At 39.6% G+C, this 144,179-nt stretch overlaps 1 protein-coding gene across 1 annotated transcript; it reads left to right on the forward strand.

Moving 5' to 3' along the window:
• The first annotated feature begins 41,553 nt into the window (after nt 1-41,553).
• On the forward strand, nt 41,554-103,057 carry CDYL2 (chromodomain Y like 2). The gene is made up of 7 exons (XM_064459636.1): nt 41,554-41,840; nt 73,723-74,317; nt 83,150-83,367; nt 90,315-90,487; nt 95,155-95,365; nt 96,101-96,244; nt 98,510-103,057. Exons 1-7 carry the CDS (start codon nt 41,817-41,819, stop codon nt 98,666-98,668), a joined length of 1,524 nt encoding a protein of 507 aa, XP_064315706.1. The 5' UTR covers nt 41,554-41,816; the 3' UTR covers nt 98,669-103,057.
• Nucleotides 103,058-144,179: the final 41,122 nt, after the last annotated feature.

Genomic DNA, 144,179 nt, shown 5'->3' on the forward strand with positions numbered 1-144,179 from the left:
TCAGCAGGAAGCTGGGAGGATAGAAACATTCAAGATCCTGCAGCATCCATATATTATAGCAGCAAGAGTAATACAAGAATCTTAATAGAATTTTCTGCCTACCGCAAACATATTTACCCATTAACTCTGGGAACGCAGCGAGACCCACAGGTACAGGGCAATGTTTTCCAAACCCTCAAAGTGATTTAGGAATTCCCACAGGATTCGGGCTGAGTCACTTAGGAGTGTTAAAAATTGCATACTAAAAAAATTTAGCCCAGGAGCTTGCTTCCCAGACAAAGGACTTCAGCTGGGTTCCAGCCCAGAAAAGACAGAGACAGACAGGAGTACGTCTTTTGGGAGGTAAGTGGTGACTCTTGGAAGAGAAGGGCTTAGATTAACTGAAAGATACTGTTGCCCAACTCAAGAAGGGAGCAGAGAGGCAGTTGTCCAGCCCGGCTAATGCAGTTCTTGCTGCAGTGGCCACAGTGCTCATTGGTTTTCGGTGCCTGGAGGCGAGATCAGCCGATGTAGCTGCTCTTTCAACAGCCCTTTAAAATGGGTCTGTTATTTTCTTCATGCAAATACCAAAATCATGCATACATATCATCACTGTAGGTGTGCTAATGATCAGCTAGGTATTAATAACCGTGATCAATCGCAGATGCAGTAGAAAACTAGATCTAGATTGTGGAATTCATAGTTAAAAGTGAATATGTGAACAAGGGTTGTTTTTTTATTTGACTTGATAATTTGCTTAATCTTAACAGATTAGCATCCCCTTCTGTGAATTGGGGGTGTTCTGGGATATATCTGCGATGGTAGTTATTACCTGCTCTACAGGAGAACTGTCAGATTTAATCAGTTTCTACTTAAATGTTCTAAAGATGGAAACTCTATGTCAGGCCAAAGCACTACTATTGCTTAAGTACTATAAAGCAGGTGCAGCATTTCAGATCTCAGGTGACTAGAAAAGAGGCATTGTATACAGCATCATACAAACATTTCATGGTTGGGGCTTCTGCTGCTACGCTGTTGTTATTATTTTCTTTCATTATTTAAATTCAGTGTTGATAAAAAGTCAGTTCATACTGGAAATTACTGCTTAATATTTCAAGAACTTCACAGTTTTTTCTCCTTTTTTGCTCCTTTGTTTACGTACTTGGAGTAACCGATTGCTTTTTAAAAGGATGGATTCGTTTTTAAATATGAATCACGCATTAATCTTACAAGGAAGAAAAGGAATTAGTCATAAAAACAATTGTGTATTTAAGCACAGAAGAATGCGTAGAGCAGGATGGTGGGGGGTGGGAGGCTGAGATAGACACGAAGCTGCCATAGCTATTTTAATCAGCAAAAATAATACCGTAGTGGAAAAAAAATGCTAAGCCAGCTTCACAGCCAGCAGAGGGAGCCAGGAAAAGCCCTTAGTATCCAGAGTTGAAGAATAAAGGCAAATTAAACCTGATATATCCTTTTTTACCTCTTTTATCCCTTCTTCATCTTTGTTGAAAGTGACACACTCCTGGATTCCTGATACAGATTATCCATTTCCACTACCACAGAGGCATACTAAACGCAATGAAGTATCTTTAAATGTTTCAGACTTACTTTCCATCGGAGACCAACAGGATTTATACCATTTATAGAGGAAATGGAAAGCTCTGCATGGATTTGGGTGACTTGCCTGCCGTGCACTTCAATCCTGATACTGATATCAGAGACAAAAGTTCTCCTACTGTATTGTGCAGAGCTGAGCCACAAAGAGGATGTATGCACTGATCCATGGCTCGTGCTTCTCCCAAAATACCTATCCATAGGCGATTACCCCTGAATCAAGTAACCAAGACACTGATACTGCACCTGAGCGGAGCAATGACTAATACTGGATTAGCAATGGACTCAGACATTGCTGTTATTCATCGAATAGGACAGAAGACAATTTGAAGCCTTATTCAGCCAGCAACATAAATGACTGAAGTTGTTATTGGATAGATTAATAATATCACATAAATCAACCCTAAGTGAACAGACTAGATCACCATGAATTGTAGGAAAACCCAGCCACTCTTCAGTCATTGCAAGTTGCCTTACACAACTCTGAAAATCTGACCCAGAGCGGGGCAAACACTCCTTTACAATAAAATCCAGAAAATTTCATTGGCTGGGGGGGTCCTTATGTTGCATCACTTCAGCATTTCTTGGGTGCTCATTTTGGGCTCTGCTCTTCAGCTACAAAATCACACAGATAACTTCATTTACTTGAGTCATCCAGAGTCTGAATGGTCCAGTCTTTCAAAGAGGCGCATCAGCCCTTCCTGCAAGTAGGAAGAACTGACTTTGGGCAAATTGTACATAACTCCTTTTTTCCCCATAAGGAAAATATTTGTTCCAGAACATCTGAATTTTCATTTAGACCATCAGAGTAGCTCTGCTAGTTCTAGTTTGACTATTGCTTTATCTTGGCTGGCCAAAGACACAAGGTTTTGCAAGGAACAAGTGATGACACAGGCATTCTTCAAATTAAGTTTTCCAGGGTTCCTAAAAACAGAAATTTGTCTAATACTGACAGAAAGCTGTATTCACATTCCTAACTCCACAGGTTTACAAAAGGCATTTGAAACACACCATAATATTCAGGATAGCATCACCCAACTTATCCCGTCTGAAAGACTTTGATCAACATCAGGCACTCACAATGCATTGGCTATAGTGAGCCATTCACCAGGATTTTTTCTGAAACTATTATCTTGTAAACAATTCTGAAGTGCAGCTAGAACCAAGGAAATGTCAAACTATTCATGAACAGGCTGTTAACAGACAAAGTTAAAATATGATTAATAAAGCCCAACTCTTCCTAAACGGACCATATTCTTCTGTGTCCTTTGGACTGCCAGCAAAAAGAGTAGAAACAGCCATTTAAAAAGTCTGTAACTTGATTATAAGTGCACTTAGGACAAAAATGATTTACTGAAGCTTATGTCATGTGCTATTATTTTCCACTATGATACAGAAACATAGTTGTTCGGCCCATAACAGTGATATGCAAACATCTTCCATCCCAAGGATTTGCTCTGCAGCAAGGAATAGAGAGCACATTATGTTCTCAACTCCCAAAGCAACGATAGGGGAGTGTTCTACTGGCTGAGCAGAAAAGAAAGGAAGAAAACTATCATCAGTAGCTTGTATTTATATAGAGTCGTCTTCTGTAATGATATAAATGTTGCGCATTCGTCTGCACACTCTGGATTGCAAGTGTTGCTTGATCTACCAGGCTTATCCTGAACGCAAATGTATTTCACGTACCCCTTGCTGTCACATATCATTATTTCCCTTTGGGTTTTTCCTGAATATTACCTAAAATTCTTGTGAGAATATTTTACAATGCTGTAAAAATGGTGATAAAACTCAATTATAAGGAAAAACTTAGCAAACAGGTCTGAACTTCATTTTTTACAAATTCAGTGATTCTAATAGCCCTTGTGTGTTTCCCCTTTGCAAAGTGTGTACTTGTTCCTAAGAGATACTGAGATGCGTGCCTTACCAATGTTCTTTATCTTAAAAATAGCATTAGTAACACACAATATAGCAGTTGCTTTGGTAACTGATTTTTCCCCTTTTAAAGGCTGAATAAATAGTTGTGTAATACACATGTAAATTATCAGTGGGTATGTGATTGCATTGGGTCTGAAGCAACTTTTATATCATAATCTTCTCTGTGTTTCCATGAATATGCATAAATGTTGAGGTATTACTAAGTAAATAACTTATGTCAATATGGCATGTTGTGATTAAAGGAGGGTGTTTGGAAGACTATGATTTTGAGTAGGAACTGCAAAGTTAAGTGTTGCAGAAAATAAAACAACCAGTTTCACTCTACTGGTAATCTTCACCTTAATGAGAGTCGCAACTCTACAGGAAACTGGGCAATGAAATCATTACATCATGCATATTTTGAGCTGATTTCAGCAGCAGAATCCAATCCTGTTGCTTTGTGATTCTGAAGCAAAGCAACAAAAAGAACCAAACTTCTTAAACTGCACGTCTGGCCTGCAGGCAACTTATATTGTGGACTACTCATCTTTTAGAGCAGCCACAGTTCCTAGCAGTGCAATCCTGCACTGCACCAGCTATGCGGGACATTTACACTGCAACATCCCAAGAAAGCAGATGAACCTCCCTCCAGTCATAACACCCTGTACAAATACAGGGAGCAACTAATCAAGGGTCAAGTAATTCCAACTGACATCATTACCCAAGTCCAACTGATCTCGGTGAGGGGAAGGAATACGCTGCGTGACTCCCTGCAAAATGAGACACATGACACTAAGCAACAACACTTCCACTGAGAAAGCACTTGTGACTAATTTAGAAATGCAAATTGTTTTTACATATGTATGGGCATAGCTGGACATAGTACAGAAAACCTGATAAACCATGCCACTGTGTTATACCCAGCAACAAGATCATTTCTCCCCCTAAAATGACTGTAAATACATTTGATCTCAACTATTATAACATCTTTCCAGTGACTTACTTAAAATACTATTTTATTACCGAGAGCATTAATTTGCCGTGTTTATATAGCAAAGATTTAATTAAAATTCAGATTATAATAATTTAACACTGAAGCATAGAACTAAATTTCTTTCATTATAGACTAAAAAGGGTATGTTAGCACAGGTGCATGTGTCAGGAATACGCCACACTACCACGTTTGTGAATTAAGTGCACATTAGAGCAATGACCATATTGCTACTGAACAGCCAAGCTACCATCCAAATAGAGTGCATGCTGCCTGGCAGTCCCAGAGAAGGAATGAGTAAGGGTAAATATTTCCTAAGAAGTTTTCCTTAAAAAGATGTACTCAACAGATCTAATGTTGCTAAAACTAGATGCAAGGGCTACCAAAGACAAGTGAACGATTCCTCTTAATTTTGGCATTAGGCCCTAAGACAAGAGATTGCTTTGGAAAAGTGGCAGTCTTGCCTTAAGTATTTTACGAATATAAGGATGGTGGGTGAAGTGGCAGCTTCGGTCTTCAAAGTCTCAGAGGCTCTTCAAGGGTGACAATGTGGTAAAAAAAACCAGAAAATGGGCACAAACTCAAATATAAAGAGATATATAAAAACACTCTGTCTTACCAAAGTCTTTAGTAAATTGGACACAGGTAGTAGTAGCTGATACGGCTGATAGGAGCTACTTTGTGCATCAACTCCCGAAAATTTTTAATCCTTCTGCACTGTTTAATACTAAGAATTGACTTTTTTCCTCAAACTCTGAAAAAGATAGCCTTCTTGCTAGCTGAAAGGGTGATACTTCAGAATGAAAAGTATCATGGTTTACTGTCTCCAAGTGCATAATCAGATATCGTCAAACTTCATCCTTCCTGTGGGCACTTTAGAGGAAATATGCAAATTGGTTTTCAAGGTACTTAATTTTTTCCTTACAGGTCCCTACTTACATCTTGGCCTACATAGGAATTTAGAAAGAATTTTATTCACTGTCATCAATTATTTCTCTGTGTGTGACAGTGCAGAGATCTAAAACATCCCTTTTTAATTGGTTTCACACTTCCAGGCACCCATGATAAAGATTTTGATGTTTTCCAACAGCCATTTCATGTAATCTGTTGTCCGGTGGGACCCGTTTTCATTTAATGCTTGTTACATGTGATTGTCATGTCTTCTCTATTCCCATTTCTAACATTCCAAACTAATTTAAAACACACAGTGTCATTAAACTGCTCTGATGCCTTCACATTAACCAGCAGTTTTACCAAGTGAAGTACTTCCCTTTTATCACTATAGGCAGTGAGTTTCATGTGATCTTATTTTCAACAGCAAATTACTTCCTGTTGTGAGTTCAACTGTTTGAAACACTCTGTAAAGAATCCTACACTGCAGGAAATAGTCCTGTTCTATTTAAATATTTTCTAGCTATACAAATTACTTCCTTTCCGAATTGCTTTGCTTTTTTTACTTTTTAAATTGTTCAGTTTAATTATCAAACTGCTTTCAAGGGCAGGATAGCTTGGGTTTTTTTCAGAATACCATTAATCTTAAGCTATTTCTGTAACTAATACATATTTTTACTACATGCTTTTCAACTCCCCAAAAGTAATTTGAAAATAACTACAGCATCAGATAAAGTAACCCTGGGATATTTAAAGTTTAAAGGATAAACTTTAAGTGACAACTAAACAGTGATTTTTCCATTCTGATGAAGACAGACCTTGTCATTTCAACCCTTAAAAAAATCAAAATAGCTAAACATTTCCTTTCTTTTTTTCCATGCCAAAGCCAAAACATATTATGATTTTATTTTAAATGGGAAAGAAGATAGTCTCATGTTAGATTAAGTACATTAAATGAGTACTGTGGATATTTGATTAAATGTTTTGGAGGCAAATGCACAGTGACATGAGCCTAATGAACTACCAACAGCTCTGATTTGATCCAAATGACACCACTTTCAGGTTATTTAGAAAGGTCACTGTAAAAATAACAATGCATTTTTAGGATTAGCTTTGATACCTGCTTGCTCAATAGACCAGCATGCATCAAGCAATGACAAAAGCAGTTTTATGAAAGTTGAGTAGTTACGGCTTAGCTCCATCGTTTACATCAGGATCTAATTATAGAAGGCTGGGTCACGCCGCTGGCTCTGCATGCTTCCTCCAGCACACCAGCCCGCGCGGCTGAGTCAGCGTGGTGCAGAGGAAGGGAAGTCTACCACTGATACAGGCTCTCCACCTGGCAGAGACCATGACTCCGCTCCTGGTCAGAAAAGGACGTACATTCACGTCTGATTCCAAGTGTTGACATTTCTGATACATCTCTGCTCAAAAAAAAAAAAAAGTATGGGAAATATATGATCGTTCTGCACGATTTTAATCTTTACCTGTTCAAAGCCCCAAATGCAGATTTTCCCCACAAATATGTTTCAAGAAATGCAATTAAATGGGTGAAGTAAACTACTTCTAAGGTTGCTGTTTTCATAACACAATCTGCTTGATCATCGTGTTGCCAAATAAGAGAAAAGTCCACAAACAATTTTCATCCACAAAAAGTCAAATTTTCACAGGGGCTGGAAGTTCGGACTTCAAGACTGCTTCCTAAATTACACCAAAGACCTGCATTATTTGTCAGTTTACAGGAATCTGTCTGCTGTGCGATACAATTGTGAAACAACTAAATCGTGTAGGAGGAGGACAGCATTTTGTAAAAGAGGAGAGTGGATCTGAAAATTAATACAGAAACCTGCATTTAAGAATGCAGGAAACTCCTTAAGTTTCTTGTGCAGAAATTGAAATATTAAATTATAGCTTCTTTAGCAACCAATGACCAAACTGTCGTTGTTACTAGTGTCAATACAACACACCCTCGATTTTTTACTTGCTAAGCTTCAAAAATGTAGTCTACGCCTGTTAGCTAATCTTTAAACTTCAGTCCATTTACCACGTTTTAATCTCACAAGGGCAACAGAGAGAAAGGTCTGGTTAAACGAATTTTCTACAAGAAAAGCTCGTAATTTCTGATAGCAAAAGTACCGCCCGGTTTGGTATCTTTTCTGTAGGCATCGCCACTAACCTTTATTAAGACTATTTGTTTCTCACTTACGGCACTTCAGTCCTGGGACTTTTACAATCATGTTAAATGTTGTTTTTTGTATTGCTGTCAGGAACAGATTATGATTAAAACAGTTTCTGTAGATGGACTTTGAGGCCAATTCTTCCTTAAGAAAGAAGTATACAATCATATCTAGAGGAAGTGTAATGATTTTATAAAATCCATGTTTACTGACGAGTGAGCCCTAATTCTGACTGTGATGAGTAATTCCAGTCTGAAGGAACGGGAAGGGTTACTAAGTAAAGTATACTGCAGTATGAAAGAAAACACAGTACCTTCATTCAATAAACCAAGGAACAAGAGGGCCCTGAAATTTAAGCAGAAGGCCAAGTGCTTACAGTTTTCCTTTTAATTAAGGTGATAATTATATATGACTGTATTAAAAACAAAAGAAGGTGCCTAGTCATTGCTGAGAAAATACTGTTTGAAGGTCAAATTCCTCTGCAGCTGCATAGAGGTCACCTTCATTTCACATAAAGGGCAGAACTGGCCCTGTGGTAGGAAAAGAAAATACCTCTAACATTTAATCTGATTTTTTCTCAGCTTCTGGATACTTAGTACATGATTATACTGAAGTTATTCCGTAAATTTTTAAATCTGAATGGCCCAGACTTCGAATAGCCAGTCTTCCAGAAGAACTGATATATAACCCGAAAAGAAGGCAGGCATTCAGAAATGTTAGCAAGCTTTGTCCATACAGACATTTTCTGGCATTCTGGAAAATATTTCATTATATTAAAAGCTGATGAAGTTAAAAGATGGCAAAAGCCATGAGATACCTCAAATACATTATGTTCTCCATATGTTCAGTGCAGGATATCAGTCCTGCGTCAGTCAGCTGAAGGGTCTCACTGTGCTGCCAAATTCTTGTATGTTAATATTTGCAACAGCAAATAGCCCTGCAAATGGATACATCTTCTACTGGGATAAATTATGAGACGGGCTCCTTCAAATGGAGTCATCACATTCTGTCAACTCTAGGCCTAAATGAACGCCGGTATTTCTTTCTAATAAAGGATATTAAGGTAAGCTTTGTGTTTTTTGCTCTCCAAATACATGTTAATAGTCCATTCAGAAATTTTAAAGCATGTTTAACTGGAAAAACTGATAGCTTAATACAGGTTGGAAGATTCACATTACTGGTACTGTCCAGTAATGGAATAAGTTCCAGAGAACCTAGGTGAACAGCATTATACCAGTGAAGGAAGGAATTTTTATCTGTTTTTTAAAATATAGTAACTGAGTATTTAATAACTAATGGAGACAATGACTCCCTAGTTCTATGAGCTGCTAGGTATCTAACTGAGGAATATTTCGAAAACCATCCTACCTTGCTGTTTACATTTAACTACAATCCAAAAAATTCTCCAAAACACACCATGTTGCTTCAGCTTACCCAGAAGACGACTGACAAGCTGACTGGACATCAATATTATTACCAGATAATGCAATAGAATTTAGCAATCTCTCTCACTTTTCCAGAAAGCTGCCAAAATTAAATATTTAGACAAACATTTCCATCATTAGTACAAACAGTGGAAACTAGTCTTGTTACATGACTTTTAGATATCACTGAATATAAAGTTCACCTTTGGGGCTCTGTCTCATGCTTCCTTGTTGCAATCTCACTACTACGTGCACTCTCAGGTCAGTGTCACTGCCCCTTTCCTGCTCCAGTACCCCATAATTCAGCCACAAACGGCTAGATCCTTTTTTAGTTATCAGCCACATTTGATATAGGGGATTCGGGAGCAGGAGGGTGGCCATGGCAGTGCACCCAGGCAGGGCACCATACATCTAAGCAACAGGCTGTTGGTGTAGGCCTTCACTGCCATGCCACCTGGCATAGCCAGAGGTGGTCATGATGTGATTAAGCATTGCTGTCACATAGCCCAGCGGGCTGACACCCTGGGATCCACAACTGCTACATGGTCTGACATGAATTGTCATGATTCCAGTGGGGACACTGAATTCTGGTTCCTTTACAGATCTGGGCTTCATGCCCAGTTCTTAATAAATCATCATTAGGAGCTCAGATGTCAGGAACTGGTATGACGTTTAGATCCAAGCAGGGAATTTGGTTCCACTCCCCTCGGTTGACTATGCAACTAGAAGAATGACCATCAGCACTGAGAAAGGCTCAATTCAGCAATGTATAATGCTCAGTTTAACAAAGTGAATTGCACTTAATAATCTTCTGCTCTCAGAGCAATCTGTCTCCTGAACAATTCTACTTCATCACAGCAAACTAGTTCAAGAAGAAATTATTTTAACCTTGGCATTGGAATTCTGGATAAGATATTTAATACAACTGGACAAAGAAAGAAGGTCACAGGAGACACACTGTTCTGAATCCTGCTTTTCTCTTTTTATAGATTTGCAACCGTATTGGAGACCTAGCAACACATTAAGGAAACCATTAGACAGAAACAGATTCTCTCCTTCATTAGAGCTCAGCTTGGTGCAGAAGACAGAGCAGACATTAGTAAGGATAGAGCTCCTGGGCTGAGGTCCAGCCTTGAAGCCCAGCATGAGTCCTCCTACAGTAAAGGATTTCTCTGCTAGCTGGCTGTGGCCAAACCCCATGCCCTTGTATAATGGAACATACAGACCAGAATATCAGAATCCATTCCAAGAATTGTGCCAGATATCAGTTAACAAGGAGACTCATTTTCACATGTTTCATAAATGCTGACGGCATTTATCTGAGGGCATTGGGCTTTGCTGGAGAGTAAGTATGAAAGAGCCTCCTTTACTTCCTCCACTGAGGTTCCTTTTCTAGTTCCAAGCAGCAGGACTGCAGCAAAGTTAAGATAAAAGGATAGGTCATGCATAATTAAATATTAATTTCTACCACATTTATAGAAATGCCAACAATATTATCCTCAGTATGTGTAAGAACTTGATTACTTCACCACTTTTCTCAAGTGCTTTACTTACACTAACCTGCTAGTGATATTTTCTACAATTTAGATTTATTTTCACCTTTTATAATTAATAGATTATCTACATAAGATATGATTTTTCTTAAGCTGAATAACTTCCCTTAGAAAGTTAGTCTAATATTAAAAGTAATTTTAGACTGGCTGCGTATTTTGGGAGAGTTAACATTTTCTCCTGGCAACTCTTTTGAAGGAATTCCGTGTTTGGATGCATCCTGCTAACACTGAAGTCACTGTGTATTCTACCATTGACTTAGATGGGGAAAATTAAACCAAAATCAATATTTTTGGCAAATGCCATCCCCTACGCTTGGTTTTGAGCAGGCATCTCATTTTTTTATCGGTTATAAATAGATGGCATATCTAACAGAATCACATTCCTTGTTGTTAGCCAGCTCTTTAATAGCAAAATATTTGACCAGTGCAACATTTTTCTACTGGAGTAGTTAATGGAAACCTTAGTATAGTTCCTATTATGTATTCAAACTATTTGCCAATTTCCTCTCAGCATGTGAAAACCCTTATTTGTGAGCAATGTGCTTCATATACTGGGAGTATCCCAAGGAAGGCAATTACTGCATAAACCGTGGTTACGGTGTAACGTTCTCCAAAGTATAAAAGCATCAGGCAAATCAGATGAGAACAGCTTTTATTGCTACCAGAGTCTGCAAAGTAAGAGCTACCCTTTAAAACCAACTGTACCAAAGGCTGACTTTTCTTAAAGTAACTCAATCACATTCCGTTTGGCAACACAGTGATTTTATCAGAACACCTTCTGTTTTCATAGTGAATCTTATGAATTTTTGCCGCATTTGCTTTAAGTTAAATTTTAAGTGCAGGTATAGCTTCTTGTTTAAGAAATACAGAATATTGAATCGTTTGGTTTTAAGGTAGAAAAGTTAAAGAACAGAATTGCACACATCAGTGATGCCTCCATAAGTTTTATGGACATCTATTTTTCTTTAAAATACCTAGCAGATGGCTCACAAGTTTCCAGAAACGATCACAAAAGTCAAGCTTATAGGTCAAACCATCTTCTCTGAATATTAACAATAGAAGTAGCTGTTATTTAAAAACCAAAAAACCACAGCCCTATTGAAGTAGTCCAGTATAAAAATAACAGGGGCAAATTAAAATGCACTAACACGTCCTTAGAATCCAAACTGTTCAGAGAAAGAGTGGAAAAATCCACAAATCATACCAAGGGAAAGGAAAAGGTTATTAGGGTTATACAAAAAGGAGTTCAGGAAGAGTTGTTCAAACACCTTTCAAAGTAGGGATATGGAATGAAATGGGAAATAAAATTCACATTCTAAAACACAGTGTGATCATCTTGCCAGCTAAAAACATGATGGCAAAACTCATCTCATATGAGCAATTTTTGTACACAAAACTCAAGCGATGAGGCTAAAAAAAAATCAACACATTTATGATTCCTGTAATGCCAAAAAGACGCCTTAAGTCAAACCCCAAAACCATGTTAACAATCGTTCCCAGCAAACACTGAAAGCAAGATTTTAGAATTCAAGTTCAAAATTACTCTTTATGTTTTGAAAGTGTTTTGGATGATCAAACTCTGTAATTCACTTACAAAAACAACTTCTCAGAGCTTCTCAGTTCATCAGAAATTGTGCTTGGGTGTAAGGTCGGAGGCAGTTTTCCACACCCAGCTGTGTGATTCATCCCAGCTCCACCAGGCAATAGAAAGTTTTTTGTTTTGCTTTCTTATTCATGTCTTCAGTGCTTCTCATATCACAATGTGCAATATAGGCTCAACTAGAGAGAAGTGATTCTTTACTGTACTAGATTTCAGCCGAGGGGTGGAACAGAATCACAGAATCACAGAATGACACTGATGACTAAACCTTCTGCTGGTGTAGTCTGCACTATAAACTCCCCCAGCAAAGGAAGGTGCAAATGTTTTTCCATCTTTCTTTGGAGCAGATCCTTTCTAGGTAAGTAATCTCCTCAGAGTGCAGCTCCTTCTTTCTTTTCCTGCTGAAATCTTACCCCTTGGACAACTTCTAACTTAATTGTCCCCATCATATGTAAAGGATGGGCTGGGTAATGGAGCCTTCCTGCATACAGGGAAATATCTCAAACAGAACTGATAAGCATCAGAATTTTTTTCTGAGAGCTCAGCTGAAGCCAGAAGTTAGTTCAACGCTTCAAGCTGGCCACAAGGTGTGGCACCCATTTTAAACTAAATGGCAATGCTTGGAATGTAAAAATAACTGACGCAGACTATAAGACACTGTATTCTACCTGGGTTTTTTCCATTATAGATCTGACATCTTAATGGTAGGTTAGACTCAAATATTCCTGTATGGAAACATTCTTTTGGAAATTAAAAAATTATAGTCTTTTTATGCTTTGAGAGGGGTTTTTTTTTCCCCCCGAAAATCATCCTACATCATTTTCTAGAAAGTTATATCACTGCTCTACAATTTTATGAGCTGTATCAAAAGCCTATCTAAGGTATCATTTACTGTTCAGTTCTAGGGGTAATTTTTAAAGTTTCCATGGGACTTTATTAAATTCTTGTAGAATCATACTATTCTTGCTCCTATTAAATTTCATAGCATTTTTCCACAGGGGTTTGCACAGTCTGTTAAAGCAAAAGCCTGGACTCAGTATAATCTAATTTGGACATTCTGATGAATGAATTTGAAGGGAAAAATTGAGTCATCATTAAGTTATAACACATTGCCAGACTTAACAGTAAATACTGATCACCATAGTTTTGGAAATATCTATCACCAAGTTTATGCGCCAAGTCTTTCACTAACTGGTTTGCTATCACAAACAAGCAATCTCAACAATTTCGTGCTGATGTAGGCAGCTCGGTATTCTTGAAAAGATAATTTAAAATGTCCAAATAATTTAGCTTCTTCCCTCAAATATTCTCACAGAAAAAAACCAGGCAAACAGAAAATAGTTTATGTTACCTAATTGGAAAGCAGAGACTTTAGTCTGAAGCAAACGCATTTTTGGCTATCCAGGATGAACAAACAAATTGGGGCAGAGAGCTAATAACTTATGCCAGCATTGCTCCATGCATCAAGGATCTTATATGCTCATGGGAGGGCATTACAAAAATTAGACTAATGTAGCAGAAAGAATGAGTTTGATCTTCCGTTACAGCATTATTCTATCACCATTGCTTTGCATTTTAGGCAACTTCACAACAAATATCTTCTCAAAGAGTGAGAAAAGTGTCCCTGCTGATTGGAATTCACTGGGCTTATGTTGGACTGTGAGACTTTTGAAAAATATATAGCAGATGAGAAATGACACATTTCCTCTGTGCTTGCTCCCTTTCATGATAATGGCTGTATATTTGATGAGAGTATTTAAAATCTTCTCCAACCTCTTTGATCAGGTTGTTAATCGTTGTTTAATCAGCTCCATCCCTGCCTCAAGACCATTTATAGGATGCTTTTCTCTGGCATATGAGCATCATAAGTGGACTGACCCAAAGAGTCTCAAATGGCAGGGGGGAAGATACTATGAAAATACTGTGACAAGCAGCAAGGGGTTATGAAAGCCAACTTAGGATTCGCATTTTGAACTAACTACTACTACTAACTGCTACTTCAAGAAGTGAAGGCAAAATTAATATAAACTCATTATTATTGATATTAACACTAAAGTCACTAGATAAAGCCCAGCTATAGGAATGATATGTAATCTGCTTTGCAGTGATCACAGAATGGCAGCTAACTTCCACAAAATAACCCAGGAATGCCACTACACCACGTGTAGTATAACTGATGGGGTTTTGGTGCTGAACATAAATATCCAATATTTCCAATATGCATTTAAACAAAAGTATGATGGAAGTGACTGCTGATTTATGGCACTCTTCTTCAGATATCAGGATCACAGCTTCCAAAGGTGGTAAGAAAGCAAGAAGTGGACTGCAATTTAAATATTTTACTGAAGTTACTACACAGAAAAATATTTACTGCAAAGAAATAAGTTATCGCAAAAGGGCCAAAGTTACTACCAGGTTTCGTTATTAATTACCCAGCTACTGTAGGTAAAATAGGTCTAATTTCTGTTATCAATCAGCCTACGTGTTGCAGTATCTGATTCTAGCACATCCAGCGATGCAATCTGACTACAGCTATGAGAACTGAGGTGAGTCATTACATGAGATGGGACAGGGAGGGACACTGATCCAACAGCTGGTGTAGGGGGTGGTGTAGGGGTGGGGGTGGTGTAGATGTCTTTAATTAATGCTGGAGTACCAGAGCAGGCCTCAATACTGAGCTTTGGTAAGTAAGACTCAAAGCTGTGACCCCCTCACTCGGAAGACACAGTGCTCATCTGGAACCACTTTTTAGTGATGCTTCTTCCTCCCCTCAAAACTCAGCTGGGCAGCAATGAAGGTCCACTGAAAGCCAGTGCCACTACCAAAATTTCTGAAGGTGGGAGAAAGAAATCACTCCAGATGTCTGTGAAATCACAGAGATGTGGCAATTCCCCAAAACAAGATTCTGGCTTTAAGAATTACTAGTTTCAAGAAAAGGTGATGGGCAGAGCAACATTCTGTTATTTACTTTCTCCCGATGACACAGCAGGAAAGCCCAGTAACACGATGGGTAACTTCTGGGTCCTGGGGGTCTGGATTTCGCTATGAATTCTGTCTCTCCAAGACTGGAACAGAGAGTCATGAACTGTAATTCATACAACTGGCTATGTATTTGTACATGCATACTGTATATTTATTAGACAAGGGGGTGAAAAATTATCACATATTACAACTACACTGGAGGTGAAAAAAGCTAAAGGAATGAGGCCGTTAGGGGTACCACTACTCAAAGAGACGCCGGTTTAATATGCGTGCAACAACCACACACAATCATTCATGCAGACTGATATGGGAGTCTACATAAAAAACCTTTTGAAGAGGATTTTAAAAATTGTAATCCAAAAACTTTCAGAGAATATACAAATTCTCCTTTATATATGTCTCCAGGAAGATACCTGGCTTCTTAAAAAAATCTTGTGCTTATGGAAGTGTGGAAATCCAACTAGAAGTCTAGAACATCAATTATAACCAAGTCCTTGTGCTTGGTCTACAGATCAGTGCACATTTGGACAGCAGATACACAAATATAAAATTATTTTCATAGATAAATTCTAGTTTTCCCTCTCTCCTTCCTCTTCCATTTTCATTTGTATGTGGAATTTAAACCTCCAACGGTAAAAAAAAAATACAAAATACAAAAATATTGTGTTTGGTGAAAAACAAAATTGCAACAAGTGTCATGAAGAATTACACCCATTCCCTATCAATACAGGAATATAAACTACTGTTTCTCCTTCATTTACTTGTTTATTTAAATGCCTTTTCTCCACAGCACTAGATATAAACTGTAGATGAAAGTTTTCATGCTGTTTCTCTACCTATCTCTTTCAATAATTTACAGGCTCAAAATGAGTCAAGTTCAGCTCTTCCGCCATAGACTCTGCAATTTAATGTCAGATGGCTTGGTATAAATAAGCACTTATAATCATTTACTTATATTGTTTTCTCACAGGTTGTGGAAGGGAGATTGACACTGCATTTTTGAGTCATCAAGGAAGTTGGACAAAATTAGCAACCGGTAAATCACATATTACGTCTGAACACAAGGTCATAGCATTTTAAAGCTCTGGCCTTACACTAAAGCAGATGTGTTTATTAAGATACCTTCTGTGATTCATTATCAACTCCAGAAAACAATTTTATTTTCTGAACAGAACAGCATCGTTATTCATTGCTTTTTACTTGAAAATACCTTGCTGCTATTTGCATATGAGTGAGTCCTTTTTCTTAACCAGGGGAAAGAAGTAAAGAAGTATTTAGTAGTGTTACTTGTGAACACCTGTTCCAACCTTCGCTGCTGGGTACAAGGCCTCATAAAAGAAATCTTGCAAAGCTGAGCTATTCTTTGTGTTCTTCTGCACAGTTAAGACCACGCATTAAAAGACAGTTCCATGTCAGAATGTCTTCTCTGGAGGGAAAAACTCTTTTCCATACAGAAGAGAACATGGGAAACTTAAAACTCCATGATAAATGTGAAAAATCTTCAAAAGTGAAGAAGAACTAAATGCAAGCTGCTGCAGCCTCTAAATTCTCCAGCAAAGCTCTGTTCTAACAGCATGAAAGAAAGAGGTGGAGAAGTAGACAAATGACAGTAAACTGAATGAAGTAGGAGGTTATAAGGGAAGAGAAAAGGTTGTATGTCTTCTGGAAGTGAAATTGCAGGAAAACACCAGAAAGTTGGAAAATGAAAACAGAAATGGAATGAAACCTTTATATGCTGTGTGAATCACTGTTTGGCTGGAAACCAGGAAATAATTGCTGGAACAGGCAAACAGTGAAAAGCCATTATTATAAGACCCTCGGCAGGAAACAAGCAAGATGAGTTGGGAGAAGTTGCTGGGCTGGCTCCGGACAATTTCCATTGATGATGCAGGTTAACAGAAAACAGTGAAAACAGGAATTAAGGAACAGACCCCGGCTCATAGTGAGATGTAATACTATGGTGGTCTGATCCAATGAGCCACAAACAACACTGGACCCAAAATTCACTTGGTAAGAACGAATCTGCCTAAGTCAAAGGGTGACATTAAAATATCTAGAACGGAAGCAAAAGATTTCTTTCCTCCATCTTTCCATAAAGTGGATGGCTGCATCTGGTTTTCAAAGGAGTACTTTTTTTCCTACTAAAGAAAAAAAAATTCCATAAAGTATTGGCTTCCTTTGGAAAAACGCTGATTCATTTTGAAAAAAAACCCAAAACTTATCACTGAGAAATACACAGAGGGATTTAAGTTTTATTATGGTTCTGGATCAGAGCTGTAGTTTGACAGTCTTGTACTTCCATGAGAGGAAAACTGAGGCATAACTCTAAGAAAGCAATAGCAGAAAAAAGGTACCCTGGAAGCATTTCTAAATTCAAAACTTGAGGTTTTAAAACAAAAACTTTTGACTGAACATTTTGGGAGTTTTCACTGTTTAGTGTTTGGGTTTTTTTTTTTTAAATAAAATAAAAAAATATTCCCATTAGCTTTAAAGGCAAGCTTTTAGAATAGCTGTCTTTAAACAGAAGTAGATATTTACTTAGCTTGATAATTGTAAGTACAGTTGAGTAGGACATTTCTTTGAGAAAGAGCAGGAGGATCAGACTGTATTATACTGGTTTTAGTCAAAAAAATGCTATTCTCTCCCACAAGATTATCAAGAGGTTAGAGCTGAAGACATTACTCCACTATATTTACAAGTGAAAGGCATAAGGATTTTCTGAAAATATCATTTCCGTGAGGTTAGCTATCAAGTTACTAGTAGGAAAATGGCTGTGATTAGGAGCTATTGCAGTGTGAATGAGCACGCCAGCGCTCCTGTCCCGGTCTCAGAGCGTGGTCTGAGTTAACTCTTCCTTTGAAAAGACTGGGTGACCAGAGGTATGTCTGACCGCTTGTGCAATTAATAAAATTAATGACAGCGGTCTCTTTCTTTTCCCCTGATGTAAATTAGAAGTACCCTTATTAACTCAATAAAATAACAACAGTGAAAAAGAACAAGTAGCAGGCCCATTATACTCTTGCATTACATAAAAATGTAATTTTGACATTTAACTCCATTCTGCATTAAAAACAAAAACTTTTTAAAGCTGTGCACACTATCACACACAGAGAGCAAAGAACAAGGCTAGCAGGGGAATCATATTTCCCCAGAATACTCTTTCAGACTCCTAAAACAGAGACTGTGTCTCTTAAAGACCTGTTAATTGCTGCTTCTTTCATAAATTTGTCCAGTTGCTTTTTGAACTCATGAACACTTTTGTTATTCCCAGAATCCTGTGGCAGAGAGTTCCACAGCTGAATCCCATGGGTTTAAGAGAGCATCTGCTTTTGCTTTTCTGAACCTGCCTGCTGCTGCTTTCACTTCATGCCCCAGATCTTGTTGGAAGAGACAGTGAGCGATCTCCTCCTCACTTTTTCCATGCCACTCTGATGAGTATCATTCCTTTACAGGCTAAGAAGTCCTACTCTTCATTCATCCTCCAAGAGGAAGCAGTTTCATTCCTTCGATTTGGCATGCTGTTGCCATGATTTTCCACCTTCTGGAGTTCTGCATTTCCTTCGAGGCACAGAACCACAACTTTATATGCAGTGTTATGGATTAAAGTGCACAACATGCAGTGACATTATACTGCGTGCTGTTTTGTTTATATTTTTCCCAGTTTTTCTCAATATCCAATTTTTTTTTCCTTTTTTTTTTTTTTTTGGACCACAACAGAGTATTAAGCTGACATACTGACCTGACTGATATTCAACTGACTGATATTCTGACCCTGCTTTGAGCAGGGGGGTTGGAGTATAATTTCTCTAGATGACTCTTCCCATTTCAACAATTCAGTGAGTCTGTGATTCAAGCTTAGGGGACAGCAGGTGAAATATTTCTATTTTGTGACTGTACAGGATACTGGAATCACTCCTGTCACAGTGTTATGCACAGCCTCAGCAACCCCCATTCAAGAAAAATGAACACAAACTGGATCAAGCAGAGAAAATCATTACTAAGATGAATGGGAAAGACAGAGCTTATCTTCCACAAGAAAACTAAATGAACTTAGGTTCAGCCTAGCAGACTGCAGCCTGAAAAGGTTTATGATTGATGTCTGAAGTACATTAGAGAGCTAAATACTGTGAATGTCTATTTAAGCTATATGACAGTGTGGAATTAACAACAAACTGTCCAGGTGTATTAACCATTCTTGAAAAAATTCTAACTAGAAAATAGGAGAAATAATCTATAAAGGTTTTAAACAACATTTCCATCTGCCAGTGATGCTAGCAGTACCAAAGCCAAAAGCTCATTATATTTACTATGGAGTTTACTGAGTTTTGACGTTTTTGTGAGCTCTTTCTTTCTTGAAACTAAATGATGAGGAATACAATGCAATTTTTCACTGTGCTTTAGTTTTCATAGAATTTCACACTGTAATGGAATATAACACTTTTGAAATTTCTCCATCCACGTCTATCTCAAATGCAATGCATGCAGTTTGAAACTATTAGTTATAGCAACAAATAAGAGACAGGCTTTCCACCAACTTGGGATAAAACTCAACAATTTAATGAGGAAAAACTTCAAAACTCTCAGAACTGTCTATACTGAAAAAGAAAGGCAAGCCCAGAGAAATACAGCTCTTCGACAAAGCCATTAACGACTTAGAAATTAGAGTTGCTAAATCTTTCTAAGGAGATGTGACAAGTGTTTACAGCACTAAAGCAGCGACTGTTCTATTATCTCACATAAAGTCCTTTATTAATGACTGGAAATACCAAAAAATTGCTCGTCTGTCAGGTCAGGAAATTCAAGGCAACAGCTTGTATTTTGCCTATTAAAACAGAAGAAGAAAGTACGATCAGATTAACCAAACTCAACAGGCTTCTAAACTTGCTTTTTAAAATTCAGTGCTCCCTGACCTCCCTGTTCATTATGCCTCCAAGCTATACAAAGGTGGGGCAGAGTTTGGAAACCCATTGGTCTCAGCCCTTGAGAGATGTTTAGCTGCTGATGTGTCAGAAGACCCAGCACGTCAGATTTTATTTGAGCTGCAAAAGTCAACCTGGTAGTTAGGAAGTGCAGAGCATGGGACATTACACACCTCATAAACTCTTTTAGTCAGAGTATTCTACACAAAAGATTTTGAGTCATTGACTTTTTCAGGACTTGTTAAAAACATAAAAGCATGCCCAGTGTACTGCTGGTTCGATGAAAGGTCTGCCACTCCATTCACATGGGTTATGCCTACTCATAAACAGTTTTGTGTAAGACCTCCTCTTCTTCCCAGGCAGAGTGTCCATTTGGGCACATATGTACGTGATGTTTTGTGGAGCGCTACATGCAGAGGCATGTAGACTAAGGTGAGAGACTTGGTTGTTTTCTGAAGAAAAAGCAACAGAGTCTCTTCAACACTTCACAACTGAAAAAAGTTCGTTAATTTTAAACAGGAAATAAAAAATGTTATTTCCACTTTGTAGAAAAATATCAGGGTCTCTGAGGATCATTTTACTCTTCTGTTCACAAAGCAACAGTTACTACATTAGCTCCGGAGAGGACACAAATCTCCCTACAACCCACATTTTAATTCTGATTTTAACCACTCTCTCTTACCAAGTCTTAACCTCACTAAGGGAATGGGATATACGTCACTGGCCTCATGGGAGCCAGTGTGAAACAATTTTTTTATATAAATTATTTCTAGAATATGTGCGTAAGACATAGAAAAGTGTGTAACACTTAAATCTTTAATTACTATTACTGCAGATTACAGGAATCTCCCTCTTATTAAAAAGGTGAACTTCTGACAGGCTTTAAACAGATTACTCTTGTGTGGTGGAATAGATCACATCAAGCAATAGCCAGTCCAGTAAACTACCCTTCTGCCCAAGGAGAAATAGTGATGGTGGCTGGCTTGCAAACCTTCCTTTGAGAGCTCCTGGGGGACAGAAAATGGGTGAACAGGTTCAAGGTAGGCTCAGTTGTCAGTTTTTGCTTATGGATCTTTTTTACTGTTTTAATTTTATTGCTCAACATATTTTGTTTGAGAATCTTTTGGACACCTGAGCTGATTTAACAGGATAATTAACTCATTTAGACTTTAGTTTTCTGATCAAAAATTTTAATTTGCAGGTGAATACATTTATCTGCCCAAGTACATTCCCATGCCTTTTTTCTATGTAATTCTCCTGACATTTATTGAAATTCACTGCTTGAAGAATACTTAGATATTTCAGCCAAAGGGCCTGGCTCAGTCCCATCTCACTTGATGGCAAGTCTTTCAAAGACTTTGCTGGAAATGTATGGGTTCCCAATGCTTCCCTGAACTAACACCCAGTCTAAGAGGCTGCCACAGTAATGCTGACGGGCTGTCATTTCACTTTTTTCCACAGATACTTAGCCAAGCACCACTACATGTTTTATATTCTTCCTTGGTGTCAACAAACCCTGAACATTAAATAACTTTATACAACTAATACAAGTTAAAGAAAACTTCCTTGGAGTTTCCTGGCATTCTGGATGGAGTGCAACCGAAGACTTCAGCTCCAGCTTCACTACGCTGCCATTTACCCATCCATTTTCTTTAGCTCAAAGATTTATGATGATCAGAAATTATTCAAAGACCATAGCTATAATGCACACGTAATCCTCAGTAACATATAGCTAATAATATAAATGTGACGAATCTTAATTAACTTAGATTCTACAATTTTAATATTCTGCAGCCAAGATTTAGTGACATCTTGCAACCATTAACTAGTCATTCTTGTACTAGCCTGCATGGAACAACTAAGAGAAATGATATATTAGCCTTGCCTCTGCAACGTACAAGAACATCCTGTTATACGTAAATGGAATCATCTGGGACTGCATCATCCTAAATACTAAAAGAAATGTGGAACTAACACTATCATCTAGATGTAATTCTACTTTTGGCTATATCAATATGTGCCATATTCTACTTAGAATAAATAGCTCTTGTCTTTTCATGAGCCACATCTATAGAATTCTGGTCTTAGATGAAACAAGCTTACTTCAAAGTTATCGGTTATGGGATATTACCTTACAAAGTTAGATTCTCAGGTTTTCTGTAGCTTCCCAAGTTGACTTAAGCATTAATGCCTTAAACTGTGACTATGGTCAGAATACTGACCTACGCCTACTTTAGCTAAAGATTACTCTCATATTAACACAAATTTTAATTGAGTTCTCATTCAAGTGGTCAAAAGTCACATGACTATAGCTAATGCTGCATCTATCCTCTGTTTTACCATCATCATTTCAGTTTATACCATCAGTTATATCACTTAAGGTCAAACCATGTTAAACACAATGGAGGAACCATTCTATACAGTACAGACCTCTGTAACACAATTTAGACTTACTCTGATGTAATATTGTAAATTACTTTTGGTTTATATGTTCAAATAATAAAATTCATGTAGCTTATAATAGGGTTTGATATTATTTTTCTGTTAATATAATATTGAGCACATTAAAACACAATAGGATGCAAAGAATGAAGCTTGTACCACTTCAGTGGAACTAAGATCTTTGTAACCAAGAGGGAGATCAAACCCAAAACATAAATTTTACTATCTACATAGTTCAGAAACATAAGACAGGAAAAAGTTCAGTAGGGCAAAATAGTATAAAGTAAATTTAGTACTCAAATATGTTTTTCATAGAACAAACTGACATTTCTTTGAAGATCTGCAAAAGGCACTTTATGACCCATTAGGAACCAAATGTAGTATTTGTGGCCCAAGTCCATATACGGTAACATTCATTGAGCCTATTTATCTGAGGTAAAACACATAGGATACGAAATGTGAAAGCCATTATAATATTTCATCCCCATTTATTTACCTGGCCAGGATACACTATTGAATTTCAAAACTCATTTGTGATAGAGTCATGGGAATATGGCAATTGCATAAATAACACCCCAAGTCAAAATGCAAAGCTGTAACCATTGAAAAAGTACAACTGCTTTTTAACTGCAGTTCCTAATCTGCTCTTTCCTTACCACAGAAATATAACACATCAACTATTTATTGATCTTTGATGTCATCATGTGACCTTTAGAATGAAAAGGCACGGACTTAAACAAAAACTCTGTTCCATAACAGATTAATGCAGCTGGCCTTTCTTGTGACATTGTTACAGCTTCCAGAGCAAGCGTTTGTGATGCTGGATGCCAAGTACTATAACGGCAGCAAGTGCGAAAGGAAAGCAAAGCACCGTGGATCAGAACCATCGGTGTAGCCTGCATAATGAGAAGTAACCCTAAACAGAAAATACCAGGATACATCTAAAAGAAATTACGTCTTTATTGGAACCAATGATTAAAATACAGGTACCTGTCATGAAATTAGTTTTCAACTTCCCATGAGTACTCCAGATTGTGTACTCCACATACAAGCATATTCTAGTACACACACATCTCATCACCAAATTACTTCAAGCTAGGAGTGCTGGAACCTCCACACACAAGCGATTAAACTGACAGGCATGAAATCCAGTTGGGTGCATGAGTCTTCTCATCTTGTGCAGACAAATGAATTATGATGCTCACAAAGACGACTGATATTGTGGGTGAGAAATTGTGTGCGTGAACCTCGTTGTGCTGTTTGGCAGAAATCAGTGCTGCAGGAAGTGTCACTGAAGACAGAACATGGCAGATCGCAATCAAAGGTTCAATGTGATGAGATCAGGGCTCAAAGCATCCAAAAAACTGATTCCTCTCAGTATTTTGTGAATGCAGACAAGGTAACAACTTATGGATGACATTTTGCCTGCACTGAGGAAATGAGTACTAACAACTACGTTATATACTTTCACTTCTGCTGCCTTTTCTTTTTAACTGCACCAGTTATGCTAGAATTCCCCTAATCAGATAAACTGCTGAGTCATTCAAGATACACTGCTGACTCATGACTGTTTCAGTTTAGTTGTATGAAAGCCAGGCCTGACAGAAATTGTGTTATAATTCAGCTGCAGCTAAATTATAATTTTCTATCCCTGTACTACTCACACAAAAATAATGGTAATATTTAAGTGCAAACTACCTTCCTGCCTGCCCAAAAGCTCAATGAGAGATTTACCTGCTAACAGGAAAATAAAAAAGGAAAGGTATTCAGCATATTCTCAAACAACAGTCTTCTAAAACAGAAAAGGTGAGATAAATCTCACAAGATTAGAAAGGGAAGTGTTAAGTTTTGTATCAGGCAACAACCAATGTCCACCATGTATTTTGTCTCAGAATTTTACCACCACTTGTAAGCTGGAGCAAGCAATGCAGAGGGCTGTTCTTCAGGTTCCAGCATTTATTCCAGAGGCCTCCCCTGCCATCACCCTCTTCCCCAACAACTGTAGTTGACATTCTACATCTTACTTGATATTTCCACAACAGAAGTAATGGGACATATGTTTTCCAGTTACAATAAGAACAATGTGTGGAGAGACAAGACTCTCAGACAATGCAGTGCCAAATACTTTTCTGTTGCAATGATGTGGCCCCACTGATTTCAAGATGTGGCTTTGGGGATAAAAGGAAGAATGGAAATGCAACTACATCACAGGCCAGCTTTTGAAGGAAGAGGCAGAACACAGTGGAGTACAAGCAACATTACGAGTAACATATAATTATGTTTTAAAGCAGAACTATGAATCAAAACACTTATTAAATGGAACCCCTGAATTTATTAATTTTGCTAAAGAGGTAAGCCACTAAACTGCCTTCGAAGTGGTGTTAATATAAAGGTCAGTCAGTCATTAGCAGCATAAAGTATCCTCCTGCACTTTGGAGAATTCAAATATTTAGTAATGGATGTTAAAACACACACCAGAGTTCTGTCAGCACGTTTTAGCTGAAAATTGGAATATTCTTCACATAGAAGCATAACACACAAAAAAGGTAACCTTTTCACTATAGAAAATGCCAGTACTACACTACAGAACAACAGAAACATTAAATTCCTATTGCTTTTTTTGAAATGCGACTTTGTAAGTGTTGGCTAACGCCGAGCAAGGATAGACACTCAGCAAATATTACAAGTACTTTTTATCCTGTTCGCTGCAGCTGTAAGGGATTCAAAATTCTCCCAGACAAACTCCACCTGTGAAAACCCAAACAGTACAGAGCAGAGGCAGCTGGGAAGCCATATTTTTTCTTCCATGGAAAGTTTTAATCAGAGACAAAAATATTTTATTAAATTTGGGAAGGGGGTCTGTATAAAACATGTTTTTGATTATCAGGATTGAGAACATTTGTATGTTTTCAGATTTTAAGAAACAAATGTACCAACAAAAGTTCTTCTTCTATCCCAAAAGTACTATTTAATTGAAAGGCCATTTTCTTTCCAGCAAAAGAGAAAAAGTTTTGATGAAAAATGTCCTGCTTGCAACTACTCGTTTTAATGTTCAGACTAAGAATCTGGAAACTATTGACACTGATAAATTTTCTAGCAGTAGCAAGGCAATACTGCAAGCTTCCTGCAATCCCCACCTCCCTTCAGGGACCCAGAAATAGCTGCTAAAGTCCCAGAGTGGGTTTAGCTGATTCATGAGAAATGCAATTAGGCCAGGAAGAAAATACACTGATTAGTTATTTCTCAGACAGGTTTTGCTGCTAAGATTGCAGGTAACAACTGCAATCATGGAGAGGCTTTTGGCTCACAAGAAACTCAGCCAAACTGAAGAGGCAATATCAACTGTCCTCATTAACTGACTCTTAATCCACAAGTATAAAGTAATTTGTATTCTGCTTGTAGGGATTAATCTAGGCCAAAGCAAGAGTTTCTAGCGAGCCTAGTGCACAAGAAAATCCCAAATACTGAAAGAAAAGCTTCCAAACAAGAACATGGATTAATACATATCTTATCGTCTCCCAGGTTTTGCAGCCTTAATGTAGAGATCTGCAGCATTTCCAATCAGTAACAAGTTGGGTGTCAATAACGGAAGTCTGCATAATGGGCACAGAGAATTCAGTTACTAAACCAATGGTCAGGGCCTAGTAAACGTAACAAAATTTCTCTGTAAAATATATGAAGTATTTTACCAACGAATTAATGAAGAAGATTTATAACTTCTTGTCCAGTTATGGGTCTCCACAATGCTTGTGTACTGCATATGTAATTGCTACAGGCCAGTCTGGGGCCATAGATAATTCACATTAGCACAATAATTTTCCCTTAAATGGATTATACCAGTCCTTCCCTCTACACGTGATGAAAATGGACCTTGTTCTTCCTCCTCCCCTAGGTTAGGTGCGAGGATTCAGAAAGTTTTAAAAAGACATTAAACATGATTGCTATTGGCAGGTCCCGGATTTAGGATGTCTAAAACCTTTTATTTTAGAAGATTCTTACAACTATTTTGACAAGCTACCATGGTTGCCACAGGCCTTTGAAATGCAGAAGGCAGAATGCCCTTAAGCTGAAAAAGTGCCTTTTCTTTATCCGATTGAATTGCACTCAGCCTGAGCCAACTTACAAATTGTTTAAAACTTATATTTTCTTCTTTTACTTGAATTGCTCAGGAAAATTTAGGACCATAGGACTGGAAGGGATCTCCTGAGTCATCAGACGCAGTCCATAGGCACCATGTTATATAATAATTTTCATAGAAGTACTGAGCTCCACCTTAAATGCAGCTGTTCTTTTTCTGAACCCACTACCTCATTTGTAGGCTGTTCCAGAACCTCATATAATCAAGCAACCTTCTGCTGATTTCCAGTCAGAATATATTCACAGCCAGTTTAGACCCATTTTTTCATAAGCAAATACTGCCCTTTAGCTTAAATAGCTCTTTTCCACGTCTTGCATTTATTCCCTCACGTATATTGTCTCTCAGTTTTTCTCTTCCTATGCTGAACAAACCAAGTCTTTTTTAGTTCCTTATCTCAAAATAGGTCTTCCACTCCCCTAACGAGCTTTAGGAACACTGCAAAAAATTAACTGTCCACAGGCATCCTAAAGGGCCAGGTCTGTATCACTGCAAAATTAAAGGCATGTGACACACTGGTCATTCCTGGAACCTACTAGGGACCCATGACTAACCTAGAGCTGCCACACCACTCTCCCCTAACCCCCGTCACTGAGCATTCATCAATAATTTCAGTTAAGAAAAGGGCAAAGAAAAAACCCTGCAGATGCACCCATTTTTGGAGCTCCCACCGCAAGGGAAGAGGAGGACAACACCAGTGCAAGTGTAGATTTTTATTTCTCAGGTACTTTTGAAATTGATAACTCTTGAAGTATTTGATCTAAGAACAAAACCAGAAAACATCAAGAAGGGTTCTTAACTGTCCAATAAAAAGCCACTGAAATCAGACTGAATTTTTCAGAAGCTCTTAAAAGGCTTTTAACCAAGTCCAATGGGGGGGTAGGTCTTTAAAGTTTAGTGACAGCCTATACAACAAAAGTAGTGGGATATAGGTCTATACAACAACATATTACACAAAGAACAATGTAATTATATTGCCCATGGACTTCACGATGGATACAACAAACGTACTTCTGAGAAAAGAAGTGGGAAAAATACAGCATCAATAATAGGAAAGAAAAAAACAAAGAGTATAAAATCACATATACACATATGGCAACACTCCAGGCTTAGGGAAGAGTGCCTGGAAAGCTGCGCGGCAAAGAAGGACCTGGGGGTGCTGGCTGACAGCTGGCTGAACATGAGCCAGCAGTGCCCAGGTGGCCAAGAAGGCCAACGGCATCCTGGCTTGTATCAGGAATAGAGTGGCCAGCAAGAGCAGGGAAGTGATCGTGCCCCTGTACTGGGCACTGGTGAGGCCACACCTCAAATCCTGTGTTCAGTTTTGGGCCCCTCAGTTCAACTGGGACAGTGAGGTGCTGAAGTGTGTCCAGAGAAGGGCAACGAAGCTGGTGAAGGGTCTGGAGAGCAGATCTGATGAGGAGCGGCTGAGGGAACTGGGGGTGTTTAGTCTGGAGGAGGCTGAGGGGAAACCTTATCGCTCTCTACAACCACCTGAAAGGAAGCTGTAGTGAGGTGGGGGTTGGTCTCTTCTCCCAAGTTACTAGTGATAGAATGAGAGGAAATGGCCTCAAGCTGCATCAGGGGAGGTTTAGATTGGATATTAGGAAAAATTTCTTCAGTGAAAGAGTGTTCAGGCATTGGAACAGGCTGCCCAGAGAGGTGGGGGAGTCGCCATCCCTGAAGTATTTAAAAGATGTGTAGACGCAGCACTTCAGGGCATGGTTTGGGAAGCATGGTAGAGTTGGGTTGACAGTTGGACTTGATGATCCTAGAGGTCTTTTCCAACCTTAATGACTCTATGATTCTACATTTGGTGAGTCACTGTTGATTTTGATGCAAAAAACCACAGAGAACATTAGCTTGAGTGTTAGAAAAAGCTCCTTAATGTTAGGGCCTGTAAACTGCAAAACAGCGAACGTCTAAAAGTTAGTAACACAAAGCACTGGATGAACAAACTAGTGTTAGATCTGAGAGAAAGAATTTTAATTCTCTATCTTTTATTTCTCAGGGTTTGGGGTTGTGGGGTTTTTTTTGTATTTTACCCAATAATTGTCCTTATAAATTCTACCATTAATTTCTCTCTGTAAAGGAATTTCAGGATGATAGATCAGAAGGGCAGCACATCTCCTTCTCATATAGTGAACACATCTGATGCCCTGCAGCAGGGAGAGGAGCCTCAGCACTGTTCCACCATTTTTCATTTAAGTCCGTTGCTGAGAAGCATTTGAGAAAGACAGTGAGATCAAGGGAATCAGTGCATTTGCCAACCTGAAAGGTGAATACTCATCAATGGCATTTATGAATGATTTAGCATTCAGAGTGCACTTGAGACTCACTTGTCATGTCATCTATCATGGACATACACAAAGAAAGACACATAAACTAGAAAACTAATCCTTTTTATTTAGCTTTATCAAGTACAGTATGTCACTGTGGTGGTTCAGTCTAACTCTACAAAATACATTCTGAAGACCCCACAGTAGGACAACAGCAATACATTTTACCTAGCAAGAGACTTGTTGCTTAAATATTACGTTCCAGAGACTAACATAGGTGAAGGATAAGGTTGATACATCTCTTCAACATATACCCACTTTTCTTCCCTCCTCGGGTGATTCTGAAATCTGCAGCAGTGAACTACCTTGTAATAAAAAAATAGAAAAAGAGTCATTTCTACTGCGAAGAGAGCTGAGTGTGGGTAATGAGAGCCTTTAAAGGCACCAGGTCCTGCATAGCTTTCAAGACCAATCCCAGGTCAAAGGAGCAGTTGCTAACGTAGCTGATTAGTCACTTGATTTAGAGGTCCTCCTGAGGTAGAAGTCTCATCTGTTATTGCTCAGTTTTGCGGTAGGCCCCAACAGTGACTACTCATTGGCTCCTGATACCTGTAGTCCCTGCCCTCTGACAAGAAATGCAGTTTCTTTTTGTAATTTTTCATGTTCTCTATTCTTATATGAAATTTCCTCCATGTCTGCCTTCACTCACGAGATACTACTGAGAGAAAAGAATATTCTTTGAGCTGGACTTCCTGAAGGGAGATAGCTCAACATATCTACTACATCTGAAATTAATCTTCCTCACTATGTTTTTGTGGAAATAAGTTTTCTAACTGCCAAGTGGAAATAAGGGTGCCGCCTTCCAACACAGTTTAAATCAGTAGTGTGCTCTCAGCATTCTGTTAAAGACAGCTCAAGAACTGAGTTACCTCTATCCTAATAATCCTGTGAAAGAAGGGGCAAGATTTGCCCTGTTAGGAATTTTACTATCCCAGAAATGTGACAGCTAACAATCATAAGAACTGAGGCATACTCATGGATTTCTCAAGAGTAGACAGCTGATACACATAACCTTCGGGCTAAGCAGACCACCACTTAAGATGACAGAGAAGTTCTGGTTTTATATCCACTAGTATTAGTCTTTTGAGACTGCCAGAAAAAATGGCTGGTTTTGTGACATGGGTAACAGTTCATTTAGACCTGAAACTCAAGACTCCAAATGTATTTCACAGGCATATTTTCCTTTTCTAGTTGGGAGCAGATTACTTTTTTTATGAGTATTCCTCCACATTAACTGCTTTTTCAGTCTTTCAACTGATTACATGGATAGACTCAGCAAGGAGGCAGCTACTGAGCACGACTGGCTGCATCAGGAGGAGGCAAGGGCAGTTCTGTCTCTGCTGCTGTCACCACCATGTGACACCAGAACTGCTGAAGCGATCGCATGAGTTAAGCAGAGTCCACGGCCCAGCTTGTCCGTGACCTCCAAGAAGTCCATCACAGCAGCCAGCATCACACCCATGTACACTGCTGGCTACGATGAGACATAACGGGTGGGTCAGCACAGGATTTACAGACAGGGCAGCAAGGGGATGATACTTGTGAACAGTAAAGGAGGTGTTTTTTGGGCAGATGGTATGTGCATGAAGAGATGACCGTGTTTTGGCCACTGCTGCTGAACACTGTGCACAGCCATGGCCCTGAGGCAGAAGCAAAGCAGCATCTTTGCCATAGGTATGGCTGAATCAGTCCGTGCTCTTGGCATCTGACTGCAACTCAGCCCTTGTGCAGATGCATGAGAAGGTGGCACACAGTATGGTACAGGTTGTGTGGGACAGTATAGACAGCTCTCAGTTCAAGCACTAGCTGTGCTGCTTTGAGGACCCAAGGAAACTACCCCTTGTAACAGGCCTACCAAGTATTGAATCCTCTAAGAAACTCTTGTTCAGACTGTTCAGACTGCAGCTGCTGCCAAACAAACAGCACCAAGACAGCCAAGGCAGAAAGACCGTCCACGCACATTAGCCAACTCTACCACTTTCTGAATGTCAAATATTGGCAGGGACGTACAGGAATCATCAAGCAGCCATCAAACAATCATGTCCTTGGGTTACAGTGCCCTGTAACAGACCTGTATTGCTAACATTCTGGAGAAGTTCAAGTTCAGAAATAGCCTGAAACCTAAACGTAAAGGCGTATGAATGAACACAATGATGTAGAAAACAGACTCTGTCGTCTTAGAAATGACAAATGCCCAGCTGCAGGTGTGTCTTACTAGCTGAAAATCACATCTGAGTAGCACATCAGCATCACAACAACCACAGGCAGTTCATGATTGTCTTGTAAGTTCACTTGCTTCCTGCCTTCCTTCAGCTGAAGCTGCACTGGTGCTTGTACACAATGCAGTGAGGGAAGAGCATACAGCAATGCAGATAGCAGGAGCTCTAGCACAGGATACATTCTGCTACCACCCTTTTTAATTACTATTTGCAGTTCAAGGCTGCACAGATTACCTCCACCCACACAAGGTAATTTGAACACTTTTATTTCGTATAACTACGTACTGACATGATGTTAATAGTTGCAATTTCAAGGAGTAAAATCCTTAGAACAACAGTTACAGATCAAGCAGAAAAATCTCAGATCTTTCCCTCTGGTTTCATAGAACCACAGAATAGCTGAGCATGAAAAGGACCTCTGGACGTCATCCAGTCCAACCTCTTCCTCAAAGAAGGGCTAATTTTGAAGTTAGATCAGGCAGCCCAGGGCCTCGTCCAGTTGAGTCTTGAAAATCTCCAAAGATGGAGATTCCACAACCTCTTTGGTTATCTGTTCCAGCTCTTAACCTCTTCATTGTGATTTTTTTTTCCCTTCTGGCCAGTCAAAGCTTCCCTTCTTGCAATTTGTGACCATGTCCCTCATCCTTTTGCTGTGCACCTTTCAGAAAAGTCTGGCACGTCCTCCCTATTACCACCTCTTAGGACGACTATTAGATCCATCTTAGGCTTCCCCAGACTAAACAAACCTTCGTCCATCAGCCCCTTCTTTCATGAGGTTCTCAGTCCCCCAACCACCTTAATGTCCCAACTGCTAATCACACTGTATCTCTCAGCATGTAGACACACTGTACTGCCTTGCATCAACAAGGTTGAAAGGGTTGAAAATTCTCCTTACATAGCACAGCGACATCAGGTGTGAGGTCCCAGTCTCAAAGTCAATTTAAAATTTACACTAGCCTCAGCAAGGCTGGATGCTCACCTAAGGCATCTGCCCTTACTTACTGCCAGAACAGAACTAAAATTCAGTTCTGGAGACTATTAGGGTGGAGAACACATGTCAAAGATTTCTGCATTAGAGAGGAAAAATGAACAAAAACAGGGATAAGGAATTGGATAGCCATTTTCACAGGGATATTTAGTTGACACATGCTCTGAAACTGCGTTATTAAAACTAGAACAGAAAATTATATGTCTCGTTACCCAGAATTAGAATGAGAATGGGCTGGTTTGTGCAAAAAAAAATGCGTAACTGAGAGGCTGTCCAAGATTACAAAAAACAAACCAAGATTGTTATCCGATGATATCAGTACCAATATTCTGCTCTATGTCTTGTATGAAAAATTATCTGTATCATATACCTACAAAAAATATGTTGCATGAGCTCACAAATAAACAAAACTCAGCTCTTACTTCCATACAGTAAGTTTAAATAGGCTTATTTGGTTTGGTCTAACTGTTTAAAAACAGAGGGAACACACAGTAATACAAATCAGTGAGAATTACAACTACAACTGACCAGAATGCCAAGCTGAAACAAAAACACAACTTCTGCTTTCAGGAAACTCTGAACCAGACGTAACATGTTGCCAAGAGAGCAGCTGAAGAAGTAAAATTAATGCATTATTATAGAACCAAAATAACGTGGAGTAAGACTAAGTGGTGAGAGGTGAGCTGGGAGCAAGTCCTTTGGTTCCTACCAATATGTGATTTACCTCCAGTTAAAGAGTCCAGGCCAGAGTTTCAGGGAAGGTGAATTGCTGTTGCTATACTGAATTCATTACTTTTAAAAACCCAGCTTTCAGGTTGTGGCTTTTAATATGCTCCAACTTGCTTTGTTCCAAACAGACTGTGTAGGAAATTTGGGTTTGACTGCAAGGTGCACACCTGATTCTCATCGCTACCCAGGTCTCACGTTCCCTGATTTTTCCAAGAATTGCTCTTGATTCACACTGATAAATGAATCAGTCTTCCAATTAAAACTAGGCTTTTTCATTTACTTCTTTTAACTCTCACTCTAAGTCAGTCCATTCTGGTTTAAGACAGTCCTATTATGGAGACTGTGGACCAGCCCATATTTACCACAAGCAGGCTGGCTGCCATCTCATCTATACTGGCACACTCTATCAGAGACACTAAAGAAAAGTTAAATGGTTCATTATTTGTAAATCAGTATTGCAGATGGATTCAAAATTTTTAAAAGTCACTCTGGTGCAAAAACTAAGTAGAGCTAAATTCTTGACAATTCTGTAGTTGAGAATGTTTAATGCCTCAAAATAAAAATGGGAATATAAAAAAATGAGAACAATGCCTAAGAACAAGACACTACCGTTTTGCAAGTTCTTTGTCAAAAACTGCGGAACTATGCTTTTGAAGCGTACTTTTCCCACAAATACATGCAATGCAAATACTAGGTCCCATAAGACCTAGTTTATAGCCCTTACCCTAAAAAGTAGTCCTAAGGATTAGCATAGTTAAGGACGTCCTGTAATGTAGAGCCTGTTGTATACTCATTTACAGTGGGTATAATTCTCTTCTCAGAGACATCACCAAATGCAGCAACAGCCTTTGTATGTAAATAGAGGGTTCCAGTAGCTTGTATTTAAAGGCATCTATAATAACCGATAATTAACATGCATTAATGTGCAGACTGTATGATAAGGCACCATATAACATCCTATTTCAAATCATAAAACATCTCAGCAAAATAAAAAAATAGAAAAATATTCCTTCAAAATTTAGCTTCCATGCTCCTGAACAAACCTAATGTAAATACATACACATTTTGAAAAACGTGCCATTACTAACTCTAGCTAACAAGGCATAGAAAGAACTTCTGAATGCCCACCAGACAAATTCAATGCCACTTCTCCTTGGACTACAACAGGCTTCTCCCATTTCTGGGAATCAAGAAACTCCTCCAATCAGTGATTAGTCTCACAAGATCTAAAAGCTCTTTGTTTTACATTTCCAAGCAAAGAGTAGCTGATCCTTTCCTAGCTCACAATAACGTTTTGAGCAGTGTTATGATACTCAAATACCAGATATATATGCATTTTCTTGAGTGGAATCTAACATAATTTCCCAGGGCACAAGCATTCTATAACTGCAAAAAGAAGTCTGTCCTTAGAGAATGTAATCAGAAACAATGACATAGATAATCCAATCAATTGCTGGAGCAAAGGCCTGAGAGCTGGGATATGGGTTTTATCCCTGACTATGCAACTTGCCATGATCTTGAGAATCATAAATTCGTGATATGTTTCAATTTTCAGATCATCGTGTTCAAGATTCTAATATGTTTCTGGTAAGTATTTTGGAAATCTCATTAAAAAATAAACTGATTAAATTTAGCTTTATGAAATCTAATTTAAATATCCATTTAAACATCAGAAAACCTTTTTACTGTGAGGGTGGTTGAACACCGGAACAGGTTGCGCAGAGCAGTTGTGGAATCTCCGTACTTGGAGATACTCAAAACCCAACTGGAGATGGGCATGAGAAAACATGCTCTAGACAACTCTGCTTTGAGCTGCAGGGTTGGTCCAGATGATCTACAGATGTCTTCTCCAACCACCACTTCTCTGTGCTTTTCTAGCAATGGTATGTATTTTTTAAACACTAAAGAGTGTATTGCTGTGTCTTTGCTTGTAAGCCCAGAAAAATGGACTTGGAGGCACCTTCTGGCTTCAGGCTTTCCATCCTCACCAATATTGCAATCCCTTTCATAAATGGATCAGGCATCATATTGTTTCTCATTAGTAAGGAATGATTCTTTTAGTTTTCTGAAATGTTATGTGTCCCTGCATAGTTTCAGAGTTATTGCTATAATCATGCAGTGATTTTCCTTTTCATTGTGCAACCCTCGTGAGTAGCCTAGTTATGCAGAGGGTGTTTTGTTGTGAGTGGCAAATACAGAGATACAAGCTGAGTCCATGATTAAAAATCACAAAACACAGTATTGCTTAACATATGAAATTATACACCTAGATGTTAAAACCCCGCATATTTGTGTATTAGCAGATATCACTAGTTCAGTGCAATTTTCATAGAGCAAAGTTTCAGGGAATAAATCCATGAGCTTACTAATGTGTTGTAATACACAGTGACTACTCTGAATATTACACATACTCTATATGTAAACCATACTGAATTTGTCAGACGTCTTCCCTTTAAAGAATCATTCAGTCAGCTAAATTTAACAGTTTTCTATTGTCTTGCTATTTATGTATTCTTTATAATGATTACTACACATCTAATACAATAGTCCTAATAAAAATTATCCTGACTTCCTTTAATTGGCACTGTGCAAGTTTCAAATCCCATGTCACATTACAACTTATAACATTCTTAGGTGTTTACACACTGTCATTTGCTGCTTAACAGAAGAAACCACTTGAGCTATCCACTTCACGCTTCTATTTCTATCCACATAAAAATAGGGCCATAAACCAAAGTCTCTAATTCTGGACTCTCACCTGATGTTCAGGATATACAGGAATATAAGAAAATAATGTATGCCATTTGCTCCTGCTTGGCGTATATCATGATTTCCTAAATCTGTTGAGAGTTCAACTGTTGAGCTGTCAATTTTGAAAGCTCTGTATACACAAGAGTTCCCATATGAAATTGACTTCTGCACAATCTACACTTTCCCGTTTTTTTTGTCTTAGTTGGAACGCTAGCAAATCTTTCAACAGGAATGTTTTGGCACCTTTCTATTATCTATGACAACATGTCAGGTGGAAAAATGGCATTTGCAAATAAGAAGGAGCAGAACATGGGAAGATATTATTTTTTGTGTCATTGGGAGGTACTGGCGAAAGAATCAATCTGTTCAGATGAAGACAAAGCTATCTTAATTTTCAACATAAGAAAACATGCAACAATGATTAGCTTCAACCCTTGTTGCCAGACATTGTTTTAGTTTTGTAAAATAAGATGGTGAATGATACAACACTATAGCAAGACGAAGCAGCAAAAGGAGAGATGAACAGGTGTGGAAGGCACCTACATTCACAGAGGTCAGGAGAATACTTCCACCCATTTCCATGTTTTTTGAACGTGGCCCTGAATAATCATTTATGTTCCAGAACAAGCACGTGTCCTGGTAAAGCATCTTCTACAAAGGTGGTTATGTGGCTGTGAAAATAACCTGTAGAAAACATACCTCTGCTGACTCACACCAGACACCAATTCTGAGCCAGTCTTGCACCAATCTGATGCAAAGTCTAACTTACTACCAGGTTTTATTCAGTGACTGCTGGTATGGAGCACTGCTTCTACTGGTTTAGGTAACATTGTTTTGACAGTGAAGTCTCCTCTAGCAGGGTAATTTCTGTACTCAACCTTTTTTCCTGCAATGGTGTACGCTATCTTTGCTTCCTTCTCCTGCAACACACCATTCTGTGCTTTAATTTTTAAGGCATTTTTTTCTCCTTCTCTCTTTCTCGTATGATGTCAATCTGTTAAAATGACTGCAGTGAGTTGATGATCATACTTGCATGGAGATCCGTTAAAATCAATGGATCACATGACCCAACTCACAGAAGCACGGCACACATTATACTTAATATGAAATATTTCCCACTGAAAGTAACTGACAATGTGCTAAGCAATGGGACTTCACTGAAGTAAGATGGGAGTGACAAGTATATACAACTGCATCATATGTATGCCCATATAAAGTATTAACATATTAACATCATCTTCCATATGTCTTAGTTGGCATCCATTCTTTCATGTATCTTTGGTCAAAGTTTCATTTTTCCCCTTCCCAAAATAAGGCTAAACTATATTGGCCATACTTAATAGAAGAGAACAGAATCTTAACGTTGTAAGAAGATGGGTTTCAGAACAGCTGCCATTAAAACATACTTTCAACCCTAGAAAAGTCCTATTCTGTGGCATATGCTGTACACCAACAAACTACTTTGTTTTCCATATATTATTGTTTGTTTTATTATACTGTGCTATTGCAGATTCTATTTCAAATGTTTCCTCTTGATGGTAAGTAATTGTATAAGATCCAAAGAAGGGTTTGGAGGAAGACATTAGTTTAGCATCAGAATCAAACAATCACAACTACTTGCTTGCTTTCAAAGACAGCATAGCACAGGACAAAGTATATTGTGCTTTTCCCAAGCCTACTTCTTCTTGTCACAAAACAACGTAAACCAATTATTCAAAAAAAAGGTGCCTTCCTATTTTCCTTTCACGTTCGTCTATTCTCTAATTTTCATACACTGTATGTATGCTAAGGATATCCTCATCTTGTTTTGCAACTCCTGTTTGACTTTATATCTTGGATAATTTTTCTGACAAGCTTCCCAGGGCATTCTAGCTCTCTCTCAGACCTAGTAGGTGAGCATACGGCCTTCATGGTACCAAGCCCTACAAAAGCCATTATCCTGCCTATCACCCAGCCCAAACAGTGGCATAAGTGACTCTCCTCTTCCTGCTGTAGCTGCTCACCATTTCCTGTCAACTCTTCCTTTATGAACTCACTGAAACACTTTCTTTCATTTTCACCCTCACTGACTCTTTCCCTGTTCTGGTCATCCTCCCTTCTTTGGTTAGAGGTGACATCTTGTTACCTTGTTCCCTGCTTTCAATTCCAGTTGCTGCTGCTAAAATATTCCGGTTTGCTCCCATTTTTTCCACGCAGCCAAGACTTTGCACAGCTTTCTCCTTGCATTCACCTTCAGTTCCTTGTCCTTCTCTCCTTCCTCTCACTCACGCCTTGTTTTCACTGTTTTCTAATTCAATTTTCATACTTTAGCACAGGAATTCTCTCAATTTCTCCAGTTACCAAATTATTCTTGCCCATCATTCAGCTTCCTCTTCAAGAGACAATGCAGTCCTTCACAGCAACTTTTCACAGAGCTTGCTGCCAAAATGAACTATTTGACTGTACGCTCCTTGGGGGAACTGTATTATTGACTGTACAGTATCTACAGTATTTGCATAGCACTGGACAGACTGACTAAACAAACAATAACAAATCAATGGCACAGCTACAACAGTATTTTAGCTTTCTGAAATATAATAGTTTCATTTTTAAGTTTATTCAGTCTGAGAGATAATTCCTGTAATTAAAGTAGTGGAAACCAGAGCATCCACCAAATCAAAAGAAGTGTTCAAATGTGACGTATCACACTTGGAATGCCTCCCTTGCTTGCATTGCTCTCTTGGGATGGGAAATCGGAGAAGGCGGCAAAACAATAAGAGTAATGAATAATCACATATTTAGCAAAAACATTCAGTTTAGAGTTTGTAATTTGTACAAAAATCTGGATTTTGCAGCAATTTCATTTCAGAGTAAAGATATTTCCATTTAAAGGCAACTAAAATTGGAAAATATGTATTTCTAGAAAATCTGTTACCAGAAACTTTTAAAAAAATGGTAATAAGTTTAAATAATTCTATTTTCTTCCAAAAGACTCAGAGGTACACTGCATGACTTGACTAGTTACAATAGAGACCTGCTGGGCAAAAGAAGGTCACTTGTATTTTTTAAAACTTAAAACCTTGTTTTCTGCTAAATGACAGGGAAATACACTGAAACCACAACCAACTTTTCCTGGGTTTGTCAATCGCAAAAGTCCTCTTTCTGCTCCTCACTATTGACACACACCACTGCATCCCAAGGGACTGTGTACTCTAAAACAAGGAAAGAGTAATCAGGGAAAAGATGTTTCCCCTCTTCAAAGTATCCACTAAAACATTCATCCTTTCAAAACTTCCAAACTAGTATTTTTTGGGGTTGCAAACCTTACCGCAGCAATATTGACAGGGTTCGTGTGATCTAAAGACTGTACAACGTAAATGAAATTTTCTGAAATAGAAAGATGGAGATTTCTTCCAACCTGGTGCAGGGTGGGTTGTTCTAATGTAAGCTGTCTGAGAGCAGAGTAACAGAGAAGCCCAGAAAGAACAGTGTGATTTTTAGACCTGCCTCGAAAGAAAAGACATATATTCTTCTATAGCTTGGGAAGGGACATTTTTTAATTCATTCAAGACACCTCTGGAGAGAGTTGATACTATGAAGAAAGCCAACAGTTTCAGAGAAGGAAGATTTTAGAACTTATCTGAAAAATGAATCACTGGATTTGACTGCCATTTTGTTTACTGCTATGGAAAGCAGCAAAACAGTAGGTGTAATAAAGCAGACTTTGAAGAGAAACATATTAAAATGTCTACTTATCAATGGCATATTCTGCTCAATGGGCACACAATAAGACAAAATAATTGATTTATCAAGAAGAAACCATGGAGTATGATTATTAAGTCATGCATTTCTTGGGATTTACAAAATTTTTGCTGCACTATTTACTAAAATTGCCAAAGGCATGGGTAGTTTACAGTATTTCTTAAGCCTTTCAACATTTTACTCTTCAAATATCAAACCCCAACAATCCAAGTATCATTGGCAAATGGGAAAGCAGAGAACGACCCTCCAGTTACTTTAGATAAAAAAAGTTACGTTTTATGTAAGCAGAGTGACTTGTCCTTAGGAATTCAACATTATCACACCATCCAGCAGACCACACAAACCATAAACATCTTTGAGTTCCAAACTACCATAAGATAGTTTTTATTGAACGGTAAGTCAATACTAAACTGGTTAGCTGGCAAGTTCGTAATCACCAGAGGTAATATTCACAGTTCAGGAGATGGGGTCAGTCAAGAGTTGGCTGCTCATGTATTATTTCCTACTCTCATGATAAAAAGTGACAGCATTCAAAATATCCAATATCGGTATTTCAAACAGGAATCCTCTCAGTCAGAACGGTCTTCAGCTTCACCCCACTTGGACCGCACCAGGATTTTTGGTCATAAATTACATTCCAGAAATAATTCAGAGCTCAATACCAGCAACATTTATTAATCATGCCCAGACTTACTGTATTATACTCAATAACCAGCTCCAATCTGCTGCCCAGATAATAGTCTGGGCAGTTCCAAGTCCCCCACTAACATAGCGCGCAGCGTTACACGAAGGACTGAAATCAAGAGATGAAAAATGCCAACACAACGAAGACGAACAAAAGCCACCACCATGGCAAAGCCAGACCACACAGCACTCAGCTCCCAGGCTCCAGGGGAATGACTACCAGCGGTCAGCCATGAGAACATGGGGTCTAGAAACCCTAACGGCGCTCTTTTGTATCAAGAAAGGTAACATTGAGAGGATGCTCAACACTTTACCTGGAGAAACAAATCCTTCACAGCGTGAAGCTGCAGGAACACAACTTGATACTGAAGTGGCCTCCACAGAGCAGAGCCCTTTGCTTCATGGTGGCCACGGCATCGCACTAAGGGCCCTTTGCCACACACACTGGTTCCTGCCTCCTCAAGATTCCATCATGCCTGGTGGAAAGCGGGGCATCCTCTTGCGATGAGCTAGTTCATCTTCACTGATGGCCAAGCCGGTGTGAGAAAATCTCCTCGACATGGGAGTCCCTGAGCAGGAGGCATAGGTGGTAATGGCAGATGAAGGCAGGCAGGAGGTTGAGATGGGACCCAGCTTGCTTGGTGCCATCTTCACACGGTCCCCCTCACTCAGGTAAGTTGCCGCGCTGGGCCGTGGGGACGCTAGCGGCCATGGGGCAGCCCTTTTTCTCAGAGAAAAGGCCCAGAAGGCGCTAATGCGGCAAGAGCCAACAGCTTCGTGCAGCCCCACATCCCACAGCCGCTTCAAAATGCTGGCCACCCGCTGCCTCCACGTGAAGACCAGGTGGCGGGAGGGCAGCTTCCATTTCCTGGAGAGGACCGGCTAATTTGCAAAATGGCTGCAAGAAAGCGGGAGAGGCCTCTCCTTGCCTGGCGGAGGGTGGGCAAGACATGGCCCCAAAACCCGCCGCCTTCCCCAGGCTGCCCCTTCTCGGGGGATTCGCGGATGGGATCCCGCCACCTCCTTTTCCCTTTCCTCGGCGATGGCCATGGGGCGGGTGGGGCGGCCATGCGGCGCCCAGGGGGCGGGAAGGTGGCCGGCAGGGCCGCCCGAGGCCGGCGGCGGGGAGCCGGCCCCGCGCCCGCCTCTCCCCGCGGTGACCTTGGGCGGGCGGCGCGGCCCTCCCCGCCGCCCGCTCGCTCCTTCCCACCCCCACCCCTCCCCCGATTTATTTTTTTAATTTTATTTATTTATTTATCCTGGCCGCGGAAAGAGTTTGAAGCGCTCCCGGCTCGGAGCGGGGTGGCGGAGGGAGGGAGGGACGGGGGGAGGAAGAAGAGGAGGCCGCCCTCCGAGCGGCCCCGGGACTTTCCCTGCCGGCGGGCGCGGGGGGACCCGTCCCGGTCCCGGTCCCCGTCGTTCCCCCCCACCCCCAGGGGCGGGGAGGGTGGCGGCGGCGGGCGGGGTGTGCGTGTGTGTGTGTGTGAGGGGCGGGGGGGCGCCGGCCCCGCCGCCGCGGGGGAGACGCGGCTCCCGGCGCTGTGCGCCCGAGCTGCTGGTTACGCCAGCCCCGCCGCCTGCCTCTCTGCCTCTCCTCGCCTCTGATTCTGCGCACAGCCAGCCCCAAAGCCTGTCATTCTGCAAAACACAGTTTACTCAACAGAGAGCGAGCGAGTGGGGGAGCGGGAGAGGTGGAGAGAGGGAGACGGCGCGGAGGAGCCCAGTCCCGCAACCCAGCATGGCTTCAGGGGACCTTTACGAGGTTAGCGGGGGGCCGCGGGGCGCCGCGGGGCGAGCGGGCGGGCGGCGGGGGGGGGGGGCGCCGGCCGGGGCGCCGCCGGGGGCAGCGCCGGCGCCTGCGGGAGCCGCTCCGCGGAGCCCTCGTAGTTGCCGAAGAGCGGAGGAAATCGCCGAGGGAAGGGCTGGGGTGGGGGGAAAAGGGCTGGCGTGTGTGCCGGGGGGGGGGCAGGGAGGGATGGAGCGGCTCCCCTCCCTTCCCTCTGCCTCTCTCTTTCTCTTTCTCTCTCTACTTTCCATCGGGCTTGATCTTAGCAGGCCTTGTAAGAGAGAAGGAGGAAGGAGTGAAGGAGAGCGAGAGTTAGCGGTAGGATGGGGAGGCGATCGCAGTGTGATGAGCCCGGAGAGTGGAGAAAGTCCAGGTAAAGTCATAGGCGCTCTGGACGTGCTGAATGTGCAGATTAGTGCGAAAAAATGCGCCTTAGCGCTGCCGGGAGGCGCAGGGATGGAGGCGGCTCTGCGCCCGCTGTGCAAAGTGCAGGAGCCGGCGCCAGGTTGCTTCACCTCGCGCCCGGGGTGCTGCGGGGGTGGCGGGGGCGGCGGCGGGGCCGGGGGGGGCCGGGCCGGGGGGGGCCGCCCCGCGCCCCCAGCACCAGGGCGGGCCGCAAAGTTTGGCGGGGGCCCCGCTGCGGCGGCGGGGCCGGGCGGCCCGGGGTGCGGGGTCGGGGTGCGAGGTGGGGCGGGCGTGCGGGGCACCCCCCCCACACACACCCCGGCCCGGCGTGCGGGGGTGCGCCCGCCCCGGCCCCAGCCCCGGCCCCGGCCCCGGCCCCGGCCGCAGCGGCGGGGAGAGCGGCGGTGCATCGGGCGACGGCCGCCCGGCTTCCAGGTCGGGGGGAGGGAGAGAAAAAAAGGGGCTGGCAGGCAGTCGGCGAGACCCAGCCAAATTTTGACCTCAGGCACCCAGTTCTAATGCCCAAACTGAGAACAAGTCGAGCCACTCTTCCCGTGCTGGAGAAGGGAGAAAGCAGAAATTAAAAATAGGAAAGACTGGAACCGGGTGTTTTAAATATCTAGCTCCAGTAAGTGGAACCGGGGTGGAAGTCTACCATCGAAACAAACCTAGCAAGACTGGACGTCCTACACCAGTTGTTGGTGTGGAGCACCTCCTCGGGCTCCGCGTTTCATGGCAAAGCGGCCGTTTGCGTTGTGGGTGCCTGGAGCGCACGGAGTAAGGGCTGGGACAGAAACGATCACCTTCCAGTTGGAACTGTGCGCTGATGATTAGGCACTGCTCAGCCATCAGGGCGTGCTTGGGTGTGGAACTGCTGCTGCAGCTGGTTGGACATGGTTGGGCTTATTCGCTGTGTGATGATCTTGATGATCAGCTGTAGGGTCTTAAGTGCAGGAAGTGGAGGGATCTGGTGGGTTTCATGCAGGCAATTTTTACTTTGTCATGGTCTTTCAAAGTCTGTAACAGGGGTCACAGTTAAGGGATGATATTGCTCTATCAGGACTTTGTTTTGCCAAGTGGGACACAGACCTCCTTTCAAGTGAGCAGCACTTATGCTGTCCTACACAGCGTTAAATTATCAGAAGTACATGATGATCTGAGTAGTATCGTTGACCTTTTCCCCACCGTTTTGCGATATCTGTCAACTATATCTTTGCAACTTCAAGGATACTGCATGTCAGCTGTATTGCTGTTGTGTCTCTGGCGTAGCCGGGAGGAGTTCTGTGAAGGACAACTTTGACCCAAAGAAGTTAGCAATACAATTTTGCACTGGTAGTTTCTGGGATGCGTGGAAGATCTTTGCCTGGTCTTGTCTAAGTTTTGGATGTTTGGATTAGTTCTGGAAAGAAATAAAAGTAGTAGCTCTTAGGCTAGTGGTAGCCGTGCTGGTTTAGCTCCTACTCGCATTAAAAAATTCTGCTTTTTTATGATATATGTGTCATTATCAGATGACGATGTTGGGCAGTTGGGCGTGGGCTGTGCATTGAGTACTGCTGCGCGGCATACGAGTGATTTTGCTCAAGCAGTAGCCTGGCATGGAGGTGTTCTGTGAGAGAGCAGGCTTACAACCCAGTTTGCAGTCCATTTCAGGCCCAGTCGCTTTGCAAACATTTGCATGAATGAATGTGAATTGTTAGTACTGTGGTTCAAAGTGTCTGATTCACTTCCTTTCTTTGTTACTCTATTTGAACTACTTTTGCTTATCATTGTATGTAATATGGAAGAATTGTATCTACCAGAACAGGTAAGTGGAAGTATGCCTGTTCATTTCTTGTCGTGTGAGGTGTTTGGAATATGACCATCTCAACTGGTCGCAGTGTAAAATCTTCATCTATATGTTGGACGTGTGGGAAGAAGTATGTGCAGGGCTTAGATTATCAATCCATCTATGTTTTGCATCTCCACTGGGATGTTCTCCATGACAGAGGTCAGAAGAAATGTCTAGAAAGGTGAAGAGTTTGTATGCCTGATAGGTAGCAAGTGTGTAGATGGTAGTAGCTTCATTTAAAAAACAACTCAGCTTTGCCTCCCGGCTCCTTCCCATCCCAGAAAACCAACTGCATCAAAGGGACTCACTAGAAAGAAGCTCTTATAGCTGTGATGTCCTGCACCAGTCACCGCATGAGTTGAAGTGCTTTGTGCCTTCAGAGCTCACACCTCTGTTCTTGCTTGGATACATCATTGTTTTCTGTCCTCCCGAACAAGTAAAACATTATGTGGATGGCAGGTCGATCAGTAAACAGTTTCATGATTTGAGCTTGAAATACGTTGGGGCTATTGGTGTAAATAAATAATTTGGGACTCAGGGTGACATCCCAAAGGTATACTACACTCCTGATTCCTTTTTGACTCCATTAGTAATATCTGAGTTCTTCAACGGTTCGTACTGAACTTCAGCAAATAAGACAATAATTACCTCTGCAATTTGGAGTATTTAATATGGGCTGCAAAATCATTTTTGTTAAAGCCAATCGTAATCTAGGAGCCATGACAAAGCACATCAAAAAGTACAGTGTGTGTTACCTGTACTAACTTCTCATGTTTTGGTGGCACTCAAGAAACCCAAGTGTAAAATTCTAAGTTTTGGAAATAGATGTGTATATTTATCCTGTCGGTTCATTCATTTTCTACTGTCATGTTATTTTAAAAGGCTTTTCAACCTTTCAAACTTAAAGATAAATTCAATTAATATCTTTATTTTGAAGCAAAATAAGATCACAGTCAAAATAACCTCAGTGTTTGGTGCCTTTTTCTAGTTAGAAATTGCTTCTAATCACCTGAAATACCTCCTATTATATTTCTTTTAGGAGTGTGAAACAGGTACCAATTTATTCTAGAAGCAAAAGAGCACTCATTAAAGAACTATGGTGGTATATTCCTTAGAAATAACAAACTGAAAATAAAGGACTGACAACAGGGTATTCACAGTGGCCTTCAGTAAGGCAGCGCTGTCTTGCATTATGATTCAAATACACTGTTGGATGCATTGATAGGAAATCCTCGTTAATTTTGGTAACAAACAGAAAGGGTAATGTATTTACTCTCAAATACCAAGTTTGTTGATTCGCATGAAAGTTGTTGTCAGTAATTTGAAGTAATATTTTGTATTTTCCATGTACAATTTAGTTCTCGCGTTATGTGAACCCAAATAGCTGTCTCACAAAGGCTCTGGTATTACAAGTATATGAGGTGGCTTTAGAGGGGAAAAAATGCAATGTGAACAGTGCGCCTAACTTTATTTTTCCTAGCACATACCATCCTGTTTACTGCAATAAAATTCCACTTTATTGACGAATATATGAATCAGTTATCAGTATCACAGAGATGCTCCTGAAGCTGACTTTGATGCTTCTTTTTATTTAATATTTTGGGGGGTTTTATACAATAAACCCAATTAGACATTCAGGGATGATGATGTTGAGATCTAAAGTCTTATTTCAACATTGCGTCAGATTATATTGTAACACCTTAGGCAAGTGATCTGAAGATTATAGCTAAATTTCTGAAGGGGGCTGTCACATGTGTATATTTCTGGATCACAATAATAAAATCAGTCTTTAAAACTCAGCAGTTTTTTTGTTGAAGCATTGCTCTTTGTGGAGAAGTGATGTTTTAAAAAATGGCATCTTCTGACTGAAATGATACAATGCCCATGGATAAGAGGCTTGTCCACCATAGTGGCAGGTTTCGATTAAATCTTAGTCTGTTTATGCAGCTGTGTAAGGATGAGCAGCAGTTTATTTTAGCTCATGTGATCCACCAGAAAGATAATGTATTTCCAGATGAGTTACAACATCTCCCATTTATACCTGCGCTCAGGTACCAGAAAAGTCAAAACTTGAAGATAATAATAGCACAGCTTGGCCTGCAGAATCCTTACTACGTGTGGAGACATGAAATGGGAGGGAACGGGGCTGAACTTTTGGATGCTAGGTTTGGTTTGCAGATCCAGAGTTTAGAAAATAGTCTTTGTTTTACAAAGTGAGGAAGCGCAAGTTTTTGAGCATTGGGGCTTTCCATCTTGCACCTCTTTTAAAGTATTTCACCCATGTATCTTCTAAGACAGAGGTGGCTTGCAAGAAGATGGTATACTTAAGTAAACCTAATTATTTCTCAACTTAAATCAACCTCTTTCCTGAGACAGCAGTTCCATGTTGAAGGAACAAGACTGATTTCACAAGCAGAAAACAGTGACTTGAAGTAGGATCTGGGGAATATAGAACAGAGTTAAGCGTCTCCTCCTTCTGCAGAATGGCAAGCTATGGGCAATGCTGACTTCAGTAACATGGGGCTTGTTCCCACCAGCTAAGCATCTGCTCACCTGCAAGTGACACCTTTTTTTTTTTTTTTTTTGTTTTAAAGTGGAAAAGCTTTACTAACAACTATTTCGAAGAATCAGCTATTTCTTTACATGTTGTCATTGATCTATTATCAAAATCAGTTTTTGGAAGGAAACTATCCTCAAAATAAGGTAACCTGTGAGCAATATTGCCCTCAGTTGGTAGGAATCTAGTAATCTTGCTGCCTGAATGAAAGTTTCCAGAGCTCTGTTCCAAATCGGGTGCGATTTGCAGTGCAGACAGTAGTCTTCCATCCTAGACCGGGCAGTCATCTGGACAGTAGATTGAACTGAGGTATGAGGGCAGAGGTCCCTTCTGCCTGGGTCTTGCAGTTCCCCAAGTGAAAGATACTGAATGAGTTTCAAAAGTGTAACTGGATAACTCTGGCAATATTCATTATCTTACTAAGAAATTCCAGTGTCAAGCCGCATATGGAACATTACAATGCACATAATGACTGTCTTGTTTACCTACAACGTCACTCTGTTACCACGATTCCAACTTCCTCATTACATTGTAAACTGCTTGGCATATTTCGGGATAATGAAAACCAATTGATTTCTTATGCATGTTACAGTTTTGTTACAATCTCCGTGAAGTGTTCTGTCTGGATCAAGTGTAGTTTATCTCAAGACACATGTCATAAGCTTGGAAGGGCTACTGAAAATACGCTCTGCATCACTCTCAAAAGCCTAAACGCACGCAGTGATGATTTTCCCACCACCAAAGACACTGAACTGAGCGTGCTTCCCTGCGTTGTCCAGGTTCAGCACTCCCACCTTTCTGAAGATTAAAATGACATAAATTTTTGTAGCACTTACTGACTGACAGATACAGTGCGTTACTTTCGGTTGGTCTCTGATCCAAACTTAAAATTCAGCAATAAACTCATTGTTTAGTAATTGTTTCTGGAAGTTAAAATATTTTGAGAGAGACAGTTCAAATAATGGCAAAATTTAAATGTGGTCTAATATTGAAAGAAATTGGCTAATTATTTTTTTTAAATCAATGGGGTAATTGTGATGGCCAGCTATGCTGTAAATAGCATTTCTTTGTCCATTCATTTGACTTTTAGCAGTATTACAGTTTCTCGGCTCTGTACATTTTCATCAGTGCAATCCCTTGTTGTTCCTCCGTACTCGTGTATTTTTCCAACAATTTCTGCAGCACATTTTGTGACACTGGCATCCTGACACTGGCAAAAAAGATGAACTAAACAGTTAACTGTTCCTTGTGTTTAAACTGTTAGAACAATATATCAAACAATTTAAAGTGAAACATTTGCAATGGAGGGGAACTAGCAATGAGGTATGTGAATGCTGGCTTGCTTTACATTCATGCAAATAAGAATATTCTGAATTTGACAAAAGGAAAATCATCCTTTTGGCCTGTTGAATAACAATGTCACACTGTTTATTATCAGAACTTCAGACCAGTAATACTGCAAAGCTATGGGGAAATACACTTCAGTCTGTTTTCTTCTATTACACAAAAAAAATGTAGATTCCAATATTAGTTCAATACTCATTATGAGTAATAATATTAAATATTGTTGCAAATCTATTAAGTGTCGAAACTTTCACAGTAAGTTGATATGTTTGACTTGTGTAGGAAAAAATGATTCTTCTTGTGGCTTACCAAAGAAGGGGAAATAGGCTGACTCTTGCAAAATTGTGAACGGTAGCAGCAAGATCAGTAGACTACAACAAAATGTTAAAACAAAAACAACATTGAAAACATCTGTCAAAAAGACACTTTTCTTTGAAAATAGCAGTTGCCCCACTTGGGCTGTGTGAGATTTCTCACAGGCCACCCACAAAACTTGCAGCCCGTTACTTCAGAGGGGCAAAACAAGAACAATGAGGATATTTTCTTCCATAAGGCACTTCACTGCATTTATTTAGATTTTTGTGGGGTTTATTTGAAATTGCCTTGTAGAGGTGTAATCGCTTACATGTGCTCAGCACCCAATGGATTAAGAAGGGATACATGGGACTGCACACCACGAAGTCTGAGCTCCATTGTACGCAAACGAGTAGCACCTATAACAAGAAACAGAATCAGCAGGTAGATGTGAATGTGTCTTGGTGTGGAGAAGGGTTAGCATGAATTTTTAGAGGAAAGGCAGGTCTCACGGACCTCTTAGTCAATACCCGGATAAGAATGGCTCTGGCTCGTGTAAATGGATTTTCAGAGAACCTTCCTGTAAGATCCCGTAGGAGCAGCTGCTGATGAAACAAAGCTGTGGTCCAGAAGGATCAGTCATCTCTTGGACTACCTGGTTCACAGAGAGGAAACAGTGAAGGCTGGCTATGATAGAGTTTCCAAACATCAGTACTGGGACCTGTGTTGTACAACAGAATCATCAATTATTTCAAAATAAGCATATTTTCTACTGATAACTTTTAGATTATTATTAGCATTGTCGAGGAAGGTTGACAGCGAAGAGCTGGATGACAGCAGCTGAAATTCAGTGTTTATAAATGCAAGCTAATGATCAAAGGAAAAATAATCCTGACTATACCTGCACAACAATGAGCCCTGAAGAAGCCGTTACTATTCAGGAGAGATCTTGGAATCATTGTGGAAAGTTTTTGGGTGTGTCCAAGTTAGTATTTTAATTTGGATCAGATGTGTGCTTTTGAAGTGTATCTCCCTGTGATCCCCATTTACCACTCTGCCGTTTGCACCACAGATCTGTCTTGGAGAGCAGTGACCACGATCCCTTCAGGTGAAACTAAACCAGAAAACGTGTTCCAGCTCCTAGTGCATGTCCGGTCCATGGGACCAGACTACTGCTTATCAGAGGTAATTTTGGGCGTTGTTTCACTGAGAATGAAACAGAAGGTGATCATCATCCCATCACTGGGGAATACCATTGTGCTTCCACATCTGCAGTACTGCACCCACTTCAAGAAGAACACAGAACTAGAAATAGCACAGGGCAGGGCCAGCGGGGTGTTGGACGGTATGGAATGTCTGTCAGCAAAAAGACGCCTTGTGACAACTTTCTGGCTGGCAGAAGAAGTGATCGAGGAAGATATGAACGGTATGGAAAAGACAAATGGGGGATGATTAGTTAATTCAGTGATGAATGCTGTTTCTCATTGCACAAGAAAAGGCATGCAGCAAATGAAATGATTAGGCAAATGACTGAGACAAAGGAAGTACTTCTTCACAGTATTTAAATCTTGGAACTCAGTGCCATGGGATGTTGTGGAAGTCAGACTGTAAATGGTTTGAAAGAATGCTAGAACAGCTTCTTGGAGGATCGATCCCTTTATACCTTTCAGCACAAAAAAACCTCTTCAAACTGCTAATCACCAGAAGCTCAGAGGGTGGAGCAAGGGCAGCACTTACTCTAGAGATGCTGTTTTCTAAGCATCCAGTACTAATTTCTGTTAGAATATACAAAATGTTGAGCTAAATGGACCTTTAGTCTGACCTCCTATGGCAGTTCTTAGTTTTGTACTTTCTAGAGTCATTAAACAAACATAAGTATTGACTAAGATGTTGATACAGTCTGCAGAGATCCCAAACATACTTGCCTCACAAGTTGTATTCTGGTATTCTAATTGCTAATCACTGTCAGTATCCTTGCAAACCAAAGGACAAATCAGAACAGTGGGGACAGTTTCCCACACAGAAAAAAGTTGGTTTCTCTTTTGGAGCCCTCACAGTCTGGATGGCCAACAAGATGCAACAGGTGGTGGAAGCAAAGAGAGTAAAGAAGGTAGGAGGTGATGAAGTAACATTGAATGAAACATGCATAATAATAATGAAGTTTTGGCTCATTGCCATCACTCGGGCTAATAACTGGGGTAACAGGGATAAACTAGTGAACATTTGAGTAACTGCATGGAATGAGGAAAATGATCGAGCCAGTATTAGAAAATATATTCATGTTATAAAATGTTTCTAATGAACAAAACCAGCTTTCTCCCACTTCTGTGAGAAAAGCATTTCAGCATCTGAAAGGATTTATCCACAACTTTTCTGTATTGACATTTTTGGATGGTCTTGGTAGGCTTCCATAATGCTCTACAGGGTTCTTAATACACGTTTATCAATCTTTAAAGGCCTTACCTGCATACACACTAAAAAGCCCCTAACTTAGAACAAACCCATCAAGTTGCTATTGTGTTGGGTTTTTCTAGAAATTATTACTAATATACTGAAATATAAACGCTCTAATTTCTAACTGACCAGCTCAACCTGTTAAAGTCTTTCACAGATACAAAATTAACTTTTTTTAAAAAAAAAGTCACTTTGCAGTCACTGTGATGGTCAGTGTTGTGAACTGTTGTCAAACGTCAGGCTAACTATGAAGGAGAGAGCTTTGCTTACGTATCTTATTAGCCTGAGTAATGAAAGCGCTATTAATGGACTTTCCTTTAAACGTTATGTAGTTGAAATTTGCTCTAATCATATTTTTGAAACTGTTAAATCATCTCATTTTTTAGCAAAGGGACTGTTTTGCAAAATAGAAAATCACATTATCACATTAATACACCTGATGAATTTGCCTTGCAGAAATGTTTTTGCGGTAGGTTTCAGGTGTTTTAGCGCAGGAAGTCTGACAGGAAGGGTGCTGGGGAATTCCTGCTATATAAGGTTTATGCAGAAAGAAAATGCACAGTAATGCTTGCTGGCTCATAAGTGGCTTCTGAGACTCTTCAAATGCAGAGCTGTTGATCACAAAGTTTTTTGGTGGTTAATGTAAGGGAGGGGTAGCGGGCGCCAGTGCAAATGCGAATGCAGGAATTTAGGATGACACAGCGTGAGAAGACCTTCTTTGATGAGAATTGATTGAACTTACCTCTACCTGAGCAGAGGAAGTAGCAACCTTTTAGGTTCAGCAATGGTACAACATAACAATATAGCTTCAGATTAAACAGGAGTATGGCTCAAGTGTCAAAATCCACACAGGGAGGAGGATGGAGACTTTCTGGACCCCAAATTCAGTACTAGGAATTACAGGGAAAACTACATTTGTGTACTAAAATGTCTTCATGTGACTCCAGGGGAAGTAACCTGGAAGTTCTTGAAGGAATAAATACTGGCAGGTGAGGGACTATTAAAACTTGGTGATTTGACTGCAGTAACTGGAAGCGAGACTATAACAGAGTCTGGGCGCACAAACTCAAGCTTTCCACAATCCAAAAACATGAAAAGTTGAGAAGCAGTTTCCACTCTTGTGCAATTAAAGATTACCACTGGTTCATCATTTTCTTCTGTGCTGAAATGTCAGAACCAATGTGCTGTAACAGGAAGGGAGATGGTAGAGATGATGAGAAACTTGACAACGTTTTATCCAAGTAGTCACTATTATATACCTGATATGCAGATTATTGTATACTATTATGTATTATTTGTATCGTCAGCAAAATACACCGCAGTATGGTAACAGTGGTAAAAGTAAAGGAAACTGAAAGAAGCAATAGGTATCAGCTTCAGCTCTTTGGCAGCAGCAGAGGTGATTTTTTTTGGTTTTAGGTTTTGGGTTTTTTTAGTTTATACAATGGAAGTGCAAAATGACTGCTTTTTCTGTATATATAAAAACAAAGTATGAGACAGGCAATTAAATAAAAAATAGGCAATACAGGCTGCAAAACTTAGTAACACTGAATATTCCTGTTCCTTACCCTTGTGGCCTGATAATGTCTTGTGTACAACAGAAGCCCTAATCATCTGTGCACTGATGATACACAATGATGCACCAGAAACCCCAGAAAAAGCTGGGTTTGATAATGTATTATTACATACACTGGGGAGGTAGCATCTCTTTTACTTTACACCCACAGAAACACTCATGTTTCTTAATAAATTAAAAGCGGTGAGGCCCTTGGCCGGCTTTTATGGCCTTCTTACTGACACATTTTGTTTCCCTCTTGGTGTCAAGAGTGACAGTCGTCATTTAAGAGCGGGAATCGTGGGTGTCTCAGAACAAAATTGTTCGGCATCACAAGAGCTGAGCAATGCCTTCAGAGCCCAGGTGATGTGGATCAGCCCCTTCCTCTGACTCCCATTTGGTTTAGAACCTGCTGTTTTGTACACGGTACTGATGTGTTGGTACTTCTAGGGAAGCTGAAGTATAACTGCACCATCAGACTACGCAGTGGGCAGGCTGCCTGTGTGACCTGACAGCAGCTAAGGACTATCAGTGTGCTCTGCCCCTCCCGTGTCCACAGTCAGCAAAGACCAGTCGGAGGCCTTTGGGAGGAGGCTCCTCCACCGCCCTCCTGCTGCCTTCCCCACTGCCTTCCCACCAGCTGTGAATGACCTCCAGTGCCTTTGCCATGCACTGGCATGCACTTGCATCAGATGACAGATTGAAAGAGGAGTGCCAAGGTGGCCCTGTCATCTCTCCCTGCTGACTAAGGCCTATGCAAACAGTATGTTGTACGGCATTTATCAAGTGGATCAAGATAACAAAAATTCCAAGCTCGAAGGAAGACACCCCTTTTTTTTTTTCATTGTACACATCACAAGCTTTGGATTATTACTCTCATCAATCTTTCATTACACTGAAGAATGCGCTTTCATCAAAGAACATCATGGCTCCACACCTGGACTGCCTGTTGTAGTTCATAATCTTGTATGAACTGTTGCTCTTGCTGCCTCGGAAAGCTTCAAAGAACTGCTAGAAGAATTGATGGAAGACTGCTGTTTCCCCCAATGGAATAACATGTCGCCTAGCTTTGTCATGAGCACCACAAAGGACGCTGGATCTTTTTTCCTGCATTGTTTGACCATCCTGTGCTTTGGCTTTCTGACATGACATGACTTACGGCGTTTGTAGTGAGTGCCAGCGATACCACGTTGCTCACTGCTAGGAGTGGTATAAAGTATTGCAGTGTGAGCATGGTTACCACTTACTGACAAGCTACTGTGGGCTGTGATTTGCATTGTTCTGCAACTGTGCTGCTTTTACTCTTTGTGCTTTATCCACTCATATCAAATACCACTGGCAACCTGCTGTGCTTAGAAGACAACACAGGTCCGTTTAACGTGAACTGGGCCTTCTATTTGTACCATGAATGATGCATTTTTCCTCCCCTGCTATTAACTGCTGCTCTTATAGTCTATTTAGTATACAGGGAAAAAGGTCTTGCTTACTGATCAATTATGATGTGTAAGCCACTCTTTTATTTTGGATATGCAATCTGCATTGCTGTTATACCTAAGTGTACGTCCTTTGATTTTCTACAGTCTGTTTCAAGATATGTGTCCAAAGTACAGTTCACAAACCAAGGGCAGCATCTTTAATGCTCTTTTATCCCCAAGCCACAAGGCAGAATTCCTTGGGTAACTGAAATAATTTCTGCGTTAACATAAGACTTCTGTAAAATTTCTAGATTCCCTTATTAATTCGAGGTTTTGTGTGGCTCAGAACAGCTGTAACAGAACTTTCCCTAAACACTTTCTTACTTCATGTCCAGCTGCTGTTGCTGCTATCACCACCAAAAGGCAGCCATTCCAAGGTGACAAGCATCTCCGGTAATCAAAAGTTGCAGTCTCATGGCAGTTGATTTTTCAAAGTCCAGCGTTACACGCTGAGGATGTTGTTTAGTGCTGAGAATCACAGAGGTATGTTTTGGATGTGTAATTAAATGCATCTACTTTTACAGGCATTGAGGGGATATCTGGGGATTGCCTACAGATATTTAGTATTTGATATATCACTTATTCAAGATTTGGAAAGTACTTGAGTAGTAAGCCTCGGGGTTAGCAGAGGAACTGCGTGATAAGCCTTAGATCTCACAGAAGAACTGATAGCAAGACCTACAATTTCATGCCCCCTCTGATGCTACAGTAGTATAATAGGGCTTTGCAGTGACAGATACAGTGTAACTGAGGGAAACCGAGGACAAACCGAGGCTGCTTAACAGTCAAGTTTGTCTTGGGTGGTTGTTTTTTTTCTTTTGAGGTGACTAGTCTTTAGCTCCATTTCTGAGAAGGTTACTCAAACCTCTGACTCAAAAAGAGCCATCTCTGAATGGGGTAAGCCAGTAGCTGCAGCACTTCTGGGACAGAAACTGCAGCACGTTCCCCTTTGCAAACATGGTGGCAGCTGCTCTCGATCTGTGGCTTCTTGCTGCTATTGTGTGAGGGAATCTCACTCTCTGAGTTTCAAGAGCCACAACAGAGAGTAAGTAAAGCTGTGGCTCATTTAGGACTGGGTGTTATTTTAATGAGCTTAATAAATTCTATATAGGACTGAGAGCTTCTTCAGAGTTCTCAGTCCTGCACAGCAGTGCTTTCAGTCTGACCTTTGAGCCTCGTACACTGTAGAGCTCTAAAAAACTGCTCCGGTTCTATGCTGCACCAATTTCTGCAACATCAGCAACCATAGTGTAAGTAGCTCACCCACTTTAGCAGCTGTTTTCAGCATCAAGTTGATCAGACTTCTCAGAACGGAGCTGAAATGACATTGTACTGCAGATGGCTCCCACTGCCCCAGGTCACCATGTTCACAGGCATTTGCAAAGTCCAGGCGGTCCGTACTCACATAGAAACAAACTGGTTTGCTTTGTGAAATCGGTACGCACAGAAGATAAGGACTTGGTGTTGTTAACCAGACTCATCACATGGTTAAAGCTGAAAGGCTCATGAATGTTAATATTGTTCTTGTAAAACATGAATGGCAAGGATTCATTTCATGTGCAGCATGGACACTGACCTTCAAAGGGCAAAATTCATTGCAGCACCATTTATCTCACTTTCAGCAAAGCAGGATGGAAGGAGATCTCCAAATTTATTAATTCTACAGTCATGGCTATCAACTCCTCATCACTGTCAGCCATTTTATATTATCACTCTCATCAAAAGAAATGGATATCTGGATCATGCTCTATCATACAATGAGCAGAGTTCTCACCCTCTCCTCCTAAAGTTAAAGGTTGCTTCTGGAAAGGATTTCTAACACCTATTTCCCATAGTGGTTAGGACTTAAAATGCATTGGAGGAAAGACTCAGTCAGCCCGCAAACTCCCAGGCCTCCTCTGCAGAAAAAGTGTTCACCATAGAAACCTAAAAATTACTCAGGGTGATGAACTGGTATCATTTTAAAAGAAAAGTACTATCACACCTTTTTCTGGCTACAGTACAGTTTTATTAATGGACATGTATTGTAAATTATATGTTCTTGGACAGTCTACTTTGGAACACTCAAAAACTAAAAAATTACTTCTATAAAATTATTCCACTGTGCTCTAATATGAAAAGCTGAGAAATATGGTAGATATACCAAGAAAATTAAAAGCCATAGGGCTAAATATTTTTATAAAGGTCGTTTAAAAAACAGAACTTCAACTAACCGCATTGACCTTGCGTGTTACAGTGCTGGAGAGATTTGGTTTTGCATAACTAGGAGTATAGGACTGTTTAAATAACATATCAGAATCTACCAGGGGTGTAATGCTTTGTGATTTCTACTAAGGCATAATCTAAAGCTTTTGACTTGGATGATTAGAGAAACATCTGATATGCTAGGTTCTGCTGTCACTTACAGGGACATAATTTATGTATATTAAAGAAATTAATGCTATCCTACTATTCAGTAAAGCTATCTTTCCCTTGCTGCTTTATGAAGCCTTTTGAAAGGTTTTCAGCTATCTGAAACCAAAATATACCTGAGGGTCTGGCTCTTAAGTGAAAATATTCACAACTTTCCAGAATGCTCATGGTGCAAAAGGTTGCAGTGCTCTTTCAGGAAAATGGAAGGCATTTTCCTAGAACACAACAGGACTGCAGTACCTTTCCTTGTGATAGAACTGTGCTGCTCATTTTTGCGTGTGTGCGTAGCTCAAGAAAGTAGCAAATCTCCCATGTGACAGTCACTTTCTTCACCAGTGGGGACGTATAATTTCGGCAATATGTACAGTGATTTCAAGATCATTCCTAATCCCAACTTCTTGTTCTACTCTGAAGGCTCTAAGGCACTTCCTCCTCTGTGCTCAGCCGCGCTCCGTGCTCTTCCCATCCCATCCCCTCCCTCTGTGCTGCTTAGTGGAATTTCCCTGGATGCTGCTGGCGTTGTCTTCGGGACGTCATGCCAGCACACTGGCACCCCACTGCCTCCCTCTGCTGCTTCCACATGTAGGGAAGCCTGGAAGGTGAGACAGGTTGTCCACAGCTGAGTCCACAGAAATTTGGCTTCAAAATTAAGCTCAATATGTACAGCTTTCATGTAGGCTACAAAAGTATTACGAGGATGGGGAAGTGTAGCTTATGTACTTTCATCAGTGAATGAAAATCTCGTTCAAACTTGGCTGCCCCGGACCAGTGAGCTCATGTACCACTAACGCGAACTACTGACCGATTTTACCCTGTGGAGTTCCCTGCTCTCTGAAATGCAGAACTGGGATACTTTAGTAGGAATTGATTCACTAGTCATGAATTTTCATTTGAGAAAATCATGTAATTTTTGGTTCGCTGTCTGCTCTAAAGTGACAGCAGTTCTTTCACGTACCCCAGCAGTCTCAACAAACTATTTAATAGCTTTGAGGTTGAGAAGAAAATGCTGTTACTTCTTCATTTCCCACAGCATATTTCATGGTGAATCACTCGTGCCTAGTGAATGGTTCCTCAGGTCAGCAAAACCAACTCCTTTCTTATTTTCAGACACATGTGTCCAAAGGATACTAATCCTTTGGATAAAAAGACTTGAATGTACTTTACCATGGTAAAAAAATGTACAAACCAGCAAACTCAAAGTATTTAAACTCTTTCCTTTCATTTGATTAGTGCTTTATACGCCTGCTTTCAGAACATTCCTGAAGTGTTCTGTTTTAATTTAATTAGTATTTTTTAATTCATAGCATGTGGTGTTAAAAAACCCAAACATTGAAAATTTATTTTTTAAAGGTAGATTATTAAATTTTTGCAGCATGTGTAACTTTCATATGACTTCTTTTTAAGATTTTGCACTTACATAGTATTATGACTCTAAATAGATTCAAATAAATATTTAGCACTTGAATTTTTCCCAAATAGATGAGGATATTGTTGTCCTGTTTCAGAAAGGGTGCAGATTTGTGCGGATGTAAAGCAGTTTGTAGACAGATGTGGGTAATTATGTAGTTGTATGCAATGATCCAGTATAGCACAGGGGAAGACTGTTCTCTTTCTCCATGTGACTGAACACATGGGTACAGATTTAAGACAATAAGTAGTAAACGTCTTGCATAGCAGGAGTAAAACTGGGGCACAGAACTGAACACTGCACATCTTCCTTACATTTAATTTTTCCTTTTCCTTCCGTCAAAATTTTGCCTTCTTTAAGACGTGCATTATTTTTCTAAGCAATAAAACAAAGAAGATAAGTGACTTATATTGATCTGGTGAATGCAGTTATTATAGTCCTGCACTTCATAAAAATGTTCTCCCTCAAAATTAGATGAAATAATGTGAATTTGAACTTTAAACCCAAGTGATGAACCCTAACACTTAACATGAAATTTCAGAATATGGCTTCTGGAGCAGCTACAAGATTTTAGACAGAGCCATCACATTAGCACCCAAATTTTACAAAACTTAAAGAAATATGGAGACCATCTGTTCAGTTAGCTGCAAACCACTTTGCAGGATTTAAGGTCTGGAAAATGAAATTAGCTAACAGAGATACAAAAGGTGCCAGTGGCTGGAAGTTTAGCCTTCATAAATTAGAAATGAGACGCACTTTTTAACATTAAGGTTAGAGCATTTTATTTATAGCACTTGGAAAGATTCACTAACAGCAACGGAGCACTTTCTGTCAATCACTTCAAATAAGGTGCCATCATTTTCTAATAGATGTTGTTTAACTAAATCAGAATTTGGGACCTGGTGCAGAACTGCTGAATGAAAAACATTCTTGTGTAACCCAGGCCAGGCTAGATGGATATAATTGTCCCTTCTGGCCTTCAAATCTGTGAATCTGTGAGCCTGTCAGTAATGTCACAACAGGCAAAAAATCAAGTCTGAGCCACCATAGTGAAAAGGAACATAGGTTCCTCTTAAATGGAAGTGACACGGGTCCTTCTTTGGTGCCGTGGTGTACAAAACTTATTCTAGATCTGTATTCTAGTTGTATTCGAGTTTGTTTTTTTTTTCAAAATGTTATTGAGACACTACATCCCCAAAAGTTTTCTAGCCACAGACTAATCATTTCTCAAAAAGAGAAAATGTTAGTGACACTGAAAAAAAATTTTTGGTATCATGGCATTCACTCTGGCAGGTCACTGTTATTTTAATGGGTTTGTATTTTTCAGTTTTAGGGCATCTAAAATGCCAGAAAGCTCAAGCTCAAGCATGCACTCTTTCACCATTATTATTAGAACATCTGATGAACAGGATATTATTAGCTTTTTATTTTAAACAGTGGTTAGAAATCTACAGTTTTAAGAAAAGCACGGTGACCAACTGTTTGAGAATGAGTTCTAGTGTGTGAATAAACTGTAAAGCTCATAGCACTCTCATGTAGCAGAAATTTTCAGTCATTTATACTCTTCCAAATAACAAACTATTCCAGACTAATTATTTAGAATTATAAATTTTCTCACTGGACGTGCAGCGAATTTAGATTATCACAGGATGCCATCCATTGGACCATGCCCACAGTAACTTACATGATTAGATTTCATATTGCTGACTTACAAGTCCTGTAGCTAGACAGGCATTAGGCAGAGGAAAGATCCTAGATCCTAAAATGTAAACTAGAAGAGAGCCTGAAAAAAGTAGAAGAGAGCCTGAAAAATCTCTTTGCTGTCTAAATATCTACTGTTTAAAAAACTGAAGCCAAATAGATTTTTATGTTGAAGGAAAAAAGGCAATTATGTTCCATACACAAAACTGAAGTGGCTTATTGATTTACTTGGACAGGGCTCTCCGTTGTTAATACATATAGTATTATGAAGAGTTTAAAGAAGTAAGAAAGTACAGCACCAAACAATTGAAAGTGGAAAGATTTCAGACATTTTGATTATCTTGAATAAAAATGATTTCATATTATATGGCCATCAGAGGAAGTTACTAAACACCTCAGAGCGCTCATCTGAGCAAGAAAAATTTCCAGCAAAATGTTGATGTACAGGTGATTCAAACACTTTATTCTCCCTTACTGTCACCTTCAGAAGACTCTTTCTAGCCATTTAGAGAAACTGAAGAGCATTCCCCATTCATTTTTCCACAGTGGCTGTCATCTAACTAGAATATATCCTTACACGGGTTGTAAAATATTTCAGATTCCCTTTAGAAGTAATTCACAGGTGCGAACTTGCCTTTTAAAATCTGCACTGGCTATTTGTAATTGTGTGCATTAACGGAATCAACAAGGCAGAAATCGTAAAGATAGCTTAGCATACGGTACTGCATGTGTTGGATTTGCCCTGTACTGCACAGTGCATATTCTGAATACTGCGTGTGACATTCAACAGCCAAGGGCAAGGTCTCTTCCGGAATAACACCAAATTTTTATGCTGCAAAACTAACATCTTTGTCTTGGGGGCACACGAAGTCATCGTTAGCACTGATCTGACACACATCCTATACTAGATTTTGTGATTAACATATTCTGACCATTTAATTTTAAGAACAAATAAAACATTATGGCACACAGCATATTAAAGGAAAGTGCTCACTGCTCCAAGCTCCACCTGTTATGCTGTTAAATAATAGTAATGATCATTAGTACCCGTTTAGAAGGATAGATTTGCATGGTGCTTTGTAACGATGACAATAACATTTCAGAGTAGGGACTGGGGAGATGCATACTCTCTAGGGAAATTCTCTGATTACTGAAAGACAAACTGTTGGTTTGTTTAAATCCTTCTTCCATGACCACCTAAAGTTTCTTGTGTCCTTGGAATTAAACTAAAAACTTTAACTACGTGCATATCATCTTGAGATCTTCAAAAGATCAAAGCTTAAAATACTTTCTTCTTCTTATCTAGAAGGCAAGATTATTTGTGTGCCAGATACCTTAGCCAGTTTAGTTAATATCCCTAAAAATATTCCAAAAGGATGAGGTCATTAGGCTACAGCTGGCAAGTATAGAAAAAGCAATGTTTTCCTCAATATTTATCTGTATTTCTGTTGAAGTAGTAAGGTTGTACCTGTCCTCCATCATGTGTGTTATTTTTTATTTCTACGTTATTTTTTCTATGTGTGCCTTTGTACACAACTGTTCTTTGGAGAAAAAGAAAGGTTGACGTGATCAGAAGTTCCTTATGTGATTCCAGAGCCATCTAATCCAGGTGTATTTTTTTCCCCAGCAAAAAGAAACATGTATTCACCTTAGGAGTCTCTTACCCCTCCCGAGTTCACTAGGAAACTCTTGGTCTTGTCAGGACATCATACTGCATGATCTGTTACAAAACTGCTAAACACAAGCAGCAGCTAGCAGAGATACTAACTGCAGATATTCACCACGGGTTCATCTTGGGGTTTTTTCCTATTTTTGTATCGCTCACTGGGCTTCAAACCAGATTTGCTTCACCAAAATTTTCATTTTGTAAACTGCTGTACATAAAAATTATTTCAACGCACCTTTCCCATTTTCAACACCAGGTCTGAAATCACTTTGCAGAGAGGGTGTTCTGTACAGATAAGGCACATAAAAATGAAGAGAGCAGCTGAGGTGGTGAGGAGCACTAGAAACAGAAACTCAAGACTTTGAAGCCCCATCTAAGCATCCTGTCCTGCAGAGCATTCTGTTACTGTCTCTGCACAAACCTCCAGGATAGGTATATGAACTGCAAGTGTATTTTTATTAGCAGGTTTCCTCTTTGTGGTAACTTAACCCTTTTATCCCCGTCTTTAATTCCTTCATATTGGACGAAGAGCAAATGAGCTGCTATCATGGAACATGTTGTATGCTCACAGCCTGACTTAGCGCATTCCTTGTTCTACTTATACCATAAATACTGAATGTTCATACAAACACTGAAAATACACTGAAAAATTACTTCACTATGTATCTCATATTAAAAAATGTCCCTTTAATGACTAAGAAAATCTTTTTAACCTTGTGATCAGCTGACCCTGGTCCTCCGACCCATCTCTCCCTTGTACATCTCAGAAAGTAGATTGCTCTTGATATATGAGCTGAAAGTCAACAAACCCTGATGGTATCAGGTCAAGGAAAGAAGGAAGTTCAGAACTGCTTGTGGGAAACTCCCTTCCAGCCACCTGGTAAACCTAAATTCAGCTTAACTGTGTAGGTTCATACACCCCCTTCCACAGATTGCATAGAACTCAAAATGGATTCCAAATGGAGCTGCTTTCCCAAGTGGAAAAGAATTAATAAATTTTTAGTACATGTTTTAGGCAAAATTTACATGTCTTAGAATCGTATAATAATTTGGGTTGTAAGGGTCTTTGGTTATCATCTGGTCCAATCCCTTGCTTAAAGCAGCACCAGCTTAATTAGGTTACTCATGGGTCTTGTTCAGTCAAATTCTGAGTATCTCCAAGGATGGATATTCCACAGCCTCTCTGAACATCTGTTCCAGAATTTGACTACACATATAGTTTGTGCTAGGGATGACAGCAAGGACATCAGAAAATTATGGACTCATTAGAATTAGAAGACTAATTAGGTGCGAGATTCATAAGAGTCTAACAACTTATCAGCCATTTGTTAAAACTCCTTTTTGTAATTTCATAAACGATTTGCAAGTGGGATATTAGTATTAAGTGTGACCCAGAGGTTTCTTACAGTGAGGTGTGAATTTAAGCTTCCATTCCTAAAGTATCTGGAAGACAGTATGCGTGTTGGAGCACCAATATATGTTGGTCTCTGCACTAACCCTCAATTAATAACAAGCAGACAGCTGCAGCTTTCCACAGCTTTGGTTTGTGACTGGCATAGTGCCACAGAGAGAACATACACTAGCCTGATCCCAGTGAGGCAAATGTAGGGAATAAATCTCAGAAACCCTACATTTATAAAAATACAGTGCCCTATTTTACAGAGGCACACAGAACAAAGCCCTTTGCCACATCATTGCTGTAAATGCATCCAGGAGCAGCAGTATTAACACAACCACCAAGTTAGGGATCTGACTAACAAATACATGGAAAATTTCCTAATATATTCACTGCTTACATATTCAATACTGCTTCAAGCACAGACATTTCTAAATGGTTCCTCAGCTTCACCAGAGTTGCAGTCTCACCCTGACACTTGATAATGTCTGCATGATCTATCAAGAGAAAGAGAAGATAGCCGTCAGCGTGGAGATGTGGCACATGCCTCCACAGTAACCCTCGGAGTGACTCGGCAGGCATTTTGAGCAGGATGGCAAGATCTGTACCTCTCTGCCAGAGAAACCCCAGTGTTGTTCCTTGGGACCTTGGTGAAAGGAGTAATGGATTCCAATCTGTAGCAACCCCTATGGCTGGAAGTACTGCCAACACTTGGCTGCAACCCTATCATCAGGAATAATGATGGCCTGAAACAACTCGGGACTCATCAATTAACACTTCCTTAGCTTGTGTGAATTAGGCTGAAACAGGACTCACTGAGGTCAAGGAATGGTAACCATCTGTTGCCAAAGTCACTTTCAAGAGGATGGAGGGCCTGAGGACAGCAGAAGGGTAACCTATGATTGTCTCCTCCGCAGCACACCACTCCGATAGCAGCTCCCAGGGGACTCTACCATTGCCAGAGGAGTTTCACGGCAGCACGCGGCCAGAGCCTGCCATGCAGTGTGGTGTAGTCAGTCTGACTCATTGCAGACATTTGTACAAGCACAGATGTGTTAGTGCCTTTCATCCACACTGTAAGCAAACCTCCTCCTCACACAGTCCGTCTAATTGCTCCAAAACACACTCTACGTTAAATATCAATGAATATGGTTTTATGCCTTTGCATTTCCACATCTAGAGCACTGTCCCCACTTTTTAAATGCAGATTTCTAACTAGCTACAGTCTCAGATGATTTAAAATGCATCCGTCTGATGAACAGCGACAGCTTTCATAACTGCCTTTACTACCATCCGTAAGACAGCTTGTTCCTTCCAGGCACTGGTAGTAAGTTGGTTTTACACTGGACAGAATTCAGATCTCGAACGCAAATTAAACCTGCAGTGAAAACCAATGCAATAATTGAGGCCAGAATTTGGCCTAGTGACCATGCTCATCTGAATGCTGTTTCTGAGGGCGTAATAATTTTTGAAATTTCATGTGCCATTTTTCTGTGATGTTGCAGTGGTATCCTGGATACTTACTTGTAAAAATTCTGTGCTCCCATCATGCCATTATAGTTGCCTAAAGCATGTTTCTTTATTCACTTTTTCTGCTCTACCTTTCTTTTTGGCTCATTTCTGTATTCTGCCATTGCATTGCCTTCATTTCTGTAACCAAGAAAATGAAGAATGCTACTGAATTCTGAAAGACACCTTTGTGTTTCATTACTTTTCCCTTGTTATCCCACTACTTTACAAACTGCTACTTCAGCTTTTCACTCAAAGGATCGCCCCTCAACCTTCTATATTGTATAAAGTTATCTATTTTTAGCCCTTTGCTTTTAAAACCTATCCCTCCATGGTATTATTCACAAAGTTGACTGTTACTACCTTTGCTATATGGATGCTCCAAACCAGTTGCCTCCTATTCTAGTTTGAATAGAAGGCATGAAATGGGTATATGATTTATCCTTGTGACGTCTCCTTACCCCTGTCCAGCCATTAGTATAAGATGGACAGAGTTCTTCATTTTCCTCTCCCTCCTGTCTCAGTGATGTGGGAGAGATTACCATCCTACTTCACATTCAGGCCTGTAAGCTGGGAATCCTTTTTGACTTGCTGCTCTGTCAAATATGTATTGATAATTTCAAAAATACTTGTGTTTCCCTGTGTACAGCAGCTAGAAAATACGTGCTGTCACTGGAGATTCCTTACATACCGTACCCAAAAACAGCTATTCCATATCCCATATATTGGAGTAACTACCTAATACATGCTCTAATTGTCCATTGTCTTTTCTTCAACACAGAGCCTTAATTTTTATCAAGCTCTCATTTCAGTATGGGGCACGTTCCTTGAAAATATCTGCAAAGCTATTACTTTGTCATCTTCCAAAGATCACTATAAAATTAACTTTAAAAACTTTGGAAAGGAGAGCATGTTGTACAATGGCCATTAAAGTAGCCAGTGTCACCTTGTACTGCCTCCCCCAATATGCCGTACCCCTGTCGTCTCTCATCTCCTTGGTGATAAGCTTTGCAAAGCCAGCAAGCTGCCCTCGGACAATTCTCGTCAGTTGTCACGTGACATCCTAAGTAAGTCCTCAGCACCTGTGGAAACCACTGAGTGACGAACAGCTCCCCAAAACCTAGGCTTTCACCTCTTTGTGCTCAAGTTCACCACTTTGCTGTAAAAGGGCTAAGAAAATATTTTTCTACCTACCACACAAGAACATGTGGTTTATTTTATGACAGTCGTACCAGTAGCATTTGTAAAGCAATGAGTCACTGAGTGGTATTACAGCAGAGTAGTTCAAATATTTATTTATGCTGTATTATAGCTGAACCTCTGTGTTTTTTTAATGTGGAATCTTCACTTCTGGCTAAGCTTTGGGATGGATGTAGAAGTGTTGAACTTTAGTCCTGGCCTTGAGTTGAATCAGAGTGAAGCCCATAGTGTGGAGAAAAAGGCTGAGTGAACAGAACACTAAAATAAGCTAGGACTGAACAAGGAGAAGGAGAACAAGCTGCAAATGAACATAAAAGAAAACAGCATTAATTTTTTCCTAATTATTTCAGGTGCAGTTTTTATGTAAAGTAATAATTGCTCCCTGCATTTCTGGACTTGTTTTCGTGTTGGTGAAAAGCACCTTTAGTGATAGTCATATTTTTATTTTTTAACTACTGCTTACACATTCCCACATCTGTTTGGAAACATGAGTATATTTAACAAATTCCAGCCAGTTGTACTGAAAGAACTGTGATATGTTCACATAAACACTGGTTTGTTTAGAAGTCTCTTCAAGACTTGCTCCTGTTCCTATGAACTGCTTTTAAAGTAAAAGTTAAAAACCTCATTGTTTAAATCCCAGGGATTCCAGCTTTGATTTACTTGCATCTAAGTAATTTGGGAATAATTCAGGTGGCTTGTAGTACTGTGAAAGCAGCATAGGCAGAATCAGGTCCTTACTAAGTTGCACTGAACTCTTCGGATAAGCACACACATTTCCCATATACATACTCTCAGATGGTATAAAACTGGAGAATCCCATTGAATTCGGCAGAGAAACATTTGAGGAAGTTGTCCACAGTATTAGAAAGCCGAGAGCCATGCATGTGTCCAAACCAGCCGGCTCTTTGTAGAGCTTGGCAAAATATTTTGTCTCCTTGAATTTAGATTTCTCATTCCTGTTTTAGTCATCTGTGCTTGTCACAGAAATAGACTGTACGAGAAGAGTTCTGCTTAAAGCAAACTTCATCCCTGTCTCAGTTCTTCTGGATGAGCAGCACACACTGTGTTTTTAAATCTCACTTACGATAGTAAATAGTAACAGCATGTATTTTTTGCTTTGTTGATCTACAAACCAGGAAAATCTCCGTTGTTTCTAAATTTGAAGTGTGCACTACAAGGTACAAAACAAATTCAGCAGTATAGTAAAAATTACCAGCTGTACTTTACTACCAAAATAAAAGTATGCATTTATCATCAAATTCAAATGTTCTAGGTGGAATTCTTACAGATTCATTCTGAAATAAATTGTGCTAGCAAGTTTGTAGAGGGTGTGTCAGAACTGACTTCGCTTTTTAACATAAAGGACATTGGCAATTTGGTATGCCCTGATTCTTGCTTTCCTTCAGAAAAATTGACAGTGAAATCCAATAATGAACTGATTTACTGTACAAAAGAAAACGGGGATTGGATAAATGAAATGCATCATTATGCTTTAAAATAAACAGAACCCCCATGTTCTTTGAATTTATACGTATGTTGTATGTGTCAGTTAATGTTTGTAAGAGAAAGGGATCTAAGCCATTTGCAGAGGAACAGACCTAAAGAGGTCTCCCCCGCATTGCGTAACAGTTCTTTTGATGACATGGGTGCCCACTTAGACTGCAGAGGAAAGAATCCTGCTCTTCCTCCATATAAAGAACATTGTCAAGATCACCTTAACCTACTGCTAAAGAATATATTTTTAGTGCACTTAGCTTGCACCTTTCAAAACTGTCTTTTTTTCCAAATGAAAACCTAAAGTATTTTTTTCCAAATGATTACATTTAAGAATGACCAGCTGTTAGCTGTGCCACAGATCAACGATAAGCCTGGGCAGAAATAAGTTCTGTATCATGAACATATCCAATATGAGAGGGTTTATATGATGTAGTTGCCTACAATGACAGGGACTGCACGTGTTCACCAAGAAGTCCCATCCTGGTCCCTGTGTCATCTGTCAAGTTTCCTTTTCCAGTCCCTTCCCGAGGGACAGTATCAATCATTATGTACAAAAATGCCCTTCTTCCAGTGCAAGATTCTTGTGAATATTATTATTCCTGTTTGCCCCAAACCCTACCATGATTGTGGCACTTCCACCACAGGTCTTGTTTATACACATACACTTAAATATCCTAAGAAAAGAAAGTGATTTAGATTACATCCATAAATTTACAGTGAGAGAGGGAAATGGCTTTAACAGACTGGGAGATTTGAGCACTGTAAGTTCTGACCAGGAGAAGGCTGCAGTAAACAAGATGAGAGAAGTCAAGGACACAGATTGGGTTCTGTCAGTAGAGTCAGCAACAGGGACAGATGGCATCAAGGGGAGAAGCACAGCCCTGGTGTGGAATGGGAGATGTGGCACCAGGGCAGTTTTCAAAAGAGCCAGAAATGAACAACTGAAAGACCAGACCAGAATTTCAGTTTCAGTGAGATTGAATTTCAGAGAAAGGTGGGACTTCCACGAAAAATGGTGTAAGGTTACTAGAGATACGAGTCTACATGGAAGCTGTGGTTGGCTATTTCTCTGCAGGCTGTCAGCCAGGGCTTCATTTGGTCTAAACTGGTAATAACGGCAAGCTCCTTCTGCCAGAAGACCCCTTACACAAAGAGGAAATCATGTTGCGTGCGTAAGCACGGAGCAAGGCTTATCTTTCAGGTTCTTTAAAATACCTGGATGCCAGGGAAGGTAACTAAGAGTACACTTATGCAGGCAAAATGCTGGGTCCAGAAGCTGCAACACTACTGTAGAGTACAACGCACTTGCAGTGCACTTCTGGGTAAACCTGGACCACCAATTTGCATAGAAGGAAACCTCTATGGTGTTACTGTCTAGCAGGAGAGGAAGATCAAAGTTGCAAGCTTACATAGAGGGAGCAGCAGGAGTTTTTACAGCATTCATTTGGTCTGTCATAGGTCTTCATACGTATGTGTTGGAGGACACATATACCTAGCGCAGTGGTTTGCAACCATGTGTAATATGAGGCTGATAGGCTTTTCCAGTGAAAATGCAGAACTTTCAGGATTTTTCTAGCAAGTTTAATCTTGTGATTCTGAGAAGACTGTAGAAAATTAAAGATCCATATGCCTAAAAAGAGAAGAAATGAACTGAATAAAAAGCAGTGTCTTCTTGACGTTAACAGGGTGTTCACTGAACTTCCTGGGAAGACGTCATTTGATGTTTTGCCTGTGAATAATTCAGACGAGGAATGTCTTCCCTTTCATTTTTATGACTATCTAGCCCTTTCGCTTTCATTTTGACCTTCCAGGTGTTTACTGCTGGGGGGATTTCGTAGGTGGCACATTGACTGGATCTACTCTGTTTTTAAACTCTGGGTCAGATTCTGAAGAGAGACCCAGCATCCATTATGCTGTTATTTTTCTAACATGAATATTGACCGCTTTAGAAGATACGGTGTCATATTTTTCATACATCTGGAACAAATGCTCCAATTACCAGATTTTGAGGAGTGAAGTACAAATGCAAGAGAAATACAAATAAGTTACAAATGCAAGCAAGCAAGAGATTTGCAAGTAATTAAATACATTATTTCTTAAAGCGAAGGTAACAAAAAGGAGGAAGTTGGGGCAATAATGAATTTTTAAAAGACAAACATGTTGAATCAGATGGCCTTTATCTCTCTCAGAAATCTTACTGCCTTTCCTTCCTTGGCACTTTCTTCAAATACCCTTCCAACACCCTGAGGCACAACATGGGACAAAGACCTCCAATGAAAAAACACATAAAACAGTACAAGTCCTGTAACGCAAGTTTTTCTAGTGCATGTCATAAAATCAGCCTACTGGTCTGTACAGTGCGCAGAGACCAGCTGAGCACCACAGATTACAGTTTAAATTGTTCCCATAGATATGCACTGCAAGAAGAGGAGATGACACGTACATAGTTTGGAAATCACTAGGTAGACATGCAACCTTCCAAACCTTTCTGGAAGTTTATTGATCTCCTGGAAGGTGTTTTCAGGGAACATAAAGATTTTTATTTATGCTCTGCGGAGCTGCAGTGGACTGTGAGATGAGTATGCTGTGCTCTGACTACAGTTACAAAGTACAGTTATACAGAACAACAGTTACACAGTTGTAGAAATAATTCAGCAGGAATTACCCTTCTTTAACTCAGCCTAGGGTTTTTTTTTTTATAAGTGGACAGCAACACTGTGCTGTTAAATGAGTGATTTTGACCCTGAATCTTCTGTGAAGGAAGATTTGTGTGTGCCGTACTCTGCATATATAAACACTTATTCCCCTGCTCACAACACTAAGTTTATGAAGCCCTACGTATCTGTACTGTAATTGATTAGTATTTTTTTTATTTCACATTAAGTTCAGAATACAAAAATGTCTTTAAAAGGCTTTTATTTATGACTTTCATGCTCGTTTGTGCAGCTGTGTATAGAGCTTGGTTTAAGGCTAGTTGAAAGCTAAGAAGTGTGTGGCAAATGCATTTGCACAGAAGCCATGGTCTCATTCTGTTTGTTCTCTTGAAACATATTTATATGGTAACATATCAGCACCTCAGTTCATCCAGAATTAGCCAGGAGGTGCAGGGAGAGAGCATCCAGGGTAGTAATAGTAAATGTCAGTTCTAGCACTCTCTTAGCTGTGCCACCCCTGCAGACTTTGTTTGCAGTCATTTTACTTTCATTACATTTAACTACTCAGTTTTCCAAACCAAATGTAGTGAATTCAAGGATCTGGCAAACTGTAACTACCAAGGTCACTTTTGGGAAGATGTTATTCAGTTCTCATTAAAGACAGAACTGAGGGGGGGAAATAGAAAACCAAACATTGAAGCCATAGATCTTTCCTGCATACTCTCAGAACCATGTATTGCTTATTCTAGGGAAGGAATGAAAGTAGTATTTCTATTAATCACTATCTGTCACAGAATTATTTCTCATTAAGAAAACTCTACATTAGTAAATGTAGAAATATTATTACTTTATATACTACATGTTAAAACAAATATACATCGTTTAAAAGACAAAATAGTGATGTTTGTTATTACTGTGGACTGTGAATAGAAGAGAAATAGGAAAGATGGTACCAGGTGTGGTTAAAAACCTGATATTTATGTCTATAGTGAGGCACTTCTCTGTGTGCAGTGAAGGAACACAGTGGCACTCTGAAGGGGATAAATATCAGTGAAGAACTTAAAGCCCTGAGAAAGAAAAGGGACCATGTTGAGAGGTCAAGTATGTTCGATGCTACCCTCAAATGCATTCAGTAATGAACAATGAGGCAGTAATGAGAGGGAGGCAAATATCTCCTCAGACTTTTTATGCATCATTAGGCAAGCCAGCGGGTATGATGGCTGAACCAAAAAACTCAAGGAAAAGAACTAATTTTAGATCAACCCACATTTTTTTTCATTTTCTCCCCAGCAAAACAATAAACTGAGAAGAGGGTTGACCAGAAACAAAACATTTTGTCTTCAGTTTAGTTAGTCCTTCTTTATTTTACTTTTGTTAAGTTAAATTGGAAGTGAAACGTTGATGGCTTTGTTCTGAAAATGCTGTAATGAAATGCTTAGTCTTTCCCAAATATATTTGCTCTCTGAATGTTTTTTTTCTGAAAGCATCTATTAAATTTGACCCAATTTCATAAATACTTTTATTCTCCCTTCATGATGTGTTGAACTGGTTAATCACATTCTCCATTGCCAGTATTTTGTTTCCCAGGAACAAAGACCACTCATGTTTTCTCCTTTTATCCTCTTAATTGAAATGCATAATGCCTCATCACCAAAATACTTGAGTGTTTTCTGTATTAAAAAATGCTCTCCATGAAACCTCTTCCCTTCACTTTTCCTCTTTGTAGTAGAGCAACAGTGTGAAAACGGAGAAATCGGTATAGTTAAATGTAAAGATAGGTGCATGAGCGAAGGAAAGGTGAGGTTGAAGACATGTTTTTTGTATGTGATTCTGAAAATGGCAAGGCATCTGTCTGTCCTTTCTGAGGCTCTTCCTTCAGGGAGCAAGTGGGGGTATGCAGCTGGTGTAATCCCTCCCTCGAAAGAAGTTATTCCAAGGTAGCATCAACCTGACACAGAGTTTGTGTTCCAGGTCCAAACTCCTGAATTAAAAAGGATGGGGAATGCATGTATTGTTCAGCTAGTACAGACAGAATGGCTCTAAACCAAAACCTCTACAGTAGTCATAGCTGTGGTCTACTGAGCTTAGCAGCAATTTAATTTGTTCCACAGGACGTGTGTATATGCGTGTGTGTGTATATATATGTTCTGCTCCTTGGTATAGTGAGCTGCAGTACTTAAAGTAACAAATCCACAGACAACCACAGGACACTACGGAGTTCGACAGTCCAATGTACAGTCTTTCTGGCTAGTCCCAGATCAGAGGATGAGAAGCATTTTAAAGCCAGGGATAATTTGGACAGCTGCTCTCTATAAAGTCAACAAGATCATAATAAGTCTATTAGTTTGACAATTGAAAGCCGTGCATCCCAAATGAGGACAAAAAAAATGCCAGCTCTTTTTTTTTTGTGGGGACTTTCCCTCTTTTCAGACAAAGATCTCAAAACTTGCCTAGACTGAGATCCAGTTAATTGTTTTGCTGCAATGAGCAATCCTGAAGGGGACTGTGCTAAATTCAGAGTAAAGAGGATGCCTTGCTTTGTTTCTGCAGTGGTTCTATGCAGATATTTGATAAGACAGAGCACAGGAACAAGCTGCTTGGGATGCTGCAGTTGAGTGCCATGGAGATGGAGAAAAGCTGTCCACTATGACTCAGACACAGGCATCTTAGCCCAGTTCCCATGTAAATGAATTAAGATAGAAGTATACTGTTTAGTTGCTAATTACATTTAAGCTCCTTTGGGGAACCCACCAAGGTTTCTATGAATGTACAGTTCCAGCCAGTGAACAGACAGAATTAATCCATTGGTTCGCTCTGACAGGGGACCTAAAAGGAACAATTACTTACACCGCTTTGATTGCCCTTCTTCAAGGTTAAATTCTCCATACAGATTCCACTGTTGTTCTTCACATGAGATGATTTTCCTTTGAAGAGCAATGAAAACTATTACATTAGCTAGACACTTATTTTTCTAAACTAACAGTAGTCCTTCTGGTTAACAATGATGTTTTTTTTCATTAGTGACATCATTATCCCTCATAAGCCATGTTTTTAAAATATAAAAATATTAAAGAACCAGAAAATAAAACTTGGGAGAGACTTTAAAATGTCTTCTCATCATAACCCAATTTTCCAGCAGTGACTTTTCATGGCAGATGTTTGTCTAACAAAAACCGTTTTTTCTAAAAAACCCCCATCCCTTGCCAATGTTACCTATTCTAATGCTTAATTCTTACTACCATTACATTTTTCCTAATGACTTGATCTAAGCTTCACTTGATGCAGTTTAAACCCATGACTTGCTGTCCACGGATTGTGCTCGGGTTTTCACATGCATTCTGCCTCTAGTTGAGATCTTGCCAGTGCTGAGTTAGCACAAAGGTTTCTTCAGTTGCACAGTTGTCCGTTTTCCATAACAGCGTGATACTGTGAATTCACATGCAGCTCGCAGTCCCGGTGTAGGCCCTTATCCCTTGGTGCAGAAATCCTCCTTAAACCGACATCCTCTAGCATAGGTTCATGAAATTCATTACTTCTACATAAGAATCCTACCTTTATGCCTTTCCTTTGCTGCTTTTTTTTTTAAATTTTTGCCCTCTCAAATTGTGTATTTACTCAAATATTGCATTCATAAAAAATACAAAGGTTTATAAGTTGGAAGTAGCAAAGTGGATGTACACTACTACAAATATATCTGTGGTGTAAAATATTGTAATTTGTTACAATCAGTTCTCAGTTCAAGATGGTTTCAAGACATGAAGAAATATTGGGATATTTGCAGGGACATAATGCCTGTGTGGATTCAGGAGAATGATCAGTAACTGACAATATAGCAAAAATATGCTTTATTTAGCTCTTTCAAACAAGAGGTAACTGAGGAATGTAACAATAAGAGCCTCATTTTACAACCAGATTTTTCAAAGAAATCATGCCTTTATTAGTGATATTCAGGCTGTCTCTTGTTTCTTCATGTTGTGGCTATTGCAGGTTCCCAGATCAGACTTAATCAGGTGTTTATGTCTCATCTTAATGTTTTCAGAAGAGGAAATGGCCTTGCTGTCAAAATAGCTCTGGGGCTACTGCATTCCTCTCCTGTACTGCTAGGTCTGTTTGTTGGTGGGAATTCTTTGTTGAACAGAAGCATGTAACGCTCGTTCCTAAGAGTTATGTCAAGCAGTTTATACAAACACCAAGTAGGTTCTCATCAGCAGTCAGCATGGTCTGTATAGGATCCAATGGGAGTATAGTGTTGGGTTGCATCCTATGAAAATAAGGTAAATTTAAATCTGTAAAATAGGTTGCAACATTTTGGCTAGCCCGTGTGGTTTTCCATGTCAGAGTCAGATCATGTTTTAGGCACTACATTTTAGGAGAATCTCATTAATACTCAAGTGCCTTTAAAATGTCAGGGAGGCCTTCCTAGCTGTAAATGAAGAACATAATTTTCGTGACCAAACTATTTTTATTTCTAATATGATGCTTTTTTGTTTTTTCTTTTAGGTGGAGAGGATTGTAGACAAAAGGAAGAACAAGAAGGGCAAATGGGAATATCTCATCAGGTGGAAAGGCTACGGAAGCAATGAAGACACCTGGGAACCTGAACATCATCTACTGCATTGTGAGGAATTTATTGATGAGTTCAATGGACTACACGTTACTAGAGAAAAGCGATCAAGACATGGGAAACAGGCCAGCGCCCCAAAATTTTTACGGGAAAGCCGAGGGTCATCAGTTGAGAAAATAGCGCATAGACCTTCTGAATCTGGGAAGTCTAAAGGGTCAGCACACAAAAGGAAGAGAATTAATCCATCTCTTCAAAAACAGAAAAGAGGATACGCAGCAAAGCCAGCATCTGCTAATGACAGGGCTGCTAAAACTGTGACTTACCGAACTACTCCCAGCGGTTTGCAGATCATGCCACTGAAAAAGCCACATAATGGTCTGCAGAATGGAGATGGCAGTCATGAAAAAGATTCTAGACATTTTGGGAATGGCTCACAACAGCAAAATACGGATTTAAATGATCATGAAGGAGAACAAAATTTGCCCAGCGTGTTGGAAGTTAGTAACAGTTCACCCGTTGTGAATGGAATTGGTACGTGATTCAAACCACAGTCTTTTGAGGCGGGGGGCGGGGGGAGGTAGTTGCAATAACTGCAAACAGAGTCCACTCACAGAAAAATCATTGTCACGCTACACAAGTAATATGGTGAGAAGCACATGAACATGTTCGACACTCTTTCCCCATACATTATACCACTTTTTTATCAGTTGGCTTCTCTCCTTCCATTTCCCATGGAGTGACATGAAGCACTGTGGGCTTTGTTACATGCCTTTGAAGTGTAAAGTTCCTGTGGGGAATTGGTGACAGGGCACAGAGAAGGAATGGCGACGGAGGTAGGTATAATCCTGCAACTTTGGTTGTGTGTATCACCAAGTAACAAATCCCTTCTCAGCCCTGTGTGCGCAGACCCAATGTTCTAGAAAGATCAGGATTATTTTAGAAACAGAATTAATACCACTCTTGCTGAAGTATTCTGGGAAGTGTGGCTGAATAACGTTCAAGTTCCTCAGCATTAATGCTTGTCATATTCAGGAGTACTCAGAACTGCCAGGTCCTTGTCTCTGACAGTGACTGGATACATAGGAAGTTCAGAGACATACTTTATGGGAAGGTACAAAAAGCCTTGAAGTGAACAAGAAGAAATAGGAGAAATTTCTTTCTAATCCTCATAGATACTGACAGACTTAGTTCTCAAAGAATAAAGTTTTACATTCTTTATAAACACTACACAGTTTAACGCAACTAAGTAGCTTCTCATTATCTATATGTGACCAATCTTTTGGTTTGGTTTGTTTTTCCCCCCTACCAAACTTAAAGCCTCAATGGCGCTTTGTGTCAGTAATTCGCAGGAGCTAACAGTGAGATACACATTTCATTTGATCAGGTTTTTGGGTTTGCGATTTTGTTTGGGGGTTTTTTGACCTTTACTTACATTGAATAAGCTCTTGTCCTTATACGCAAGGATAAAGAGGAAGACGTGCTGTCAGTCTGTAGGCAGCCCCAGCCTTTTCAGCCTTCCTACCACATGGAAGTCTTTCCAGATTCCTGGTAGTTTTCAGTATCCTCTTGTGCCTTTGGTGTGTGTGGGTTTTTCTAATACCTTTTAAAAACAGCAGGAGCTGTTCCAAATGATTTCCTACTGCTTACTGATAGAGTGGTGATACAACCTTTTGAGAATTATTTTTTCTGCTGTTACACACTGCATAAAGGTTTTCACTGAGTGATACACAGCTGCTCTTAGTTTTTTCTTCCTTGCTGGTTACAGTTAATTTAGAACACAGCTATAGGTATGATTCTTTTCATTATGCATTTAATCTGCTTTACTGTTGCCAGTTCACCCTTTTCTAATGACTCAGTGAAGCTCTTCAAATTCTTTCCTAGTTTTTACTCTACTTATTTTGTATTCCCTTCAAATTTTCTTCTCATACTTCTCTTCCCAGTTCATTAATACGTACATTAAATAAACTAATCCTTCTGCAGGTCCTTGGGGCAGCCAGCTACTAATCATTTGACACGATGAAAAGTAACCATTTGTTCCAATTATTTATTTTTATTAGCCACTTTCTGTAGCCCATGATAGCACTCATTTCCTTAACAGCTTCTTGTGAATTGCCCTGCCAAAAACTTTTCAAAAGTCAGCATAAATCATATCACCCCACTTTCCATTTTCCACCCTACTGGTAACCTAGCAAACATTACTTGATTTGGGAAGTAGAACTGTCCTTGCCTGGTCTTACCGGTTGCGTCCTGTAACTGCTAGGATCTTTCAATCCAGGCATCAAATATCTTTTTAAAGACTCCCAAACCAGAAAAATGTGTGGTCAGTTTTAAGTGCGTAAGTAGACCAGATGATGTCAATGACACTTAAAATTGAGAGTGCAGGCTTTTGTATTTTGATGAGTTTGAGCTAATATAAGACTGTTTAAAAAGTTACCTGCTTCTTTAAAAAGACTTGCATATCTAATTACAGATGCATACAAAGTTATTTTTCTTTGCTTTCTTACTGTTTCTAATGAAGTTTTTAAAATAATTTTTATTTAATCATTCGGGAAGTTCTGATGTAAAATGCATCTTCAAAATGCATTCATTTCCATATTTGAGAGTCCTTTTTTTAATGAAGAACTAAAGAGCTACTAAGAACTGTTAGGTCAAATGAGCCTTTCATTTGACCCCACAAGAGCTAATGAATGGCATCCACCAGCCCATTTGAATAATCCCTGTAAGAGAGCTCAATTTCAGTAGAAAGCTGCTTTGCCTAAGCAGCCAGGTGTTGTGCCATGTACAGAGCACTCCTGGCCTAACATGGGCAGCTTCTTTAAAACATTTCTTCAGGATGGTTTTTGCTTTCTCCAAATCCATCACTTCTGTTCTGTAATTTGCTCTCCTTTCTCCCTTGCATTCTGACCTCCCTGTCAGAATTCCTTGCAGAAGCAAGAGATCTGTAAATCTCTACCTCCGTCTTGTCTGAAAAAACCCATACTCAGCAGCGCTTTCAAGGCCAGAAATCCCCCCAGTCTTGCTTTGTGTTACGCAGCACATGCATAGTGGAGAAAACTACAAAGAGGAGAGATGAGACTACCAAATAAGAGCAGACAGAAACTGGTGAAGAAGGGTCAAAGTAAAAATGCTAGCTTTTTTCCTAATATTGCCCTACAAGCTTGAGAGAAGCCACATTTCCTGATGCAGGATTTTGCATCATTTGAAATGTCAAATTGAAGAAACTCGCATTACTCTTCAACAAGTCCAGCAATTTACTGAACTCCCTCAGTATTCACACGCACAGGGAAGTAGCACAGAAGATGCCAGTGTGATTCTGCCATGTGTCCTGTTAGTACCACAAACTCATTTTGAATAGGAGAGACATCCAGTAAAACTGGTCTGAAATTTTACAAATTACAAATGAAGAAAGTTTCAGAGAAAAATGCCAATTTGTTGAATAACAGAAGTTTTGTTCCAAATATCTTGGGTTTCAAAACTTTCTCCAAATCTGAGCCAAGGTCCCAGGGCTCTGTCCCTTGAGACCGGGAGCAATGTGGCAGTCTGCTTGGCAGGACTCCCACGTTTAGCTTTGAGGCAGCCAGCTATGCCAGAGGTTTCAGGCAGCCTGCCACAGAGTCTGGAAGTCGAAAGCCTGGCATGCCCCATCAATGCTCGCAGGGCTCCCAGGCACTATGTGTAGAACAAAGAGGGAGCCTGGAGGACCTGGGTTTGGCTCCCAGAAGCTGTGGTTCCCGGGCAGCCCTGTGAAGAATCTGATGATGCTGACATTCGTGTCAGTTTTGAGATTGCCTATATGAAGCCCAAATGAATGTTGGGCTCATTTCACAGCTAAGTGTAAGAGTGCACAGAAAACGTATATAGAAATTTTAAGTTGGTCTTGAGATGAAGCCCAGATTTGGAAAACTCGAAAATTCCCCACGATTTGAAAACACAGCTATAGGCCCAGCTCTGCCACCAGTGTCGGCTGTGGTTGAAGGCCTCCAAAACCCATCTACTTGAACCAGTATTCTTTCATATTATAGTGATGTTTAACTACCAGTGTATCAAACCAAGCAAAGTAATTAGTAATTTATAAACTATAATTAATCAAAAAATATCTACTTCGCTTGTCTGCACCAGTTCTGTTGAAAGAAAAATAGCTATTTGAAAACTAGTTCTTGATGACTCCTTGAATGGACTTCCAGCAGTCTGTGTTTGGTTTTTTGTATACATCCATTTGGGTGCAAGTGTTTCCTGGTCAACCTATAGAAAAAACTCTCAGCAGTAAGCTATTTATCTGAGAAAGATGACTGTATACCTACAGTTGTATGCACAAAATGATATATACACCCTAGTAGAGGCCTGGACCCTTTCTGAAGTTGGGGCAGACCTTTCTTACCAAAACCTGTCTTCTACCTCCTACACATCCCATCATGAGGAGAGTAGAGTCACCTTTACTGACAGTTATTTAAGGGTCTGCAAATTGGAAAATATTGAAAAACTCTGCAAGAGAACATCCACTGATGCTCCCAGGAGCTAACAATACCGTTCTTCCTGATGATATTTGTTGTCTTCTGTTATCACATTTCTGTTTCTCTCCAGATATTGTAATTGAGAGTGATTGTTTTGTCAAGTTTCTTGACAGCATCAGAAAACATCCCTTTCTAATTTTCTCTTTCCTTTTTCTACATCACTCTATCTCTGTACCATCTGCTGAAGAATTTTTGCTTGTCATGTATTGCTAACCGCTGTTTTTCTCCATTACAAAAATCTTTGTGGTCTCATGGTGCCCTTAATTTAAATACTCTCTATGAACTTAGTCACTGCTTCCTCTTGTTTTTTTAGCTTGCTCTGTTTTATTTATTCTGGAGCAATATTGGCAGTAAAAGACAACCAAGTATGCTTGCTTTCTCAATTTGTATAAAAACTCATTGCTTTTAGATATCTTACAGATGCTCCCTTAGATGGAGAAGTCTGAAATTTTTAGTAAATTATCAACAAACACTGCCCTTAAGTATGTACAGTATTAACCATTACCCACAAGAAAGACAGAAAGGAGACAGAGAAAGGTTGTTAGGAAGACTGAGGAATGCCAAGCTGTTTTACCAGGGAGAGTAAGGGAGCATGGTTTATTTCACCTAGAAAAATTAAAGGCCTAGCTCCATGATCCTTTTTACTCAGCATGAATGCACGCTGCTAACAAAAGGAACAGTCCAGCCCTCCATCCCATGGTATCCTGATCGTTATTCCCATCCCTTTCCCTGCTCTGGTTTTAGTACTGTTCAGGTGAACAATGTGAACCTGATGTCTCTGAAAATTAATGACAGTTTTGTGGGATGAGTTTCCAGCCAGAACAGTTCATGAGTTCAGTTCACAGTATGGCTGCCTACCTGCATGCCTGTGCCAGCACAGGCATCACTACATAGGGTGGTGGCACAGAGACTGCTCCATTAGACTGACTGCAATGAAACACTAAGAAAAAATGGATCTAAAAATAACAATAGCTTGAGGTATCCTCTTCAAGTGAGTAGAAGCAGTGAAAGGCAATGGGGAGATCCGAGTCCTCTAAAGGACTGAATGACCTGCGGCTCACTGCCATCTTTTCTCTCTTTCCTCTCCTACTCTTTGTCTGCTTCACCTTTTTAGACTACAAATTTCTAATGTGTTTTCTGCAGCACCTAGAATAATGGAGCCCCAGTCTCAGGCTCAATCCAGAGGCTTTAGGCAGTTTCTAGTACCAACAGCAGCAGCAGTAACATCGTTACACGTCTCCTTTGACAGTAGCGGAGTACTAAAGAAGGGACAGGCAACTAAAATTAAGAGGATTACAAGAATAACAGAGTCTTCAGTTAGGAGATGGGGAGGCTGAGGGTGAATATGATCGAAGTTTACAAAATCATCAAGGCCTCAGATAAAGCAAATGCAGAACTTGTTCTAAATCCCTCAATAGCAGAACTAGGGACCACTCGCTGAAACTGGTAGAACATCAGATAAAAGCACAGATGAAAGAAAATTCTCTGTGTAGTGGCTACACAACTTCCCACACTCATAGGACAGGAGGCTGTGGAGACAGACGGCATCACCAGGCTCAAAAGATGGTTAGAGAAATCCATGAAAAGGTCCACGAGCAAATACTGAAGGAAACATGAAGGATGAATCCCTCTGATATTGCTATACAACAGTTTGGGATGATGCTAGGGGAGAGGACTGCAGAAAGTGGCCAAGCTTGCGTTTTCTCCTTAAATAGCATCCTTTCCTGCTGTTCCTGGAGAAGGTTTACTACACGCACCAGTGGTCTGGGAATATCTGAAGTTCCCTTAAAAAATACTGGAACTTCTTCTAAACCTCAGTGTGTTTTTAGGTATTCCACTGCTGCTTAAAAACAAGGTAATAATTAGATTAAACTCCCACTAAAGGAAGGGAACATTCTCTCCTGTTCTGTTTCCTTTTTGTACTTCGACTGAGCATCAAATACTTATTACTAAGCCAGTAAACCACATTTAGAGGTACCTCAAGCTCCCTTAGTTAATTTGTGACATCCTTTGGTTGTTTCACATGCAGTATAGACTGTTTTGAGAATGCCTCTTTTTTCCTATGTCACAGTCATTTTTCATCATGACGTATTAAGGTAGCGTTGCCCTTGTGTGCATTGAGCAGGTGCTATTAACCCTCATGCAGAGACAATCCAATGCCTTAGTGGCTCCAGAGCAAACCTTCAGTAGCTCCATGACATCCATGCAACAGACATGCTAAATTGGACTGGTTTCACTTGGGTGTTGTCTTTGGATTTTGCTGATCGTTTTCTCCAGTTTATCAGATTAAGCAAGATTACAGGGGTGCACAGCATACACTGAAACAATTTACTCACTGTATGTTGTTATGTTAATCATCCATTCCTGAAAATTACACTTTTCCATTTATGTTTCTCTCATATTTAATTTAGATCTTTCCTTCCTCTGGTTGAAATTCTGTCAGCTGGCGTGCAGGCAGTTAAAATATTTTTGTAAGATCTGTAGTTTCTTACATCATATGTTTAATTTACGAAGTGAAAACATTACTCAAAAAAAGAAGCGTACACCAAAAATTAAAATTCTTACTATGAGGCTTTTTGTTGAGCTAGCTTATCTCTGAATTAATCTTCGACCATTCTCTTACCATCTGTACTTAATATCGATGTGGTATAATCTTCAACACTAGGTAGATAATCAGTACAGTTACTCTGACACATCTTCCATTCAGTGTTCCTTTGTGCCTCTGAATTTGTAAGCTCTGTACACTTTTTTGGGAGATTTAACTCCTCACATCTTAGTAGCTTATTGCTGGGTCAAGCACCATAGTAAGGATTTAATAGATAAAAATGCAATATTTAAAAGTCTGCCTTAGTCAAAAAATTAATTTGTTTCAGCGTATTATTCCCAATGCTATTAGTTTTCCATTAGTAATTTCACAAGTTGATTTTTGTTTGTAAGAATACGTGTCAAAATATATGCAGTAGCAAAACCTTACGAAAAAGAAGAAACATGCCATCAGAAATTACTCATAATTTTTAAAATTCAAGCACATGGTAATTTTTACACTTGTAGATAATTCTTGTCAAGAAAACAAATTCAAATTCTGCTGGCTTCAAACGCTCTTTCTTCAATTTGATGATCTAGTGTAATTTGTCAGTGTTTACATGGCACGAGTTAAATTCTCTATTCAGTATAATGTAGGCGATACCTTAGATGGTGTCTTTTAACTGAACAATGAAAAAGAGTTTTGTGATTGACTGAAATGGCAGACTTTTTAAGAAACGTGCATTTCTGTGCGTAGACACGTGTGTACACACAGGCACACGTTACGTGGTGAAGCCGAGTGATCTACTAGTTAAATACTGTTAAGCACTCTACATATTTTAACATCAGATATTATAACTGCAGTGTATGTACAGGCATTTCTCACGCTGAACAATTCCCCAGTCCGTTGCCAACTGAGAGGTATCAGACAGTTCAGTTACCTACATAAACATCAAGTTGAAACATAGCTAAGGCAAATGAGGGTAAGTGATCTTGGTTGAGAGAGTAATCTGTTAGGGATTCACCATTCAATTCTCTTCCAGCACAGCATTTTTTATTGGATTGTGGTCATTTAAACCATAAAATTTAAATCTATGTTCTAATATTTATGTCATCTGCCCTTTAAAAATTCCTGGCTATTTGATACCAGAAGCTGGAACGGGTCAGCTTTGGCAGGAGTAAAGAACGGAAAAAACAAAGGTGTTTTCATTCAGCTCTTTCTTGGCCTTTCTTAAATATGGTGTATCATGGGCTTATGTCTGTTTAAACAAAAAACAGATTTGGAAACTATTTCAGTGAACAGAGTGACTTTAATCTCTGTTCCTCAGCAACCTGTCTCTGCTTTACTTTTAATGGCAATAGTGTGAAACATCTGTAATTAGAAAAGGAGTATTGCATACAAATCTTGTAAAGGTATTTTCAACATTCCGCATCAGCATTGTTACCAGTCATAATGTACAGAGGAGCTGCAAATATAAGCAAAGGAATAGTTTACAGTTCATACACAGTGTAAGTCAGAATAAACTGTCTTTTAAAATTGACATACTATTCCTCTCATTTATTTTTAAGGAGGAAGATGTGGTTCCCTTTTTTCCCTACTGCTGGATAACCCTCCAAATGGCATCAGCGTTAATATTTTCTATCGCCAAAGTCCAATGTTAATATCGTATCTGTTAGTCAGACAGTAATTATTGTAACTGTAACATGTAATGAGCAGAAGCTTGGGACCAGAGCAAAGAGGATGGCTGACGGCTACTTCTAACGCTAACCACAAGGGTACATGGAAGAGAATGCCAGTTGTGTCAGCTTAGTAAGAGCTCCCTTAACTTACTGTCACCCAGAGATGTGCAGCAAGTGCCTCTTCAGATCGCTGTCTGAAACTGATAATGACTTCTTGGCCACCATAAAAGGATGAAAATGTAACTTTGAAAGATGGGATTTGGAGTGAACGTGTCATGTCATGTTTTTCCAAAGCTGAATTAGAATTTTCCTGTGAATTCAGGGATCACACCAAATTCATATAAAAGACTATAATGCAATTGCTTTCATCTTCAAAACAGAACTGAATCCCATTAAGAGTACCAGGCCTACATGCTACAATTCACTGGATCTAGAGGTTGATCAGAGAACAAGAAGTACTGCATGTTGGAATATGGAATAATAAGAATGGCTTGAGGCCACGTTTGACTAGCCAGGCATATTTTTGATGTATCACATTTATCACATAGAGGCTACTGTAAATACCGAGCTATGTTTCAGCTAATAGAAAGTATCGCTCCATTTCTTTGAAGGCATAGACATAATTATGCTTTGATTTTTTTTCTGAAAGGTTCTTCTCTGGCCAATGGAAGTTTGAATCTACACAGCACTGTGAAAAGGAAACTAGATGGGGAGAAGGATTATGTCTTCGATAAGAGACTAAGATACAGCGTTCGTCAAAATGAAAGTAACTGCCGGTTCAGGGACATTGTAGTCCGGAAAGAAGATGGTTTCACACATATTTTGCTGTCGAGTCAGACTTCAGATAACAATGCACTGACCCCAGAGGTAAGCGTGTAGCCATAAAAGCCAAAGAAGGGCATCCTAATGTGTGGGTTATCTTGGAAACGCTGCACTTGAACTGGATTTTATGTATTTTTATCCTAATTGATTATCATAAAAAAGAGAGTTCAGATATATCTAACTTTGTCATGCTTGGGATTCCTATCAAAAGGAATGCAATGGAAATCAATTTTTAGTACACATGTCTGAAACCAAACTTAGAAGTAAAGAAAGGAGTGGCAGAATTGGTATTTCCAGCATGGAGTTGTGTGAAGCAGTTGTTCACGTGTCGAAGTTACTGATATTTGCTACCCATAGGAGAAATCCGGTCTCCTTCATTTTAATTTAAATAGTGCTCCAGTTGTGCGTACAGAGGAATTTCAGGCTATAACCTGAAACAGTGATTCTAAAAGTATACCTTGATCCCCAATCGCTTTTTCTCTGAATCACTTTATGAGTCCTTATTTATGGAATTTTAACCAATTAGGGGCTCTATTCTCAGCTGAATTGCATAATGTCGTACAAGAAATAAATGTTATTAAATGAATCCCCTTGTTCCAAAAATTATACACTTGGAGTTGTAGCTTGTACTACTCCAGGGCATATGTTGGCCACTGGAAGGGCTGAGAAGCTCTTCCTTCCCTCCCAGTGATCCCAGCATAGTGGGCAGCAACACCCCGGTATACCTTTCCCATGTCAGAACAAAAGGGGTGTCAGTAAGCGCCTGCATTAGGGCTCATGTCCTGGAGAGCAGAGAACATGCTGGAGCCCTGTTCCACGTGGGCATTAATGGCCTGATGGAAGGGGGTTACCATAGATCAGAGAGGACACAACAGGAGCTGCCTTCCAGCACCGGTTTTGCCTGCCTGAGCATTCTGCAGGCAGAGTTTCTCCGCGAGCTGCCCGCAGTGTGGCAGATCTCTACCTTTGCTGCCCTCCCGACACACCAGTGCAGCTCTGATTTACACAGTAACTTCAAGATAAGAGTATACGGGTACCGTTTGAAGGATAAGTAGATTATAGCTTTGAAGAATTATTTTATTCAATAAGAAACCAAATAACTTTGAAATTAGGTACTTATAATGAGCTTCAGATAAAACCACTGGCAGGTATGATGGGCTCTAAATTTGACTCCCCTTCCCAAATGCAAACCTACATATGGACATTAATGCACAGAATGATACTAAATAGTTAAAACTGTTGGTACGTACTTTTATCACTCCTAGATTTTAAACTATATAATATTTAAAAGGACTATCTTGGTAATTAACACAGAACACCAAACACCTGCTTTTAATACTAATTCCTTAAAACACATTAGATTGCATCAAATCCATCATTCCATCCATCTGTTAATTACCACTAATTGACACTGCAGGTAATTTAAATGAAGAGCTCAAGGGCCTGAAAAAGTATGAAATCAAGGACTTACTATGTTCAGGCTGAACAGACATACCTTTACGTTGCTGGCTGTGCAGTTCCACATCATCAGTGTTCAAATGCTCAAACCAGGGAATTAATTTAGGCTCTTCAGGTCTGCCAAACCAATCCGTTTCATTCTTTGAAAATTTTCAATATGCCGGGAACCCACCTCTGTGGAAGAATAAATGATAAGCATATAATAGTAATCCTGTTCTTGCATCACTGGCACAGACTATTTCTCGAACCTTTACTGAAGCTCACTTGAAAACCAGGAAATACATTTTAGAAAACTACATTACTGACTGAGATCTGGATGGTCAGGAATTAATCAAGGTAATGAGTTCTCCACATTGAGATTGTCTGTTTAAAACTCATCCAGGCTGAGAGCAATTGAAAGCTCTTGCTCTCTGAAGGCTGCTTGCTGGCAAACATGAAATGACTTCTTTGGCCTTGGTCCAGGCTGCAGCCCATGATAATTCACACCACAAAAACCAGCACCTCCAATATTGGCAATTCCACATCCTTGCTGGCAATTACAGCAACAGCCCAAGGAACTGAAAGGAGGAATGTGTTGAATGCCTTGTCCCTACAGTTTGTCACCCATAGCTATAGCTGAGACAAACTGACAGAGTATTTTAGGGACGTTTAGAACATTTTCAGTTTTGACACCTTTTATGGCCAGTGGATAAGAAGTACAAACACAAAATTCCTACCAAATGAAGAAAGAGTGTTTCATTTTGTCAAAAGAAACACTAACTTCAAGCTTAGACATTTGGTAAATTATGTTTGCCAAATTGCAAATGATTAATTTACTCAGAGCAGGTCTACCTGGTGTGGTTAAAATAGTGCTCTGGTTATTCTTGGCCATCTGTGTTAGGAGAAAAAGCAAAGGTGTGCACTGCCCACAGTCATTATAAAATTAAGCTTATACAAAATCACTCTCATCCCTAAACAATTCCGCTTTCCTTTGTGCTTTATCTTAATCTTCAGATGCAATTTAATAGTTTGGTTCAACCATTGGCCTCTGCTATTCATGCCAATTTAATTAAAATAAAGAAGAACATATTTATTAAAGAAAAAAATAACCAAAACTTCGAGAAGGCTGCTTGAATCTTTATCCTATGTTTTCAGTAACCACATCACACCTGTGGGTTTGTGCAGGTGATTTTAGCGTGAAATGTGCTGATGCTCCTTCCAGCAGCATTTGCACTGATTGAAGTTGGCTCAGTGCCGCTCTAGTAATTGAGTTTTTCTACAAACTATTCAGGGCACTTTAGAAATTCTTTCTTATGTTTTACAAGACCTTATAAAACTTCCAAGCCAGTGTCATGAAACAGCACAGCTTGTTTTTATTTCAGTGGCTTAGGCTTACTACATCTAAAATTAATTTTTAAAATAGAAATTTAAAATATTTCATCATTATAAATTCCATTAGGGCATTTTCTCTCATGGGTCTTTTGCTGCTCCTGAAATTCCTTCTCCAATGATAATGTTGCTGTTTTAACTCAGCACATTTCAAGGATCCAAATTCTGTTTCAAACTGAAGATTAAATGGATCCATCCACTGGTTTCAATTTACAGGGAATTAACATTTCCCTGAATTAAAAGCAAAGCATACCCTAAACAGCTAATGTTTTTATTGAAGACTGATATAACTACCTCAAGTACACTGCTCAGACAAAAGAATCATATTTCAAATTTCTAGCCATGAGAATTACAGGGTTTGAAGTTCTACCAGGTGAATTTTGGAGCACTGATTTGCCTTCACTTTTCCTTACTTATAACTTCCCCTGACTTAAAAAAAGCAGGTTCAAGTTTACTGTTATCTGTATTTTCGCTCTCATACAAAGACAGATTGTTTTTTTGGCCAGCACTTCTGCCTGAAGCCAGCCTTATAGGTTCCTAAGTCCTTTATTTATCAAACGGAAAGGACTCAGAATCTGTTTGCACAAAGAGTCAGTAAGTAACAAAAAGTGCATTTATGTAAAATGTACGATTGTGGAGGAGGTTCTGAGAAAAACTGAACAGCTTTAAAATTTTGGTTTACTGTAATATTTACCGAATATTTACCTTTAAGAATATCAACAGTGAATCCTTAGATGTTCCAAGAAGTTAATGTTTTAAACGAGTATTTCTCTTTACACGAACAAGAGACTGCTGTTCAAGATACTTTGTATAATCACAGTGATAAATTCCCAGCTTCCTGATTTCCCCAGAATGTAAGCAATGTTGAAAGCAAAGGGCACCAAATGCCTTTTAACATTTCCTACATCCAGTGACAGGCATTAAAATAAGCTCTTAGAAGTGTAATGAAGTTTTTAAACATTTTATGTTTATTTTGCAATATAAGGTGTCCTATTAAAGAACTAACCAATTTATTTTCTTGACAGGATTAAAAAAATAAGCAACTTTTGAGAAAGTGATAATTTTATTATATATATGGGTTTCAGTAAAACAGTAAGGGAAGCATTAGGCCCAGTCTAAATTTATAACTCGATAGATTTTCATAAGCAAAGGAATTGGCTCATACTGTTTTGTAAACACGTCTTCAGAAATTTTAGTCAAATGCATGCAAATAAAAATATTGCCCCCACAACTGAAAATTAACTAAAAGACCATTAAAAAGCTAATTTAAAAAAGCATGGAACTGGAGAATACTGCTGTGGAGCCCTGCAAATAGTAATATTAGATCTGGTCCACTAGAGAAAGTAAAATTTAACTGCACAAATGCCATAGTTATACCAAAATGAGGGGAAGTTTAAAGACCGTGGAAGAGAGAAAAAGAATATGGAATGTGACAGAGGAATGTGACTAAAGACACGTAGTATCACTGTATTTGCAAACTGATTCCACTACTGCATTAAATGGAAATTTGTACTTAAAACCAAACAGCAGTTCTGAACTAAAATTATATTTATTTTAAAGTACTGCAGTTTAACAGACAGTTCAGTAACCCTACAGGCAAACCATCTTTTTTATCTCTATTGTATTGGTAGTAGCTTTCCTGTAATCATATAAACATCTGTAGAGAAATACCCATAGCCAGATAATCAGTGAGGAAAGCCATGATGCCAAAGCATTCGGAAGCAACAGCGGGCAGCAGGTTGGCTGTAACCGACAAGGTGACCAGGTGAACTTTGGACTGCACCAGCAAAGGAATCATGGCACGAAACAAGGGAGTGAGAATTGACTTTGCTGGCATTGGTGTATTCCAGTGAGCTTCTGGGCACCTTTTGATGATAGAGTTAATGACAAACATACAGATATTTTTTTAAAAAATGCTTTTTGGAGACTGAAAACACCAATACATTATGGTGTCCTGGTTTCTGATACTGATTTCTTTTGCTAGAAACTAGTAGAGCAGTGGAACTAAATCACCACTCCTGATGAAAAATACTGTTCAAAATACTGTCAAAGCCTTCCCATTTTCAACTGTATCTGAGAAATCAGTTCCTAAGAACAGACCTTTAATATCGCCCTCTCCCAAACATTAAAAAAACAGTGATAGCACAATATTGGGTTTTCCTACGGGCAGTATAACCTCTGCTCAAAAGTTTCGTATGCTTTTAGGTGGCTTTAGCCATCTAAATCATTGAGGGGTAAGATAAAGAAGAGACAGGTTTGTAGCGGTAATGATGTGTTTGAAGGATAGCAGTGGTAACATCAAAGAGAGGGTACATATGCAAATATCACTGGAGGGAGGGGAATAGTAAAGAAACTTGCTGAATGGAGTATCATATCATGGCATCATATTTAAAGCAACACTCCTCATTGTATATAAAAGTGTTTGGCTGGTATTCTCTGATATCCTTTATACATCCGCCCTAAGAAAGAGCAGATTTTGAGAACATGTAAAATAAACTAAGAGGACAGTCTTGCATTCCCATGGAACTAGGAGAATCAAAATACATATCTTTTTTCATTCTAACATCTACCACCTTCTAAAGTTTCTTTTTAACTTTGAACAGAGGTCTTAGGGTAGGGTGTTTTTTTTGCTTTGTTTCCCATTTACAAAATGTGGTTTTGCTGTTTTTACCAACTGAGGGCTGAGACAGCTTCTGATTTTCTGAGAATAAACAGTACCTGTAAAACCACTGATGACATTTTTGTACCTGCACAAGAATTTCAAATACACTTCCAAATTCTGCTGCTTTAATTACTTCACTTCCACCCACTGTCACACACTCGGTGTTACAGGCTTGCTGAAGTGCACTTGTGAAAGTGAAGCATCTAAAAGTTCACTGCCTGCTTTCTCATGTCCCAGTCTCAGCAGCCAGCAACAATCATTTTTATGCAAACACATATAGAAAGCAGGCAGGTAGCCCTGCAGTGCATGCTTTGAATGTACACGTTCAAGCATGGTCTCACAAACCACAGGATTTCTAATAAAAGACAACCTAGAATGGTATGAACAAAACTTCTGTGTTTGGGACATTTCTTAAATACGGCACTTCAGCCATCTAAAGAATTTTTGGAAACAGAAAGTAGTGAACAAAAATAATCACAAGCTAAAAATCTGGGCTTTCTCTCGCATGGAAACCATATTTAATCCCCCAGGCACATTTTGCTATCTTTTACTAAATTTACACTAACAGCAAACTTGAGTATGTTTAAGCATCGGATGTGTCACACTAGATGAAGTCATGGCCCTTGAAGTGAGGAGGAAATCACTGAAGAGAAGAGGGGAAGCTGAAACGGCCGAAATCAATTACAGCTTACAGACTATGCTGAATTGTGACCAAACAAGAAGTTACCCATTAGAACTTTAGGAAATAATACTTCTTTTTAAAAATCATTGAAAAACAATTCTCCGCTGTGATGCAAGGCCATTTTCTTAAAACACTAGCAGCTCAATTCTACACAGATTTTGATTAGGTTTGTTTTATGGTGCAATTAATAGCTTGATCCAGTTGTAAATCAGAGTCAAAATGTCTCTCTTTCAAGTGGCTTTTTTGCTCTAACTTTTGTAGGCTTTAACTATATCACTGACCACAGAAAAATGAATAATATATTTGTCATGTTGATGTATTTGATGTCCTCTTGTCCTGTTTTGCTCTGGTTGAAGTAATATAAACCAAAGTAGTTGAAGAACTGAAAGCTGGGGTTTATAGATTTTGCTGACAACCCATTGAGGTTAACAGGCTATCGCTGTGACAATCATGTTACTTAGGATACAGTGATGTACGCTGAATATACACGATGAAAATAAAAAAGTGATATTTGAAATTATTCAATTGCAATCAAATAGCGTAAGCTGGCTAGAACTTCCCGTAGAACAAGCCAAGAACAGCTAAGTCCAAAAAACTCTTTGAATTAGTAAACATCAAGAAAGCACTTCCAAATATAAAATATTATGTAAACTTTCAGTGTTATCATTCTAAGTATATTAAAATTATATAAATATATATAATTGATGTAAGTATTAATAGTGCCCAAAATTTAAGTCTCTCAAAATCAATAAGTTTGTAAAACTAGGGAAATGATATTGCAACGGCATGCATGTCGAATTGTTTACTTTTCTTTATCCACAGATCATGAAGGAAGTTCGGAGAGCATTGTGCAATGCATCAGCTGATGACAGTAAACTCTTACTTCTCAGCGCAGTGGGAAGTGTATTCTGTAGTGGCCTAGATTACTCATATTTAATTGGCAGGTTATCCAATGACAGAAGAAAGGAAAGCACTAGGATTGCAGAAGCTATAAGGTGACCCAAGCTTACCTATGATCTCTAAATTATGAAATGCAGTGTGTGATTATAAAGATATTTATCAGGTCCAAAAATGTTGTATATTTAAGTGTTGATTGCATTCTAATTATAGTCCTACAAATTTGTTTAGTAAAAAGAACCTTGGACCTTTCCTTATTAGAAAAGAAAGCACATTTATTCCAGTGCTAATATCCACAGGGATTTATTTTATTCCAATTCTCTGTATTTAATACTTCAAATCATTCCTCCAAATTCAAATACAACTTTGTTGTTGTTTTTCCAAATTAGCTGTTGCTTCATGTTCTAAAGTGGGTCCTGAAAGGCAGATATTTTACTTGCTTTAATGTTCATCATTTTAATGAATTTCAGTACAAATGGGAATCCATGGCTTACTCATATTCTGTTGAAATAGCAGTCTGCCACTGTATTTCAGAACCTTATTAGAAGGGTCTCCACTCTTTTTCTTAAACTTAAATTACTTAATATATATGTAAATGTAGTTTTATTTTCATAACTAAAATGTGACTTTCCTTATATATATCATATTACCTTAATAGAAATCCAGGGTTTATGACATGCAGTCTACAAATCAATCTGCACAATACATCATGAAATATTTCCATTATCCACAGGTATACTTTATACATATTTGGCAGATCTTCCCATATAAATCAACATTACTCAACTAAAGCCAATGGTGTTTCACCAGGAGAGGGTTTGGGCCCTTCCCCCCCCCCCCCACTTCCTACAAATAAATATTTTTCTGAGAGCTTTAAAACTTTATGCAACAATTCTATGAAAGAATATTAAAGAATTTGTTTTACAACAGATCTATGTTTTGGATATAACATAACATAACATAAGATCAGGTTCAGTTATTACATGACATGTATTAAACACCAATTGTCTTGGTTACAACTGCTGCAGATCAGTTTGGATTCTCAGTTTAATGCTTTTGAAATTCTCAAAGTCGTAATTATTTTGAAAGAATTTAAAATATACTTCTTAAATATAATAAATTATGACATGTTTTTAAGACCCCAGCTATGCTTGCATATCATGTGTGATACTGAAAAAAAGAAAAACCCTTTAAAAGACACATCCAATATTTTTTTTTGATGTGAGGGATTTTTAGTAATGTGCAACAAAAAAAAAAGGTGAGGGAAGAAAAGCACTATTCTTGTTTGAAAACACAAGAACAGTCACACTCCACTATAAGACACAAATTTAGTATTATTCATGTAAATATTGGGTAGATAGGCATTGTTATATATGTATACATTTATCTACACACATGTAATATACAGGTATACTTACTAATACAACATTTAAATGAGCATAAGCCAGACTATGATACTCAGTTTTTCCATCCTTGGACTCTCAGAACACTCTTGAAATAGTGGTACAATGTACTGCTCCTTGTCAAGAATGTCGGCTTCAGGCCCACTGGAAATAGATTTTTATTGTACTTCTGGAAACAATACACTACGTTTTCCATTTAGCGCACTCTGTGCTTTCTGTGAACAAAGGACTCGACTCATGGAAAATATACTGTAATAAGAGTAGAAAAAAATGTGCACTTTGCTTTTTCAGTGGTTAGGATGTCCTAAAACACATGAACGGATCTCTGCCTCCACTGCTTTACATCGTTAGACTTGTATCAAAATGAAATTAAGATCTTGATTACCGTGTGTTTCCACTTTCTAAAGTGTGGGTCTCGTATACTTGGTCACAAGGTAAAACTGAAGTTTAAATACCCATCAAGTCCCATCTCACAGGAATGATTTATTCATTCAGCCCCTGTCCTCATCCACTGCCTTTAGGGCTTGCAGCTCACAGATGTAGCTTTTCTCCAGGTACTGAGCATAGCTCCATCAGCCTGAGCTGCCATCATGCAGGTGTGTGTCCGGCATTGCACACCTGGAGCAGGGAGAAGGCAGGCAGACAGACTGCACTGCATCTGTTCCTGTGTGGCCTACAGAGCCTTGCGATCGGAAGACTCCCTGGAAGGCATCCCCAGCATCAGTCTCACATCATCAGTCAGGCATCGTTATGTGACCCGATACCTAAAATTCTGGGTGTGCTCAGAAGAAAACAAAGAAGGACAACTTTACTTGCTCGACTTCTTTGTAGCCTTTGATGTACTTATGAGCCCTGACCTGCAGCAAGACCTCTGCAATAATGCAGAGGTATATGAGCATCCCAAAGTGTATTCGATGGTCAACTTCCCAGATACCTTCTAGCAAAACCAGAAGCCTTCTGCATGTGACACTTTTTCCTATCTTTGAGCTTCTGGCTCTACTATACAACAACAGTTATAATTTTAAGTCCTTTTCAAGGACTACCTTGAACTGAAACAAGGATCTTCAAGCCCAGAAACGACATGTGTGAACTTATGGTTCACAGAGATAATAACATGGCAGGTTCTGGGTACAAAGACAACTCACAGAAACAAATAACATACTGAACAGGGAACACAGATAAGTGGAGTGCTGGACACTGCAGCTTCTGTAGACCAAATGCAGGCATGTGTTTCCCTTGTAAGCTCCCAATATTGTAGCCTTCCACTGCACCCTATAGGTGGCATGTTCCATACCCATCCACTCAACCACCACGCTCTGTGCTCCCCATCCTCCCCTCATGACAGAGGCTCATTGTGTCTTCTCAGTGTTCTGTTCTACTCTCTCCCCATCTCCAGGTCCTCCCTTCCTTGCTCACTCATATGAAGATTTCGCATTTCCTTCAACTCTTCGCTCCATTAATGTGTTCTGCTTTGTTCTTCCTCCCCATCATCTAACCATTTCCACATCCCTAATTGCTTTTCCATATTCACTTCCAGGCCCTTTATCACCACATGCTTCCTGCTTTTCTCCTCAACACTGTTTTCTTCTGCCTCCACATGGTCCTCAGGACTGCTGCCACCATTTATCCATAGACTGTTCATTTTACCTGTCATTTGTCACATCCCTGTTCCCACCTATAGTCCTAATTGGAAGGCTCACTTGCTCAACTGCTAAGGTTCTCAAAATTCCAGAATTAATCAGGTGCAGTGATCCACAGTCATTACTCAACCATAAACAACAAAGAAATAACAAGATGAGGGAACAGCATTGCTTCTGCAACAAAAATGAACCACAATTCTTCTTAACCCTGCTATTCTCTAGAAAGAAATGGTCATGAACAGACAAATGCGATGTTCCTTATTTCACTCTTTGTCTTGCTGCTGATCTTTGTTTTATTACTCACTGTGTGAACAGAGCTGCGTTAATTCCCACAGGTCTCTATTTTCCCATGGTCAAAAATCAACTCCTTACTAGACAGCCTGAAAAACAGACCTCATTCATTGAACATTTAATGCCAGGTCACCTCAGACTCTTTGTTTTCATTTAAAATATAGCCAATGCCCTTGTACTTCAGTCCAATAAAATATTTCTCTTCGGTATGTTTTCCATTTTGTGCCAAATCGGCACTCTAACCTGCAAGGCACACCTCCTGTTCTCTGATATAGAGGTCGACGTCTTTTTGACCCCAGTGGGAGAGCTGCAACTCATCAAAGGGCACATTTGACAAAATGTTCTTTCCTAAAACCTGTCAGCAAAGATGCGCTCTGGATCTAATAAATACGCAGTGCAGGAACAGAATCTCCTCTTTTGTTTTGAATTTGATTTATACATGTCTCTTTTCTAAAGTAATTGAGCATCTCGTTTGCCTCCATATACCTGCTGTGCACTGAGCTGCTGAAGCCCATAATTTGCCCACAATTACACTCATGCTTTTTCCTAATTGGTGTGTAGGCTGCTCCATTCAACAGATGTCTTTCCACAGTTGCTGGTAGGTAACTTATTTAAAGTATCTCCTCATTGCACAGAATTTAACATGTTCTAGTTCATTCATCCAGATTAATCCAATCACATTTACTTCCCCATTATTTTCCATCGCTTCACATTTACTGTTGTAGGCAGGGAAGGGCATCTACTTTGTTATGTCTTTGCCAAAGACATTTGCAATGAAGACCCAACAGATCATTCGCCTAATTCTCTCCCTGTTCAGACATTTCCCTCTCTCTCTCTCTGACTCGCCTTTGTGGGTCGTGTTCTTTCTGCTGGTGTGCCATAAACGTTTGCTATCTCCCAGTCCATTGATGAGACTTGCAGCAACCTTTGATGGAGGATCTCAAGAGAACTTTTCGAAAAAAATATTCAGCAATCCACCTATGAGTTTCCTGTCTTCCATGCTATAATGTGTTCATCAAGTTAGCCAAACCAGATCATCAGAACCCATGCTAGCCCTTGTGGAGCAAACTGAGAAGCGCTATGTGTACAAACTCATGAGTTACCGATCCAGAAGTAAAACTAAACCTAACCAAACCATTCTGCAAAAAGTACAACAGTCCGTGCACTCCAGTTAATCAGTTCATATACAACATACACAAAACTATTCCATATCCCAAGTACTCAGAAAGATTAAATAACTTATTGTGAGCAAAATTTTCCATGTGCTAACTAGAAAGTATCTTGCAATTCTGACCTCATAAAACTGGGCCATGGCATTTATTGTGTTCATCTGTGGTTCTAATTTGTTTTCAGATAAAGTACTTTAAGCTTGGGTATTTATCTCGGTGTTACTTCTGTATTCAAGATCTTTCTTTTATTTTTTTATTTTAGGGATTTTGTAAAAGCTTTTATTCAATTTAAGAAGCCAATTGTGGTTGCTATCAACGGCCCTGCTCTTGGGTTAGGAGCTTCTATTTTACCACTATGTGATATCGTTTGGGCAAGTGAGAAGGCATGGTTTCAGACACCATATGCAACAATCCGACTCACTCCAGCTGGCTGCTCATCATACACATTCCCACAAATTCTGGGTGTTGCACTGGTAAGGTTTTCACCTCAAATTGCTGAAGAACCTTTCTTAAATTCATGCTCTACTTTCTCTCTTTAAAAAATAAAACAGAAATCAGCTGTTTCTCTTTAACTGTCATGAATGGAAATGAAATCTTTAGAAAGGGCATCTTATCCCTACCAATTTCTTTGCACAAAATGACCTCAGAATTCAATCTATTACACATGCTGTACACAAGAGAGATTGAACACAGGTTGAAAAGCAAAGATTGTCAAGATCATGGTAGAAAAGGGAAGAAATGCATTAACAGAAAGATGTTTCAAAGTACTCATCTGTATGGTGTTAGGATTGTGCAGTAACAGAGCAAAATGCTGCTCTCTACTCCCTAGAAACAACCTATACTCATTCCAGTAAGGCTGCCTAGTTTTTACCAGTATAGCAAAGCAGAATTTGCCCCGCAAAGTATTTCATACTAGGTTCCATGACTCTTGGCACAGTATCACTCTATCACCGACAGTTACTCTTGTAAAATCAGCAGTACAGATTCATCATGCATGCCAGCACATTTCTCTTAAACGAAACCTGTGCTGTGCTCTGGCCACCTGCACAATCCTTAAATAGCTACCAAAACTCCTTTTTAAGTATTTTGCAGTATGGAAAGATACAGGTGACCATTTGTAAATTTAATCTTGAAAATAGCAGGCAAGTATGGAAAAATTTTTAGGGGAATTATAACTCAAGATCACAAGTCATCTTTTGGTTTCACAGGCAAATGAAATGTTGTTCTGTGGGAGAAAGCTGACAGCCCAAGAAGCCTGCAGCAGAGGACTAGTGTCACAAGTATTTTGGCCAACAACATTTAGCCAAGAAGTGATGCTACGAGTAAAAGAAATGGCATCCTGCAGTGCAGTGGTAAGAAATCAAACTCCTTTGTGATGCAGTTCTGTTTCTCAGAGGCAAGGTGTGCTCCCAAGGCTCACTGCATCCTCAGTTTCCACAACCACACCTGTGGAAGAGGGCTAACAACAGAAGATCTGGATAGGGATCAGTGAGCTCGTGGAGTTGCCCATTTTCCAGTGGCAGGTTTCCATTTTCCAGGGAAGGTTGTTTCCTTTACCCATTTTCACATTTATTCGTTATGAGCGGAACCTCCTCGCCCCAGATTTTGAAAGGGGATTTTAGCGTAGATTTCCTTCGTGAAGGTGGAAGAGTCTGAAACTCTACAACCGTACTGGGGAGTATCTGTAGCACCAGTAAGAAAATATATTTGCCTTTCGCATTGTCCTGGCCTACTATGTTTCAGCTGACTCTGCCTTCTTTTCTGCACCTGCATAGTTCCTGATTCTGCAAAATGTTCTACACAGTGCACCAGAAGGGTAGGATAGTGCCAGCTAACCTCTGCTGTGAAGGAGAGGTGAGATCCAGATGCAGAGGGATCTGAACACAGTCTGGTCACAGTGAATTATAACTTTCCTTTTGCGTACATAAAAGTTGAAAGGAAATCCTTTCCTATTTTTGCTTCCTAAGGTTTTTTCCCTTCAGGCAGATACACTCCTATTCTGGGCACATCTTTGTTGAAAAAAATGCAGTGAAGAAAGTGATACTGGCTGCAGTAAAACTGCACTAAAGTGCAGATTATTGCAGTTTCTTGCTATACTTCCTGTGACTGAAACTGCCTTAGCATCCCTTGGTTTCAGTGAAAAGATCCATTGTAAAAGAGAAGGTGGAGACACAGGAGATCTTTAATTACATGAATTGTAGATTAGATCTCACAAAAGACACTTAGAATGAAACTCTCTGGAAACGTAGCATAAGCTTATTTGATCATGCTGATATAACATGTATTATATGAGTTCAGAAAACCTCTGGACCTTACTGTGAATTCTTCCTTCCTTCACTGTTATTGGCTGCCAATGAAACCTTCTCCTGAGACCTGTTAGGAAGACTGGTGCTAACTTGTGGACAGAGAGTTAAAACTGTCAAAGACTAGATTTACTCTCTAAGATCCTACATGCAAATCAGGCTGCAGTCACCAAAACAATGAATATGATGAGTTCATCCAAGTTCACTGTGGATACTTGTTCACAAACAGACCAAAAAAATTCACAGGCTCCGCGATTTGCAATTAATACCATTTACTTGAGTTAAAGAGAAATACTATTTAGGAATAGCAGTGTTATAACCTAAAACAGGTAGGAACTTGGCTTATCAAGTAGGTGTTGACAAAGCTGAGTGGAGAGTATGCGTCTCCCTCACCATAAACACTGTATTAGCTTACATTAAGTCTTCTGCCCCAGAAGAATCAATAACTTATGGATTATTAATGGTTTTGTTTGCCTAGTTGGGTTCTTTGTGATACATACTGGTGTTATATATTTCAAAAAGAATTTTTAAGAAGGCAATCTCAATGTGTCTAAAACAGATCTGGGAAAAACGAGCTGAACTATGGGAGCAACCATAGACCTGCTGTTCATGCCTTTAGGAGCTCAGAGTGATTACTGAGGGCTCGAGATTGGGCTTTCCGTTGTAAAAGCCTCAGGTGATTTTTTATGACTGCTTGTATATGCTGAGCGAATCTAGCTCCAGAGCACAGTCAGAGGGTGCTTGTTTTGCTTAACACCCTTCCTTTATAAAATATTTAACTTTTATAAAAATATAAGTAAACAAACTTAAAAAGGTATTTGCAGCACAGGCCCTTTCCTCTTCATTTCTGTTTTGATAAGGAAACGATGCATGAGGGAAAATTGTTAAAGATGACAGACATCCACATTTGGGTTTCCAACCTGTATAACCTTTAAGACTACCTTTGAGAAAGCAAGTAGCCAATATATCATGCCTCACACATTTTCATTTCAAGGTATCCCATTTTCAGCAGGAGGGAGTTCAGCTCCTTCTAGTACTTCATGGCAGACCTTCAGTAAACTAAGATACTTCAGAATCCCTCATTTGTTTTAAAAATGTGGGCGCTAAGGCATAAACCTCAGAAGTCCTTAATTCTTAAAGATGCTGACTATCAGCAAGTGGAGTTATGGCTGTAAATCAGATCTCATTTCTGCACCCAAAGGAGTTATTTAGATTGTAAAACAGGGTCAGTAGTGTAGAAATGCTGTTCACGCCATTATCCCTAATACTTCTGTCAGATTCAAAATAAAATGCTGAGCGATATTTTGGCTTTAGGTATTGGAAGAGTCCAAATGTCTCGTGCGGAGCTTCCTGAAATCTGGACTTGAAGATGTGAATGAGAAAGAGTGTCAGATGTTAAAACAGCTGTGGAGTTCTTCCAAAGGACTGGATTCATTATTCAGCTACTTGCAAGACAAAATTTACGAAGTCTGATGTCTTGGCCTAACTTGAAGAGCAAATGCTCCACTTGTGAACAGAGTCAAACATTACCTGTGTTTGAAAAGCAGAGGCAATGCATCATTGAGGAATTTGTGACGGTGTATCCTAATACATATGGTTGTGTCGATTTCCTTGTGAGCTACACGGCTGCTTGTAGCTGGTTTGATTTTGTGTAACCGAGACGTAGGCAGGCTTGTTCAGTGCACATAATCTCTACAGAGGGCTGCATCTTTCACATGCTCATCCAGATAAAAGTATACATTCCATGTGCTGAGAAGCACCACTGAGGCCCAACGAGGCACACCATCTGTAATGATTTATTTTGTCTGTCCTTCTTAACTTATTCTTGCTATTGCAACACATCTGGGCTGACACAGAGGGCTCAGTCTAAAAACTGGGTCAGCATGGTATTTTGTAGACCCAAACACCATTCTTTAGAAATATTTTAATTATTTTTTTCTAAGTTCTAACAGTGTCATGGAAAAATCTGATAATTTATATGTATAATATGTAAAGTTAGTTTTACAAAAACTACTAGGATTTTTTTCTGTGTTGAATTTATTTAACTTATTTATTTTGTGTTCATATTCAGCTGTTTATTGATCACAGATCTTATTTTCATACTTCCCTTGACTGAATCAATGGCATTGCATGAGAATGCAAACACATTTTTAGCAGCAAATTGTGCAGAAAAATAAAGAATATCTAGAAAACACACAGAACGCTGTGGGCAGTAAAAGAAACAGCCACGTGCATGCTCCTCTATGTGCAAAATTGTACAGAAAATGTATGAAGTAGATTCATTTGCCAGGGTTAAGGGAAGAAAAAAGTGGATTCTGAAACAGTGAGTCCCCCCAAAGCCTCTCTTCACTTTCTGCCTTCTTGAGGAGCACTGAAGGGCTTGCCAACAAGATGCTTTATTTAAGTTTACTATATTCCTGTTAGCCGTATGTCAGTAACAGGGTGAGTGGTGCCGTTATGTGGCATCGTACTGTTTTTCAGGTTTAAACATCCCCTTTTGGTCTGAAGTCTAAAAGCTAAATCCCTATGAGCCTTAGTCTAGTTGCCTGATTCCTCAGGTGTGAGATAATTTCTGCTCTGGAGGCCTTTGGGTGTGGGCCAGCAGTTTATACAAGGTGCTAGGTATTGAACTAAGTGGAGGGAGAGGTTTTGTTTTGCTTTTCCCAGCTCTCCACATCTGGCCACCCCACCATCTGTTACGAGAACTTATGGCTATCCATAAAAGCAGCCCACAATAACAACAAAAATCCAATCTGCTATTTTAGAATGTGATCCTAGTACTTTTCAGTGACACTGACTGACTTCTGAACACTGGATCGCTCTCATTTCTTTCTTGCTAGTAAGGCAATTAATATGAAAATAACACAAACATGCTCTGTGACCTCACCTGCCATTTTCACATGCCCGAATTAAAACCTCTTGAAGCAGCTTTGCACATTTGTTTGCTTTGTAATTTGTGCACTTGCTCTCCATCCTTGAACTCAGTGACTTGGTTATGGTTTAAACCTCTGCAAATGAGGCTGCTAGGTTTTCTCCCTCCCAGTATTTCCATGAAGAGTTTCAACAAAGCCTTTGTAAAGTTAACAAACAGGTGATTAAACTGTAAACTGTAGCCTTCAACACATTAATACAATGTTTCTTTTTCCACAAATAATTAGAAGTGCTGTTTCTATGGCCTAAATGTGCCACTGGATTTTAAGGAAATCATTACCCTAAAGGCAGACGTTCTCATGGAAATTCTTCATTATAAAGACAAAATCTGGCTTTTAATTAGCCTGTTTTAAATGTTTTCAAAACAAGTTACTTATTTTTAAATGTCTGAAACAGAACGCTTTCAATAACTGTTTGAAGTGATAGATGCACCACTTGTTTTATACCAGTACTTGCTTGCTTCCACAACCCGCCAGCAACGCCACAGAGCGCAGGCGCAAAGACTTGCTTGGCTCAAGGCCACGGGACCCCTTCCCACGCGCCGGCGCGGGCGCGAGTCACCTGTGCCACCGTCCCCTTAAAATGAGAGGGATTACTCCAGTGAAAACCACTCACATGCACATGTGTTTGCACAATCAGGCCTCCAGCATATGACTTCAGAAAAACAAAGAAGAAAAAAAGCAATGGAAAGTACCATGATTCCTCAATTTCCTTTGTTTCCTTTATTCCCGTCCAGAGAGCCATAACTCCTAGTCATGTGTTAATAAGATATTAGGAAGTTTATTTCAATACTATGCTTGGTTTTTGTAGATAAATAGAGAAAAATTGCTCAGCAATGTGAAGGTATGCTTTCCATATGAGATTTTCAAACAGAGGAGAATCATAAGTTGTTAGACCTTTAAACTGCATCATTTCATCTGAATTTTCAGATATCTGTATCTTAGCATTTTTTATGACAAAGAATGGTTGAAATACATTTTCTAGAATTATTTTTCCATTAAAGCAAGCACTAACCATAGTTAACATTTTTAATTATTCATATCTATACAGTTACAATCTAGTTTTCATGGAATCTATTTTCCCTTCAATAAAGAGTAATAACAATGTCAAAAGCTTCTTTTCTGGTATTTAAAGATCAGAATCAATTTTCTCTTGTGTTTCTGTCCTTCCTAGGTATTCAGATATCTAGATGTACTGTACATATTAGTCTGGGTACCTTTACTAATATTCACAGTATTTAAGATTATAAATGCAATTTGTTGTTAAGTATGTTATTTTATTCTTGTGTAAATTGTTTTGTACAATCTTTAAAAATCTACAGTTTTGCATTTGTAGATATTAAAGGTAAGCAATTTATTTTGTGTTGTCCTGCATGTATATTTTTGCTGTAGATAAGTGTTGCTTAGTTTACTATTTCAGTACATTTCTGTTTAAATGAATAAGCTTACAAACTTTAATACAGTATATATTTTCAGAATATAAACTTTTATATTTCTGTGGTAGGTTAGGGTATGCGTTTTAGGCAATCTTTTTCACTACTATTAACTGTTCTTTTAATCTATAATATAATGGTTTTGTGCCAATAGTTTTTCATTAGATTAAAATGCTCTTTAATGTTAGGGATAAACAGACAATTTTGGTTGGGGTTTGTTTTATTTTCTTAATTTTTTTATTATTTTGCCAGCCTTCACAGTTTTAAATGTAATTTATAAATGTATTACATTTGTGAATAAGCCTTACCATTAGGTACAAGAAATCTTTAAAGCTACATAATTGCTTATGTAGTACTAAGGACTTCCCCAAATAGTTGCTGTAAGAAAGTTAGCAAATCAGAGTACAGGGCCTTAAGTTTTTCTTGTGAAAAGGGTAATACGGGTTGTTTCTTTAGAACAACATAGGTAGACTTGTCAGCATGGGCTTCGTTATATATAAACTGTGCATTTGTGCTCCCAACCACAGTAGTTTAATCTCAGGCTTTGTGTGGCTGGGTCTATAAAAGTCAAATCTGGCTAAAGCCAGCACTCTTTAGGAGACACTAAAGAAGTTTACATAAGAGACTTATAGACAATCTTAATCATAGTACATTTGGGTACTCGGTATCCTGGATGTGTTATCTGTGTCTGCCCAATTAACCGTATGTTTTAAGCCATATTAAATCTCTTTACTGCTACTTTAAATACTACACTGAAAGTCATTCACTAGCTTGCTTACTCACAGACAGGATTTCAATTTTTAGTGAATAAAAATATTATGCCTTCCATAAAAACAAAGGACCAAAGAATTGCATTATTCTAACAAAGCATTAGTTCCTTCGCCAGTGAACTAGTTTGACATTTGTACTGAAGATCAAATAGTCTCTTTCTGCTACAAACACTGCATTCTCATCCACATCAAGTGTAAGGGGAAAAGATGTATCCACTGACCTATTGGGAAAGGAGTGACGTTCAGCTAGGATGGCATGTCTATTGGTAAGGCTTATTACCAAACCTCTGAGATGAAGCAAAGAACCAAAAATCCACAAATTATGTCAATGTAAATTTATTTTCAGAACTTGCACAAATAATTAATTGTAGAACTTTGCAAATTAGGCCCTTAAGTTATTTTGTCAGAACGCCATGGAACAGACTAAAACAGTTTCTAATATTTGTAATGATGAGTACATATTATAATATTATAAGGGTACAGGCACCCCTATATCACAGTGTTGTAAATATTTTCTGAAACTGGTACAGTACTGAGGGACTTGTATCTTCTGATATATCAAATATTGACTGTCTAGATCAAATTGTACACAATTTATTTGTTGATGGTCCTGTAACTAGTGTATGGACACATTTCTGGGTGCCTTAGAAGTTGTATTTTTCATGTGTGTTAATATGCAGTATTTATACATTGTGAGAAGCTGCTTTGAATAAAAACATTGAAAGTTCATTTCAATGCAGTGATTTTCAGTTTTACATAATCAGACTGAATGCAATAAGGAGTAGCCACAGACCCTTGTATTATATATGATAAAGCTCTTCATGAACTCCTGCCTTTTAAAAGAAAGCAGGCATACAGCAGGCTTTTTAAAAGATAAATTAAACTTTAAACTTTTTTTTTTCTCCACATGGCAAAAACCAGGCCACTAAAACACACTGCGATAAGAACTTTCTGCAGTTGTTCATCATAATCCATCTCATTTATCATTTCATGATCAAATGCAAGAAAACTGCCGAGAACTGTCTTCCAAACACGCTTCTAGACACCTTCTCCACCATTATCACTTCCACTATTTGATGTGTGCACCTCACCTAAAGCATATCTGCCCAGAACTGACTACTGCATACAGCATTGCAGCTCCACATGAGGGAATTCGACTTTGAAGTGCTATTTGCCAGGAAGGCCAAGATTCAGCCCAGAACCCCCTTGGTGCAGTGTGAAGGTGGATCACCCTGTGGTCCTCCGACATGGTTACAGCCTGCAACCCTTCCATGGGGCCTCTTGTACACAGATTGATTGTTTGGCTGTAGCATCCATGAATGCTGTTTTCAACAACATATTCCCCATGATTAGAAGAGGAACTGTAAATTACTTCTGCCTGGGGCAGAAAAGCAAGGGTATTTTTACAGGGAGCCAGTGTTACCCAAACCACCCATACAACAAGGTCTGAAAAAAATGACCTATGCTTGATTCAAAGGACAACAATTATGTTCTAGCGATTATACTCGTTAGCTTTAAACTGACAGACACTGTTAGGAAAAACTGTGGTCAGCTATTTAGAGCAGAGGATTGAGCAATTTAGTCTTGCTTCACAATCAACAAATCCAATTATTTATTACGGTGACTCTTGTCAGGAATTAAATTATCGTAGCTTGCACTGGACTAAGCAACATGCACATGATGAACAGAGTATGACACCTTTCTTGTCTAACAATTTTATTGATAAGCTTTGGTCTTAGCCTAGATTGCCAATATCTGAATTTTATTTTAAACAACTCGTTTTTAAAGGAAATCAAAAATCATATACAATTTTAAAATCCATCCAAATATTGCAAGTCAAGGGTTTTTAAACCAAGATGTTAGTCCTTGTTGCTGTAAATTAATGTACCAACAAACTATATGGAAAAGGAACCCACTAAGTATATTTAAAGAAGGTCGACAAATTTAAGCAGACAAAAGACTAGTCTCTGAATTGCATGTAGAAAAGAACAGGCAGGTATTAACCCCACTTCAGATATAGAAAGTACTCAAACAGGTCAAAGTTCTATGTACACTAAGACATGCCACTTCTCATGCTGAGTTTTGAATAACAGAAAGAAACAATATTGTATTTGGAAAGAACGGGAGGTTTTGAAACAAATGAACAGCAAATGAAAGCACATGAGAAAACCAGAAGGACATCATTTTAAGACTGGGGGGGTTCAATGCAAATCAAGTCTGAGAAGTCAGACAAGGGAGGGCAGTTTGGTTGAGAAGGAAGAAGTCAGAGAGTGAAATTCTGGGCCTATTAACTTCAGGTATTCACCTCTCCCTGGTGCCTCATTTTTTATTAAACCCCCTCAGAAGATTAAAAAAGTTTAATAAAGCGTAATGCATCTGTTATGACTCTGATGTCTGACTTATCCTCAAAAACAATCTACAGGCATAGCAATGGAGAGTTTCATATTACTAAAAAAGCCAGAGTAACAATCCACTCCAGAATTCAAACCATTTGAATTGTGCTCGCACCATTAAATTGCTTTAATTTATACACTTTCCTTGGTTTTACAAAATTTACTCATTACAGATGTATAATAAAAATAGAACCATTTAGAACTTTGCTGAATTCCAATTATTAAGTCCACCTGACTTGACACAATAATTTTCACGTGGAACTGTCAAAAGTACTGTAGGAGAAAGAAGGGAATTTTCATTTCAGGAAAAGGAAGCAGTTTTTCATTTAGTAGGGAACAAATTAATTTACACAGAGGATGAAGCAAAGACCAGAAATGCACAAGAAGCAATAAAGAGTTCTATACAAAGTCTCTCCTAGTGTAAGAACCAAGCTTCTACTACAAACTGGTTACAGAGGAGTATCTAAACACATATATAATCTCCAGCTGTATGTTATTAGAAAGCAACCCTAATGGGGGGGGGGGGTGTTGGGGGTGGGTGATGGAGGGTGGTAGATTTTAATTATCTTAAGTACTACAACAGTTTTTATTGTGACATAATTTATGGAATGTCATCAAATTCTTGTCACAAAATTTGTAATGCTACTTAATGCGTCAGAAACAATCCTAGCAATTACAGTATCACCTGTCCTTCAGTAAATTTCCATGTAATAAGCAAATACCCTCTTTCCAGGACAGGTCATTAACACCTGAGGTCTGTATGTGACAGATACAGTACTGTCAATGTGACTTCATGTGCCATTCATAGCAAAAATGGAGTGGCATGACCCCAAATGACACCTGTAACTTAAGCCTCCACCTAACACCTTCCCCACAATACATGAACCACATTGAGCAGAAATCAGTACTGCAGAGGGTAGCTTTAAAACTCCTAAGCTAAATTGTATCACCTTTCTTTCATCGCTTCCTGGCACTGATGTCACTTGAGCAAATTCAGCGGATCTTTGTCAAAACCCAGCAACATCAGTGGAGATCCTCCTACTGATTTCAGTTCCTTCTAAATCAACCCGAGGTTGACAGATACCATAGCAAACTCCTTCACCATAACAGTACACAGAATAACTTGCAGTTATCTTGGAAAATAACGTGCCACTGATCAGAAAGACATAATGAGCATGGGAGGCAGGGTTCCGTATCTTTAGTTCAAATTTAACAGCACTACCTAAGAAATTTTGAATAAAAGTCAACATTTTCAACTTTATCACTGACTCTTGTTAGTAGAAAGACGTGCTTTGCTGTACTTTAACCTTCCTCAACTCTTCAGTCACATTTATCAGCTGGGATTCTGGATGACTGTCTAACATCTGTGAAACTTCTTTTATACATTGGTCACAGACAGAAAGATGTTGGTGAACAACTATAACGAGAAAAGTGAAAATGCTCTTTGCAACTAAGAGTCATGTTTGAAACCCAGGCTATCGAACTGCCACTGCCTCCTAAAGCGTTAGATTAAAAGCTGCATCTAACATTAGAGTTTCTACAATGAAAAATTATTTAAACACTAAGCAGCAATCTTGACTTCTTAGGATTAAGTTAATTACTATCATCTAGAAGTTATTCACAGTCATCTAGAAATGTGTTTCTGATGTGTCTGCAAGTAAGTGCTACAATTTCTATTACTCCAGAAAGACCAGCAATTTCATACTGCTGTCCTTCCAGCCTTCTGGTTAGTGGTTACATATGCTGCTTACCAGGCTCTAGGGTATTCACTTGCTACAAGAGGTTCATTAAATGGATAAAGGCATTCAAATAAAACTTGTCCCATGCCTAATTATTCAAGATCTGCATTATCTTAGCTTCTCATTTGTTTATTTTGTATGCAGCTGCAGCGAGTTCTTTGTCAGGGACTCAGACTCTGGCAAACAATTCCCTCCAAGTCCACTTTTTGCCCATTAGGCTCATAATGAGCAACAACTCAAAACTCCTGCCAGCTGAGCTGCCAAGGCATTCCCTACTGTTTCAAGGGTAAAGGTCAGATGAGCACGGCTTTGCTGATCAGCAGCAGCATGCCCGCTGGTTAGAGTGTGGGGTTTGGAGTCAACAATTGCTCGACCCTGATCCTCCCTTCATTTCTGAAAGCAAGCCTTAATAATATCAGCAGTCCAGCCCTCTGAGGGTTTTCCTGCCACAATGACCCTTCGTCACTCCTTTGCGCAGAGCTGCTCCCTGGAATGACATCTGAAGCAATGTAAGTTATTAACTATCAAGCCACCTGGAAGTTTCTTATGCCATTGACAAGGCCCACCTGAAAAAAAGCAACAGACAAGGTGATTATAATACCCATACCATCCCCAGCACCACGCTGTGCCTAGTTTAATCAGACCAGAAAAACAGGACATTATGTTTTTCATCTATTTACATGGAATGGGATAAAACAGACAGACTTATTTTCCTGGATGCTAATGTGATGACAGTTGGAAGGAAAAATCCCAAAACACGTTAGACCTGGTAGGATTCATCTTCCATACATGGCTGTAACTAGTTAGTACAGAAAGACAATGTCCCTCTCAAAAATATGATTCTTAAGTAAATCCACTTTCTCTAAAACTCTACTGAAAGATTAAACTGAGCTTTAAAGAAGTAGGCTGCGATATAGCTGATTTGGAAGGCTAAATCCAACAGCACTCCATTTGCGATTCAAGCACTTGGTAAACACACTCCACAACTGTACCATGGCTGTGTGCCAACAAAATGGTGAGTCAGCAGGCAGGGTAGGGAATCAAGTGTCAAGAATGCATTTAACCCTCACTCCAGAGAACTTTTCTTATGAACAGAATGAAAACACTCCATAAAAAGAAAAAAAATCACTGGATTTTTTTCTCCATTAGTACAGGCAACTATTTCAATTTTCTGCAGACTTACAGAACCTCCCAAATTTTAAATTAGGAGAAACATTTAAGAAAATAGCAGTTGGCAAAGTGATGAGAAAGAGGTTCATGAACATGTATCAGTCCAGTCCTATGGTCCTTACTCTGACAAAAATCCCACTGATAAACCTGGCAAGGCTGAGTACAGAAGGGTTTCATAAAAGGATTAGAATCTATAATACTAAATACTTGCACAGATATAAAAGGACTACATTCTCCTAATGAAAATACAGTTCAAATGATCTGTCATATTCCCAAAGGAGTATCTGTGCATGCTACTTTTCTTCACAGTGTTCTTGTGGAGTGTTTGATGAAATCACGAGATTTCCTAAATCGTTTTTAAATTAATCCCTCTCAAGAAATTCCCCACTGAAGCATCACTTCTACCATCATCAATCTATCAGACTCAATAGTCTATCCAGGATAGTAAAAAATGATAAGAAGATTGAGGATTTAAAAAAAAAAAAATTTGAAAGAGGACCCAATCTTCCACCTAAAAATTTGAACACTCATTTACAAGGTTGTTAAACACTGCCAAACCAGAATGGCAGCATTTTATACCTACTTTCTTACTCACTCTTCACAGGTGTAAATAACCACAATGGACACCTGTGGAGGAGGGGAAAGGGGAGAGGGAGAAAGATTCTAGTTATTACCTTCACAGTGTTAGTTAAGGGTAATTACAGACCAGCTGTGAATTTACAGCTTACCCCTATTAACAAACAGATACAGCTTCCAGTTAAAGGCTGCAAACAGCTAGCTCTGCCATACCTCATGCTGCTCAATCCTATGAACACCTACACAAACGAGTAATTTTTTTCATATGTTGCCCCAATGAACCCCACAGTGTGAGCCACCTTCTTACAGGAGCTCAATGCATAGCCAGTAACATCCATTTGATGTTATTGTTTGTCCTGCCCTGGATTAAGCCTGGACTGTGAAACTATGGATGTAAGAATTAGTTTGTACAGACATTTAATGTATGACCAGGATGGAGATACTCATAGTTCCCCTGCGCAGATCTACGAAGGAATTTTTCCCCCATCTAATGCCCCTCCTAAAGCCTAAACCCAAAGTTCAGACAAAACCATCACCAAAGCATCAGGAGATAAGCCCTGCCAAACCCTGCTGGAGTGGCTGAAAAGACTTTTACCCCAGCCTTCAGCCCCATCTTTCTGCCAGATGCTAGCAACTGTAGCAGGGGCTGCAGATTAGACGGCTGCATCTGCACAAAGAAGATAAGTTTGAGCTGACTATCAGCTGAAATGGCTGACAAAAATGTAGGACACTTGAAAGATCGCAACCTCCCACAGAGGAACACAGCAGCAAGAAGGAGGTTATCTCTTCAAAATCGCATTCCCCTCCACCGTGATTTTACGGACTGGAAATACAGAAACATGACTGAAGAATAACTTTGATGAGAGACCAGTGTCACTCACCATGAATGATTCTGTCATGGCTCGCACTTGGCTTACACGAGTGTGAGAACAGTATCAAGTCCTGCAGAACTTCAGTTTTGAAAGTGAATTCCCTATGTATGCTGCTAAATTCCTCCATCTGAAATTCATAAAGAAAGAGGAATGTAAGATTGTCAGCTTGCAGTATTAAGCTTGCAGTTTATGGAAGGAAATCATGACACATCTTTCCTGTATGCAGAAAGCTCTAAGTAATCTTCCATTGTCATCCCAGCACTAATTCCCAGAAATCCTGCAGAGCTCCAGAACTCTCTAGAGCACTATTTCATATACCCAGCACTCCTCCATCAAAAACTATCTTTAAAAAAAGAATCCAGTTACAAATGAAAATTATTTGCCCATTCTTGTACACCCATACCCAGACACCTTTTTGGTCTTCTGTGTGTATATACCCAGGAAATGCTAACATCTACAGGTTATACCAGTTTACACTGCTTGCAACATATTAAACAAATCAGGAGAGTAAGAGACCAAATGGAATGACGCGTGCAATGGCACCACAAGACTAACACAATTGTTGATTTAGCAGCAGAAAAATCTGAACACTTTACAACTCAGAGGCTTGTTGTATGAAGGCTCTTCACCCAGATAAGAATGTGAATCATTGTTGAGAATTTTATTCATATAGTCTCTGCAATTTTTATGCAGAAAGCGTAAGCAGAGACTGTTTTAAATAATTTCAGATACTCAGCACTAAATAAGTGGCTCACTTTCAAGAAACAACCAAGAAAAAACATTCCACAGAATGTCACATATTCCTTCAAATGGGGAGTTACGTTTCATCAGGATGGATGCTTAAGTGGAAACAAGTCTCAGTATGGGGACTGTTTTCAGCAATAGTTGTTAATTAAGTAGCAAAGTACTAATAAAATTATTAATCAGGTTGCATTTAAATAGCACTGTAATGATATGTAATTACTAAAAAAAAGTGCAAAAACCATTCTGCAATAGACTGCATTCAGTTTTCATGCGCTGTGCAAATCCATTTAAAAACAGAAAGGATTCCAATGTCCACTGTACAGTGGCCAGCATACAGGCAAGCTATGAAACTTCTGCTCTCGGTCACAGAGGAGGGGCTTTTATTTAAAAGCACACTTTAAGTTTCTCTACCAAGAGCTACAGAAGTTAAAAAAAAAAAAAATAGAAGTATTTTAAATAGCCCAAGCACTGAAAAAGACCACCACAAGCACAAAGATGTGCCACCTTAAATGGACTGAAATTACATCATAAATGGAAAAAAAAGTTCGTATTCTTAACACATACGGGAACAAATAAACACAGAGTAGCAGTGGGGCCAGCAGCTCTTCTACACAGTCATAATGAAAAACCAACAGGAAAACAAGGAAGAGCCTGTCGGGAAGCACACCACACATGCTGAATGCGCCACGGGTGACACAGCAGAAACCTGTCCCCACCAGTACACAGCAAAGGGTTAGGCATTCCATTAAAAAGTTAGCTTGGTGGAAGAGGCACCAAAATGTTTTGCGGCAGCTAGGTACAGTTAATAGGTATACATCTGTGTGTAAGCAAAAAGTGCAGTAGGCAAAAGAAACTCAGCACAGCCAGGATGCATTTCAACCAAAAGAAAATGCAAATATTTAAAACTGAAAAATACATCAATGAAGATAAAGGCTCGAGGGAAAAAAGCATAAGGATGAAGTTGAAATGCAGTCCCACAAAAGTGTCATCAAAGCAGAAATTAAATAAAATGTATGGGAAAGAAAAATATTTATAGCTTAGATTTAATTTATATTATTATCTTTAGAAGATAAAAACAAGTAGCACCAATTACAGAGAAATATTTATTTTCTAACAACTCCTCTTACTGATGACAGTAGTTCTCTACTTGTGGTATAAATGCAGTAAGTAGCTGACAGTCTAACATGTCCCAGAGTTGCTCGCAGTATCTTTATAGTCTTTATAAATCTTCATATTCCTCAGTAAGAGCCATTGGTGTCTTTTAGACTAATTAGCAATAGGCTGCTGCGAACATGGGCCCCAGTTCCAGAAAAGGTACTGTTTGCTCTTAAATAAAATCTAAGTAACGTTCATATAATTACTATGATGACAAATAGTTTATAAATATACACAATAATTTTGAAAACCTAATATTATTTTACTCTGTGTTAAACTAGAGCTTGGCACGCCCTTCCAACCTAAATTATTTTATGATTTGCAGACTAATATGGTACAACTCTGCACCATTAAAACCCTCAGATCTCCTGAGGCCATAGTTCCACTTGTTTTTAAGATAGCCTGTGGAATGACAGCACTAAACATCATGGCAGCAACGGGGGTCCTTCCATGTCAAAGGAAAGAGGGCACCTCCTCATGTGATTTTTTCAAAATTTGCATCAATGGAAATTAGGTACCAAATTTACACACCTGCTTTTGAAAACCTGTCTTTTGTATCTTCACTGGCAAGCTTTCTCCCTGTGTTTAAGCAAAGTGTTTGCTCACTTAGAATTGCACCAATAATCCCTCTTATAACACAAAAGTGCCTGCTTTTGTGGACACTGGCTGACTCCAGTATATCCACTAAGGTAGCGTTCTGAGCATGTGCTCAGTAACGCAGATTTCATACAGTCATATTCTTAACGTGTAACCACCATATGTTTAAAAACATTCTTTCTTGAAAATAAGTCTTCATATCACCTTACAAAACAGAGGTGGGCTAAGATACTAAATTTGCGGAGCCTTGGATTATTTTTGCCTGTGTATTACTTGCATATGATCTACAAAAACACTAAATCCCAGTTTTGTTTTTTTTTAATTAAAGCAGCTGACCACAGGTTATACACATGAAAATAACTATCTTTTTAAAACAGGAGGAAAGTCTTGATCATTTGACAAGAATGGTACATTTTTTAGAAACACACATCTTACCACTAGAAAAATAGGTCATCTTCAACTGATATAAAAAGAATTATAACCAGCCAAGAACAAAAAGCCAAACCCACATGCTTGGGGTGAGGTTCTCACCCTAGAAGTCAATTAGTGCTGTAAAATGGTCTCTTTTCTCTCCTGCAAGACCTCCCCATCTTCACTGCGTAAAACTTGCGCTTTGAACATTAAGGAAGATGACATTTATATTATGGCAATATGATTTGCGGCGGGTTAATGTTCTACTTTGTGAACAGATTACCAAGAAAGAACCTTCCCTTGTCATAAAAGCCACTTCTATTCTTTGGATTCAGAAAGCTGATTTCACCATGTAACTGAGTCATCAAGGAGCCTGCTGATCAGCAGCACCAGCCAAGAAATAAAGATCAGATTGCATCTGCTGCTGCTCAATTCTGCACCTTGCTTTTGCTCAAACCCATTTGTACTTAGTCATCACACTGTTCAGGACTCCCCTTGTACAATGTGCACAGTAGCTTGTTTTCCAGGTGTTGTGCTGATCCACAAAGTGACAGCACTGAAGCAGAACAGGAACCTCACTCCCACCCTCTCAGGCAAGCGCCCTGACCAGTAAGTCACAGCAATATGTTTGCTCTCTCCCACTGACCTACTGAACATTTAACTGCTCTTTGCAAAGCCGAGAAGTTTCAGTGGAGGCACCAAGAAAGCCCTCCACTTCTCAGTATCCTCTTCACTATTTGGGATATACTTCTGGACGTTACAGGAGGCAGACTCAAATCCATGAAGTAGATGAGGGCATTACGGCTACACCTCGCACATTCCGTAGTCTGGAAAAATGCCACGATCCTGGGTAGAAGTAGATGGTATCCCTTCATTGGCTTTCTTACAGCTTTCTTGAGTTTTCCGCCTTTGTTATGGGTCCTCTGCTCTAACCTGTTTAGAAACCTCAGCACCTGACTAGCTGTGGATCATGCAAACCTGAACATTCAGGCATTGCAATGACGGCCAATACAAATCTAAATTAACTATGTGTAGATTTAGTCCACAGACTAGCTCCTCGAGTTTTGCAGAAGGAAGCTTTGATTTGAGAGACTGTTGCAAGACAGGCGCCTAGAATCGAGAAGTTAATTTTCTGCAGAATTCTATGTTATATTTTTAGGAGAATTATGTCTTCCTTTATTTCATGTGGTATTATATATATCCACTGCTTAGCTACAAAGCAGGATGTAACATGTCATGCAGCAGTGTAAGTTAAATTCAAGGAACCTCCCAGACTGATTAGTTAATAACACTAGGTCATGTCATTAAAAAAAAACCTAAACAATAGGAGCATTATGATACTGCATTGTCACTACAAACTGACAAAAGGACCATGATGATAAATACACACACAGTCAGAGATCAGACACAGTACCCATATATATATATAATATAGCCAAGCAAAAGGAAAACTTCTCTCACTTAAGAATTCATAAAACTGAACACAGAGTGGGCAACTTCACTGCTTCCACTGTGGCAGCAAGGTGATCATAGCACCCAAACCCTTTTCCCTTCTCTTTTTCTTTCCCAGTCTTTGATGTTGGGATTACAATAGAGATGAGATCCTAAACCCAGATTTGGCTCAGTTGCCAAGATGCTGTGGTAATACAAAGACATAGCTCCTGTCCCAGAAGGAGGAAAATTCACCATCAGAAATGCAGAGTTATAAATACAGATACATGGAAATTTAATATTGACTTTGCTGTACTAAAATCAATGAGAGATTTTTCACCAAGCCGAATGGAAATAGGATCAAGCCCAGAGATGGGAGATACGCCAGTTTTGCTCATCACACTCTACCTGGCCTTTGCACAGTCTCATTTATTACAATCAACACATTAGAGGGAGGTCTTCAGGATCAATACAAAGCAGGAAACAAACAGAAAGTTTGTATGAGATTTTAAAATGGGGTTTGAGGCTGGGGATCGAGAGACAATGAGCCAAAAGACAAGTAGGAGGAAGCACAGGTTAGCAGCTGATACAAATTGTTACAACTCCAAGAGAACTGAGAGACAACTTCATGAGGCACAGGGCTCAGAAACTACTAGAGTAAACACAAAAAACAAAGAAGTTGAAAACGGGGTTTTACTACAAGAAAAGAGGATGGCTGAGTGCATTTTTTTTAAAGAAAGGTAATCAGAGGAAATAAAATATTTCTCTCAAAATTGAGACTTGGAATTACTCAATGCATTTGTGGATTTGTTGTCAGCCGCATAGTGAAAGGTATTAGATAAGAGAGCTTCTAGTGATTTGCAGGGAAGTAGGAACTAGCCTAAACATGAGGGACAGAGTAATGCCCTGATTAATTTACATAATATTTCAAAGTCCATAAACAACAACTGTTACAATAACCACAGAAATGTAAGGATACTGAGAATTGAGTGTTCCCAGAGTGCACAATGACATTAACAAGCAAAGAAGCAGTTAGTGGGTATCACATGATTTATTTTCCAGTTCATTGTTATGAACAACATTTGATTAAAAAAATACAAAGATACTTCCACTGCGACCGATAGCAAGACAAATGAATTAGCGACTGCAAGCCAGAGCCTATTTTATCTGAAGAGAAAGGTTGTCTACTCATCTTTAGTCAACAGCCCCTTTTAAAAATACTGGAAGTAATTTTAAAACCCCAAGGAATAATGAAATTTAAATTATTTGTAAGGGTGGAAGACTGAGAGGTTTTCGTACATGACCAGTCATTTACCAGAAAAATATCAGATGCTCTATTGCATTGTTTAATCATATTTATGAGAAATCTATTTTTTCCCCAAATTAAACTCCAGCCAATACAGCTGAACTCAGACACATCACAGCAGATCCAATTTGCTCTCCCTTCTCTGCAATATAAGTTTGTTACAATTTAGTATTTACTTTTCTCATGGTCATATGTGCATTTCTAAATGAATCAGTACATTCCAATCATTCAAATGAATCAGTTCGTAATTCAAATGAAGTTCAAATGAATTCATATGAATCATCCAGCTTATAGAGAGAAAACAAGGAAGTAACTTAAGGTGGTAGGTTTAGCTATACAAATCCAGGTTCAGTTCTGAGCTCTAGCAAAACGTGTGGTGTGACATATGAACTGCTTCTGGTCTCAGTCTGCAAAGACATTTAGGTACTTTTCACTGAAATCCCCTAAACCAGATGGCATCAATAAAGCACCTCACTCCACCATTAGCCTCCCCTTCCATCCAAATGATCACGCTGAACTCCAAAACTGTGCTCAACTGATCGAGTCAATAAAAACATCAGCTTTTTTGTAAGCTCAGATACCAGAGGGGAATAGGACATATTTTTGTTCTCTATGTGTGCACCACTCTACACTTGTGTTGTCTTTTTCTGAGATACTAAGGTTCCTCTGAAAAATAAACATAACACAGACTAACCATTCATCCACATGAGAGAAACTCAACTTCCAGCTCCACAGTTAAGTAAACACAAAATAAAGTGACTAAGAAATTAGTTACTGAACAAGTATATTTGTAAATAAATAATACATATTGCATGAATGCTGTCAACAAATCTCTCTTTGGAAAAGGCATAACTCTGTATGGAGTCAGACCAGTGATAAAACATAGGCTAACTTCCACAGGTTGAGATTAGAGCCTTGGACCTCCTTTTGAGAATCTAGACATTTTAACGTGCGCTGGACCAGACCCTCAGCAGATATCAGTCATGTAATCTCTACAGGAAATCTACCAAGCATATACACAAAGAAAGATTAAAAAGAAGTCCCAGAAGTCCTTCACTGTGAAGTCAAATACTGTTCGTGGATGGGTGGGTGAACCTCAGCCTTCAGCTCCAAGAAAAGGCAGATAGCTGCAAGGGAGTACAAATTTCTATCTGGGCACAACTCCAATTTTATATTAATAAGCTGTCTCTTTTTTTGTAAACAGAATCAATATCCTGTTTAAAAGTGATTCTCAGAAGAGCAGGAAATTAGAAAATATTAGTATTAAATTAATCAAATTTCTGTTCATGAAATATTCTTAATGTTCATGAATAAATTTCTTTTTGTTTTTCAATATATATATGCATGTACATTGAAAACATTACCCTAAACATAAGAGCTATGTGCTCATTTGAAACATAAAAAAGCTATTTTCTTATTAATGGTGATTCCATGAACATTAAATAAGTGCAATTTCTACTTTCAAGGATTATGAATTTAAAATATGATATAATTTTTTAGGTTGAATCATACAGAGTAAGTTTCTTTTTGCTCTTCAGTATTTCTCAACAATATTGGATGTGCCTCTAAGAGTGAGGAGGGGGGAAAAAAAAGCACACAGGGAAGCAGAGATTTCCTAAAACATTTTCTTTTATTATTGGCATCCCAAGTCCCCATTACGCTGTCCTTGTCAGGAAAATTCAGAGAATCAAGTGACATCAGTTACATCACTGAAGGCATCCTAGACCTCGGCTTGTGTTTTTACACAGCTAGGCATTTCTAAGCTCTCTACAGTTTTTCTTTTGCAGAAGGGTGAAAACAGTTCCCAGTTTAGAAGAAACGTATCCAAGACAGAGAGAGGCCTCCCTGGGGAAAGAGCAAGGAAAGCAGGGACAAGGAGGAAGGCCGCAAGAATGAAAGGGGATGAAGTTTTGAGGAACAAAACGTCCAAAGAGATCAGCAATGTGGTTTGGCTTGTGATCCCGATGAATGTTGAAAACACTCAGAAATTATTATATGGTCTCAATGTAGATAAGAAGCTTAGACAGGAGAAAAATATTTTGCCATCTTTCTCAAAATCTAAAATCGCACAAAATCATCTTCTAAGATGAGAAAAAAAAAATCTGCTGCAAAGAAATTACTTTATAAAACAGGCTTACTGTGCAAGTCTAAATTTAACTATAGCATTCATTACCAAACACACTTTAAAATACATCACACCCGGGGAAGGTTACTTTTAGAAGAAATTACTTACTATCATTCTAAACCTCAAAACTTTGCTTCCTTGCTGCATCAAGCTATTTTAATTCCTGAACTGAAGAGTTTCAGGTTTTTTTGGTATGACCTGTAAGTTACACTTGAGACAATACACCTGAAAATATCAACTGCATAAACCAAACACTGAATATCTCCAGAATTACTTGCAAGGCTGAAGTACCATTTTATTTACTGAGCCTTTTCCCTTTTGTATTTGCACATTCATGAACAGTAACTTTTTATGAGGTCTACTGGAATCCCAGTGTGAGAGTTCACAGTGATGCCTTTGAAGCAATAAGCAAACATTTTTAACTGTGAGTGCGCTAGATTAGCTGTGAGCCTGCAGCTGAGATCACTGCGAACTGTGGATTCCGCAAGCTGGTGAGTGGGAGAGAGATATGACAGTTCATTCAATTACTCATTCATCCCAACGTACACTTGGACATTACAACATACATAATTCACATGGGGGAAGGAAAGTAACGCTGTTAACAGCCTTCAACATTTCTACCTTTCCCATAACATTTTTCAACAACTTCAAATCATCCCTCTTCTCTCTGTTACCTTTAAAAGGTTCAGGTGTTCTACCATCAAACTGCATATATGTCTTCAAAACTGGGCACATAAATCTCCCGAGTTTTAGTTTGCAGCTCCCAGCTTATACACACAAGCAGAGATGTCCACAAATTAAAACATAAGGACTACAGATGCTTAACTGTACTTGCACATTTTGCAAGTGCACAAGTAAAGGCAATTTGCTCCAGAAAAGGGAAGCACAAACTACAGACTGTCTGTTGAATATACTGCGAACGGAACCACAGATCGTGGACAAGGTTCTCTTCTATTGTGCTCCACCTTTCATAAGTGTTTTAAAATAAACACTAACTATTTCTTGTTTAATGCGCCCTAAATCTGCTTTTGAGATGCTCTGTGGACAACTGCAGAAAGTCACTAGTGCCACAATATACTCAATACATCTGAAATATTAACTTCCATTAAAATACCATTCTTTATTGTTACATCTGTCAGCAATAATTGCCAAAGGATATTTGCATAGAAAAATTCTCTCCTATGTGTTGCTGAGTAAGGCTTCAACATAGCTCTTACATCAGTGCTATACAGTGGCCACTGATACACTGTATTTTTTTCTACAGTCACAAATTTTTATATAAATGACACTGTAAAACCTCTGAATGGGTAAAGAACTTGCTACTAAATAATAAAATGATAGGATGCCTGGTTATTCTTATGCACTGAAGAAAGTAGAGAGATACAAGTATAGTCAAAGCTTAAACTGTCGTATTTCATACGCATATGCAGAATCAACATGGTAGCGTGTTTTATGTATGAGAGTACATACAACAACATATAACCACACAGACCTGGCAACGAAGACTGGATGCTTAACATCTTGAAATAAAAATCAAACTTGTCTTCCACTCTGTAAGCTGAGAGCACCTTTGCTTAAGCAGTTAAATGTTCTTGTTCCAGGGCCAGCCGCTAGAATGAGGTATGATCTCACAGAGCAAGCCTGTCTATTAAAGAGGTTTTATCACAAAAAGTAGTAAGAGGTTACACAAGGTTACTCTGATTCCATCTAGGAATAGTACTGAGCCTGATTATTTGCTTTATACTTTAAGACAACAAATCATTGCACATGACACCTCCTTCACAAAAACATGCTTGGGTACTGCATGGCAGCAGCTCAGCTCCAGCTATGCTCAGAAATCCTCCTGGCCTTGCAGCCCCACCGAGGTAAAGCCCAGCACAGCAACGCTGCATTCAGTCGGAAATGTCTCCGCCAGACTTCAAACATTCATGCCAGTACTCTCTAGATGGAGCAGAACAGCAGATAAATAGGGAAGAGAACTAACACACATTGGGCAGGATAAGACTCTGCAAGGGGAAGGGAAAGGGAGGTGCTATGCAAGGTGCCAGCCGAACTAGTATTTGGGGAAACTTCCCATACATTATGTAGTATCATATGGCCCTACATTATGTAATTCCATACTATTCTTTTCCACACTGCCTAGTGCTGGGCTTGGTTTGTGTAGAGAAAAAGGCTCCCATGTTACTGCTGAAGTTCACAAGCTGTGTTGGTGCAGTGCCCCGGGCCACTCTGGGATCCCAGGATAAGCACTATTGTGCCGTTATCTTGGTCAGGCAATCTCTGTCCACACCTGGGCCATCTGCTGCCTGAATGGCACATCAGGGCCACCCTGAGATCTCAGGATAAGCCCTATCCTGCTGTTATCTAGGTGATAACGACTTGAGCGTGATTTGTGGCCAGAATGTAAAATATTGACCAAAGCCAATAGTGATCCAAGAGGGAGACCTTTTCACCTCTCCCGGACGCAGCAGGCTGTGTGACCCTGTATCTCCCCGTGGAGGGTAGATTTTGCAATAATGGAAGGATCATCTGCTGACGATTTCACTAGGACTCGAAGGCCTGACTTTGCAAGGTTCACTGGCCATAGATTGACGAATGCCAGCACATAAAAGTGAGTAATTCATGAAACTCACAAAAAGGGAAATTTTAATCACAGGTTGACCTCAGGGTGGGTGTGGGTGTGGGTGTGTGCGCGCGTACAAATTGACTATATATACATATATATTATCCCTATTCACACCAACCGTTGACCAAGTCTGAGACTAAGACTGGACCTTGCCGCACCTAGACTTCTCTCTGAAAGGAGTTTAGAGAGCAAGGGGGTCTATTCTGAACCTTGTGACTCAATGGGAGGGTCCTCCTTATCCCCTGCATCCATGATCCCTGCACTTCTTCCACTTAAGTAATAGAGTGAACCTTGCCATTCTTGACTCTTCAACTAAGTCGCTGTGTTGATTGTAACAAATTCCATCAAATTACCATTTTAAATTGGCTGATGCTTAAGTGCTGTTAAGAATTATCCAATACTGTCATCTATCTCAAAGATATTAAAAAATCTTAAATTGCCATGTAACAAATCATATTCGTGTCAAATTGGTGAAGTCGACAGTATCCACAAAGCTGTATTTGCGACACAAGCACATGTGAAACAAAATGTCAGGCAGTGGGAAGAGAAAGGCAAGCAAAAAGAAGAACAGTCTCATGTTAGGACACCTGAATATTGCATAGTGGAATAGGGTTTCATCCCCCATCTCTGCTTTAGTTTCTCATAGTTGGAAAATCTTTTGAATCAAACTTGTTCCACAGTTTCAGAGCTTCTGACCAGACATCATTGGGTACAACATTTCTGCATACTGACTAGCTGCAATGGAAGCTGTGGTCATACAGTGTATGTACCACATGGTGGTTGAAAAAAGGTGACTTAGGTCCTAGGTATCTCAATTTAGGCAACCAGCATTAGTATAAGCTGTCATTCACTCTCCTTTGCTCCAGTTTATTTCCTCTAGAATGGGGATAGTACTCACACATCTCTCAGACTGTTTTGAAAAACCCTGATGATTACAGAACAAACATATTACACATGAAAGCCTCTGAAGGAATTAATCTTCTTGTCTACATGGTTGAGTGTGAATGTTGCACATAAATCACCTGAAAAATCAGAAAAGAAGAAAATACCAAGTTGCTAGCCATTTTAATGTACAGGAAGTTGATCACAAATTTCACGCTTGAAATTGCTACCTTTCTAGCAAATCTGAAAAAACGCTTTCAGCAGTTTGCATAAAACATTTACAGAAGGGATACCATGCACAACTTAAACTCAGCTGACATACAAACCTATAATAAACTGGAAACCAGCAACCGAAGTTTCAGCTTTTTGATGGAGGCACGCGCATACTGAAATTCACTTATCTTCTGAGCACAGCAAAAGAGGCTGCAGAGGTTATTTTACACAGCAGATCTTCCTCAGTGACACCACTTCTCTTAACAAGGATTATTTTACTATTCCTCACTTCACTACGTGTGGAGCAAGACCTACAGGTGAATTCTTGCTGTTACAGAGAAGAAATTAACCATGAAGCAACACTGAAAACCCCGAAAATAACTTGCTGTTTTTGAACTCTAAGTACTTTAGACAACAAACACACTACCAGATAAGCATGTATTTATTACCAAAAGCACCAGCTTCCTTACTACAGCCTTTGTACATGGGTATTACCAGCATCTGCAGCAACAGTTTTCGCTACTGCTGAAAGGAGGGTGAAGCAGCGCAACAGAAGTATGTGCTCTGCTTATGTACATTAAAAAACAGCTGTGAATGCATTCATTCATGTGCAAGGATTACTGTAGCAAAGCCTATAACCACACATAAAATTCAACTGATTTTTTTTTAGCCTCCTTAGTCCTCATATAATATAAGATTTTTAGTTTCTGACATGCCCTAAAGCTTCCTGTATTCCGATCTCATGGTCTATTCACCAGTACTTAGAACGAACCCAAAGCCTCTTGTTAAGAGTCAGTTGCACTTCATCAGATCTACCAGGATGCACCAATATTCCAACAGATATACTGTGAAGAATCTGAGCTGTCTGTAGCATTTACAAGATCACAAATGCAGCTCAGTTTACATATTTCACTTATTTCTTTCTTTACTTTTTACTTCAGAATTTGAGAGGTGGGTAGATGAGAATGACATTACAGACGATAGTTTATCTGAGAGTAACTACAGTAGTTCATCATAATTTTTCTATACAACAAAAGCCAAAGCACATCGTATTAAAAAAAATTGCTAACCCGATTTCTTATTTCTTACTGATCTGTAAAAACAATACTAGGTTTTTACCAGTCTGTTTCATCTGCCAAAACCAACACTAATCTATCCAAGGATATTGACACTCAATATCCTCTTATAGGTCTGAGTGAACACAGCAGGAAGCTGAGATCACATCAATTTCTCAAACTAGGTTTCTCAGTTTTAAAACCAATACATGATCCCAGCTAGGACTTCTGTCATCTTCATGGCATGAACAAAGCATGAAGCTCAAATACAATATTTGGATTGGGTAATTCTCCTCTCAAATAACATTCTTCTGGTTGGATTTTTCTTAAATGTAGATATTTGTGAGTAGTTTATCATGGCTGCAAGAAAGATAGACATAAATATTCATGGCATCAAATATTGTAAGCAATATTATTCAGAACAAGATCCTCAAGTTGTACGTTATATACCATGATCTACTAAAATCAGCGGAGCTAAGATAATTTACATCCATGGAGAATCTTGCTCGTTATATACTTGTACTGAAATACCTTTTTCCCTCGGTCATGATACAAATCTCAAATCTAGGATGTTTTTATTTTGAAGGTCCTCTAGTGTGCACTACACCGTGGAAGGTACTGAACCCTACAAAAAACAAAGCAGCCAGATGAAATAGCATTGCTAATTTCAGAACATGCAGCTGATTTTTATCACATTTCAATAACACTTCTAATCTCCCATCATAAAATATAAACCAGCTCTTCTGAAAGGCTAAAAAACCAACTTCAGCTGCTATGATCAGCACAAAAGATTCTGCTTTAGTAAAAGATACTTGCTTCCATAATTTTTAATACATCGGTTTCTGCTGTACTAATCATTTATCCAAGTTTTAATTTCCAAGCTCTGTGCTGTTGACATTTTACAACATTTTCTGAAAAAGAAAATCAAGAACAAAACAATGACGACAAAGAGGATGATGAAGATGCAGACCTAGGAAAATATTTCTGACAATTTTTTTACATGCCTTAAGTGTGTTTTATGCTGTGCGTACTGAACTCTTGTAATGGCAGTTTTGATAATAAAAATTTTCATAACAGATTGGCTACTGGTTTGCCTTCTAACAGGATCAAGAATTCAAAGTTTAAGAAGTGCACGCCATACACCCACAGGCCATGCCACATAAAGGAACATGCTTCATTTTTTGCTGTTTAAGGACATTGCTCCCAGTCTTTAAGAAAGGGAACATGTTTGCTATGCATGAGAGTGTCAGAGGGCTGATGGGGGTACCCAGCCAGCTGCCCAACAACTGCCAACCCAGAGCGGAGGCAAGCGGTAGCTTCGCTTAGCTTCTCGTTGAGTGGCTCAGCACTGTGGAGAGATGTAGCACTCATTCATATCCAGGGTTCCTCCAAAACCTTGGGTGGCAGGACTGGAGAAAAGAAATAAGAGCTCACACTTTGTTAAAATTTGAATTAATCTTTCCTGTTAAAACAATGCCATAGGTTCTTAATCAATGCCTGATTAAGAATTAAGGACACCAGATCAGCAATACCACAAAACAAAACTTCTGCCACCAGCTCTTCTCTGCTTCATCTTAGTGCAGATCCTCAGTAGCCTTGATCAAGGGGTGGGAAGAGAAGGAAGATGGGGCTATTAATTCCTGAAGAAATCAGTCATTCAACTAATGGGAAAAAAGAAAATAAAGAGCAATATATTCTCAAAATTTTCTTGTAGCTATGAAGTAACAACTCTGCCAGTCCTTCAGCTGACAGGGTGTTCAGGTATCTTTTCCTGAGACATGTCATTGCAAAACTTCCTTCTGCTCTATATTCCAATAAACTAAAATACTGTACCTGCCAAATAGGAACAGATAAAAAATAGTAAGAGATAATAAGAAATTAACATGTAGAGCTTCAGCACTAAATGGATATCCAAGGGTTTTGCATGCAGCCATCTATCTTACTGCATTCTTGGTTCAGCTCTGCAGGGAGAAGTCAAGGGTGCAGACAAACACCCACCTTGCAAATAGCTGTGTTGATGGAAAAGTTTTATCCCCAGATGTTCATTGCCAGCTCAGCTGCAGAGACTACTGTCCTGGCTGCCCAGCAGCTCCCAGCTGTTCACTTTAACTGGTACCAAAACCACTTCAGCCAAAAAAAACTAGATTAGCACAGACCTCTGTCCTAGTACTGTTAGAAAAATTTAGAGCGATGAAAGCTGGCAATGCATCCCCTGCCCTTCCCCCTCCAGTCCACTCATCCTCTCCCTCATGCAAGCAAGAGCACTTAACTGACCCCGTTAGGCATCACAGGATGCTAAATAGACAAATAATGACTTTTTATTGAACAGGGGGAAAACTGGGGGAAGGGGGGAAGCAGGAAGGCCCTCTTCAGCTGCAATCTTAGTGTATCCTCAATTAAAGTAACCAGGAAGCCATGGCTTTATCTTCAGGATATAAATGGGAGAGAGAAGGAAGGTTAATTTATTTCACCTGATGAGAACTATTACATTTCCTCTTCAACAGATAAAATACAGAAGAAATGGCCCAGAATAGAGTTAACTAAGTATATTGCAAGACGGTTTTAAACCATCCCAGGTCTTCCTCTCCTTTAGGATCAAAGTCTCCTCCTCATGACGAGAAAATCTTTAACTGTGCAACCATTTAGAAAGAATATTCAGATTGTTTTACTTTACATTTTCCAAACCTGAAACACCAGAACGGATAATTACAAGAGAATTCACCCTTGCTATTAGTTCTAGAGCCCTCTAGGGCAAGCTGTTTAATTCTTGTCTTCAAGGCTAAAAACTATTTTTCCTTCACAAGAAACAGTTCAGAGAATGGCATGGGCTTGATCAAGAAAGATTTGAAATACAGAATAAAAAGAATCCTTCATTATGGGCAGATGCTAGGAATCTCTTTCCCACACCTCTTTTTTCTGTCTTTGAGGAAGACAAATCGCTAAAAGTTTAGACATATAAAAAATAACAGCAGCATCAATTTTGAGGCAATGTATATTTCAGCAGACAGCACATCAGTCAGTTTGGTTTATAGAACCTGAGAAATGATGTTTTAACTTTTACTATTGCTTCTGTCAGTCTAGAAAAGATGTAGTTTCTCTGCTTTGGAGTAACAGATAATACTGTCATGTTCAAAATTACACTTATTGCTTATGTATATAATAATTACAACATTTGTCCTGCATTTAATGTTATATCTGTGTTTCAGTATTTGCTTGGTTAAAAAGAAAGGAAGAAAAACCAGGGTGAGAGCACGTGTGTTCGTGCATGTAAGAGCAATTTTAATGTGCAGTGTCTAATATGTGGAAACAAAACAACAACAAAAAAAGGTAGAACTGGCATATTTTAGGGCAGGTAATTCAAAAGCACTATAATATTAACCTAAAAGCTAATTACACTTTAGCTATGGCAACTGCGTTTCTGCAACACAATATCAACAAGCTCAGACCAAAACTTTCAGACCTCTTCAATTTCTTCCTGCCCACTGCATGCATAACGATCTCACCAAGCCACATTGGTCTTTTTTCACAAAACTAACATGTTTTAATGCATTCTGGTAAATCTTGCAATGATAAATCTAACCCGTTCACTAAAACTCCTCTGCACAGAACACTCCAAGATTAACTTTTCTTACATAAGATAAAGCCTGAGCAATCATCTTTGTAACAGTCCACAACGGCAAAACCATCAGGTGTGACTTAAGCAGTGCTGAGGTAAACCAAGAAGGGATGGCTGATCACTTCCACACCGAGATGGCATGTGGAGGTGAATCCTCCATACAGCCCATCCCTGTCAGCCCCTCATACGGCTATGGCGATTTAGACTAGCAAATAAAGCATTGTATGAGGTCTGGCATGCAGCCTGGTCTACATACAGCGCAAGACAGTCCTTTCGCTCCGTCTGTACCTGGAGTCCAGGCTCTTCTCATTCCTGCACAAACATTCATCTTTCCCTTTGGAACCACATACCCAGAATAGCTTAACTCTGTGTCCTAACTCCTATTACACCGTTCCAGAAACATTATTTCATTCCCACTCTTTGAAAGTTGGCTAGCTAATAAAATGTTGTAAGTGCCAAAATATTACTATTAAGCCTGAAATACATTATTCAGCCAGTCTAGCAGTACCTTGAAAGAACATGTACAAGTAGCAGTACAGCAGGATCAATAACATCCAGAGGAGAACAGATCCCTGAGGGTTATTCTGGTTGAGCTAACTGACAGTCAACAAAGACTAGATACAACATGTATCCCTGGCAGTCTCGGCACTTCACAAATATAGAGCCCTGGAACAATATACTCTTTGACCTTGATGGAAGTAATCCCTTTAAACAACACTCACCCCTCCCAAAAATCCCTACTGTAGATAGTCTTGCAAATTATTGATCCTACTCCATCTGTTCTAAAAATGATAAATACTCATTGTTTTGCATGCTTCCTTATTCCTCTGCCTTGTCTCCTTTATTGTAAGCTCTTCGGGGCAGAAGCTAGGTATTTTTATGCTGCCGTGAAAAGCAGTAAACGAAATATGGCTTTAAGCACTCCTTTATTTTCAAAACAATAAAGGCCTACTTCATCCAAACATTGCTTGCTTGGTCAAGAAAAAATCTGCTGTCTAGAACCTCCTCCTTTTCTGTTTCTTTGCTGTAAGGTTACTACACCCTTCACTGGGTTCGTGAACAAAACGTGTTTGATGAAAAGAGGACTCCTAATAAGACTTCCTCAAGATGCTACTCTTTCCTACACTTCCATCACTTCCTGTTGCTGACTCCTCCCAATTTCCTTCTCTGTGTGTGTGTGTGCATGCTTACGTGTGCGTGTGCGCATTTCCTCCTTTATTCTTGAGCTCCTGAAAGCCGCTGGTGTTTACACCAGAGCACGTACAGTGCTCATAATCAACACACAAAAGCAGTAAGGGACACAAGACAATCTGCCTTAGGCTGGCTGTGAAACGACATCAGTTCAGTGGTTCAAATCAGCGTCGGCCATCCTCGGTCACTGGCCCCGGCCAGCAGCCAGAGTCATGCTGTAGTTCTACAGAACAAATCAGTCCCTTCCCCCACTGCAAGAAATCCTTCCCTGGCCTCCAGCTGCCAGATGGAAGCGACAGCCAAGGGTCAGATCTTCCTTTGTTACCAACATGCACTTATTGATCTGTGTCCCCCCAAAGCACAGAACTCCAGCTCAACCTCAGCTCGCAGACCACAAGCTGTTTTAGGTCCTGGGGCAAACAAAACATTGAAGCCTCATAACTGAGACCACAGTGCACAACATTCCCTTTCTTTTTACTCCTCCAGCTGGTTTCTTACGTTTACCAATGGATAACTCTGCCCAGGAGCCTTTATACCATGGCTGTGAGAGTCAGAGCAGGCTGAGAGGAGGGAAGATGTGAGGTGATAAGGCGGTAAGGCACTTCTTTATTTCTTTAGCTCTCCCAGGGCCCTTATTATTGCTGGGATATAACAACATTATCTCTCTTCATAGCCTGGCTGGCCCTGACCTTGTATTTTAACACCAAAACTCTCAAATTCTGTGCTACTGTCCCAAAGTACAGGCAACTATAGAGAACAGCAGAGAAGAAAGAGCCTGAGCTAAATGGTACAAAGAAGACAAACCACTGATAGTGTCTGTACCCTCATTCTGATCTGCTTTTCCTGCTTCTTTGCATTATGGGCTACGTTTTTTGTTGGTGTGAACCAATATAGGCTACATCTGCTTACACAGGGGTGGCATCACAAACCTTGTGAACACCCATGGCCCTAGAAGAATTTGCATCCTCCAACACGATGCCATCGCCAGCATCTCCTCAGACTCGCTCTGTGAGCACTGCCCCAAATGTTTCAGCCATATCTGACAGGCTACAAGAAACAGCTGTAGAAGAGTTCTTAAATCTGACAGAAATAGGTTGTGGAGCAGCTCCACTGGCAGGGCTGGAAGATGGCCACCTGTCCACAAACTACCGGAAACCACAGACAGACATCTTTGTGAGATTCAGCTGAAGTCTGCACCCATCTCTACCTTCTCACCGTTACCCCCCAGGTCAGTACTCTCCAGCAAAGGCAGATTAACACCATTAGGTAGAACTGCTTAGGGAGTGTTCAGAGAGCTTCTGTTGCAATACAGAAACCTCCCGCAGAGATAAATCTCTGAGGGCAGCAGACTTTCCCACTAGCTCAGCAAAATGAGCTTCAGTTTATGGCCCAAGAACCTCTGAAGTACATGAGATGATATAAAAGCAGAATCAGCTGCAGTGTGGATGGAGGAATTACACAGCTGCTCTTGCTTGTGTGACCAGGATGTGGGACAGCATACCAGGCAATGCAAAGTAGAGGCAGAGACAAGAAGCAATCCTCTTGGCCCTTCAACCCACCTCAATAATCTGTCCCTGTGAAAGCAACCTTTTTGATTTAGTGACATTCTACCTGTACTTTGCACAGGTACAAACTCCTGGCCAACAAATTAATGAAGGCCTTTAACTGCAGCCTGAGCAAGTGCTGCTGGTGCCACGACTCAGTGCCATTCTCTGCCATTTCTTGAAACTGCCCAGTCACCAAAGCAGTCCCTGTGTCCCAGAACCCAGTACCTGAAGCAGCAGTTATTCTCCTGACTGGATGAGTTATAATGAGAAAGGGTATTTTCAGAACAGTTTTAGGTACGGATATGTGCTAACCACTGGCAGTAAGAAAAATCATAAAAACCTTGAAGAATGGTACAGACTTTCCAGGCATGTAATATCCAGTTGTCTCTAAGAGGCAACAACAGCTACACCAGTGAATGCTAAGAAGCCTCTGCTGTTGTTTCAAATATTGTCTTATATTAATACAATCTTGCTTTTATTCTCACACAGAATCCAGCCTCTTCCCTGCACCAGTAATTTTATGCTTTCTAGAATGCAGTAGGGTAAGAAACACTCAACATTGTGATGATCACAAGCCCTATTCCAAAGAACTGGTGATGACATGATATTGTCACCACCAGTTTTAATATCCATTCAGCTTGGATGCTGAACCTTCCCCACAGATGTACAGAAATGAAAGGCCTCTGTTCGCTCTAGTAAGAATACCAACATACCTATTAAAGGAGATTCAAAGAAAAAGTAAGCTGTATTTCAGAAAAGTATATGCAAATGGAAAATCAGGTACATTGTTGTAAGTATCAGGGCCTTTTATGCGGTATGACAGAAGATGCCGTTGTGTCCAAGTCCCTCTGACTCCCACCTTTTGCGTATGTTCCACACAGGCAAGCTGCTGCCTTCCAGTCCCACTGTCTTCCACATGAATTCACAGGAATCTGATGACACAGACAAGTTTGCAGCTGGTTTTGGTGGTAAACTCCCTCCCTGAACACCCACATACAATGCTGCATGCACGTGCTCCTCAACACTGTGCAGAGAGACCCTGCCCGAAGGAGCATTCAATCTAAAAGCTGCATGGCGGAACAGCAACGTAGAGTGAGGTGGGACAGTAGGTGTGATTCCTGCCAGCATTCAGTAACGCACCAAGAGGAATCGTTTACTTCAGCAGCATACAGACTCACCCTAGTTAAATGCATGATATTTAAATGCACAAGCTTCTCTCCTTTTTCGTTTTTAAGACTAGAAAACGAGGTTATTGTGGACAGCTCAGGTATCTTGCGTCTGCAGATGAAGTGGATGCTTCTGTGGGGTTTTCACTACCAATTAACCTTCCCAAGTAATGATGTATAATCCCCCTGAGAAAGCCTGCTTCATCTGTGATGTACTCCCTGCAGAAATGTAGAAATCTAGCACCCTAAGTTCAGATTCATTACTTTTTTTTCTTTTTCCATTTTTTAAATATTCTTTGAGAAGCTACAGGAATAAAAATTTGACATAGGAGCCCTTCTACTGTTTTCCTCTCTGGGACTAATAGTATATATTCAGTGTAGAGTGTTTTAACACTAAGAAAGGCAAAAATACTCTATAATCAGTGCCCATATAAAGCTATGTGTATTAAAAATGTTCAGCCCATCTCTGTAGAAAACAATGAAGATAAATGACTGTTGTGAATTAATTTAGGGCTGCTACTGTAATATGTCTCAGTTTCTCACATACTATAGGTAGTGAAATTTATGATTTACTCTGGCTTTTATTCACTGCCACTGTAATAAAAAACCCCAACAATTTGGCAGCAATATAAATGGTTTCCCATCAACGTGAATAGTGTCAATCCGTGGGCCTGTATCTGTTTTTACTTGAGCTCAAGTAAATCAGAAGTTAACCACTTAAACATGAATTATACTGATACAGGTTTAAGAACAAAGGAATCAGACCTAGACATTGATTCTGCATGCCCTTTGCTAATGAAACCAGCTCTGCTATTGTTTATACCCTAACTGAATGCTATCACAATCATTTGGATGTAATAAACAGCTCTTGCAGATGGCTGACTGCTAAAGAGGAGAAAAAAGAGGTGTGTAATGGCCACACTAAAAGGCTTTGATAGCAACACATCAACTTCATAAACTTGTGTCCTGTAGTAATACAAGTGAACATTCAGCAGACCACAAGCAACAAAGGAAAATGTGGATGACTTCATCAGCCATTAAGTCTGCTGTGCCCTGATCTAAGAGCATGATTCAAAATTAAAATCAAAGAAATTTGTCAACAAGCATTTCCTCAGCTGAGAAGAATCCTCAATTGTTGTGGCTTTTACCCTGCGCCCATGTGGGAGTGTCAAACAGACCATGAATGGGGAGGATACCGAGCGGCCTGTCACTGTATTTTACCAATTCCAAATCAATAAAAACAGTCCTTTGAGGCAGAGGCTTAGCCTGCATCAGTTTTACTTTGTGCTAGGGACTGGAACTGATAGATGCCATCGCACTCTAGGGTGGAAAGGAAATAAGCAGTTTCGTCTCTTCCTCCTGCACCCAGACCTTCCAGGCTTGTTCAAAACACAGGAGAGTAAGCCCCTGCAAATCTAAGTCACAGTGGTCCCGAGGAGTGACGTTCAGGGTGGCTTTCTGTGCCTGTTGAAAATTGTTCCTCAGCAATGGGAGTTACATGGAGAGCCAAGAACAGATTAGATGAATATTCATTATTCAAAAGTAGGATTAAGAAGTAAATGACGGTTTGAGGATGTAATTTATGAGGCAGAATGACACAATCTCATACCATTTAAAGAGCGCCTTCTCAAACTGCCCCCGTGCTTTCACACCCACACTTTTTCCCTTGACTTAAATGTTAAAGAGCTGGGGAAGAGGCCTAGTGCACAGAAACTGCATATGGATACATACCCATTTTTCATATATCTGTGAAAAAATCTGAGCTCTGGAATATGCAGAAGAAAATTGCACACAAAAAAAAATATTTCAAGACATATTTTGCTCCTCTAGCCAAGAAGTATTTCTAAGTCATACACGGGGCAATATTTGATTTTTCTGGTCTGGAATCTTCTCATATAAATTACAGACCCAGTTTTCAATACCAATAACGGTACTTCATACACATCTTTACTGGTTTCACATTTTGCTTTATCAATGAATTCAACCATTTTTCAGCAATTAATGTATTGAAATGTTATTTTTAAAAACTCCTGATTTTAATCTTATGAACTGCAACATAACCCAAGATCTTTATTCTAGCTCCATCCTTAAAAAATCTACTTTTTGGCAGGTGTTCAAGGCAGCAAGTATTTCTATAAACTGCAAGTGCAAATATGTCTCATTAAATGCGTTGCAAACAGAGAACTGAGGAGACATTTAAGAAAACACAACTGAACAAAGCAGTGACATGGATTACAGGGGAGATTTGTTTTATGCATCCGTATTTAAGAACAGTTTCTTTCTGGCCAAACCACTATTTTCTCAGAGCACTCTGCTGGGTAGTGTAACAGGGAAGTCTCTTTGTACTCCCAATTTTCTGGCTTCTAAGGGTTTCAGTTTTACAGAAAATTTAAGGATTTTAAAAAAAATAATCGCGAAACAGAGAAGCAAAGAAAGAAACCAAATTAAAGCATGTGAAGTATCTCAAAGCACTCTACCCATGGCCGGTAATCCTCATTTTATAGATATGGGAAACGATGCAAAGAAATGGAGTTAGCCTGCCTAAACTTATATCCAAAGTCAATAGGAGAGTCAGGAACAGAACCCTACTTCTACATCCTAGCCTAAGCACCAAGCTACAGTTCTTAGCAGTGGAAAAACATATTCACAACAAGCAGAGGAAGGGTAGGAACGAACAGTCTTATTGAGGTAAATACTTGTTTATGGAGACCACTGCCTGCTTCACCAATACCCTAGTGACCACCCTGTCTGCACCCATAATTAGGGCAAGCCCCTCTGTAACTGCATGAGGTCATGTTTTCTTTCAAGCAGCAGTAAATTACCGTGCTTGTTATCACTCCTCTACACAGATTCCCTGAAAAATTAGATTATCTCCAGGGCATCCTTTGCTATTTTGCCATTTTTCAGTATCACTCTCACTATAGGAGGAAAAAAGGAAAAAAAAAAAAAATTAAAAAATCAACATTTAGGGTTTGAGAAACAAAGATATTCTTGTATTGGGGGTTGAAGAGTGAAAGAAGCAGATCATCCTGGAACTGCCAATTTTCTGTATCCTTTGAGGATTAGATCCAAGCTTATAATTTCAGTGAGCAATTATCTAAATAGAAATGCTCTAATTGCACTAGGATTTTGTTTTCTCTGGAGTGTTATTTCTTTCAAGTATCCTGCTGTTTATTTATATTCAGCTAAATAAAAGGTATGCTGAGCTACCCAGTGATTTACACTGCAGTAGGGATGTTACCACTGGTACACAGTAGATTGCTGGCATAGCACGGAAAACCCTCTAGGCTGTTCTAACTTACTAGAACTAAGCCCATTCCAGTCTCTGTCTTATAAACTCACAGTTTAATAAAGAAAACAAAGCAATTCTTCCTGGATGATTGTCAATGAACTGCTTTGTTGCCTCTGGAATCACTGCCAGCTCAGGGAGAAGTAGGGAAAAAATTAGGCATGATGCACAACTACCCAAGGAAAACAGCTTACCCAGCTTGGTTAGACCCCACGTGTCTGGAAGCAGCAAATGTGTTAGGGGAGAGGCTGTCATGGAAGCAAAACACAGCCACACATGTTGTTTCTTCAGTAGCAATAGTAGTTTACACTGATCATTTCAACATGCCCCGACGGCTGCTATAATCAATATTACAGATACACTGGGACGGAGAACAGCACTAAGACAAACAAGACACAAAAACCTCACGCTTGCTTATTAAAGTTTCGTACCTAGTAGGAGCAGAAAGGTTATAAGAGTTGGCCTCTATTGTTATGCGCCTTACGCACCATTGCACAAGAAAAGTTCTATCTTAAAGGTTAATAAGGCTGTAAGGTGTGCACATATTTGAAGGGAATGCAAAAGCCCTCCTTCACAGGAAATTGTGGTGATTGCCTAAAAAGGGCTCCTATTCCTCCTTCTTGAGAATTATAGCAGAATGCCTGAAGGAAAAGCAGCAAGGGGAAATGCAAGAGATTGTTGCATTCTGCTTGAAAAACATAAGTCTAGAAAGTCTTAGTGCCAACATCACAATGTACTATATAATTCTTAAAGGGTCAGGCAACAGAAGAAGTTTCCAATTGCACATATTTGTGGATATGCTACTTAATATCTTCATTTGTGTTTATGCTTATACACAGTAATGGAGATACAGAGGGGAAAGGGCCAAAACTAAGAGCGTTTAGAAAAGGATAAAATTCAGGAGAATGCATGAAAATTACACAGTTTCAGGGGCACTAAGTATCAAGTCAGGAATCATTCCCTAGAAATGTCACTGCTTTTTCCAAATTCCAGAGTAACTCCTTTACATTAACAGTAGAGAACAGTGAATAGCATGCTCCTCCTCTTCTTAATGTGCCATCATTAGTGGCGAACTTGTCAGGAGCAGTAAGTGAAAAGGGCCTTTATCTGCTGTAATTTTATTTCTGTGTAGAATAAATTGTACAATTCAGTTTAACCATTTTCAAATAGGACAACAACTTTTAGAATCATGGCTCAGTTCTCATTTCAAACCAGAAAAGCATGACAAATAGGAGTTTGTGGATGACTCTGATTTTTGTACTAAATTCTACCATGCAAAACACGCATAGAGCACCTGTTGATGAGCCACGGGCATCTGTGACACAGGTCGCAAGAATAAAACACAAAAAATATGTTAACTAGCAACAAAAACTATAAAACAGCCAACAGATTCCAATCCCTGACAGGGACTGAAAGACATACATTTCAGAAATACACCTACTTAAAGCTAATTTTCTATGTTGCCATGAACATTAACAGCAGAGAAACAGTGTCTACTCACCTGTCCTTTAACAATGAGGAAGATTACTGGGAAGAAACTAAACATGATAATTTCTTGTCCAAAGCTGTCACTCAACCTGATGGAGCAACTGGATTTTTCCAGAGGTGAATTAAAGGAGACATATACCTGTTAATTTTATTGCTTTTCTCTACTTCTCCAACGAAGTGAGAACCTTCAGAGCCTGGGACACCCAACACCGGAACAGGCAAGTCCTGATTACACATATGCAAAACATCAATTAGCAGTGAAAAAAGAGTCTGCAGAAACAGACAGGGTTCAGAACTACTCTTGAGGAGAAAATCCTACTTAACCAACTGGAAGTTTTTCTGGAGCAGTGGTTTTTTTACCTTTTAGGTCTGTGCTTCACTTCAATCAAATAATATTATTGCCTCACAATATTACAAAATTTTCACTCATAAAACTTTCTAAGGCTGGTGCATTTTAATGACTAAGCATTTGGGACAAGAGGGACAAATAAGTCTTTGCTGCCTTCTCATTCAAGTTTACTCCCTTAGAGCCACAAGCTCAAGGGTGCAAAATCACTGTGCAGAAGCAGAAATCCACAATACAAATGAGATCTTTTTTTTCTCCCCCAAAGTGTCTAAAGATAGGAAAAAGAGCAAGGGAATGCCATGCAGATTATAAAGGGTCCTGGGCAGCAGAGCACTCAAGAATCCCAGACCAGTCTTCAGCTCCTCCATGCCCCATTTCAGCTGAAAGTGCAAGAATGTGCCAGTGAAAAACCCAGTGCTTAGAACATCACTCACAGACTTTGGGGTCTACCTTTTGCAATTCCCGCCTGTTCACCATTGTTTTTTTTCTTGCTCCAGAGGAGTTCCAAAACGGTATTCAAAACCAAACCTTGCATGGCATTTTAATGACCTTGGGATCGCCAGTCCTTTGAATAAAACCAGATTCTCTGTATGTGCTCCGAGGTCCACGAATGTCTTTCTTCATGTAGTACTGATGTTTTTTATGTCTTTATACAAATAAAATGATATTCAGTGGTGGAAAGAAAGCTTTTCCGAAATGTAAATTTATACCTTGTTCTCTCTTCCACAAAATTAATTTTTTACCACCTAGTTTGCAAAATGTGATTACACAATTGCTCTTGCAAATTACAGCAATCATTCAGATTTCCAGAACCCAAGTCTACTCAGGAGACCAGATTTAGAATTGAAAACCTGGAGGATACACAATAAAGCAGGAACTTAAATCCTAAACATAGTTGGTAGCAAACCATAAACTTCTAGCAATGTTTTTCACCATTTATTCTCAGCATACAGCAAAGGACAACTTGTATTTGATCATAAAGGCCTCAGTATTTACTATTTGTTCCTATTAAATCCAATTATATTGCTATCAGTGCCAGTAAGTCTTTCTGTGGTAGGTTCATTCAGTTAGCCACACTGTGTTTCAGCAGAGCAAGGATTAGGACTGCGTTATCTGTCAACTGAATCTGTGAAGTCATTGTGTTCTGGAATCATCTTATAGTTGGCTACTAAGCTGTTTGTTAATATATTACTGAAATGATTGGAATGATAGTAACCTATCCTAGACATAATACTGCCAAGTCACCTAATTTCAAGATAAGCTTATGCTTCTTGACCTGCTAGTTTCATTGAATAGAAGTTAGAAATTTTCTGGCTAGGATGGGAAACAATTTCTGAGATTCCTAATGTTAAGGCAAAATATGAAGACCAGTTTTCTCTGCAATTTTTTGTAATTTAATATTTTCAAAAACATTCAAGGAAGAGACAGTATCTTGGAAACTGAGAACCATCAAGATACTTAATGAATAACCTCTGGATTCTGAAGCCACAGTTTGTATCTCAAGCTTAAATTCTACTTCATCTCTACTTCATTATGTCCATCTCAGTGGAAGACAGCTACGCACTGTTTTCTGAGTTATTACTGGTTGCAGTAGCATTGTATTTCTATTTATTATTAGCATAGTATTCTCTCACCACATTCTCTTCTACCTGCTTCAATGCTGCTGACTTTTTAAAATACATTCTTTGAACTGTGCTCCCAATTTCCTGTGAATAAGACTCTCTCTTATTTGCAGCTGTCTCCTAAGATAGCCTTCTCGTTCTCATACATATTCAAATATCAAATGGAATTTGTATTTCTCCTGTATCTTATTAATTTTTTGGATAGTAATAAAAAAATAAAGGCTTTTAAAGCAAAAACCAAAGCAGTGTTCCAGTCCTATCCCTCACAAACATATACCAGAAACAGTGGATCAGCTGCCTCCCTGGTGGAATTTCACCTAGAGTTTAATTTGATGATGCTGGTTAATACAACCCAATGGATAGGCTCTGGCCCCTTTTCACAGGGAACAAACCAGATCTATTCTGTTAGCATCAAAGAAACAGACTAGCTTGAACAGGTATACCACCATAAGTAATTATTCATTATCTGTGTTTCTAAATACTCCCTCTGCTTATGGACAAATATTTTCAATCCCATTTCCTGCACTAGCTACTTAGTGAATCAAAGATACAGGGTCACAAACTGTTTTCACACACTTTTTCATTATTGGTCATGACCTTTCATCCACAGCGGGCAGAATGCATGTGTGCAAAAGCAAGCAGCGTATTCCCATTTTATTGCCCCGTTTTATGCTCTAAAGCAGTAGTAGTTTTTCATTTAATTAAAAGAAAATATTTGAAGCCAACACTGCCTCCATGGACTGTTCTTCTCTAACATAAATGACGGGAATTACCATGCTGTCTCTGAATTCCTTGTTTTCTATATTACTTTTCTCCTCTCTCAAACCAGTCTCTAAGTGAAGATGTTTAATTGCAAATGCAGATGTAGCTATACTAAGTTGACACTCAGGGCTCTAGAAACAAGTAAAGCACCAGGTTTGAAAACTTCACTGTTTTGGAACTGTTTGCAAACACAGAAATAACTGAAAGGCTGTACTAAATGTATGCACCATGTACCACAAAGCCAAGAAGACAGTATCAAATGGGTTTGCATTATACAAGGCAGGGAAAAAACCCAAAAACTTCAGAAAAAAACAGAAGAACAATGGCACAATTTAGCATATTTGTACTTGGGTGAGATCCAGCTGATTGGAAAGGATTCTGCTCAAAGTGAAAGGTGAGTGGAGAAAGGGAGATCAGGAAGAAGGCAGGTGTTTGTCATTAAAAAATAATTTGGGAAAACATAATGAGTAGTGAATGCATTATGTCACAGTAAACACTCCAAATATTTGAAAAAATACTGTAGCAGTATCTTCATCCCCTTGATTGTTATTAAGTAGAAGGCAAACAAACGCTTCTTTGCAGAAACGGAGTTTGGAGCGCTGCCAGGAATGGTCACATCTGACACACACTATGGCTGTATGAAGTACAAGAATATTAGTCATTTAATGAATAGCTGGAGGATGTCTGTTATAAGACACGAAATGATCATAACTTGGTAAAGGTAAATAAGGTTAAAAATGGGAATTTCTTCACTCAGGAAGCTGTTGTGAGTGCAGAACAGTCTCCACCTCAGGTCTGCAGAAATGCATTTTCTAGCTTCTGCTAAGACAGCTGCCACAGGCATCACTGATGGACTTTTTAAATTCAAGACCTACATTGTCTTCTCCTTACCGTATCTTTCAAACCCTCATCGACATCTTTGACATCACAAATTACCCACCTCTCACTACAACTTCAGTTTGGTACACAGTTGTGTGCTCAGTGGACTTCCTCCCTGACTTTATTCTCAGGGCTACATTCAGTAGTCTCCTCTTCCTCCTCCTCCCTTCATACACTGTGGACATTTTCCAAGTAGCTCTTCTCACCCTACCATTTTTTCACATTTTCTATTTTTACCTTTCTGTTGACCTCATTCACTCAAGTGGTCACTCCTAAAGCAGGGATTGACTACCCTCAAATATTCTTCTTTTGCAGATCTCTACCCCACCACCTTTCTCTCCTCTCACAGATACTGCAATACTAAATATAACAATAGAATTACACGTTTATCCCCCCTAACCTTGTTCCAACCATTGCCCTTCTCTCCAAGAGGAATCTTTTACCCAACTACAGATGAAGGTTTTGGACAGAGCAGCCATAAGGTATATTTTTCCTTTATTTATACCTTTTTTAAAAATCTTTTATTCTGACATTAAAAAATGCGTATTAAAGAAGGGGAAAAAAGAGCCTCTGAGAAGAAGAAATTCTCTTTGGATCTGTATTCAAATAAAGATATGAAACAGGACATGAAGAAACAATAGCTGTTTTTTATTGTTCAGAAGATACCTGAAATTTCATTAAATACGGAGCTATTTATATAGGCAATCAAATTTCATGAAGTGTTTTGTACCTCTGTCACTGAATTTTGTGAAGCAGCACGGGTTTGTTGCTTGTTTTCTTTTAATTGTGGTTTTACATTATTTTTGCCTTTTTAAAAGAAGCTCCCCATTTTCCTAAAGAACGGCCATTTCCAGCCATCAGACTTTGCTACCTCTGTTACAACAAACCAACCATGCCTGGCAAGCTACTTGCACAATCTATTTATTCAGTTTCCAGCCCAGCCCAGCACAGTATATGTGGCAGCATGTGTCATACATATTGTGCAAAAATGTCTCTCAAGCAAAACCATGGCTCTTAAAACTCAAACTTTGCCACACAATGACAAGGTCTCCACGTTACCAGAATTACATTCCCTCCTCCTCCGCCCCCATCCAACTCCTCATCAGTCTCTAGTGTGACGCAACCCAGTCGAAAAGCAGTAGGTTTACAAGTAATTTCATTTCTTTCAAGTGAGATACATCATATGGAGGAAATAAATGAAATGTTTTACAAAAGTTATTTTCAGTGCCTGGTCCCTGGTGGATAATAGGGTCTATCTGGTTTCATAAGCTTCTTCTAACTGGGAATTTTTCTCCATTAGTTTTGGCTTAACCAGAGTGATATTACAATTTTACAGCCTACTCTGTGATGGTGGCAGAACCATGCCCAGTAGCACATCAACATTTCCTTCTAACTCTTTAAGCTGACAAACATATTTTGGAACTACTCCTGCTGTTAGAGTTACTGCCTTATCTCCAAGACCACGGGCAGGGTAACAACTGCCTTCGTGCAAACGCATTTTTCCTAAGGCCCTGTGCTGAGGGCCATCTTTTACTTGCCAAACCCCCAGACTTCAGCTAGAGTCTGAGGTTTTCAACACATTTTTAACAATTTCACTTCCAAATAGTAGGCAGCTTATTGGCTAGCCATGGCATGTTTATGTATATGCTCTCTTTGTCTCCCTCTCACTGGTATATTGTCAGTGTGGTGAGCTGTGTTAAGATTTATAAAAACCAAAGGGGGAAAAAAAGAAAATGACTGTCATGTATCATCTGGAGGAAAATTAAGTTAAAGTATCTTCTCTTCAGTAATCATGAGGGATTGAAAGCAGAAGCAAACATTTATCTGGATGTTGCAGAAACTGATACATCATTATCATTGAAGCCTTTTTTTTTTTTAAGAGTTGCATGGTGTTAAAATTTTGAGGATGAATTATGCCATGTTTTGAGTATCCCCTGCTAGCTGCTACTTGCCCTTGCTTCTAGTCAAATTACTTGAATTGACAGCTGTCAGCATTGTGCAGAATTAAGAGCCCTTTTGGAAAAGCATCCCCAAACCTACAAAAATAACTGCAAAGGAATCAAATGGGGCAGGTGTGAAAAAAGAGCAATGAGGTCTAACAGAGGAGAGATGGTTCACTGAGCTGAAAGGGGCCAGGTAGTAGCTGAAATTTCAGTATTATAAATAGGACATTATGTAGCTGAACTAAAAATAGGAGTTTTATTTTTACTTAATGTTCCTCTCTGCTGGCTGCTGACCTAGAGAAAGAGAACTCAGAATGGAGAATTAAACAATTCTCCACAACCATGCAAAACAAAACCACTAGCCTGGCTCCAGTGTCTATTTGTAAACTAAGAATAATACCATTTTTTAAACCAATTTCAAAAGATGTCTAATTGAAAGAACTCCCTGATGTTGCTGTGAAAAGAATGCAATAGAATACAACAATTTCTGCAGAAAACCAACTGCAGTTACAAATTCCCTGCCTATATACTTGTTTGTAACAGAAAATCGCTAATCGTATCTAATCTGATTCCTTCACGCACTTACGTATGCAACCGTCGCCCTATGCTGTAAGCAGTCTCTGCTCAATAGTAATAATGTATTATCATTCCAGTACTCGGTTTCAAGTCAAGATTGAGGGGCCCAGCATAGGTTTGGAGGAAAATGCTATGTCAACCTGCCACCTGCCAACTGTCTCAGGGCAGCATCTTGTGCTCTTCCCTTTCCTAAGGACCAATTTTACACTTAAACCGAGAATCCTAATTTAGCTATGGTAAAACGGCAGCTTATATGGCCAGCTGCTAAGGTGGCGTTCATACTTTGTTTCATTTAAAAAAAAAAAAAAAGATTAAACTAGGACAAGCCTAAACCACCAAATTTGGATTTAGTTTCAAGGCCACACATCAAACCCTCAGGACAAAAAAGACTTGAAACCATGGTTTTGGTTCTGCTTACAAAGATAAGAGGAAGCTGTAAAATAAAACCAGATCTGAATCTGAACTTATGTTCACAGATGTTTAAGTCCGTGGCTTTTTTTTTGGACCCATCACTAGCTAAAATCTAAGTGTCTTGATAGACTTGAGGTTCCCCCCGGCTATTTTTGGCTATATCTGCTAAATACTGGATCTTTGTAATGTACCGTAGACCCCAAGGGGCTACGCTGAAGCATTTATTCATCACCACTTTCACAGGAAGCTGAAACGAAGATAAGAATATGGTGATTTAACTTTAGAGAGTAAGCCATAATTACTTAAAAGAGTTTATGGCAACAATAAAAATAACACATTTCTTGTCATTGCTGGTCCAGTTACAAATAAAGGCATTTATTGTAAGAAATTTATTATTATTATTTAAGGAAAAATACTTAGCATCTGTGTAGTCTGTATGCAAATCTAGCAGCCAGTCACACTTGCTCTTGGGCTGAAAAATGGCAACTTACTTACATGTATTTGTACACCATTCTCATCTTTGTTAGTATTAGCAATCTGATTTGTCTGGGAATGGCAAGACTCACAACACAATCCTCCACTTAGCTTAAATAATCCTAAAACACAGGTTAGCACAGAGGCAGATGATAATTCGACACTTTTTGCTGCCGCTAAGCTATTTTAGCTTCTCTCACTGTCAAAGCCAAGTCAAACTCACCTGAATTAAAATGGCTATTTGCAGTGTCTCAAAAGCCAACAGAAAGATTAATGTGTTTTGTTTTCTTTCTTGATTTTTGGTTATATATCTTTATTTTTCTTATGCCGAAACAAAATCCCAAAATAAAAGTAAACTCCATCACTAAGGTTGCACTGTTGTATTACTGCTAGGTTTCAATACAGCAGGCAGCTTCAGAGCAAAACAAGAACCATACACCTTCCATATTTGAAACATTGGCTAAATTTGCCACTTCCTTTCTTTCACTGTTGTATTATTTTTTATATATTTATACATATGTGTGCATACATACAAACACCCCACCATTTCAAATGTAGCTTTGGATGCTGCTAATAATTTCAATAAACCTACATTGCTGCCTTTACTTTTTCCTCTTCCCCTTCCCTAAAAACTTACTCACATAAACCAGACCAGAATGGCCGTGCAACCTCTGGAACCCTCATGGCTGGAAATGGAAGGCAACACAACTGAGGAAAGGACACACGAAGACCTGGGTTCGTGTGACCCGCACTTGCCAGGAATGACCTGCATCTCTGAGCAGCATTTTTGGTGTAAGGACATGAGGAAACCTCAGCTTAGCAGTACCACAATACACTAAAACCAGCCTGTTGATCTATAATTACAAACAATGCAAGCCCAACAAGCTACAAATAAAAGTCCCTATGAATAATGTCCCGATTCCTTCCCCAGATATTCAGCCTATTAAAGCAGAGATATTTTCACACGGACAAGGTTCCCTGCCTGCCATTCTGCTCAAAGGGAGAACTCCTACTTCACTTGCAGGTATGGCCTTTCCGCTTCCCCGATATAACGTATAGTACTCAACTTCTGTATGCAGTACCTTCTAACACACAGTAAGCCCTAATGAACAATTAGAGATACCATTACCACATCTCCAGTGAGTACTGGACAGTGGAATTGGTTTCCACTTGATGCACCACTCCCTGCAAGAACATGCAACTTCCCCACCAGGAGACTTAGTTCAACTACATCATTTTCTCCTCACCTTGAGGGCAGCCCCAAGCATAGAAACAGAAGCCCTTGAACACAAGCCCAGCACAGAAAAATTCAAGGGAGAACGTTTTGCTCTCGTTATAACTAGATGATTTAAGAGTTTCCATTTTGAATACCAAGAAGCTCCAGAGGAAAGTTTCAGGTTTCCTCATTGCCACCCCTCTTTAGCCTTCACGCTATCTATTCTTGGCCATCCTGCAAAACGGAACCAACAGCAGCGCAGCTGCAGCAGGGTAAAGGCAAATTGGCTTTCTGAAGAAAATTCTAGTATTTACATCTTCTTTTCACACCAAATACCATAATTCCAACCAGCCTCTCCTATTTTCCTAGTTAAAATAAGCAAACTTTCTTATCACAAAAAAAGTCTTGCATCTGAAAACCCATTCTCTGTGGTTGCCACCTGCTAGCTGTATGACAGTGAAGAGCGACCAGGTTTTGGACTGTTTGCTCTTACATACCACACGCTTGTATATCCACCTAAATGAAGCCACTGTGGACCAATTACGAAAAATCGGTTATTCCATTTGGAATTACTCATTTGGGGATTTGATTTTTGATTTGTTTTCCTCTGAGGTTTTTTAGAAGCACTAGTGGGATGAAGTTTAAATTAAATTGGGACCATCAGCATCCCAAAGACAACTATGCAGTAGCACACATTTAATATTGATTTAGTATGATTATGTGGGCTGCTTGTAACCGCAGCTGTCTAATGCCACTTAAACACAAAGTACTTCTTTATATATTCATTATTAGTAATATTAGAATTTGAAGCAAACCAAAATACGGCAAAATAGTCCACAGAAATATTTAGTTCTGAAAGCTACAGAAAAGTGTAAGAATTAAAAGCTGGAATTTTCAATTCACAAAGACAGTTCAGGTGGATTGGTTCATGAATCGCACACAAAGTCTAAGGTGCACTGGATAATTAATCACAATATTATAGACTATGCAAAACAAGTGACAAACCAACCACTAAGCTACCCAGAATGAATCACTAATAAAATAAACTGCAGCAATGCCACTTGTCTTGGAAGATGACCTCACACTCCTGGACGCTTCCAGAGCCAGGTGCATCAGCCAGTTCAAATATCCTGCTGAACTTTGGAAAAGAGGAATGCCTGTATTAGCGCACATCATCGCTATTTCTAAAATACCTGTTATAGCTGTAACTACAAATCCAGGGGAAGGTGAAATGCAGACTTCTATTCCTATCAAACAATGTAGAGAGGGTTATTTACAAAATCATCATCGCTCCCTGCTGCGATTTGTGACCGCCGGTGGGGCCTTGTGCTAGGGCACTGCTCACAGATGTGCACAGCAAAGTCCAACCACGTTTGCTTATTTCAACAGTGCTGTCCTGAGCACGATCTCGACTTAAAAAAAAGTGGGTGATAAATAAGGTAGGATTATGCAAGAGAATGTGGCATCAAGAGGTGATCGATAACATCCCTGGAGTATTTCAGGGCACGGAGGAACGACTGTGAGAACTTTTGCCCCAAAGGACCCGCTGAGGGATGAGCGCGGGTGTCATTTTACCTGCGGCAGAGACCACGGGGCAAGGGTGAGCCCTCAGCACGGCAGCCGGCGCCCCACGGCCAGGCCGCCAGGGTGGCCGAGGGCCGGGGAAGGAAGGCGGGACGGGGCCCGCGCCTACCCAGCGCCACTCCAAGATGGCGGCTCTCCACACGGAGCCACTCCCTGTCTCCCTCCCGCCGGGACGGGACGGCGCGGCCGCGGGGCGGCGCTGGCGGCGGGCGAGGGGCGCGGGGCGGCCGCCGCGGCGGGAGGCGGGGCCGGGGCGGGCCGGGGCCGGGGCCGCGGAGCCCGGCAGCATTGCCGGCTGCCGGGCGGCGAGGGAAGGCGGCCGCGGTGAGCGAAGAGCGCCGAGCGCTGGCGGCTCGGCCCGAGGCGGCCCCCCGCCGCAGCCCCGGCCGCCCCGCGGAGCTCTGACCCGCCGGGGCCGGTCTGGGAGCCGTGGCTGTCAGCCCGGC

Source organism: Phalacrocorax carbo, chromosome 8 (genome assembly GCF_963921805.1).
Source record: "Phalacrocorax carbo chromosome 8, bPhaCar2.1, whole genome shotgun sequence".
Classification (NCBI taxonomy): domain Eukaryota; kingdom Metazoa; phylum Chordata; class Aves; order Suliformes; family Phalacrocoracidae; genus Phalacrocorax; species Phalacrocorax carbo.

Bases quoted from the DNA above. Each gene is read 5' to 3' on its own strand.
- CDYL2 (XM_064459636.1), top strand. From the start codon at position 41,817: ATGGCTTCAGGGGACCTTTACGAG. The intron at 90,488-95,154 runs GTGACCCAAGCT...TTTTTATTTTAG, and splicing joins AGGATTGCAGAAGCTATAAG to GGATTTTGTAAAAGCTTTTA. The intron at 96,245-98,509 runs GTAAGAAATCAA...TTTTGGCTTTAG, and splicing joins TGGCATCCTGCAGTGCAGTG to GTATTGGAAGAGTCCAAATG.